Below are 144,179 nucleotides of genomic sequence, written 5' to 3'. Positions count from 1 at the left end.
TTTACCATATTACACATTAAAAAAATTATTACATAACAATCTCTTCACAAAAATTATAAATTTTATCAACTAACTAGTGAAGATTTTTCAAAGTAATAATTTTCTAAATGTGTAATAAGGTTAAATATTCATTTAGGGGTAGTTTTTGGGGGTTGATTGATTAATTCTACCATGGAATAAAAGTCTGACTAGTTAGTTGATTTTATTTATAATTTTCGTGAAGATTTTGTGTAGAAGAAATTTTTTAAATGTGTAATATGGTAAATTTTTTAATTAGGGGTACTTTTTAAGGGGTTGATTAATCTACTTTAGCAAGTAAATCAAGTCTGGCTAGTTAGTTGATTTTATTCATAATTTTCGTGAAGATTTTGCGGAGTAAAAAGTTTTTAAATGTGTAATATGGTAAAATTTTCAATTAAGTGTAGTTTTTGGGGGTTGATTGATTAATTCTACCATGGAATTAAAGTCTGACTAGTTAGTTGATTTTATTTATAATTTTCGTGAAGATTTTGTGTAGAAGAAATTTTTTAAATGTGTAATATGGTAAATTTTTTAATTAGGGGTACTTTTTAAGGGGTTGATTAATCTACTTTAGCAAGTAAATCAAGTCTGGCTAGTTAGTTGATTTTATTCATAATTTTCGTGAAGATTTTGCGGAGTAAAAAGTTTTTAAATGTGTAATATGGTAAAATTTTCAATTAAGTGTAGTTTTTAGGGGTTGATTAATTAACTTTAGCATGGAATTAAAGTCTGGCTAGTTAGTTGATTTTATTTATAATTTTCGTGAAGATTTTGCGCAGTAATAATTTTTTAAACGTGTAATATGGTAAAATTTTCAATTAGGGGTTGTTTTTGAGGGGTTGATTAATCTACTCTAGCATGGAATTAAAGTTTAGCTAGTTAGTTGATTTTATTTATAATTTTCGTGAAGATTTTGTGTAGAAGAAATTTTTTAAATATTTAATATGGTAAATTTTTTAATTAGGGGTAGTTTTTGAGGGGTTGATTAATCTACTTTAGCAAGTGATTCAAGTGTGGCTAGTTAGTTGATTTTATTTATAATTTTCGTCAAGATTTTGCGGAGTAATAATTTTTTAAATGTGGAATATAATAAAATTTTAAATAAGGGGTAGTTTTTTGGAGTTGATTGATTAACTCTAGCATGGAATTAAAGTCTGGCTAGTTAGTTGATTTTATTTATAATTTTCGTGAAGATTTTGCGGAGTAATAATTTTTTTAATGTGTAATGTGGTAATTTTTTTAATTAGGGGTAGTTTTTGAGAGGTGGTTTAATTTACATTAGCAAGGAAATTAAGCCTCACTAGTTAATTGATTTTATTTATATTTTTGATGAAGATTTTGGAGAGTAATAATTTTTTTTGTGTTTATTTGGGTCTATTTTTCAAATAGGGGTAGTTTTTTGGGGGTTGAAAAGCATTTTGAGGATGTTAAGGTAATTGAGATTGTTTTTTTATAAAAGGGATTTTTTATTTTCGTTATTTTTATCAGTTTTACCGTTGATAATTAATTATTTTTGTTGAATTTAGGGTGGTATGAATTTCATAATTTGTAAATTTTTAGAGGGTTGAATTAGGAGTTTGGCTACCCTTAAATAAAAACCAAAAATTATGATCAACTACAATTTTTACGCAGATTAAGAAGATTTTTGGTTGAAATTTTTTACTTACGTTTTGTGATAATTGTCGATGTACAAAAAACGGGCACTTTTTGCGGTCCCTCTTTTGTAATCAAAAGAAACATTTAAAGTTATGACATAGTGCTTTAAATTGTATAAAAATGTATTTTTAATGTTAATATCCTATAGATTGCGCACTTCTGTAAGGTATACATATAGGTAAGTCTAAATATGAATATAAAACTTTCTATCATGGTTATTAAATTATGAAGGAGTTTACACCGTAAGCCTTAAATATAAGCCTCCGCGAGCATAAACGGATATGCCTCCATGAGGATATACTTGCGTCTGCGCAAAGTGTTTGCCTGCAGCTGTGTTGTGAAAAAGTTTGCCTTGACCACGTGTTCGCGCAGGCGCAAATATATGCTCATGGAGGCATATCCGTTTATGCTCGCGGAGGCTTATATTTAAGGCTTACGGTGTAAACTCCTTCTATGTCAATAAAAGTCATTTTTATGAAATTTCTTTAAACGATTTATTTGACAGATATAATTTTTTACTTAAAAGATTCATCTTTACAATTATTTCTTCATTGATTATTATTAGTTGATTATCTTCGTTGACCTTCTTTACATTTGAATTAGTATTTATCTTCGTTGGATCAGAATGTAAGCTGTCAATAATATTTTTTTTCATGTATCCAGGCACATACAGAATTCATTAAAGTTATCTTTGCAAAGTTTATATGGATTCATAAAACTTTAATTGCAAACTAAAAACAATATTATTACAACACATTTTAATCCCGTGTAATGGATATAAATATAAAGTAAGTAAAATTTGAAGAAAGAAAATTTTATGTCATTTTCTTTTAACAGAAAAAAATGAAAATGCGTCAGATTTTCGTTATTTTAAAGAGACAAAAATTTATTCTATTTGTCTAGAATAGAGAAAGACAGAAAGAGATTTTGACCCATTAACCCATATTGGACAACTTTTCGATTATTCGAACACTCAACTTGTATATTTTTTTCTATAATAATGAAAATTAGGAAAATATATTTTATAGTAAACATTAGTTTACTATTCAATAATCTTCAAAAAGAATTATTATCGATTCTCTAGATCATCTTCTCCTAACTTACAAGAGTGAATTTCGCCAACCCTTACGCAACCCTTACGTACATGGATAATTGAATTATTTTAAACAAAATTAGAAAAAGGAAAAACTATTTATAAATATTGTCAATAGTCTTAATAATTAATATTATAGTTTACATTTGTATATTTTTCCATAAGTTGACCGCTAGGTGGAGCTAAAAACTTTTTTTTTAATTTTTATATATTGGCGCGTTAAATAAGTAAAATTTTTTTGACAGCAAATTTGGATTCCTTGGTCCCAAATTAGGTAAAAATAATGTCTATCGATATCTGAGTAAAAAAATTTTAATTCCCTGTCTGATATGGGTTAACGCCCAAGCAGACGGAAATAAACTACCATTGACTACGATCATTCTGTTTTGTATGAAAATTATATCAGACAAAACAGTGTATTGATAAAATAGAATTTCAAACTTGGCAGCAAACAGACAGAACTATTATTATATTAACTATGATTTCATTGATGAAAAACAATCCATGTACATCAAACATATGAAAAATGGTTTATTAGAAGGAGAATTTCTTGTGCAATTTAATTTTGCAGAAAATTATGCTTTTGTAGTTCAGAACTCAGCTCAAGCTTTTCACTGGAACAATAATCAAGCAAGCACTTTTAGAGTGATTATTTATTACAAAGAAAGGGGTAAATTAAAATATCAAAGCATTGGCATATTATCAGACTGTTTGAAACACGATACAGTAGCTGCTCACGAATATCAAAAAATAATTATCACATACCTACAGAGCAACTTCGAAGTTAAGAAGATTTTCTATTTTTCTGGCGGAACATCACAGCACTTTAAAAATAAATATAATTTTTAATTTTTGTTATCATAAATCAGATATTGGGAAAAGGCCCGTGTGATATATAAGTGGTCACTAGAAAATGTTAGTGAAACAATAATCATGTTTAGTTACCAAGAACATGATTCTAAAAATATCGATGCACTTAAAGGTAGATTTGATTCTGTAAAAATCAATACTAGGGACGTTGCAATATCATGCTTTTATTTCAATAGAAGATGGAATACACCTTGCCCTTAAACGATACTCATTTGGAAAAAAACAGATTTTTACCAGAAAGTAAAACAAAAAGTTCAATTGGATTAAATTTATAAAAATTATTTAAAAACGAAGTTTATTGATAACAAATTACTTATTATAACAAATCTTAATTATTATCTATTGATAATATATTACATACAACCTTTTAGAAACGGAATTTATAATTTTTTTATAATTACCTGTTTTTTCTTCTCATTGGATTTTATTATTTCATCATTTTTTTTACTTTTTATTCAATTATATGGGTCCAACTCTTAATTTTATTACCGACATATTTCATTTTCAATGCATGTATGACTTTCTACCTGTTTTGTTTACATTGACATCTGTCGAGCGCTGTGGAGTAAGCTGTTGGTGGACAATTCATGCTTTGGAGAAAAACAAGTTTGTCAAAATCACAGTCTACTACCGTTCGAAAATAGAAACGATACGGAACAAAAAAACAAAAGATTCCTCGACATGTTCGTTTGCAGAACAATGACAAGAGCGATAATTATTCGAGTGAAAAAGTTAACCACCTTGTATCGCCGTGAATCACTACGAGCAATATATTTGTTTCTGTCTTTCTCGTAAACTCAGGCAAATGAGAAAATCATAATAAGTGAGAAATTAAAATGGTTATGTTTAATGATTGTAATTTATTATTAATGAATTTACTTTACGAATTAGTGAGTTACTTTAATTGTACTATATACATAAAATAGTTTAAATGTTACATAAGAATTACCATTCTTGACGGTGAACCTGATTATACAAAAAACGCTGTTTTTTTAAAATGCTACATATCAAAAGTAACAAATGAACTATTAATAAGAAAAATGATATTCTGTATTTAAATATTATCTATTTTTCTGTAGTTAGAAAATTAAACCCATGATCAGTCATTCGCCTTATACTTTACAATGTTTATATCGCAGTTTATTGACTCTGTTTATAATTTCTAATTTTTGGTTTGTATCGTTATTTTAATCGCAACGACAAGACACAGTTTTTATACTTATTGACACGTTACTATGTAACTTATATTTATAATTTTAGGTAATTTATTTATTTTGTAAAACCTATTCTCAGTTAACCTGATATGGATGACATACCCATGTCATCGAAACGTCGTCCACTTAATAAATGAAAGAATGACATGAATTGTATTATTTTATCTACCTTCTGTTGGATGAAATTTTTCGTTTAAAAAAATCGTTTAATTTCTCATAGACTTCACAATTGGCTCAAAATCTTCTTAGAAAAAAGCTGTTTCAAAGAAATACAATCTTTATACTTACACAATTATGGATAATAGACTTCTTACAAAAACTGTGACATGAATCTACATTTTTGAGGTTATAAAAATTATTTTTTAATGCTTCCCCTATTTTTGTCTATTTTGTAGACTCTAATCTACAGTGTCCAAAAAATTTTATCCATTAATGAAGTTACTATGGAGAGTTCTACGACTTTTATACAAAATTTCACCAAATTACCCATTGTGTGCCCCATCAACTTCCCCCAGACGGTGATTTTTAGGAATTTTTTTCAGGGAAATTATTGCATCTAATTTTTTCAAAAGTTTTGTACATGTATATGGGCAATTCCACGTGAGATTTTAGTCGACCTCTTAAAATCGGCCAAAAATATTTTTTTTCTATTCTGTATCGAAAAAAAACAGATACGTATTTTTTTATTTTTGTTTAATTGTCCAAATTTTCGAGTTATGAATTTTCGAAATTTTGGACTTTTAATTGTAGACCTATATTCAGTAGCTTATAAGTCCGAAAATATTGAGTTTAGGAAAAAGTTGTCAAAGAATAAAAGTTTTAGTTTTCTTTCGAATTTTAAGAAATGTAAACAAAAAATTTTTTTTTTTATAAACAAATTAATTTTTTTTAACTTTGGGCCGGATTTTTTTATATTTTTTTAAAATTTATTTATACCTTATAATATAGAGAAGATTTTCCAAAAAGTCCCGAAATGGGCCTGATGTGTTAAATGAGTTTTAAAATATTTTCAAAAATCACTTGCAAGCATCACAGTGGGATTTTTTTTACAATTAACTATTTAAAACTGTCTACAGCGTAGACCCTTTAATTTAAAACAAAGAACACTCAAATAGATTAAAAATTATACGCTGTAGACAGTTTTAAATAGTTAATTGTAAAAAAAATCCCACTGTGATGCTTGCAAGTGATTTTTAAAAATATTTTAAAACTCATTTAACACATCAGGACCATTTCGGGACTTTTTGGAAAATCTTCTCTATATTATAAGGTATAAATAAATGTTAAAAAAATAAAAAAAATCCGGCCCAAAGTTAAAAAAAATTAATTTGTTTATAAAAAAAATTTTTTTGTTTACATATCACGGTGGTCTTCAAGCACTTTTAGGTTTACCTAAAATGAGTCAAAATTGTGCTAACGCAGTTTTATCTGGAATCGTCCCAAGATTCCAAATTTTCATTTCCGAAAATCGTAGCTGATTCTTTTTTCGAAAAAAACATATATATGGGCAATTCCACGTGAGATTTAAGTCCATCTCTTAAAATCGGCCAAAAAATATTTTTTTTCTATTCTGTATCGAAACAAATTAGATTCGTATTTTTTTATTTTTGTTTAATTGTACAAATTTTCGAGTTATGAATTTTCGAAATTTTTGACTTGTAATATTGTAGACTTATATTCAGTAGCTTATAATTCCGAAAATATTGAGTTTAGGAAAAAGTTGTCAGAAAATGAAAGTTTTAGTTTTCTTTCGAGTTTTAAGAAATGTAAACAAAAATTTTTTTTATAAACAAATTAATTGTTTTTAATTTTGGGCCGGATTTTAAAAAAATTTTTTTAAATTTATTTATACCTTATAATATAGAGGAGAGTTTCCAAAAAGTTTCGAAATGGGCCTGATGTGTTAAATGAGTTTTCAAACATTTTCAAAAATCACTTGCAAGCATCACATGGGATATTTTTACAATTAACTTTTTAGAACTGTCTGCAGCGTATAAATTTTAATCTATTTGTGTTCTTTGTTTTAAATTAAAAGGTCTACGCTGTAGATAGTTTTAAAAAGTTAATTGTAAAAAAATCCCACTGTCGACTAAAATCTCACGTGGAATTTCCCATAGGGTAATGTCACCTTGAGTGGACCGCCTGAGCTTTTAAGTTATCTGACAGCGGAAACGTGAAATAAATAGTGCGAATAGCAGCACCGCACCTAGAAACCGTAAGAAATTAAGTTCTGCGATAATCATATACGTTACCGTTTGATGTAACGCATTTTTGAGAACACAAACCAAAAAAGAAGTCGCTCTTTCAATGAGTAAAGTGATTTGGAAGTGTAAAAGTAGTGTAAAATTTAAGTTTTAAAAGGTAACTTATTTTTTTCCTACTACTTTGGACATTGAAATTGATTGTCTTAGTTTAATTTAGTGATAATTTTGACTAAAAAAAATTGTGATGGCTGCCATAAAAAGTTGTTTGTCACCATGAGTGGACCACTGTTTATAACCATGAGTGGACTGCCTGTTTTTTCCATTTTTAATGTCAGTTTAAAATTTTTTAGATATAAATTGACAATAAATTAGTTTAAAACTATGATTTATGTTCTTTATTAATTTTTTTGTGATATTGATGTGATATGTGACAAAATTATTAAAAATGGTTTCACTTGTAAACATTGCGACACATACATGGTCTGAAGCTGCATAAGCATAAATTTTGTTTCAATATATCAGAAATATTAAATACATCAAAGAATTTAGAATAACTTTTACAATTTTTTAGGAGTGGTCCACTTAAGGTGAAACTTTTTTCATTCCTTAAAAATTAGCTTTTTTTAAAAGTCAATTGTTTTTTCCAATGAAAAAATCAAAGCTATTATGGTATAAACACTTATCTAGGAATTTAAACTAAAGCTTGTAATAGAAACCTCTGATTAATTTGCTTTCATAAAGAATTTTTTAGAAAAAAAGCGTAGGCGGTCCGCTCAAGGTGACATTACTCTTTTTTTTCGAAAAAAGAATCAGCTACGATTTTTGGAAATGAAAATTTGGAATCTTGGGACGATTCCAGATAAAACTGCGTTAGCACAATTTTGACTCATGTTAGGTAAACCTAAAAGTGCTTGAAGACCACCGTGATATCTTAAATTTCGAAAGAAAACTAAAACTTTTATTCTTTGACAACTTTTTCCTAAGCTCAATATTTTCGGACTTGTAAGCTACTGAATATAGGTCTACAATTAAAAGTCCAAAATTTCGAAAATTCATCACTCGAAAATTTGGACAATTAAACAAAAATAAAAAAATACGTGGGTCAGTCCATTTTATTTCACCCAAAGTCGTTGCGATCTATTTTTAGAAAATTATGATATTCAGGAATAATGATTTTAAATATTCGAACAACACATTTTTGGGAATTATTTTTAGAAATTTAATCTATTTAATTTAGAATTTAAGTTTTTAAGTTGAGTTGCACGGAAAAAAGGTTATTTTGACAGCTCTGCAATTTACAAAAAAAATCACATATGTAATTTAAATAACATAAATATTTTTATTGATATTTGTGAGAAATAGCATATTTAACTTATATTAATTGTTTTTTTTGTAAAAAAGTCAAAAATATTATGTGAAAACTGATTTTTAAAGACACATGTCAAATGGAGAAATTTGTCATATTTCAATCACAATTTTTTCAAAAGTTTTTCAATATTTTGAAAATAGTAATTACTCAATATTGAGTAATTTTAATGTACTTTTATTCGGTATGCTGACATTTTAATTCTATATGGTAGAAATAGGAAAAAATTTACCTTAAATATTGCATTTTTGAAGATTTTCGTCAATTTTAAACTATTATATCTCCTTTGGCGGTTAATGAAAAAATCCAATTCTTTTTGCAAAATTTAAGTTAGATCTTCTTTTCCACTCTATCAAAATTTGGCGTTGGAGAACGAGCTAATTTTTAAGTTTATTCATTTTGAAAAATCTACTAGCGAGAACGAAATTAAAGGTTAACATGCAAGTAGTTTTATAAAACTGAAGTTAGTTGTCTCAATATCTATTTTTTTAATTCTAAAGTTCAAAATGAAAATTGAAACGTAAAATTGTAAATATTATTTAATATTTGGAATAAAAATATAAAAAATAAAAAATATTAGCAGTAATAATTTAAGTAATTGTAAGGGCTTTAATTAATATTTGTTAAAAATAATCTAATTTTTTTATTTTGTTTGTAATTGATTATTTTTAATAAAATTGTTTTGTCGTTTTAGCTTTTAGGTAAAAATTAGTTCTAAAACTGATGTGTGAATCGTAGTTTATTTAAATATATATATTTTTTTTAATTAAATATAATGGTTAGAAAATTTCTAAACAAAGAGTTTTTTCGTTTTTAAATAGTTTTTAAAAGAAAACTTATAACATTAAAAACTATTATTATTCAATTTATTTTTCAAAAACTTTATTGTGTGTATGAAATAGTAATAAATTAACGGTTAATATAACAATGTTTAATAAATGATAAAATAAATAATAATATTTTATATCATAGCAACATATTAATATACTGAATTTTTACAAATTTCTTCTGAATCTAAAAAAAAACTCCTTAATTTTGCAAAATTTAAAATTTCAACGAAAGTAACATTTTATAGATTTTTGGTACATAACATAAAATTACAACAAAATCGGTAATTGTTGGTTGCAGATTTTTGTAATTGGTTTCTTGTTAAATTATCGGTTTTTGAGGTTTTTTAATATTCGATATTGTCGTGAAAAACTGACAAATGACTTAAGCCATTTGATAATTCAAATGGCGAAAACGAAGGTTTACAAAACAATGACAGTAATTGTCGGTTACAGATTTCTGTAATTGGCTTTTTTCAAAATTGTCGGTTTGTTCAGTTTTTTAATATCCGAAATTATTGTTAAAAATTGACAAATTACTCAAGACATTTGACTACTTAAATAACTAAAAAGGAAGAATTACCAACAAAGTCTCAAATTGTTTGTTTATTGCAGTTTTTCAATATTGGAAATTGTTGTTAAAAACTGAAAAATGATCCAAATCATTTGGTTACTCTAAAAGGGAAACCAAAAATTTACCAACAAAGTTGGTAATTGTCGGTTAAAGATTTCTTTTGATTGGTTCTTTTGGTAACTCTTTGTTTAGAAATTTTCTAACCATTATATTTAATTAAAAAAAATATATATATTTAAATAAACTACGATTCACACATCAGTTTTAGAACTAATTTTTACCTAAAAGCTAAAACGACAAAACAATTTTATTAAAAATAATCAATTACAAACAAAATAAAAAAATTAGATTATTTTTAACAAATATTAATTAAAGCCCTTACAATTACTTAAATTATTACTGCTAATATTTTTTATTTTTTATATTTTTATTCCAAATAATAAATAATATTTACAATTTTACGTTTCAATTTTCATTTTGAACTTTAGAATTAAAAAAATAGATATTGAGACAACTAACTTCAGTTTTATAAAACTACTTGCATGTTAACCTTTAATTTCGTTCTCGCTAGTAGATTTTTCAAAATGAATAAACTTAAAAATTAGCTCGTTCTCCAACGCCAAATTTTGATAGAGTGGAAAAGAAGGTCTAACTTAAATTTTGCAAAAAGAATTGGATTTTTTCATTAACCGCCAAAGGAGATATAATAGTTCAAAATTGACGAAAATCTTCAAAAATGCAATATTTAAGGTAAATTTTTTCCTATTTCTACCATATAGAATTAAAATGTCAGCATACCGAATAAAAGTACATTAAAATTACTCAATATTGAGTAATTACTATTTTCAAAATATTGAAAAACTTTTGAAAAAATTGTGATTGAAATATGACAAATTTCTCCATTTGACATGTGTCTTTAAAAATCAGTTTTCACATAATATTTTTGACTTTTTTACAAAAAAAACAATTAATATAAGTTAAATATGCTATTTCTCACAAATATCAATAAAAATATTTATGTTATTTAAATTACATATGTGATTTTTTTTGTAAATTGCAGAGCTGTCAAAATAACCTTTTTTCCGTGCAACTCAACTTAAAAACTTAAATTCTAAATTAAATAGATTAAATTTCTAAAAATAATTCCCAAAAATGTGTTGTTCGAATATTTAAAATCATTATTCCTGAATATCATAATTTTCTAAAAATAGATCGCAACGATTTTGGGTGAAATAAAATGGACTGACCCACGTATCTGTTTTTTTCGATACAGAATAGAAAAAAAATATTTTTGGCCGATTTTAAGAGGTTGACTAAAATCTCACGTGGAATTGCCCATATATATGTTAGAATCAAAAGCCAAAAACGGCCAATGGACGAAAAAAAAAGCCAAACCTAGTTGACAAAAGCCATTGAATCTGAAAATGTGTTTCTATACTGAGTATCCAAACAAAAGTTCTCCCACTGCTGCAGTGATTGCGGCCTTCTCAGTGACTGAAATTAAAAAAACCAAAAAGATTATTAAACTAGAAGATATTTGCCGTACAATGACCTTTGGATGTCAAAAAAAAAATCCGATGGTTCTTGGCATCCCAAAATTTTATTTTTCATCCAATCAAAAAACTGGAGCCTTATTGTACGGCAAATATCTTCTACACGGAGAGAAGAAAGTAGTCAATCTTACTCAGCCCTGAGTCATAGTTACTAAACAATATGGTGACTTTTTCGTTTAACCAAACAAAAAGTAAACTTCAGTAAACGGCCGTTTAGTTATTAAGACTACCCAAGTAGAAATGTAATACTGGCATAGTACTGATCTTGTACTGACTGCCAGTATTGCAGTACTGACTCCAGTACTAAGTCAGTACTGGGAAAACCCTGGCTGGTAACGCTGTCCAGTACTGATTTTTACCGGCGGTCAGTATAAGCTCCTTATTTAATTATTAAAGCATGGGGAGTAATTTATTGAATACTAATAATTATTATTAGTATTAATTATTATTAATTAATTATTAGAATTCCTTTTATTAAAATAAGTTTTAAAAAAATATTTTTCTTATTTTTTCATTATTTATTTAAATTAATGACTAAATTATTATTATTACTGGCTATTAATTATTTAAACTTATACTTTATGTAACACTGTTAAGAATTATACACAAAACACTTAAAACTAAGACGGAAAAATATCGCACGCACGGGGGACCGAACCCTAGACCTCGAGGACGCAAGTCGAATACACATACCGCATAGCCACGCAAGCTCGGGAGTTATCTCGCATAAACTTCCTTTTGAATTGTGGGACCGATATATACAGTGCTTTAATAATAAATCCACTGCATATTATATTTATTTCAAGAAAAATTATTATACATATATCTTTATATACATTTTATCAAGTCATTATGTAGTAATTAATAGATACATCATAATAATATGGTAAAAATTATTAATATAATTATTTATTTATTATTTATAATCTAATTATTTATTAAAATAATAATAAAAAAAAATTTATTTAAGAAAAATTTTTGTTAAATAAATAAATAAAAATATATATATACAGCTTTAAAAAATAAAATTTTTTTTATTATTAATAATACGTAATAATTCTAAAAATAATTAATTAATAATAATTTATTATTATATTATTAAAATATATCTATTAGTTAATAATAAATTAATAAAATGTTTGATATTATTGTTGATGAATAATGTTTTTACAAATCTTTGCAAATATTTTAATTGTTAATAAATCAAACGATGTTTAATGTTTAATTACATTATAACAAATTTTGATTGTTTTTTTAACTCCTTCGCAGTACTGATTTAGTGTTAAGCCAGTTTTCTGCCAGTACTGATTTTAGAACTTTTCTAACTCCGACATAGTACTGATTCGGTTTTGGAGTCAGTATACTCCCAGTACTGATCGGGTTCCGAAAGTCAGTACCGACGGTCAGTACTGAGTCAGTACCATGTCGGTGTTTAACTCCGTCCTAACTCCGGACATTTCTACTTGGGTACTAACTTCATTAGTATCGTCTACGATATAAATTGTCATATCTGCTATTCTGTTTACAATTTACCAAAATAAAATTTAACTTCTTTTATAATAATTAATATAATAGTTAACACTTTATAAATAACTAATTATTTAGAAATAATTATTATTAATTAATTATTTTTTCAAAAATTTATTATATATGGGGAACGAGAAGAAAATCAAGTAATATTTTACAAAAATACACTGACGGTGATATAAGGTAACAATAATAAATCAATTTAAAAATTATAATTTCTGTAATTGTTTAGTTAAATAGAGAAAATTATAAGAGCTATATTTCTTTACAAAATATATTTGTCGCATATTTAAATAAACAGCTAAACTTTTTTTTATAATTATTATGATAACAATAACCTAATATTTGTTGTAATAACAAGCATAAATAATAAGTATAACACTGCAAATAAAGTTTTGAAAAATAATATTTTTTCTCGATTTCGTTTAATTTTTAATAGGTAGCTTTTTAATTAATTTTAATATTTTTTTTAAAGTTCAATTAATAATATGATTAAAAATGTAAACAGAATTAGTTATGTCTGCTTTACTAAGCAGACATTCATCCTTACTACTATGTTTAGTTTGATCGACAAAAAAAAATTGAACGCTGTTTTGTAACCTTTACTTAATATTTATTTGTCACAACTCAAATTTTCTTACTAAATGCGTAATAGTACAACTCACTATAACTCTTCTCTCCGTGTACGGTGTATCGGCGGAACCCTATTGGTAAGACTCTGTTGTCCGTAGCCAAATCGTGTCCCCCCTAGCGGCTAAACTATTTGACCTAGAGAGCTCAAATTTGGTACAGATATGTATTTTCACACGTAGATTACAGGAAAAATATAGAGAATGTGTTTGGAGATGATGGTCATAGCGTTGTCAAGGAAATAACAGGATTTTTGGCCAAAAATGCATAAAAAGTGACCATTCCCCCCCCCCCTTAACTTCTAAACTATTCAACATGGAAGGCTAAAATTTGGCATACTAGTGTATTTTATCGCGAATATTACAGGAAAAACATAGAGAACTTGCTATGTATTAATGTCCATAGCGTTGTCAAGGAAAAACTAAAAAAAAATTTGAAATTTGTTTTTTCTAATTTCTACATTATTTGATCTAATTAACTAAAAATGGGTTTAATAGTCTATTTTTACAGTCTGATCACAAAAAATATATTTAAAAATCTAAAAATAAAAAAATTTTTTTTTTTAGATTTTTTAACAAAAAAATTTTTTTTTACATTTTTTAAAAATTTTTTACAAAACTTTAAAAATAAAACAATAAAAACAGCAACAAATTTTGTTCCTCTACTTATTATTGTTTACAATATTAGATATATACAATACTTTAATTTTTTTATTTATTTTTTTTATCAAATGATATTAATATATTTTTTTAATTGTTTATTTTAATTCTACCAATTACCGATAAATGTTGCAAGTATTGTTTTAATATTTGTGTACGGAACCCGCCATTGCAGTGCGAGTTCAACTCGCACTTGTCCAATTTTTTTTATTTCAGTCACTAAATCTACTAAATCTTTTGTGATTGAGATCCAAAAGTAAATATCAGTAGAAGTAATTATTATAACTCATTATTTATAATTTTTATAAACAATTTTAATGATTTCAGTTCCCAATAGCGAAATTTATGAATTAATGGGTCCACTACTGTTTGTCAAAATAAATCAATTTTATTTTGTTTACTAGTTTTTAATTAATTTCGTTTCATGTTTTATTCAAATTAAACAATTACCTAATGTTTGCATTAATATTATTATGTTTATCTTTTTTTAATTATTTGTTTGTTTAATTAAATTCTGTAAATCTTAACAAACTTTCGGAAATTGTTTAATTTGAATAAAACATTAGAAGAATAGATTACTTAAAAAATAATAAAATAAAGCAAAACTGAAAACCTTCCTTAACAGCATCTGGATATGCAGGATATTCCACGGATGTCCTAAAGATATCCGAAAACTATTATATTGGTAGGATGTCCTGAGATATTTTAAGGTCATCCTAGAGATACCCATAATAATTTCCGGATGTGACTAGGATGTTCTTGAGATATCCTTGAATATCCGGTGCTGCAAGGGCTATAAAGAATGTTTTTTAAAATTTGTTAATGCGTTTGTTTCAATTTTTGTTGTTAAAACTGATAATTAAGTAAATTGAAAATGAGTCTTCATTTGTGGACAAACTGTGACAGATAACAATTGAAAAGTATAAAAGAAAGCTCCAAAAATATATTACTATAATATAATTCTGATTTATAATCTGATTAAAAAAGGTTATTAATTATAAAAATAATCAAAAACATTTAATTAATTAATAGATTTGATGAAATATTAAAAAATATATCACACATTCAACGAAATTAAAAAAAAATAAATTTTGTACAACTAAAAACAACGTTTATATCCATTTGTTAATTAAGAATTGTTGAAACAATGTTATCTGTAAATATTAACTATAATAAGTAATAGTTGTTTATCTTGACTAACAGTAGTGCATATTGCACCCACCAATTCATAAATTTCGCTATTAGGAACTGAAATCATTAAAAATGTTTATAAAAATTGTTCAAACCATTATAAATAATGCGTTATAATAATCCTTTACTGATATTTACTTTTGGATCTCAAATACAGAAGATTTAGTGGATTTCAATTACTAAAATTTATAAAACAAACTGCTTATAACTAATGCACTAAATTGTTAATAACAATTATGAGCGATTTTAAAAAAATTTTCTCAACAGTTAGAATATTTTTCTAGGTTATTACTTAAAACATTTTGGCCTTTGCTGATGTAGTAATCACCTTTTCTAAAAAGTTAGCTTGATTTTAAAGTTCAAAATTTTTTTTAAACTTTAACATTAAATAAAAAATTGAAATTTTTTTTTGAAAACAAAATTTTTAATAAATTTTTACACCTTTAAAACAAAACTAAGAACATGAAAATCAAATTAAATTTGTAGGTTTCATGTTAATTTGTCCACGTTCAAATTTTTCGTCCCATTGGCAGACCCAGTAGTGTCAGTTTTTCAAGATAAACAGAAAACTGTGATTGGTAAATTTAGGGGTAAAATTGACAAACTTAAAGGTTGAAATTCATTCCTCATTAATGGAGGTGAATCATATAGTTGTGATATGGATGGCGATGAAGTAGTTGGTCGGAGTGGAGAGATACCACTCATGGGGTGAGAATAGGGTGAAAACTAAGGAATTAAATGAGAGAAACATATTCAAATTTTTGGAAAAGAGATGAAAATTTTTATCATGATACAGTGAAATTTAAATGGACCAGGTTGTTTAAAATATTAAAAATGATAGGATTTTTATGGATAACAAAAAAGAGAGGTAATTAAAACAAATTTATAATCGATACGGAGATAATATATAATATATTCGCAATATTTACAATAATTTATTTTGTTCTAGTTTTACAAAGTGAGTGAGTACGTAGATTAACATGTATTTGGACGATAACGAGTGTGCATTCTCGCCACATTAACTGGATGTAAGAGAATTGGATCATTGTTTATTTTACTTATTTGTTAACAAATATCATAGGTTACAGTTTTCTTACAATTATTATTTGTTTCCTAACGTAGTCACTCTATTAATACGAATACAGCCGAAACATCACGCTCACTGTCATCACAGCAATTATTTTTCCTTACAACTGAGGAATACGTAGAACTACAGTAAAGAAAAGTATTTGTCAGAGCCGTTTTTCATTAGGAGTAAATGAACTCGCAATGCGTTTTCCACAACAATGTAATACTTAAAAAATTGTTTTATGAACGAACTCTACAATGGGAATTTAAAAGCATGGAAGTCTTAGTGATTTAAAACTACAGTGTGTCTGCATCTACTTAATTATGTGCTTGCCTGTAGGTTCTGATCCCAGTCATGTTGCTACATAGAGCGCACGGAAAAAAATTCAGAGAATTTCACAGATCGTCTTGGACTAGCGGAAATAGCCCTTCACGAATCAGATTTTTGTAAAATATGGTGAACAATATAAAATAAACTTCAGTAATGTTAAGTATTGTTTTTCTACAACTGCTGAAATTTCTTCTGCATTAAATAATTACACCAAATGGAGTTATGACTCTAAACTTTTTAGTTGATCGACAGAACAGAGTTATTTAGAATTTTGATTTGTTTTTAATTCTTCAGATTTTTAATTCCTATCACCCCAGACTTTAATTAAATGAAGAAAAAGAATTAAATCCTACTATCAGTTTTAACATGGATTAATTATTAGAGAAAATAACATGCTTATTCACGGTGAGCTGAATTCTTATTCTGTTATTAACATTGATTACTTTAATCTGAAAACGAAAATCATCTATGAAAGGAATTAAAAGAAAACTCAATTTTTCGCAACTTTTTGTAGATTAATTGTTTTAACTTGACTTAAAACTAACCTATGGTTAAAATTGTTTTTGAAATTTTTTTACATTTACTGCAAGCGGTATTTATCGAATTTTGATTAAATAACATGTAATATCAATTTTTAAATTTATAAAAACAATGAAAATCAATTTTATCCTGTTTGTTAAGAGAAAATATTATGCTTATTTGCATGCAGCTTAGAAAGTATAGAATCACGCGATCTAGCAAGCCTGAATGCAATTTGTGTTCTTTTATATGTTTTTTCAATTGAAATGAAAAAACAATAAAACATAAATTACTTATTAATTAATAAAAAATATTTCATTTTAGATAGTTTTATAACTATCTTGAGTAAATACTTATTTATTTGTTTAAGTATTTGAAGTTCCTAGTGCTAATGTGCCCTCCAAGGAAAATTTACAAAATATACAGTTAATATACATCGTGGACATATAATAATTTAAAACTAAATACAATTAAAACTGAGTAAAATAAATTAATACTATAAACTTTAACATTATGATAAACATATTTATCAAATAATGATGCAAATGAAAAAAAATAATACAGACAATTTAAAAAGAAAGGAGAAAAAACATCTGTGGTTTCGTTTCACTACGCGGAGTATATAATTTAAAAAATAATAAGAAAGATTTAAAAATGTTAACATGAAACAGAAAAAATTATACGATTCCCATACTTTCCTATGACTGGCATGAAGCTTTTTCTAATGTATATATTTAGAGTCGTTCCTCGTCAAACGGACCAAAGCTGAGTCAAAAATTATACGCAATAAAAAAACAGAAAAATAGTAAAACAGAGAAATAGTAAAAATAAAATAATTTTTTAAAACCGATATAAACAATTTAAGTTAACAAATAGTTAACTTTTCTTCCTCCCCATCAAAAAATTTTGTTTTTCACATTTAAATTTTAATTTAGGCTCATTTGAAGAATATACATATATGTTTAAAAAAAGTGAATATAAAAAAAATTTGGTAAATATTTTATATTTAAAAAAAAAAGTAGCAACATTAAAAATTTATATTTTTGTGTTTTCTGTAGTCATTTTTGAAGTCGCTTATGTCTGTGTAGGCGTAAGTAATTTTATTATTTAAACAGTGAAAAAGGCTTAAAATTTTTCGGCCACAGTGGGCATTAATGTTTTTAGGGTTGCTGATCACGAGTCTAATGTCAGAATTTTAATAAATTCAAAATGGCGGATACAATATGGCTGCCGATTTTTTAAGAACTTGTTGGATAGGCTTAAAATTAGTTATTCGGGGATTTTTGAGGTCGCTGATCACAAATCTTGAGTTAGAATTAAAAAATTTTAAAATGGCCTCCAAAATTTCTAAAAATTACTAACTTTTAAAATTTTTAATTCGCTATTTTGAAATGTTTAAATATAACTTTTGCTTTGTCATTAGCAACTTCAAAAACCCCCAAGCTATTTGAGGTAATGATTTCTTATGATAAGAATAGGTTTGCTGTGATCATCAATCTTTTTTCAATTCTATAGGCCTTAAAGTTGATAATTTAAGCTTTCATGTAAGTCCTTTTAAAAATTTTTACCATGTTGCGTTTGTATTTTACAATACTTCAAAAAGTGATAAAAATGCGATTTTTTCACACATTAATCTCGTTTTTTATGGAACTAACTGAATAAGAGAAATTTTTTTGGCATATTCTTATTCAGTGACACTTAAAATTTTAATAAACACAAGAATTTTTAAGTAACCCAGTGTATTGGTTTCGACATTTTTAATTTTTTTAATTCTAACTCTAGCTTCGTGATCAGCGACATCAAAAAACCCCTAATGACGAATTTTAAGCCAATCCAACAACTTTTTAAAAAATCGGCGGCCGTATTGGATCCGACATTTTGAATTTTGAAAAACCGACATCAGATTCGTAACCAGCGACCCTAAAAACATTAATATCCGCTGTGACCGAAACATTTGAAGTCTTTTTCACTGTTTAAATAATAAAATTACTTACGCCTACACAGACATAAGCGACTTAAAAAATGACTACAGAAAACACAAAAATATAAATTTTTAATGTTGCTACTTTTTTTTAAAATATAAATTATTTACCAAATTTTTTTTATATTCACTTTTTTTAAACATATATGTATATTCTTCAAATGAGCCTAAATTAAAATTTAAATGTGAAAAACAAAATTTTTTGATGGGGAGGAAAAAAAGTTAACTATTTGTTAACTTAAATTGTTTATATCGGTTTTAAAAAATTATTTTATTTTTACTATTTGTCTGGAGGTTTAATGTTTTAATTTAAACTGATTTAGGACATGTGCAGTACCAGAATAAGAAAGTAAACTTTCATTTTTAAAGAAATGTTCAGTATCAATTTGTCAACATTGATTAAAAAAAATTATAAACAACTGAAAATTCTAAATTTTTCTTCGAGGAATGTCATAAGAAATTATTTCCCTTTAATTGAAAACAAAGAACGTTCAAATCGATTAGAATGTAGACTGCAGACATTTTTAAAAAGTAAATTTATTTAAACTCATTAAACTTATCAGGCCCATTTCAGGACTTAGAGATAATACTATTAATTTTAATTGTGAACTCTAATAATAGAACTTCTAATTAAATATCAAAAGAAAAAAGTACTCTGGGTAAGCAAAAAGTATTGTCAAAAACCTTCCAGTGAGATTTGTGGTTGAAAACGCATTGCGAGTTTGTTTACTCCCAATATAAAACTGCTCTGCAAAATTCTTATTTTTACTGAGATGTTATATACAATACTGTATTTAACATCCTGGCGAAGTCTAAAATCCATAATCCTTATATTGCAAATTGTACAGTTATAAAAAATTTTTAAATTATGTTCAAAAATTTTTGTCTCTAGTGTTTTTTATTTGAACTCTGTTAGCAATGCATGTCACATGATTTGAAAACTCTCAGAAGTCGACCAATATTGACGAAAATATTAGTTCAATCTTGTTAACATTCCCTTCATGATTAGTCTTATCCCCATCAGTTACAAATTCTTGTACAAGGTCATAAGTGAAGTCAAGTTAATTTTTGCCATTATTACTCCGTGTTTTTGCCTAAACTCAATTGAATCGACAACATTACACGGGATACGTAAAGACCTAAGGGCCTTCGCACAAGAAACGACTTTGCATCGTCATCCCATTTGATGCGTATGTATTTTGAACACTGCAACGTCGTGTATTGTGAGAGTAATCCAAGCAAAATGAATACGGATACGGAATTTATTTTCATGTTAGGTGGCCCTTATCCTTTATTATAAAAATTACTTTAGTTAAGTATTTTACTAAATTGTTAAAGTAAATATGAACATTTTTGAATTAAAAAAAATAGTTATTAAAAATTTTAACAATATACATAAACTTATAGATGAACTTTTACAAAAATTATTATTGGGTCTAACACTAATCATATTCTTCCGCCTGCTAAAACTAGCATTAACTTCATTTCCATTACATTTATATATCCGAGTATATGTATATCTTGACGAAAAGAAAAACTAATCATCATATACATATAACAGTGCTAGCAATAAGTGGCACCATATTGTTCAGTACAGTTCTTCTTGGAAATAAAACTTTTACGTTTTTTATTATTTTCCAGAACAAATCTGATAAATTATGTTTCCTCTAAAATATTGTCTCTATTTGTATTGTAAATAAGGATAATTTTAGAAACTCCCAATTTGATTTTAACAACATGTGATTGTTAGGTCACGTGATCTTCATTTTACTTTACATTTTTAAAAAATTTCTGAATATAATGTAATAATTTAATTCTTTTACAAATCACTGGCCTTTCTCAAACATGTGCAACTCCATTTCGCTGTTTTTTCCAGTCTGGGCCACAGCGCGTGAAGGGCAATTTAGAACGCCTTGCCAGTGAAGTGGTTAAGCACCTCAGCCGTTGAAGACAGATATGAACCTCTACAAAATTTACGAATTCATGTCAATGAAATTAACTTAGAAAAATTCCAATAACTTTTATTTCCAGCATTTTCTAAGTTCATGTTAAACTTATAGACGTATTTGTCAAAGTCCAAAAAACGTCCGCAAAATGACATCCTTAGGACATCTTTTGAACATGATTGGCCACTGGGTAAAACGTTAAGGATGTGATAAACTCACTTACGGGTGTTATTATTCATCTTGTCATTAAAAAGTACTAATGTATCTTATTAATCTTATTAATTCTACCTTAAAATCAAGATACATATATCGCGCGTATAACATCCTAAGCAACTGAGGTAAATGAAGAACTGTCAAAGAGAGAATCTATCTTATCTTTATGAAGTATGTGATCTTCTTGGTTTAACCTTAAAAGGAAGATAGATTTTCTCTTTAATAGTTCCTCATTTAGCTCAGTTATACGCTTACCTTGGCCTTTAGATGTAAGCTTACAGTGAGGCGGACATTTGTAGACCACCATTTTTAGTCTACCATAGGTGTACAAAGAAACCTTATAAGTCTTAAAGATTTACAGCAACATGTCGTGAGATGTGCGCACGACATAATTGCGGTCATTTAACCGACGTTTTAACCTGAATCCAGATGCATGCCTATAATAACGAATCAGTCCATCACATGAAAACAATATTAATCATTGTTGATTTTACTTAACCATTACTATTGGGGTTCCCTGTGGGCACAAAAATGTCTTTGTTCTGACAACGTTTCATATCGATAAAAACGTTTTTAGAACATAAAACATTTTTAAGATTAAGTTCACAACAACAATATATATAGCATTGTTGTTACGTTTACGTTCCGTTCAAGAGTGCTATTGTGGACTCAACCTAAGAGGTAATGTGGAGGACATAAAACGTTCCAAAAACGTTTTAGGAACGTTTCTAGAACAAGCACGTTTCCGTACCAACAGGGTTTACTTGTAAATGTGGTAATAAATAGGGGAATGTTTCCATGAGTAGACCACTTCTCTGCGTCAACTTTTTTCTTAAGTGTTTTTAATTTCCAAATATTATGAACAGTGCAGATTCATTAAATATGTCAAGAAAGGAATGGACAACAAATTAACATTGCATTGACCACGTAACCTAACGTTCATATGCTGTTTAAATAACACCCTTCCATAATTTGAATTCAATTTATTCAGTTTGTAATGAAAACTTTCTACAAGTTTATTGCTATTTTGTAGTAAATTTACATTGCGGACTTGGCGAATGAGAGAAACTTTTTGTATGTATGTATATGTGTGTGCTGTGTGGCTATTGAATTTTAGAATGGAAATTCACAATTTAATGGAAGGGTGTTGCAAAGAATATTGTTTGCCTAAGATTCAGCCTACCAGATAAGAGACTTTTACATTATCAATCTTGTACTTTAAGGTTTGTCATTTTTTATTTAATGTACATATTGACATCGCCTTTAAGCTTTTTTGAATAAATTTTAACCACAATTTTCACTCTTATACTTGTAACCAAAGTATTCTATGAGCATTTGGTATTGGGATTTCAAGCATTTTAATTAACACTACTTGTCTTATAAAAAGAAAATTTTCAAAAATTATATTTATGAAAGGAAAAAATTTCTTCACTATAAATTTATTCTAAAAGTTTATAAAAGTTAGACATTGAGGCTTTTCAATAATATTTAATACTGTTTTATTTACCCACAACTTGAGCTATTTTAAGACCAGAGGTAGGTTAACCTACAAGTGCAACAATATCGACATCATTTTTTAATGCAATTTAGAGCCAGTTTAGTATCGAATTTAAAAATTATGAGATATTTATTAGTTTAAAAAAGCATGTTACTGACTGCTTGACGTCTGGGGCTATAAGCATCATATCCTAAAGTGTAAGAATTTTTAAAAATCTCTTTCATAGGAATTTAGAACTAACTTAAATCTTAAACAAATTTTTTCGTTCCTAAGGATGATCATAAATAGATTACAAAGCTATTGAAAAGTAAAAATTAATTCTTATATACATTGATTCGGACCTATGTAGAAATTGCAATCAAATTCTTGTAGAGGCCTTGTAAAATTCCCATTTTGCCTATCTGAATCTTGTGAGGAAAAATACAAGGAATTTGTCAGGGCCTTGGACTTTTTGTGACGCATGGATCTTATTAGACATATCTTACAAGGAAATATCGCGAGGACCTCACGAGAACCACACAAGAAAAGATGACAAAATGTTATTTTCTTCTATTTAGTACAGTTTTAGGTTATTTTCATGTAAATAATATTATTTATTGGATAAACTTCCGAAAAGCGCATACCGCCAATTCTAATGAAACTTGCAATAGCAAATTATTAATGCGCTGATTACAAAAATAATATTGAAAATTGTCGCTAATTAGATTATTATCATGACGAAAACATAAAAAAGGGCTGTCCATAAATCACGTAAGACATTTTTTTTAAAGTACATTTGACCCCCCCATCGTAAGATATTTTACATATATTAGCGCCATTTTTTCTATTGTTCGTAAGATCTTGCTGATCCCCCTATCCTCTAAATGTCTTACGTAATTTATGGAAGGCCCCTAATTTATGGTTTTTGCTATTATCTTGTGAAATTTGAAGCATTTTTGAAAATGTTTTAGATAAATAATTATTAATTAATAAAATATTATTATTGATTTCCCCGCCTTCGTAGTGTCTGCTCATGAGGCCCTTTTTCAAAATTTTAACTCATTAAACTCATCATGCACATTTTGGGACTTTTTGGAAAATTTTCTCTATATTATAAAGTATAATTAAAAAAATATATTAAAAATCGGGCCCAAAGATAACAAAAAATTTTTGTCGTTACATACTTGAAAGTTGAAGAAAAACTGGTAAGTTAAAATCTAATTCAACTTTTGACGTAACTTTTGTAAATCAAAATATGTTGTATTAAAACGATACATTACTTCCAGGTCAAAAATTTGCTTAATTTTTCGCAATAAATAAACACCGTAAAATTCTAAACTGAAAAATATAATTTTGGATGCTTTAATTTAACTATTAACGATAAATTAAACATTGTTGAAATCAACACAAATAAATACATATTTTTGTTTTAATAAAATATAGTATTAAAAAATTATTCTTCAGCATAAAGTTAGTAAATTAAAAAAAATAATTAGGGGCTATGCACATACATAATACGTCAAGAAATTTTTTAGCTATTTTAGTCCCCCCCTCTTTCCCATGTTACACTTCGTTACTAAAATTGAACCCCCTTCCTAGGACGTCACGTCACAAGCTTAAAATTTTTTAGCTCTTCAAGGTAATATTTATTATAGGTCAAAATAAGTACATATACATTTATAACTTTACTATGTTCTATACATTTATAAATTTACTATACATATAATATACATTTATGTCTAATAAGTGGTACACATTTCTTATTAGATTTTAAACAAAGAATAAATAATTGCAATATTTTTAGAGATTTTTTTCATTTCTTAACAACTATTTAGATGATTACATATAAAGAATTCACATCTCATATCTTATACTTTATTTTTATCATTTATAAGTATTATATTTATATATATATAAAATAATTTTATTTAAAAACCGCGTAATGAATTATTCCACGAACAAGGTAATAAAATAAATAATAGTAAATAACAGCATAATTTTAAAAAATCAATATAAATTTGGAGAATAATAGGAAAATAAAAGGAAAAATGCTTCGTAATTATAAAATAGGAAAAAGAATCGTAATGAGTGGTCAAAATCATCCATTACTTAAATAAATCATATTTAATATTGATACACTGTTGTTCTTTCAATTAAGTTTCTTTTTCCAATAATTCGGGTACGATTATCCTACTGATCATCTTGTTCATACCATGGGGATCATCTTGAATACCCGAATTTCCAAGATGATCCTTTTGTAAGGTTCTTAAAAAAAAGAAATTTAATAGTAAATCATTAATTACCTGCATATATTTAATTTTAGAACAGTTAGATAGATTCATTACCTATCCTACTACAGTGTAAAAAAAACTCGAATATGTTGATTATCATTTGAATACCTACACTGTAAAAAAAAGGGAGTTAAATTTTAACTTCTTAGGGGATTTTATAAAAGTCGCACCCTTTGGGGAGTTAATGCCAGGGGAGTTAAATAAAGAGAGTTAAAACTTTACACCCAAATGCTAACTCCCCAAGGAAAAAATAACTCGCTCGGGTGTTGATGAAGAGAGTTAGTAGGAGTTTGTAAATTAACTCTCTTTTGGAGTTGATTTTTAACTCGAAAAATTTTACTCCCAACTCCCGAGTCCGTTAACTTCCTAAATTTTTTACAGTGTAATATGGTTATTTTCCCTTAGGGGTATCATCTCGTACACCTTTCCCTTCAGAGAAAACATTTCAGTCTATTATATTCATTGCTCTAATTATATAATGAATATTAAATAATATGTCATATACTACTTCTGTGAATTATTTTTAACCTATATTTTGTTTTAAAAAAACATTTAAATTACAGAAGGCAATTAAATCGCTTAAATGAATATTCTCATAAATTTTCATCTTATCAATGGTAATTGATCTCAATTTTTTTCTTATTAATTGGATTAACGCACGATGTTTTGAAATTAGGTAAAGATTGTAAACATTGCCAAAAATTGCTTTATTTAATTTAAAAAATACTATAATCAAAACAGCCCTTTTAAAAATAATTTCTTAATCAAAATTTTTATATATTTATAGACTAAGTGACAAAAAATTGACTCCATATTTATTAATTAAAATACCCTAATTTTCTTTTTTATTACAAAAAATAGTCCATAATTATTTGTACAGCAAGGGCGCATTTGTAGGCTAAAATCCACATTTCAGATTCCTTACATTTGCATTATATTCCGGATTCCACATATTAAATTCTACATTCTACATTCTAAAATCCACATTTCAGATTCCTTACATTTGCATTATATTTCGTATTCCACATTTCAAATTCTACATCTCGGATTCCACATTGTAGATTCCAAAATCCAGATTCCGGATTCCAGATTCAACATTCTGGATTCTACATTTCACATTTCGTATTCAACATTCCAGAATCCACATTCCAAATTCCTGATTCAACATTCCAAATTCCACATTCCAGAATGTGGAGTTCGGAATATAGAATTTGAAATGTGAAATCCAAAATACAATAGAAATCTAAGGAATCTCGATTTTGGAATCTATAATGTGGAATTTGAAATGTTGAATCTAGAATATAGAATTTAAATGTGGAATCCGAAATTTGAAATATGAAACTTGGAATCTAGAATGTTGAATCCGGAATGTTGAATTTGAAATGTGGAATCCGGAATATAGAATTCGAAATGTGGAATCCGAATATGGAATCTGCAATGTAGAATTTGAAATGTGGAGTACGAAATATAATGCGAATGTAAGGAATCTGAAATGTGGATTTTAGAATGTAGAATGTAGAATTTGATATGTGGAATCCGGAATATAATGCAAATGTAAGGAATCTGAAATGTGGATTTTAGAATGTAGAATTTGATATGTGGAATCCGGAATATAAAATTTGAAATGTGCAATCCGGAATCAGCCCCCAGAGTTTCATCTTGTCCATACAATTATATTACTGAAAAATAATATCTTTAAAATTATCTCCAGAAGATAAGATGACTGTTTTTTGATGGATATTTACAAACTTTTAAAATTTTTGACGATAATTTATATAATTTCGTCTGCAAGAAATAAATTAGCTGACGGTTTTTACTATATATTAAAAACTTGGATGTAATGTAAAATAATAACTTATTCTATGTTCTGTATTCAGGTGCGTTCGGCAATCTTCACACAAGTGTTCACTATTCTCGGGATTGGTCGACGAATAAGGATAAGGACGAACGGATAATACCAGTCAAAGTATTATTTTCTTCCTAACCTCGCGCTCGTTTCCTTATTCTATGGAGCCCTCAATTATTTATTAATTTTTATTTATTAATAGTACTTCTTACATTTAAGGAAGTAATTTTTGGCACCATTTAAAAACTTCGCGCGTTAATCCAATTCTGTTCCACCCATTACGTCGTTCAGAATTAGATTGCCCGGCTGAAAATCCTTGCTCAAGATCATACGTAAGAATATGTGCAAGAACGTTGATAAGATGATCTTGCACACGAACTTGTGTATGTTCAGCCCAAGGATTTGGAACAAAGATTATGTGCTAGAACATGCATAAGAGTCCATACCGAGAGTAAGTAAAACTATCTATTAGACTCATGAACTTGTACAAATCATATATAAGTTCATATGCAAGATCCTGTACAATTTAATTAAAAACTTTAAAGGCTGCGCAGTAGTTTTCTATGGCTTCTGCAGCTGCGCAGTTATTTTTAGATCGTACATGTGGAGAGTGACTAAAGACAATGTTAAAAATTTCCTTCTATTTTGCATAAATAAAAAAGTTAATAAAAGACAATAATAAGATAATATTATTAATTATACATGAACTTATACACGATCTTGTACAAGTATACAAGAGAGAACTCGTGTTTTTCGTTATCTTGAGTTATATTTGCAAGAACATTTGCATATTCTTGTATAGGTTCATTGTTCCAAATCCTTGGGCCGAACGTGTGTAAGTTCGTACAAAGTACTTGTCAATGTTCTTGCATAAGTTCTTACGTATGACCTTGTACACGGTTTTTTGGCCGGGTGCAGTCTGCTACGAGTATCGCGCATGGTTGAATTAACAGATTTTTCATTTCAGTTTTATCATTATTAATAAACTCTTATTGAACTCTTGAATAGTTCATTTCTCAATTACAAAAGTGTTTTTCATAATTTTTAGATTATTTATGTACTTTTTTCGTTTCACCTATATCTATTCTAAACGTTTACTGCCCAGTTGGGTAGACATTAGGTAAATCTAATCAGCCAGGGAATGTTTATAGTTATTATTATTTTTACAAAAATTTAAATAATTTTAATAGTAACTCAATGAACACCAAAAAACAGTTCAATAACTGTTAGAGATTTGTTACATATCTATGTCTTCCTAAACTTGTAACAGGGGTTGTTACAACTTTAGGAAGACATATAGATATGGAACAAATCTGTAACAGTTATGGAACTGTTTTTTGGTGTTCATCGTGAAGAATGAATAAGGGAAGGAAGCACATATTTCATTGCCCTTCTCTTTCTCATTCTCAGCATTAAAATAGATTTACTTTCATGACTAAGAATGATTTTTTTGTCTATTAACAAATTAGTTTTTCTACAGAACCAAAAGGAATCAATTGAGAATTCATATTTGACGTCATTGCGTCTGGCTTGCTCTGTTACAACCATTTGTATCATCACGGTGTAGTCCATTGCTGTACTTAAACTAACTTTTGTTTCACATGAAATAAGATAATTAAAAAATTTTTTACTCCACATTTCTCTCACAAATTATTATTTTTGTGTCTGTTATTTTACTATCATAAAGTTTTTGAGGAAAAATAGGCATAAAAAATACAGGAACAATTTTCATAAATTTTGTTATAATAAAAGAAAGTAAAAATATATAAAATACAAATGTAAATCGCGATATAAAGTATGGATGTTTGAGTGGAAGATTCTATAAATTTTAATTCTACAATTTTTTTTATTTTATTGAATATATGCGTATTATTCAAAATTATAAATTAAATTATTACTCTCTCTACTCAAGTTGCCAGTTGTCCTGTAAAGTTAGTAGACAATTTCTAGAGTAACGGGATAATTCTTTTATAATATAGAGAACTTTCTATTAATGTTTGATAAAAACCCTCAATTGTTCCTATTACTCCCTGTAGGAACTTGCAAGTTTGCAACCTCAAAAGAAATCTCCGCTACATAATTTTAATTAAAATATTTATATTTTAAAAGTTTAATGAATTAAATTTTAGGAAAAGTGAAGTAAATGTGACGCGATATAAAGAAAGGGACCTGGAAGACAAAAATTATAGATCACGTTTTAAAAATTTGAATTAAAAAAAAAAAAAGAGAATCCAACTTTAAAACAAGCCAATGATGTGTAAGTGTTTATTACATCTTAAATATTCAATAATCTCATTTTAATTTTAAAGAAACTAAAAGAAACTTTTAATCAAGGTAAATATGCCGTAAACATAACCTATAATTCGTTTTCTTCTTAGGTCCCTTTCTTCATATCGCGTCACAAATGGTGTCAACACTTAATTTAATGTAAGGTTGATGTTACTGGTATATATTGGTGATTCTTCACTCTGCGGTCACTTTTGCTTCCTCTCTGTTCCCTATTTAATAACTATAAAAATTATTTTCAAACTTTTTCCAATTAATCTAAACCATATTTTTTTGTAATATAATCTCCACTATTTTGTTATTCGAAACCGGAGTTTACATTTTCATGGATTTTTATTCACATTTTTACTTCGATTTTACTTCAAATTTATATTATTAACTTAAAAAGTTGTATTTATGTTAAATTTGCATAAAGAAATAACATTTTTAGATTTAAAGCTAAAAAATTACTATTATTTAACGGGGTATTTTAAGGACATGTAAACTCCAGTTCCGCAAAAATTACTGAATTCATAATAAATAAAAAAATAATAATATTAAAAATTTGTTGAGTTTTGTCTATTTCCTCATATTGTCAGATAAGGGCGATTTAAAAAAAAATAGAGCTATGTTAGAGCACTAAATTAATTCCAAATTCCTATGGAAGAGAGGTTCTGTAAATTTCAATGATATAGTGTCTCCCCAGTTTCAAAAATATGTTTTCGAGAAAAAACCGTTTAAATTTTTTTATAACGTACTAAAGTAGATTAACCCTTAAACCGCACTCTGGGTGTGCGACACCCATATTCTAGCTTTTTACTCTAATATCTCATTTAAATTCGTAAAAATTGAACATGTGTTGATATTGGACAGTACATTTTGTACTTAACTTTATGTTTCGTGAGTGATATTAGTCTGTCAAGTGTCTCTGTGTATTTGATAACATTATGAAGTTGACGACGAAAAATTTCTGCTTGTCTGACACCCAGTTTTTGGTTTAAGGTAATTTCAGTAGTTTTAAAAAACTCTTTTTTAATTATTCAAATTAAATAAATCATTATGAAAACTATTTTCCTTCAAAATAGATGTACTGAGCTACATAAGATAATTTTTCCAAAAGATAATATCCTATTCCAGCTTAAAGAACACACTTAAAAGTCCCTGGGTGTCGCACACCCAGTGTGCGGTTTAAGGATGGATTCGTAAGTGTGCGCTTTAAGGGTTAAGACTCGGTCATAAAAATTACTATAACTTTTTCATTTGCATATTTTTTAAAAAATGGTTTGTAACAGTACTTCTATGACACTAAGGTACATTTTAAGCCAAAGAATAGAAAATTAATTTTTTTGTAATCCTTGACCAGCGAGACCATCGAGACCAGCTTTATTATAGAACAGTAAAAATAATTTTGACTTACTTTATTTAAATTTTCATTCCATTCTTCTTAAGTCGAGAAGGATTTTTATAATACACTAGAGTCCCTATTTAGTGATTCTTAATTTACCAAACTTTCAGAGACTCAGTTGAGAAATATCACCTGCTTTTAGTAGCGTATACATTAACTTAGCCCCTTAGTCTTGTAATTCATGTGCATCTGTAAGTTTGTAATTTTAGTGATCTGCCTCTGATTTAACGAACAAGAACCAAACTGATTGCTAAATGGGGTTTCTGGTATAAATAAGAAAAATTTAAAAAGTAAAAGGAAATGATGCAAAGATTAATGAATGACGATCTTTATTGAAATGCCACTTCGTTCAACTTTTACTGACCTTTCTTTGTAAAACATACTGAGTAAATTTTCTCCGTGTGCATTTTTGTACTTTAAAACTAAACAGTTAAACCATGAACGAGGATTGGTTTTTAAGTGAAATAATTGCTAGTTTTTAATTTAATTTTACTGATCTAACTTCCAATGACTAATTTTATTCACTAAAATGCCAACAACAATATGTAATCGAAAGAATATTGCTCACTATATATTTTGGTAAAGTTCTTTACGTACTCAGTATATAAGAGATAATTAAAATAATTTTCTACAGAAGCACAAGATCAACAATAGCCCGTAAGCCTTCGTACTAAAAATCTCCCCACTTATTCATTAAAATTTTTATTTATAAATTTTTCATTTATTCGAAAGATCAACACCTTACGTGGTAGCGCCGTAAGGTAAAGGGTATCCTGCAGTATACAATGGTTTCGGCATTCTCATTGGAGTTGTTGATTTAATCTCAACAACCTCGAACGACTTTCTTAAAGATATTTCTTCTTCGTCAGGTGCAATGATATTCTCAATAGTAAACGGTTTTTTTGTCTTCTTTCCCACTTGCTTCGAGGGACTAATATTTGAATGCCTAACAGATATAACTTCAAGAGTGGGACTCGTCCTGGGAGTTCTCTGTTGTTGACTAACATTACTCGGAGAAGATTCAAAGCCAGGAGACAGTCTTGATGCGAAATTACTAGATAAATTTGTCACTGATGTGTCTGAATAAAGAGCCTCCAATCTCGAGGAAGTTGAGATAGAGGATTCTTCGTCAGGTCTTTCTCGATGATAGTACCCAGCCTCATAGGAAATTTCTGAGAAGGGTTCGACATCCCTTGCTAAGGAACAAATGGTCGACTCACTCTCGCCCAGTGTTAACGATGGAATGCTCCGTCTTCTTTCAGTTAATTCGGAAGCTGATGATGAATGAGGATAGGCTGGTAATTGGGAAATGTAAGGAGTTCCTCCCAGTCCGGTGAAATTCCACGATCCAGGATGAAGAAGAGTTGTTGGCTCGTAAGGACTTGTGGCTTCACTTCCAACTTCGGGAACGGTATTGGCTAATCTTTGTCTAGCTTCAGATGAAAGAAGATAGTATCCAGTACAGGGAATGTTGGTACGACACGCATCCGTCCCTGTTCCAATGCCTGCTGACGTTTCAGTAAAGCCAAAGTTTCCCGTGGTTGCCGATGCTGCAGCCGCCGCTGCTGCTAGCATCATTCGCCTCTCCTGCATCTCCCACCTGGGAAAGGCGTCGTAATGAATGAATTCATTGTTGCAAAATATTGGATTAGTGTTTCAATTAAGAAAAAACAATTCACAAAATGGAAAGTTCAATTTTGTTAAAATATATACCCTCAGAGCACACACCTTTTTTCAATCATTTTTCAAAGGTCAATCAATTTCAAACTATTCATCTGATTAAATTATAGAATTTTTTAAAAATATAGTATAGATAAAATGATTTTTTATAAAAAAACGCAGGATCCGAGAGATCCAGAGTGTGCTCCGAGGTTTAAACTTCTTGTATCGTGTATTTTGTAATATACTGATCAAATGTTTTAATTGGATTTAATTCTACAAAAATGTAATTTTTGAGATAACTACAGTTAATTCACAATTAAAAATAATTAAAGTAGCTATGCCAGAACATGTTTTAAAGGTTATCATTATCTCAATGTATATATAAATCTTTAAACATTGATTTTATAATTTTCAATCAGCATGTTATAAAGTGCACGATGTGTAAGTTTTAACCAATTTGTTAAAAGGATTTATTTTGAATACATTGTGCATGGTTAATAACTTTGTTGTTAAACAGAACTTTTAAAATTGCACGATTTCATAATTAAGAATTAGTTCAAGTAATCTTAAAAAATTAATTACTTTCATTTATTTCGTGAATCTAATATAATTTTTTATAATTGTCATATACACTAAAGCGCAGCTTAATTACATATGAATTAAGTAGATATGTTAACTGTAAGATACAGTGGAGTCACCAGATAAGGCAACATTCTTGTTCACTAAAGTATCAAGACAGTGTAATAATACCATAGAGATCGTAAAATTAAAACAATTATTATTGATATTGTTTCTTCACAACTAAGATAATATACCTAGATCCGGCAAGGGTCCTAGTGTCATGTAGACTAACTAGAACATTCAATTAGTAAGAAAAGGACGAAGATATATCTATTCTTAATAATTACTAATTGGATTTTCTAGTTAGTCCACATGCCACCAGGACCCTTGTCGGCTCTAGGAAAATTATTTCAGCTCATAGGATAAGCTTTGTCTTGGTAAATATTTTTAATTGTGATTTTTTAATTTTTTCAAAATTTTTCGATCTTAGGTAATTGACCATTACGTTTTTAAAAACTATTCTGATATTTTTTAAAAAGAAATTTCTTTGTCTGAATCGCTAAGTACCTGGAAGTAATCCTGAATAAAAAGCCGAGTTCGGAAGAACATTTTAAATAGGGTTTTACTTTATAGTAAAATTTTTATGGCCAATAGGTATAAAAAAACTAATAATCCATAAATATAGTTTCTTTCATATTGTAGATCTGAGAAAGGGGGCATCTATCTGCGAGGTGCATCTATCCGCACTTTACCCTATCAGTATGGAAGGTTCTGTACTGTTTTTGGGGCGTGTTCATCGTGGGGACTGAGACCTAACATGGTCAATTGGCCCTATCAGATTATCTTAAAACCTTGAATTCTACACAGTGGCGGATCCAGGGGGGACACGGGTGCTTGGCCCCCCAAGAGTCAAATATTCCTTTGAGATAGAAAGAGATAACATTATATTGAGTTTTTTTGAATGGATGCCCCCCCCCAAATAAAACTTGTCTGGATCCGCCACTGATTCTACATGCGGTGATTATTTGGTGGTCTACGACTCAACTGATTATAGTAAAAGAGAAACTAGGCCAACTCCAAGCAATAGTTTTCAGAGCTATTACAGGGGCTATGAAAACCACACTGCGTTGGGCTTCAAACAGGTGGAAGAACCTCTACATGGTGCAGGATAGAATAATCAAAATAGTGAAATTTAAACATCGCTATAATAATTCCAGAATAGACTGAAAGAAGTGTTTTCCACTTGGAGATGAAGTATGATATACGGACGGCTCCAAGATGGCCTGCGGTGCTGGTTTTTGAGTCTACCAAAAAAATTACTGCATTAACGTGTCTGAGTCATTTGGACAATATACCACAGCCTGGAAAGCTGAGGTCTGTGCAATTTATCTTACGCTAAAATGTGCATTGCAAACGAAATAATGGGCAAAAAGGATTAATATTTGTGTGGATAGTCAGGCGGCCCTAGGGCCTCTGAGAATTCCCACAATAGAATCGAAATTCGTCTGGAAATGCAGTAGCGTACTGGATAAGTTGGGTTCAGCAAATAAACTTTCATTGATCTGGATACCGGATCACTCAGGGATTAAGAGAAATAAAAGAGTTGACTTCTTGGCAAAAACAGGTTCCGAGATGTAGTGACAATAACGCCGTGCTTGGTTAAAGGAACTTTAGAAATATGGGGTCGAAAGGGAAATGAAACATATTGGTCAAAAATTAGAGTAGGAGTGCAAGCGAAATTTCTGTTGGGGCTAGTACTGAACAGGAGGTGAACGAGCAATCTCCAGAAACTCAATAAGATCAGAATTGGAACCGTAATTCGTCTGCTTACGGGTCATGGTCTATTAAATTACCATCAGAACAAAACATGTAGACATGATTCACCTATGTGCAGATTGTGTGAGATATGCAATAAAACAGCAGATCGCATATTATCTGAATAGCCAGCGTTGGCTAGGATCAGACATTATTGCTGGGGCCAAGCAATCATTGACCCTGAGCAGGTGTGTAATTTATCGATAGAAAAGTAACTGGTCTTCTGGAGGAGAACAAAACTTTAAGTAAGTTGCATTAAAACGAGCAAACTGAAGTTTGGTACAATGGGTACAGTTCCATCCCTTCGACACCCCTGTAAAAGAAGTTGAATAGCGAAAATCGGGAAAAAGTATTAAAGCTGGGTATGTTGAATCCGTTATTTGAATTTTAACATATTGGAGTGTTAGGTCGTATCCATTGTCTGTAGAAAGTCCAATATGTTCGACTGAAAATAGCGTTAAAATGAATGAAAAATCGTTTTAATTGTAAGAAAACTGCTCGTCTGTGAATAAAAAGGTTAAATAAATTATAAACAGACCAACATTAAGAGGAATATGAAACTTTTTAAAAAATGAAAATGTTAGGTTATTTAGTGAATGTTTTACTATTGAAGAATTATTCGTCGGGTAAGTATACTATATTTTTTACCGTCAATGGATACCAACTTTAAATTCAATATAGCTATGTCGACAAAATCTTCACACTGGCAAGTGGGACTTTTGACTACCTACCTAAGCAACAAAACTGTTTTACCGACTGAATATCTCCGAACCTAACCTTCTTACTGCAGTATATTTACAGCCACGCAAGTGACTCAACAGAGAATTAGAGGAGTCGACGGTTGAAAATTTTGCTTCGCACGGTACGACATTTTTGTAATATCTCAAAAACCCGTTAATATTTTTTGCTGTTCTTAGTCTCTATTTAAGACATAGCTTACAAAGAATAGTCTGTAAAAGCAACAATTTTTTTCATCAACTTTTATAAATTTTTCTATAAGTCCAAGTCAGGGTAAGAAATTAAAAACAAAATAGAATTATTTTTTTGTGTTTACAACATGATATCTCGCTTCCCATTTATGCAATACAAATGAAAATAGTGTCATTCTATCGGAAATTTAATAAACTTTCCAATGGAATTTAATAGCTCGAGGTGTTAGCGGTCGCACAATTTCCGCGGGAGGATTATCAATAACTTAATATCCATTGTCGGTAAAACAGTTGGCATAATACTACTAAATAATATACCCAACGAATAAATACATTTGCTAAATAACCTTACCTTTTAAGTTTAAAAAAAATCCACTTTCCTCTCAATTATGTTCTGTCTACAATTTATTTATTCTTTTTATTCATAGACGATCATAGTTTCATTACAATTAAAACGGTTTTTCATTCATTTTAACGCTATTTTCAATCGAACGTATTGGACTTTCTACAGACTTTTAATATGTCATTGGATTTTTAAATAATGTGTTTTAAAAATAATTACAACAATTGATTGTTAGAAATATATTCCTTGATATTAGCTGTCGAAATATTTTCAGGACCCCAGAGTTTACAAGAGTAGTTTAAGAAGGTAAAAACGGTTGATAATTTTTGTTTCCATATATCAGATACTTAATTAAAATCAATAATAATTTTATTTATTGAACTGCAAAAAAAAATTTTTTTTAAAGACTAAAAATTATAAATAAGCAAAAAAAATTGTTTAAACAAATTTAAGAAGTTATTTTTAATGTGTTTCTTAACGTTTTCGACCTAATGTCCTCATTCCAATAATATAAATGTGTATGTGTTTTGTATATATGTGTAACTTTATATGTGCACGTGCATGAACGACGAACGGAACGAAATACGCAGCTTAATATAATAAGAGAAGTCATTTGTGTTTTGTGCATATGTGTAAGTATATAATTTGGATATTTGAGTTAGTGTATATGTGTATGTTTGAATATAATGTGTGTAACCATGATTGAACGATGTACGAAGAACGAAACGAAGGAAGTAACTTAATATAATTAGAGATGTCATTTTAATTACGACAAAGTTATAGTAAATACAAATTTAACGTGAAACACTTTGTAGCTATTAGTTTTCAATAACAAAAAGAATACAAAATCAGAATCATTTTTAGAAAGTTGTAATTATTTCCTACAAAAAAAAGCGTCTATGGATGCTTTGTACATCAAATTCAATTTATTTTAAGTAATATTCGTATTTAAGCGGACAAAATCTTCGGGAAGTAGCGAAAATATAACACCAGAAAGTCACTAATTTTCCTAGACAATGTAGATCAACATCTTTATGAACATTCAGCTGAAATAGTGAAAACAATACACCAGAATTTCACCAGAAGTTACAGTTAATCAAGTCATATTCGTCAAGGAAGTTGACCTTAAAAATAGATCAGGAAGTATCGAATTTTTTGGATCTATGGAAATAACGAAGTTTCTGGGTCAAGTAAATTTAAAAAACTAGTTGAATTTCCTACCATTTTAACAGGAATTTTTTTCTTGAATAAAAATTCCCATCGTCATCACATTCAAAGGTCAAGTTGTCATTCTGACCTAAGTAGTTTTAGCACCAACCCAGTTGGGCAAAATTAACATTTACGTTCTACGAACGTTCCTAAATCGTTCGATGTCTGACATATAACGTACTATTAACGTTTTATGATCTAAAAACGTTTCTAGAACATAAGATTTTTAGGTCAGGATGACCACTTGACCTTACAAGGTGTTGGGTAAAATGACTTGAATCTTCACGAAAACTTCGTTATTTCCTGGTGCATTTTCTTTTTTTTGACATTTAAAATTAACTTCCCCAAAGATGTTGACTTCAATCGACCCAAAAAATTCGATACTTCCTGATGTATTTAATTAATATTTACCTGAGAAGATCCTCCCTTAGTCGATGAAGATTCGCTACACTAAGTCCATTACTTGTTTCACTAGGACTTGTTGAACTAGCAGGTTCTGGTCGTGGTGGCGGCATAGCAGAAGCAAGGGCTTGCAGTTCTGATTTTAAAAGTTCTTTATCTGGCTTATGAAGCTTAAAACGTTTCCGTCGTCGAAGAAGAGATCCATTTTCAAACATAGAAAGGGCTGCGGGATGTAGGGCCCAATAAGCTCCTTTTCCTGGCCTGTGAGGACCTCGCGGAACCTGTAATTAAAGTAATAAAATGTCTTCAACAAATAATAAACATTATTTTTAGAAACTTTGGACTGCTCACACAGAACATAATACAATGTAGAAATTGAATAATTTATTATTATATGATAACTACAGTCATGTTACATGAAGTCAATATTTATAATAAACGTTATGACTGTGAAATATGTAATTAAATTTTTTAATTTTTCTAAAATATAATTAAGTGCCTTATAAAAGCCTAAATAGAGAAAAGCAAATTTTAATATCGACACTGTTAAAACTAGCAAGTTTCGTATAAAGAATAGGATGTTTAACTAAAAAAGGGATGAAAGTTACCGGAGTCAACAAGGTTTAGAGAGAGATGAAAATAATTGTCCATAATTATAGGTTTTCACAAACACAACTATAATGCATTAAAGGCCATGTTTATAAATCTTCGCTCTCTACCCAGAAAATTATTAATCAAGATACTAAACAAAAATTTTCCTGAAAGTTTGAACAAACTCAAAGAACATTAACACGAGCCTTTCGCGTAACTGAAATTTTAATTGGTAAACACTCTCTTAATCAGAATTAGCTAAATTTTACTAATTCACAGCGATAAGTATACCACTAATTCTAAGAAGCGTATATACGCTAATTAAACAGTGAAATTGCACTGATTATTTAGCGAAATTTTACAAATTCACAGCGTATATACGCTAATTGGAATCAGTGGTATATTTATCGCTATTTCAGATTTATTAGAGAGTTACATTTGATTTTTAATGAAAATAACTTAATATTCTTGCAAGCTTAATTCTTATCGCTTTAGCTTGACTAAAAATTCTCAAACTTGTCATTCTTGTAGTACATGATAATAATTATGTAAAAAGTAAAATTTTTTTAAAAATATTTTTTCCTCTTACAAGCTTGATAAATGTTTGTAACACGAGAGTAGTAATGGTTGAGAGGCAAGTTTTCAGGTTCTGTAATATAATACAAACTCTTGTGTACGTGGATTTGTATTTATCCGTTTACACAACGAAGAAGTTTTACTCATATTTTATCAGAAATGGGTTTACATTTAGTCTACTTCACTATGAAAAGACCCTGATAAAATGTATCTATGTAAAACTTTTTTGTAGTGTAAAAGGCCAAACATTGATCCACGCGTGAATGATGTTTATAAAAAACATAAGACATTTTTCTCATTATTAAATGTAGTGCAAATTTTAGTAGTATTACTTTTAAAATAAAGCTAAATAATTAGAGTATTATCGTTAAATTAAACCTTCCTTCTGCAAACAAACTTATATTGTTACAGAGATTCCATGAGTAGGGACTTCGAATGATTCAATTGTCCAACATATCGCGAAAGTTCGGAATATGGTCGCACAGATTGAAAATGTTCGTGAAAATGTTTCCGAAATAACTGTGATCGCGAAAATCCTTGGGAGTCTATCGTTAAAGTTTAGCACGTTTTAAACTGCGAGGGCCAATGTCGATCAAGCACATCAGACTTTGTCTCACTTGGAGAAAAGGTTAATTCGTGAAGAAATGAGATGTCAAGTCATTAAGACGTATTTATATTTTGATATTTTGTAAAGTTAAAATATGAATCCTTTTTTTCTTGTAACTCAAACAAATCGACCCAATTGTCTGACACCTGAGCAGCACATACCATAATTATATGATCATCAACGATTGTCACCCTCCTTAAGGTTACTCACCTGCCTAATACAGGGACCAAGCACATGCGCCTAAATTAATCAATAGAAAAATCTGAACTAGAAGTAATAAAAGTGGGTGGCATTATCATTAGCTTTATCATTGGCATTATCATTGGCTCCTTTAGAAGCATACTATAAAATGTGCCACCCTTACCGAATTCGTCAGTCCAGGAATCGCCACCAAGTTAAGTAGTCGTGTACTTCCCCAAGTGTCTTCTTCGTATCAGTCTAGGACACGCCTTTAACTTAACTAGTCCAGAAATCGCCGACGAATAAACTACTTTTTTCTTTGTATCAATCTAGAAATCACCCTCTAATCAGATATTTGCGTTCTTCGTGTCAGTCCAGCAACCGCAACCAAGTTAACTAGTTGTGTACTATCACCAAGTTTCTTCTTTAACTCCAGCCCAGAAAATCTCTTCAAGTACAAAGTGTCTTCTTCGAGTCCTCGACATCAACGTTAAATCAATAATTTGGTCACTCCTAATCTGATGGGTGTACATCTAATTTATATCGACATCTGGATTCCGGACCATTCACTTTGTCTGGCCTGAAAACAATTCGAGGAAAATCTACTGCATTCTGTGTTTTTGCTGGACAACGTCATTTCTTCGGCTTCATACAGAACAAGGTATCGCTTGTAGGGTCTACGACTCTAAGAATAATTTTAAAAGGTAAGTAACTAATACTTTTGAATTTTGCCCTTATTTAAATTCTCCATTGATTCCACAAAGTTCTAATTTTGTTTCAGTGTCCCTAAATACATCTGGATCTACTCTTTTTCTCTGATTCTAATTGTTAAGGATTCAAATAAAAACTTTAGTAATTCAACTTCAATTTAACAGTTACTTTTCCTTAAAACCTATCATCAGCTAGGTATGAAGCTGATGTAGCCGAATACAGATACAAGGAAACTTACGAAGAGGCAATTCAAGAAGATGATGCCGCCCAGTGAAAACATACCATGAAAGAAAAGTTGTAGACTCAGAAAGTCAACACCACTTAGTCAATCGTTCCACGAACTTCAGATATGAAAACTATAGATTCAAAGTGGACATTCAAAATCAAAGAAGATCTTGAAACAAATTTTCAACTCTATACGAGAGAAGATTGTGTGCACGTAGTTTCATGAGGTAACAAGGACTAGATTACACCAAGACGTACGCACCTGGAGTGCGATATGACTTACTACGATTGCTTTGGCTATGGTTGCAGAAAAGGATCTTGAATTGATACAATTCGATGTAAAAACAGCCTTCCTGTATGGTGAACTTAGGGAGGACATATTTAAGGAAGTTTCAGAGAGCTTTGAAGTTAATGATTCATCAAAAGTATTGTGTGCAAGTAAATCAGATCGTTAAACGGCTTTATAGATAAATATATAATTAACTTTTTTGTGTCCTCTAGCATTAATATTAGTATACAGTATTGGAGTACATAGTGTTCTTTAATTACTTATTTTTTAAAATCTATCAATGGTCCCACTCTGAATTTTACATATTTTATAGGAAAAAAGGTCAAATTTAATTTTTAAAAAATATATTATTACCAGCTCTTTTTTTTCTTTGCTTAGGGAATTTTGGGAAATCTGCCTACAGATACCTTGGATTCCGCCGTCCAAGGTTATGTGGGGTTGGTATAAAAAATAAAAAAAACAAAATAAATAAAATCATAATTGTTTAACAAGCTGGCGACCTTCTGACAACCCCGACTTACTGAAACCCGCAACCCTTCTTTTGAAGCCCTTTACCCACCTTCGGAACTGTCGTAAGACTTTAGCCTTCAAAGGCGGCGCTCCAACTCTGTCGCTATTGCGACTTTGTTCTTTTCCTGCGGTTCTCCTGCGTCAATAGTTAAAATTTAAAACTATTTTAATGTAGAAGAATAAAGGAACAAATGTTAAAAAGTGTTAAAAGTTAAAAGACAAAATTGTAAACGGACATAAAAAACATAAATGAATCAATTAAACATATATGTATTAAGGTCAAAAGGTAAAATTGTAAAAGGACAAGTTAAATAAAAACACAAATAAATCAAATAAAAGAATAAATAAACAAATATATAAAAGTTAGAAGAATAAAAATGCAAAAAGACATTAAAAAACTACGAAAAAATAAATAAATAATTTAAATAAATAAAATAAATTATTAGCTCCTTTCATTACTTCTTATTTGCTTTTAGTTCTTGCGAGAGTCTTCTTCGCCTCCTCAAGGGCCGTCCTGAAGACTCGGCATCCTCCGCTGCCTGCAATATGGGTGGTTGACACCTTATTGCCAAACTTTTCCTTGCATAAAAAGCAATTTGGGCCCTTCTTTCACTTGGAGAACCTGTGACCGGCTTCACTGCACTTAAAGCACGCAGCCGATCTGTCCACCTTCTGGCATTTCGCTCCAATATGACCGAATCCCAAGCATCGATGACACCGGATGACCAATACTCTTTTTTTAATTAAGCAACAAAAATATCGCTTCCGACAACACTTATTGCACCTCGGCTTCTTGGGTAAGGCAATCCAAATCACGGATCTCGAGTGTAACTCTTCGATCCAACGACTGCACCTTACCCATGCTTCCAACCGCTTTGGTGACCTCAGCGGTGAAAGCGCCCTTGTCGGAGCCTCCTCTGATCTTAATCAGAAGGTCTCCCTTCTTTTTAGCTTTTGCTGCTACTATTCTCGTATGGCAGTCGTCCGGTTTGATCTCTTTGCGAAGTTTACCCAGAACGTCAGCATACGTTAATCCTTGACCGACTCGGATTAGAACTGCGGATCTTTTTGACCCCATTCTTTCGATTTGAGGAATCTTTGGATCTGGTACTTACGTTTCCATTGGAGGAGCTTCCTCCTTTTTCCTCTTATCGTTTTGGGTTCGAGTCTCCCCTGGACTGTCACCCACTCGCTTTCGTTTTTGATCATTTCTTAGAACGCTTTTGAGATTACGCTTATAGGAACGCTCTCTCTTTTTCTTACGGTCCTTGCGGTTACACTCCGCACCGCTGAGAACGCATGCTAAATCGAAGTCCGACTCATCGGCTGCAACATGCTTTACTTTTACCTCTTTCAACAGGACTTCGATGGCTCTGAGTCCATCTTTTACCGTCCTGTTGACGTTCTTCTGAATGTCGCAAGATTTTATCATCTTTGCGACCTCCATTTTTTAAATTCAAAAATTTCCACTGTATCGTTTTGCACCTTCGAATAGCTGGAGATATGGGTTTATAAGAGAAGATAGTGTTGTGGTGATAGTGTTGTGCAAATTATATTTTAAATTACTTGGACGTAAACGTCATTTTGGTTTTTCATTCTGCATATATGTGTACAACATGTGAGATTTTTTGCCTTTGAATGAAAGAAAATTGAATCGTCATATATTCTAAAAAGCGTTATTATACTTCTCATTCTATAATGTTTAAAGTCCTAACTTTGTAAAAGTGAAAATTTTATTTTATAAAAGTTTATGTTTCATTGTTTTATTTAATCATATGATAAATCTTAATACAAAGACTTATTTTTGCCAGCATAAATAATTAAGGAAATACATTTTATTACATGCCTCTTTATAATATAATACCAGAAATTAACTTAATATAGCCATAAGTAACATTTATAAGCAACTTTACAGTCAGGGTATGTCATGCCCACCACATAGTTGATGTAACAGTTTCGCGCCACATACTCGCTGGGTTAAATTCAATAACTTTAACTTTTTTGACCTGGACACTTCAGGAATTCTGCCTCATATGTATTTAAAATATTAGGTACATTGATAAAAATAATAGGGAAAAAGTGATAATGACAATAAAAAATCAAGTCAATAAAAATTGAAAATTATACTAACAATAAATGAGAAAAAAGTTAAAGAACAATAAATAAAACTATGAAAAACCATAGCAATATAAAAATAATTCATCATTAATAACAATTGAATAAAAAAGAACAACACAAAATAAATATTTAACATTTTACAACAATTGTCACTAAATAGAATTACTCAAATATTGAGTAAATAAAATAAATTGAAAGATGTGTAAACTATGAAGTCAAACTTTAAACATCAATGATTCCTTACAAAGGTTAATAGATGGTTAGAGAGGCAGAAACAAAATAAGAAATAGACAGAGGCTAATGAGTATTTTGTTACGTTAAATTATTTCTGCAAATAGTCATTAACTAAGATTAGGTTTAACATACAAAATTTTTTTTTAACTCCAAATTTTTAAATTTCAACGTTTGGTTACATTTTAATTCGTTCGACTTGTAATGTGAAACATTTTATTTATCTTTTTCACTTTTTGTTTGTATGTTCATTTTTACCTACAGCATTGCATACGTGGTTTTTGTTTTTATATTTTCTTTTTCGTCATTTTTATTTTATTGTAATTATTGCTTTATGTTTTTATTTAATTTCTTCATGTATATAAATACGCATTACTATATTATTTGTATTATTTTGGTAGATTCCCTGAAGACGAAATCGTATTTATTTCGAAACGTTGGAGAATTTTATATTAAAAACAACTTTTCCAGATGTATTCGTTTATTTTATTACCTACTATTTTAATAGAATCGATATAAATAACGTTGAATATATTGATGATTTTTCACAAAAACAGTAGAACAGCCACCAGGCAATAGGATTTTTGCAGGAATCGAATAAATATTTCATGATCAGCTTTTCCTAGAATTAAAATTCTGGTCAATGCGATTGAATAAAAAGGTATCCCACAGTACAATGTATCAGGAGAACCTTATGTCTTTCTAATTTAGTAACCCATGTAATAGGTATAAATTAAAATTTGAGAAAAATTTTTCATTTAACTTAAAGAATAGTAAATTTCTGTCTGACATTAGGTTTGGCTTCGATTCTAACCCAATCTATTAATTCACTCGCATCCTCATTTCAGTGATTACAACATTCACAACACACGTTATACAATATTTAAAATTTTATTCACTTACGCAGTTAACTATGAATATCTCCAGGGAGGTATTCTTACATATTTGCTTTGGTCCTTGGTAGTAGATAATCTACTTAGACTTTTAACTGAAGCAAGGTATCAAGCAATTGGCTACACAGACGATATTCTTTTACCCGTTCGTGGTGCCCACCTGGATGTAGTAATCGAAGTGTCGCAAAAGTCATTGAACTTAGTAGATAGATGGTGTAAGAAAGTAGGTTTATCTGTAAATCCTGGAAAAACAGAAGCTGTTATCTATACCAAACGGTATAAGTAAAAATCCTCATTCTCACTTCCGAACAAGTGCTTCAATTTGTATAACAGGCAAAATATCTAGGAATAATCCTGGATAGTAATCTGCTTTGGAAAATGCACTTGGAAAATTGCAAGAAACTAATAGATACATGGATGTGAATATATGTTTGTATGGTATGGTGGGGTAGAGTCGAATGAAAAACTCAATTGGAGGGTGTAAGAAATATGGAACTGGGATATTACGGGTACGATGTGCAGAACGCCCACCCTAAGTACTTAGTGGTAAGGCCTCTTGTCAATATGATCAGGGATAGAACTGTCCCTTGTACCTCTTTAATAAATCAGTGATGAGTTGAATGGAAGGTTGGAAAGAGCATCGATTGGATGTATTCATTTAATTTATAATCTTCCTAAATCAGAACATATTACACAATACAGAGTAAATTCGGGATTATTAAACGTTGTAACTAGAAGACAATGTTTTATAGGAAATTTGCTCCCCCTTTATCATTATGATTTGTTCGAGTTTAGGGATTCGGACGAACAAAATCTTAACAAGCTCCGAGAAAGAAAATCATAGTTATTAAGATACCTACTCATCGTACTTACAAAATTCAAAGTTTTTTTATGATTAGAGGTGGGAAGTTATGGAATAAGTTGCCAACTTCGATTAGAGATATATGAAAGTCTTTTAAAAAACTATTTTTTGAATTCCTATTTAAATGTAACAATAATGTATTTTAAATAACATACTGATAATTTTTTTTCTGTTGTTTTGCTATTCTTTTATGCTTTGAGTACAGTTCATATAAGATTATATTTTTATTATATTCAATTACAATTATTAACTAGAACCAAACTAGGATTAATATACCTATCTGGGAGGATTGACAAAATACCAGAAGCCTGGCTAAAATCCTTTTGTTGTTGAAGGGATTGCGGGTATAGGGGTAGTAATTTACGGAACGCAAAGGGATTAACAAAGCATTAGTGGTTACGAGTTTTTTGTGGTCACAACCTAATTTCTTAATAAAAATAATGGACTAGTATAGCTGCTAAACTTTCAAAACAGGACGATGTCCACCTATGTTTACCTTTCCAGTACCAATTAATGATGATTTAACATGTCAAATAAGTGGATGTTAAAATATACAGAACTTACAAGAAGAGTGTTAAAATAATTATTTGGGATGAAATTACAATGGCACCTAGAGTTGTTTTACAAGTAATGAGAATAACCCTCATTAATTATTGAGGGAAATTACGAATCTTTAATAAACCGTTTAGAGGTAAAGTTATTTTGCTTTCAGGATGTTTTAGTCAAACTTTTAAAATGGTTATTAAATGTCGGCGATAGTAAACCTCAAAGTACAAAAATGTAAGGGGAATATAACGTTTTAGAAATGCCGCGGGATTTTATTTCAAATAGGAATTTAGGTGATCATCAATATGATTATGTGGATCATCAATAAGTCCGAATAATTTATCTGTTTAATCTGATTAATTTTATACATAGTAATTATTTATAACGAATTCGAAAAACAATGTCTTCTAAACTAAAAAATATTAAAAAAACAGTTAAAAACTCTAGTGATAGTTTTAGAAAAAACGTGTGTCAATATTTTACTTTAATTAAAAGGTACCTACCTAAATTTAAATAATTTATAACTCCTTGTTAATTTAATTAGTAATTTTATATATTGGAGTTTGTAATTTTCTCTTTAATAAAGTGTTAAATTTACTTTTTATAAAAAGTTAGTGAAGATTTAAAACTGAATTGTCATTTATATGCTAATTCTACTTTCATCATTAAAAAAACTTGTAAAGTCTTTAAAAAATTTAATTTCTGCCTATCGTTTTTCACCGAGTGAATATTAAAATTTACTTTCATCTGCTCAACAACTATTATTTTTATGCGTCATATATTCTAGTCAACCAACAAGGAGCATTAAAAAGTTTAAATTCCAATATGAAGAATTGAAAAATCAAAAAGAGGGTAAAAGCAAAATTGCAATTTTAATATTAATCACCTATATATTTTTACCATAAAATAAAATGTATTATTATGAATAGACAGCAACATATTACTTTGACAGGACACTTTTGTACTTGCGTAACAGCGTCGTGTCATCACTACACATGTGAAGATGTAATCGGACACTCCTGCACTTGTGTTGTGAAAAAATAACTGAAATTTTCAATATGCGTGACAGAAATTCTCAGTAATTTTTTAATCTATTTCGCAAAATTATTGAAATTTAAAATCTTTAAAACCCCATTTTTTATCAACAGTAGGTATAAATGAGTCTATGTACTTGTAACTGAGAAATACTTTTGTAAATGAAAACGTTCTGAGTCCGTCTTTTCTATATTACTGCACGGAAAAACTTTTTCTTCTAATATTCAATATATTTGTATTGAACAAACTTTTACTTCCGAGTTGTTTTACCTATTATTCTAATCAATATATTTGGTTATCTTTATTATAAAAGTATGCTATGTGACATATTACAGGTGCGTTCTGTATTGTCAGAAAATCTATTTTGAAAAATAGTAGAACTGTTCTGTTGCAAAGAAATAAAACACTATCTAGGAAAATACAAGGCTAATATATGCCCTCATTTAACTTGCTAGTGCCAGTGCTATTTTCCACAACGGATTAGGAAAAATTTCTTACACTTCACAACGTTCACTTAGGTCCAGTTTCACCAACTCCGATTAAAAGTTAATCAATGATTAAAGTCATTTTAACCGCCCATGATTGGTCGGGTAAGGGTTTAATCATTGATTAACTTTTAATCGGAGTTGGTGAAACTGGCCCTTAATAATTAATTAATTAATCAGCAGCCCCACAAAAAAGTATCCTGCTCGGCTGACCACAGTACCCAAACCCAACAAATTTTTGGTGCTCTGAACAGGAATCAAAGGCCTAATCAAAAGAAGGTTAGATTTTATGTAACATCCACATTTTTTAAAAATTGGTTAAAATCATTTGAAACTTCTTCCTTCAAAGTTTTAAGGTCACTGATTACGAATCTGCAGTCAGATTTTAAAAATCCAAAATAACGGATTAACCCTAACCATAAAAACGGTCATTTAGCGATCTTTTAGTTTCGCGTCAGAGATCTCTTGAAATTTTTGTTCTAGGTACTTGAAACATTTTCTTTCATTACCTAAAGACTTTACATACTGTTTCATTACCCCTAGTTTAACATGTAAAGGTAGTAGAATTACCATTGAGGGTTCAACTAGAGAATTTTTGTTTATATTTTTTGAACCTGGTATAAAAAATGTTCTTTTGGGACATTCTTTTTTAACGTTATAATTCGTTTGATCTCTACTGTCCCACAAACATAAAAAACAGGGTGTTTTTGTAAAACTTGTTTGTTGTCATAGCATGATACTCATAATTTTAAAATCTCCATAAATTTGCCAATTGTATTCTTTATATTTCATTTTCTCTAAAACTAGTTGACAGTTTTATAATCTTCTTTAAGTTCAGTTAAATGGGCTATGTGAATTGAAGCAAAAACATTAGTGTTATGAAGTAGTACTGCCATTAGACTTCTTTTAAAATAGTCATTAAATAGCCTCCAATATTATACTTTTGGTTTCAATTCAATCGTTAGTCCTTCAAAGTAGGAACAATATACCAATAATGAATGTGAGATGTGGTGCCTTCTGATAACAAATTTTTTTTAACTGAAGCTAGAAATTCTGCTTCATTCTTGGGATATTTAAAATCTTTGATGAGGTTGCTAGGCTCCTCTTGCATAAAATCTTGTCGAACCTTTGCTGATGATTTAGAATGTAAATATCATCATCATCTTCTAAAATAATATTAATTTCATCACTTATATCAGAAAGTACATAATCTACTGATGAACTGTCGATTTCCATATTTGTAGGAGAAGAAGCTAAATGGCTTAAAATTTCCTCGCCAGAGGAGGTGCAAAATGTAGAAAAACTCTCCTGAGTACAACCGGTTTATCGACAGACGAGTTCTAATGGTGTGTACGGGCAATAATCGACAGTGCACATCATTATACCTCGAAGTCAAACTTCCGTTTAGAATTTTAATTAAATTCCCATAGAAATTTAAATGACGTTTTGAGACAGAATTCGTTCGTAATTTGTCAGTAATTTGTACGATTTTATTAGAAAAAGGGATATAAAATTGATAAAAAAAATATTCTATGCGCTTTTTGTAGAATCCAGGTTCAATTTTCTGTAGGAATTCTGACCAATTTTTAAAAGGAATTACGCACATAATTTTTACTAAAATTTTTTTTTAATTCGACCACTTTTCAGTACAAATTTTGCACAATGTTCGCAATGTGCGAATTACTAACGAATTTTTAATAGCTTTTTTTATAAATTCGATATGAATTACGCACGTAATTGTTCCTTTAAATTTTTTTACAAAAATTTTAAGACCACTAACACAGTGCAACAGCATTTTTATTTTTGGAATCGCATAGGGTGATTTTTATAGGTTTTTTGATGCTGAATGCGAATCCGTAATCAGAATTGTTCCATCACCCTAGATTTTTGAGAAATTTGACCTTGAAAATTAAAAAAAGGCCGTTTTTGGGGTACTTTTTGGTTTTTTATCAGGATATAAAAATTTTTCCTAGGGTTTTCACTATGTGCGTACGAAAGCCCATATCTTCCTTAACAATTTCCAATTTGAACCTTTTAAAAATATCTATTTTTCGATGAGTTATCTTTGTTTGAAGTTCGCGTCGCATCATAAAATCAGCAAAAATGCCGTTTTTGAGGTATTTTTTTGTTTTTTTCAGGGTACCAAAATTTTTTCTAGTGTTTTCATGATATACGTACGAAAGCTCATATCCTTCTCAACAATCTCCAATTTTGACATTTTAAAAATATCTATTTTTCGATGAGCTATCCTTGTTTGAAGTTCGCATCGTAACGTCAAATGGGATAACAGTGAGAAAAATATTAACATAATATTAATATTATTAATATTAACGCATTGAATCTCAAGCAGAAACCAATGATTCATTAAAGAAACTATTATATTTTTAGAAAAATCAAAAATAAATAGACCATTTTTTTGTTTATGATTTCAAATTCTTTAACAATAATTTAACAAAAACAAAGATAACTCATCGAAAAATAGATATTTTTAAAATGTTTAAATTGGAGATTGTTGAGGAGGATGTGAGCTTTCGTACGCATATCATGAAAACCCTAGAAAAAATTTTTGTACCCTGATAAAAAACCAAAAAGTATCCTAAAAACGTCCTTTTTTTAATTTTCAAGGTCAAATTTCTCGAAAACCTTGGGTGATGGAACAATTCTGATTACGGATTCGCATTCAGCATCAAAAAACCTATAAAAGTCACCCTATGCGATCCCAGAAATAATAAAAAAGTGAAATTCTGTTGCACTGTGTAATCCCAACGAATTTTGTACAATACTCGTGCGAATTACTCACGAGTTTTTAATAATTTTTTAGAAATTCCTATAGAAATTCCTTTAAAATTCGCATTAGTATCTTACAAAATTTGTTCAGAAAAGTAGTGGAATTTTTTTTTTAATTTTGCAGAGAAAATTACGTGCGGATATATAATTGAATTTCTAGCGGATGTTCTTAAAAAAATTATTTAGAAATTCGTTATTAATTCGCACGAACATTGTGCAAAATTCGTACGGAAAAGCGATCGCGTATAAAAGAGAATTTTTGAGCAAATATTATGTGAGTAATTAATTCCTTTCAGAAATTGTCCAGAATTTGTATAGAAAAATGAACCAGAATTTTACAAAATTTTACCATCCATATTACGAACAGAATTCCATACGAACTTTCGTTTATTCAAACTTTTGCTACAATTCTTTTCCTCTGAGAATATATTATGTTTCGTTCACATTTTACATTACGCAAATTTGTAAAATTTTTAACCCCTCTCCTCCCCCTACTTCACATTTTGTATCATTTTGTTAAAAATTGGTAATTTTTACATAGACCGTCACAAACCTGTAGACCCCTCAACCCCCTATACCTAATAAGTAATATTTAAATGATCCCTTACAAAAAATAAAGCAAAATATACTCGCTGATCACGAATCTGACATCAGATTTTAAAAATTCAAAATGGCGGATCCAACATGTCCGACTGTTTTTAAAAATTCAATTGAATAGTAAATTTTAATTAATTTCGATCGATTTTTTAAAAATAATCGGATATGTTGGATCCACCATTATGAATTTTCTAAATCTGATGTTAGATTTGTAATCAGCGACCCCGGAAACCCCCAAGTAACAAGTTCCATGTAATTTAGTTGAATTATTCTTTAGAATCTTTATTTCCGTTTTCCATCAGTCTGAAGGTTAAAGATGCTGAGAATTATATTCACAGACAGCGCTCAACCACGCGTGTTTATTTCGTATTTTTTTTAATAATTGTTAAAGTAATAAAGTGTATGAATTCGATATTTAATTTAATTTATTTATTTTATATTTACATTAAAACCCTTTCGTGCCTCCGGGACATATATGTCCCACTTAGAAAATTTTATGTAATTCTTATAAAAATTAACCAATTAATTTGCGCTAAATTGCTTTCTATTCCGAATGGATGTGGCTACAATTAAAAAAATAGTAAATTACAAAAAGTTAAAATATTTATTTTAAACAATAGAATAAACATTGACTGTTTAATAAAAACAGTGATGTAACAAACTATACATTTTATTAACATTTAGTGAATAATTTTTAACAACACTTCATTTTTTATGTTTTTGGAGTCGTTGATTACGAATTGTAAGTCAGATATAAAAAATTCAAAATGGTGGATCTAATATGGCCGACAAATTTTTAAACAAATTTCAAATATTTTTAAATTTTATCAAAATTGCTTCCAAATTGTTACTCGGGGATTTTCGGGGTCACTGATTACGAATTCGATGTCAGTTTTTCAAAATTCAAAATGGCGGGTCTAATATGGCGGATGAGATTTTAAAAAATTGCTTGAATTTGCGTCAATATTGTTACTTGGGGGTTTTAAGAGTCGCTGATTACGAATCAGACGTCAGATTTGAAAAAAATTTTTAATTGAAAATGTCGGATCCAATATGGCGGACAAGATTTCAAAAATTGCTTCTATTTGCTTCAAAACTGCTACTCAGGGGTTTTAGGAGTCGCTGATTACGAATCTGATGTCAGTTTAAGTTTTATTGATAAAATAGTAGAAACAATATAATGCATGCTCAATTTTGTAGAAAATATGTTTTTAAATCCACAAAAAATTGCCAAATGAAAAGATTAATTTTCATAATTTGTAATAAAACTCTTTATTTGTACCATTGTTATTCTATACTGGTGTATCGAAATTCATTTGTATAATTTTGTAACTAATTTCAGATCATATTTTTATTCTATATTTTTTGTATAATTTATTTTTTATTAAAAAATTAGGATCTGAAATTAATAATAAAATAAAAAGTTTATTTTTAGTAACAAACTAGTAATAAAATTCGAATCTAAAATTCTCTACGTACTCAACGACCTCAAAAACTTTTGTATTAAATCCGCCATTTTGATTTTTAAAAACTGAAATTAGATTCGTAATTAGTGACCCTTAAAACCCTCAAGTAACGTTTTTGAAGCAAATTCAAACAAATTTTTGAAAATCTCGTCCGCCATATTGGATCCGCCATTTTGGATTTGAAAAAACTGGCATCGGATTCGTAATCAGCGGATCCGAAAACCCCCAAGTAACAATATTGAAGAAATTCGAGGATTTTTTAAAAATCATGTCCGCCATATTGGATCCGCCATTTTGAATTTTTTAAAATTGACATCGGATTCGTAATCAGCGACCTTGAAAACCACTGAGTACCAATTTGGAAGCAAATCCAACCGCTGGATTCCCCGGGGACACGAAAGGGTTAATGTAGCACGTCTTTTTAAATATAATTTAAAAGAATTTGTTTCTACATGCTAAAGTTGATTAACTTTATTAATTAAAAGACAATTTCAGTCATACTTAACTATGTAAGATCCACTATCATAGATTAAAACAGGGGGAAAATTATTTGAAATGATTGTTTTTACACATTAACATAAAATGATTTACAATTTTTCCATTTATTCAATATAAACAATTTTCAATTTCGCCTTATTGCAATACCCACTAAAAAAGAATTAAAAAATAAATAAGAATAGGAAATATGTAATTTTACTAAAATGTGAATAAAATGAAATTTGACAGGCAGATTGTATACTGCCGATCTATTACACAGCCACACAAAAAAAATAAAGTGTTTTGATCTGGGGTCGAGACATATGTATTCCGATGTATTTCGATGCGCTGAATCCGAATCCGCCCTCAGAATTTGGCCAATGGGTCCTGGTTTCGCCCTAACCTCAAAAAATACCTTAAAATCGTTAAAATGGTCACTTTTGATTTATCAAAATTGAATCTAAGCGCATGTTGATAATTTTTTAAGATCCCTTCATTTAAATAAACTATTCTATAAGCTTTTCAATTGAAAATTCTTATAAAACATTAAATCTATCGAACCTAACCTCAAAAACACATATAAGATTCCAAACAAACATATTATACCATATACAGCGCAATAAAAAATAGGTAAGCTCATGAAAGTTACAACTTAGGTGATTCTATGACTGCTGATTACGAATCCGGTGTTAGTTTATCAAAATTCCAAATGGCGGATCGAATATGGCGAACAATATAATTAAAATTTGTTTTGATTGGCTTGAAAATCGTTACTCGAGGGTTTTCGGGGTCGCTGATGACGAATCCCATGTCGGTTTCTAAAAATTCAAAATGGCGGATCCAATATGGCGGTTTTTAATATTTTAACGATTATTTTAAATTTATTACTCGCGGTTTTTCGGGACCTTTGATAACGAATCCTATATCAATTTTTATACACGCTAAAAAAAGTTCTACTAAAGTAGATATAACAATCACTATAATAGCTATAAGTTTCACTGATTTGGCTCCATCGATAATCCATTTTCGCTGATCTAGCGAAAATAATATTTCTTGCGTTATCTTTTGAAAACAACGTAACCTCAAAATAACACTTGAATGAAAACATTTTTAAATTAATGTTCAAAGCGTTTATTCAAATTCTATGAATTATATTTTTTATATTATAACTAATAAAATGTAAAATTAGTAAATTAATACGTATTAAGAGGTAAGAAATGTAAATTTGACATTTGTGATTTTAGAGAAATTTCTATGAGAATGGTAAACTGTCAAATATTTCCAATATGGCTGACCAGTGAAATTCATTTTCTCTATATCAGAGAAACAGTTTGACTACTGCATTGGAAATCATTCATTGAATTAGTTGAATAGATTCTTTATGTTATTTATTTTTGAAATTAGCTGTTCCCCACAGTAAAAATTTTTTTCCGTGTAATCTTAAAGTCTTACGAATTGTTTTCTAACAATTCGTAAGACTTTAAGATTATAAAAATTGATATAGGATTCGTTATCAAAGGTCCCGAAAAACCGCGAGTAATAAATTTAAAATAATCGTTAAAATATTAAAAACCGCCATATTGGATCCGCCATTTTGAATTTTTAGAAACCGACATGGGATTCGTCATCAGCGACCCCGAAAACCCTCGAGTAACGATTTTCAAGCCAATCAAAACAAATTTTAATTATATTGTTCGCCATATTCGATCCGCCATTTGGAATTTTGATAAACTAACACCGGATTCGTAATCAGCAGTCATAGAATCACCTAAGTTGTAACTTTCATGAGCTTACCTATTTTTTATTGCGCTGTATATGGTATAATATGTTTGTTTGGAATCTTATATGTGTTTTTGAGGTTAGGTTCGATAGATTTAATGTTTTATAAGAATTTTCAATTGAAAAGCGCATCGGATTCAGCGCATCGAAATACATCGGAATATATATGTCTCGATCCCAGATCAAGACACTTTATTTTTTTTGTGTGGCTGTGTTATCATATCATATGGTAAATCATATAGTAATAGATAAATCAGCATGTCAAATTTTAACAAAATCACATATTTTCTGCTCGTAATCGGCATTTTTACACATTAAAACAATCACTTTTTTCGATTAGAATGCAAAATCGGGTCAAAAACGTAAGCTCAAAAGATTTAGGATTAAGTCTCTTATCTAATATATTTTAAATTTAATTCAATTAAAATTTTTATTTGTATTTATTTATAAATAATTTAAGTTCAATTTTGCATTTTATTAAATATTTCTACTAATATATTTAAAAGGGTGTCTACCAACAGGGAATTTAATTTGACTGGGAAACAATAATATTTAGTTACCATTAACTATTTAATTAGAAAATTATTACTATTATTTAAATTAGTAAATTTTGTATAATAAACAAATAATTTGTTGGAATTATTTTTAAACTTGTAATATAAAAATACGTTTCTTTTAATATTTAAAAAGTTTTTTTTACTTTTAATTTTTTTTATTTTTCTCTACAGATAAGTCTTTGTCTGAAAATGCCATACCTTGGACAGAAAATTACAAAATTATAAAATCGGTCAAAAGGAGCATTTTATATGACTTAAATAAAAGATGCAATGAAATTTTAATTGCTGTAAAAAGTCGAAATTCTAACCAAGAAATTGACGAGGTTCTTGCAAAAACGAACCTTTTAAATTTACCAATGTGGAACTTACAGGACTTTCAATCCTTTGATTTAAAGTTATCAACAGAAGAAGAATTATCTACTTCATTTGTGAGTATTAAAAATAATAATATATATGTGGTTCTTTTTTCGATTAAAATTTTCAATTTTGTATTTTTCAAATGTTTAGAAATATTTTGTCACTCTTCACATTCAAACCACAATAAAAATTGATAAAGCAAATAATTTTGTTTTGTCAAAAAACATCTTAAAAGATGTACAACTTCTGTATTCTGGATTTGGAAGAGTGATTAAAGGAGCAGGGAAATTAAACTTCTCGAAAACAAACACCTGTAAAATTTTTCAAGGTATATCTGAAATTATTAATTTTTTAAATTGATGAAATGCATTGAAATAATAATGCTTCATCACAATAAAAACGATTTTGTGAACTATGTATTAAATAAAGTTTTTATATACTTTTCAGATATTTTGCTGCAAAAATTTCCATCAAATTCTTCATCTCAAATTATGTCAAAAATCAGTCGTTGGTTATCAGGAGCTGACAATAGAGAAGGAGGAAAAAAGGAAAGACTAGAATCTAGTAACGATTCCACAAAACAACTTAAATCTTTGATGAAGAAGAAAAAAGACTTGATCATTCACAACCATTACCAAAGTAACTTAAAAATATTTTGATTAATGTTTCATTTTATATTATTTTTAATTTTTAAAAATGCTTAAAAGTTATCTAATATATTAGGTGATTGCACTAAAATTATTGGTTTTAGTCATAGTAAACCAACATATTTTAAATAAAATATAATATAGATATAATGTGTTTTACACTTTATATATTTGCTTTAAAAGTTAATATTTATTTCCTTAAAATTCCGAACATTCAAATGAATAAAAATTCTTTTTTACGTAACTTTTTTGAGTTCAAATTTTATTTCAAAACAGTACTTTGCATATTAAAGAATAATTTTTTTTATTTAAGGAATTGAAAATTAAATTTTCCATTCTCTTTAGAGTAAGCAATGTTGAAAAATATTTTGGAAATAATTTTAGAAACAAAATTTTGTTGATTTCATCTTTTAGATATACATATTTTATCATTAAGAAAATTTAGATTTAGTATATTTCATGCCGAATACGCTTCAGTGCAAACACCACAATCTTTTCAGAGTATGTTCTTTTATTTATTGTTGACACAAACTGCCTAAACTTTACGTTAGAAAAATGTATATAAGTTTGCTTATATTAATTACTCAAATTTAATAATACAAAAAAAATTTATATACAAAACAAAAAAACTATAACAAAATTTTTTTAAATATTAAATAAGAAAAATACGAAAAAGAAAAAAAGTGGTTTCATAAATGTTATTGTCAACCTCCTCGAACCTAATATGACATCAGTTTATGAGGTGCATCCAGCGGATGTATGTTATTTGTAAATATACTAGCTGATGACAAAAGTTATAAGATGTATATAAAAAATATAAACTGAGAAACTTAAAAATCACCTATGCATTTATCTATTTCAAATATCACTAGTTTTCAAAATTATCTCATCTTATAAAAATAATAACTATTTTTCAGTTATATTGATTGATATTTAAAAAGGCGTCTGCCATATCGGATCTGCTGTTTAAAATTTTTAAAAACCGACCTTAGATTCGTAATCAGCAACCCTGTAAACTCCAAGTAACAAATTTCAAGTGAATTGGATCGGATATTAAAAAATAGTTATCCGCCAAATTGGATGCGCCATCTTTATTTAAAAAATTTTTTTAATCTGACTTCTGATTCGTAATCAGCGACCCCGAAAACCCCCGAGTAACAAATTTCAAGCGATTTTAGACATTTTTAAAATAAAAATGCATTGCATTGTCCATGGCAAAGATTTTGAAAAATTTGCTAAAAGTGTTGTTTTTAACCATTTTTAACTTTTTTATTATTTATTGAATTTAAAAACGGAAACATGCGTCGCATTTATCATAGCTTTGACTTTTTAAAAATCATTTTGTTCTTAATTTTTAGCTATTTTTGACTTTCTTACTTCAATTTTTGTCATGGCAAAGATTATCAGTTTTCCGGCAGTCAGAGCAAAGTCCGAAATGGCAAAGATCTTTGCCATCGGCAGTCAAGGAGTGAATTGGGTGATGTTTTCAAATTTTTGGTCTCACCCAAAAAATTAAGGTAAAAAAAAAATTTTCCTGAAAGTTTGAAGCAAATCGAACAATATTAACACGTGCCTCTAGTCGACTGAAATTTTATATGGGAATTACATATAATTTTTCCTGGAAATCACTCAAAATTTTGTTAACCTTATACAAGTTTCTTTAAAATTCCCAAACTTTGGGTTCTTCTAGTACATGATGAAAGATACAAATTCCAACATTTGCCAATTTTTTTCTAAAGTATTTGATCTATTTACCAGCTTTATGAATATGGCGCACAGTGGGGCAAAATAAAAAAACGGGGTTCAAAATAGTCTACAAGTCACAAATCTTAATGGACTTGAAAAAAAAAATTTTTAAACACTCAGCAATGAATTTTGAAGAGATCTCTCGAGGCTGATTATAACATTTTTGTTAATTGTTAATCTATATTGTTTAAAACAATAACAAATTGCACTTTTTATAGTTTTTGATGTATGCAATTTTGTAAATAGTGTATGAATGTTGTTTATCGCTTTAAATTAGTAGCCTGTCCTAAGTGATGAATTTCAAATGAATTTGAGGGTCCATGGACAAGATATTTTGAGCTCTTAAAAAAATCCATCCGCCATCTTTAATTTAAAAAAACTTACATAAGTTTCGTAATCAGCGACATCGAAAACCCACAAGTAAAATTTCCAGGGTAATTGGAACAATTTTTAAAAATATTCCGCCATATACAATCCGCAATTTTTAATTTTGAAAAACTAACACCGGATTCGTAATCAGCGAACCCGGGAACCCCCGAGTGACGAATTTCGAGCAAATTGAATTAAATAATAAATTTTTGTTGTTCTTTTTTAATTTTTTTATAATAATTATACAACTTTCTTTATACATTACACATTTACTGTAAATTTTCAGACTTTTACAGGCTACTAATTTAAAGCGATAAACAACATTTATACATTATTTATAAAATTTCATACATCAAAATCTAAAAAAAAGTGCAATTTGTTATTGTTCTAAACAATATAGTTTAAACAATTAACAAAAATTTTATAATCAGCCTCAAGAGATCTCTTCAGAATTCATTGCTGAGTGTTTAAAAAAAAATTTTAATTAATGAAGATTTATGACCTATAGACTATTTTGAACCCCTTTTTTATTTTGACCCACTGTGCGACATATTCATCAAGCTGGTAAATAGATCAAATACTTTAGAAAAAATTTGCAAAAATTGGAATTTGTACCTCTTATCACGTACTAGAAGAACCCAAAGTTTGGAAACTTTAAAAAAATTTGTATAAGGTTGAAAAAATTTTGAGTGATTTTCAGGAAAAATTACATAAAATTCACATGTAAAATTTTAGTCGACTGGAGACATGTGTTAATATTGTTCGATTTGCTTCAAAAATTTTTTTTGATATCTTGATTAATTTTTTGGGGTGAGACCAAAAATTTGGAAACATCGTCTAATTAGGAACCACCCTACTATGTATAAAAATTATACGAATTGATACGTAAAATTTTGCAAATTTTTTTCAGCAACATTTTTCCTGTAAATTTCCTTAAGGATATGTTATTCAGTGGTTACGTAACTCATAGTAAAATATATGGGGCACGTGACCACTGAATCCCATGTAAAATACATTTTCATTTTTCAAGTATAATTTTTCCATATCCTTATTGAAAATTTACACATGGGATTTCACATATTAGGGTTCTATATGAGATCTGACATAGGCTTTCATATAAGGTTCGACGTCGAATTTCATGTTAGATTTCATATAGGATTTTATATCACATATTTCTCATACGATTTACATGGAAGTTGATATGGTTTCTCTTCTGGAAGTGGGATGTTACATGGTTTTTGACTTACTATTCCATGTGGATTTTCAATGGGGAAACTAATCAAAACTCCTGAATCGATTCACCCGTTTTTGCGTAATGCCCGAAAAGAATTTTGGAGAGCAACAACATACCCAAAAAATTTCTAAAATTCAAGAAGAAAAATTGTAATTCATAAATAGGAATTTGTTATTTATTTTCAAAGTAATTTCTAAAACAAATCCCAATTTTCCCTAATAGCGCCTTAAGGACTTTCAATGTTCCAGTGTCCGCTGAAGTCAAATTTCAGTTTTATTAATAATTTTACTGTACCCTTTATATTGAACATATATATTTCACTTTCTACATTAAATATGACAATACATACTATGGAATTTTTAAACTTTAGACCTTAAAATATCAATATAGAAATTGTTTGCAAACTCAAGCTCATTAATTTTAGAAAATTTGTAATAGACATCAAATTTATGACTCTAAACTTGATAATAAAATAAATATAATGAACATAATTTAAAAACATCAGCCGATGTTTGTATTAGATAACATGAAGGATTACCTACCACAAATGATACCAGCCCTTGGACAATAGAGCGTTTGTTAATGAGGATAAATGTCTAAAACTTGAAATATAACTCAAGAGGTAACGGAAATGTTCTTTCTCACACCAAGGAATATTAAATAATTTGAATCAAATAAAAAATATTTCATATACAGTTTAATAAACAATGTTTCTTCTAGCTATTGCAATTGGTTAAAATATCAAACTTTTAAGGATCCAATAAAATTGGTCGCACTATCCAACTAATCAGATAGCTTTCCAGAGTTTATCAAAAATAGATACATTATTCAATACTAAGTATAATTTATCCAACTATTTTTCTCCGTAATACATTTTTTAAGGAAACTATCAGAACAAAATACTGTTATGGACGAAAACACAGTAGATTTTCTTTAAATAATATCGCTCATAAACAGTAGTGAACATTTAATAAAATTGTTCAAAGGTAAGTTTACTTGTTCTAAATAAAATTTAGAATGCAAAACAAACAAGACATGAATTGTTGTGGAACAACAGGTGTAAATGTTAAATAATAAAGCAGCAACGTTGAAACCAGAGTTTGTGAAATTAGTTTTCGCTTTTACTTTACTTGTAGATTAATTTAATGTAAAAAAGGTAAAATTAAATAGACAAATAATTTTATTAATATTCATGTGTAAATTGATTAAATATATAAAATCTAAATGAATATTTCACTATTGGAAAATATTTGTACTATCTAATTTAAAAGTATAATACAAAAAAATAGACTGCACCAAACAGATTGGTCCCCCTATCCATCAAAATAGAATAAACTATCCAACTTCTAAGGATTCAATTAAATTGGTTGTATTGTCCAAATAAATAGATCGCGCTCCAGACACAATTTAAAATAGTTGGGGTATCCAATACTTAGTAAAAAAAAGACTTATACTGTATCCAACTATTTTTCTGCGTGCGGGAGAGATGATTGCCTCGAAGTGGGGGAACTGGGACTTTTCCAATTGGTCATGACCGACCAAGATATAATATGCACTGTCGATTATTGTCCATTAGAACTCAGCTGTCGATAAACCGGTTGTACTCAGAAGCGGTTTTCTACAGTGTCTTTCTTCTCTGTCGAGAAAACTGATTAAACTGGTGGTCCAGATAAATGCGAATACTCCTAAGTCAAAGTCGTGCTGTAGACGCATCATATAATATATATATAGATTTAAAGTATTATTTGTAAGAAAATTTTTTTCATTGAGACACTTACAACGATAGTATAAAGACAAAATACAAGTGAAAAAACAAATCAAATATCTTATTTTTTACTATTTGTGAAATTTGTGGGTCATACAAAATCTCTTCATTCAATTTGACATTTGCATTCTGAAAGTCGATAAAGAGAAACTGTATGTGATATTTAAAAATTGAATAACCTGGCTTTGGATCTTTTGGATTGGATCTTTTGTACATTATACCTTTTTAAAGGATTGAAAAATTGCAAAAGTAAAAAAAGTTAATTAGATTTTGCTGACAGTGCTTCTATAAGGGTTTTCGGGGTTGCTGATTACGAATCTGAAGTCTGATTTTAAGAATTCAAAATGGTGGATCCAACATGGTGATTGAAAATAATAAAAATCAATCGAATTTAATTAAAACTTCTTACACGAGGATTTGAGGTTCTCATCGAAGGATTGAATGCAAACTGATAAATTTTTTACTGTACCAATGTCCGTTGATTCGACTATAATTATAATACTAAATTTTGTAATTTTAGAATTAAGGCTAATTCTTCGAGATTAGATTTTTCAACTACATTTTTTACGATCCCTGTTGCTTTAGTTTTATCAACTTTAATCGATCTTGCTATCTCTGAATCAGGGAAGGCTGAACTTACAATTTGAGGAAGATGATCGCAACTCTTAAATGAAAAATTGTGTTACTAAAAATCCGCACAACCCAATCTCTGCTTCTTTCACAGCTCTTTCTTTTTCAGATATCTCGTTATGTCTTTTATGACAATCAAACATCTGCATTCAAAGTGCAGAGCAAATAACAACTTTTGATTTGTTAAACACATCTGATTTAAAAAGAATAGTATAATATGTTCGACCAATCCAGAGGTTTCTTTATTATGTGCTTAGAAATTACATTTATCTGAATGGTCAGTTGCATTCCCTTAGTTTACCGCAAGGATAAGATTCCATTGGTCAATTAGTTTTTACAGTGAAATATAAATTTTCTTAAGAAATTATATTTCTGTATCATTTTTCTAATGACAGATAAAAATTATGGTACATTTAGTCAATATTGTACACAACGGATTGTACATTGTATAAGAGCCAAAATTATTGTACGATTACATAATTATGGTACGGTCTGACAACGCTATAATTATTACACAGAAAAAAGAATTTTTTATAACAATAAAAACATAAGTATGTTTTGGTAAGATTATCAAAAACAGGACGTTGATTACAAAAATGATGTATGTTTTTCAAAATTATAAGTTATGAATCTTATAAAGCGAAAGGAATTTTTAAAAATCATTAGATGCGCTTGCAGTTTGTTACTTGTGGGTTTTAGAGATTAATGATTGTAAACAAAATGGCATAAGTGTTCTGTAACCTCCACGCGGTTTAAAAAATTTATTTCCGATTAATATGTGTCTTTTAATGAATGTCTGCTAAAAAAATTATTTCTACGAATAATTACAGAAAAAATCAATACTTGTTTGAAAAGAAAGCGTTATTGCTAGTTTTTTAATAATACGGTTTTTTACTGTAATATATATTATCCATCTAGGGTGGAACTGCGTGTTTTTGTGCTAAGTGCGATGTTTGCAAGACTCGCCCTAGCGAGGGGCAAAGACCCTCATCACAAACTACAATAAAATTTTTTCTTTAATATCTGTTAACACATATTTAATAATTGATCGCTTTTAAGGTTAGTCGGATGTTACATTCCAGTGTTGTCAACACGAAGTTATCAATTTTATTATTTTCCAATGTTGCCAACTTTGAACGTAACGTACAAACCGGTTGTATAGGTAAATATAGTAATATTTCTAATATAACAGTTGGTACTTCTGTATCGTGTATTAATATCTCTGAAAACATCGAGCACTTTACACGAGCGACCAGAGCCAATGAAATTGCAGCTTTACAGTTTTTTCCCTACTCAAGAGTTTTTTCCCTGTGCGAGTTGCTAGTCTAGAAACGTCAATTTTATGCCATGTTAACAGGGAAAACCCCGAGTTTTTCCTGCAAGTGTTGTAACAATAAAGTTACAACCCTTCCAAAAAATTCCCCACTTTATTCTATTTGAAATAGGGCTTACCTTATATACTGAAAATCCCCGTACAAGATCTTGCACATTTTCCTGTAAAAGTTCAGTAAAAAGAGCTTGTATCATTTCTGTTAAAGAAAATGTACCATTACTTTAGCATACAAAATTGAAACAAGATCTTGTGCAACATCTTGTATAAGAAAAATACCCCAAGGATTTGAAACAATAAACATGTACAAGATTTTATTCTCATTTCTTTTGGAATAAAAGTAATCTCACAAAATAGGTCAATTTGAGGGGAAACTGACCAGTTTTTCCCTAAGTAGGGTATCGGTCGGAAACAGCGTCCTAAGAACGTCCTAAGGATATCCGGTAATTACTATATCCTTAGAATGTCCCTGGGAAATCTTAAGGACATTCTAGAGGCTGTTTGCATTTATAGATTGTTTATAATGGATTAAAGGAAGAATTGGAAATTGGTTATATTGGATAAAAAGCAAAATTGGAAATTGATTATATTGGATAAAAGACCAATCGGAAACATTTACTAAAGGCAAAATTGAAAATTAGTTATTTCCTAACAACATCCGGAAATGTAAGAAATCCTACGAACGTCCCAAGGATATCCGTAGTTATTAAATCCGTAGGATGCACCAAGGCCATTCTGGGATATCTTAAGGACATCTTAGATATTCTAATTTTCGGATGTAACTAGAACAAAATGATAGTCTAACCAAACGCCTAGAATTCGTACAAACGGAAGTCGAAAATGAGAAACGAATCAGTGGAACAGGATAAGGGTAAACGAAGTAGGAAAATTTATTTTCTGTAAATCAAATCACAAGAGTCGCGATTGTGAAAAAGCGCGGAAGCTTAATTTATCAGAACGTTCGGAAATAGTAAAGAGATACCACTCGGGTGGTATCGAGAAATTAGTAGTCAAGAATAGTTTAGCGAGTTATAATGGATATGGATTATCATTTAAAATTTGTTTGCAAACATTGCGCGTTAAATTTTATTCCAAAAGTCAAGAAAAAGTTGCAAGACTTCTTATAGATACCGGTTCTTAACGATTGTATGTTCGTGACAATCTTGCGAGAGAGATAAAATATGTTTCGGAAGGGAACATGGAAATTGACTACTGTATTGACTGAGGAGGTAGATACAAAATTTTATTATTGTGAGTAGAAGAGCATGCTCCTATTTTCGATATGATATCGTGTATAAAAGATTAAAAACGGTTAAAAAATTGAGAACAAAAAATCTGTATCATGATTATGATGCTGTTTACCGAGAATGGATAACCGAAGGAATCATTGAGGAAGTCGTGAATAAGAATATGCAAAACGGGGTTTATTATTTACCGCATCGTCCAGTAGTCAAGCTACAAAATACAGCAGTTTGTAACGCGTCAACCAAACGAGAAGGTTTCCCGTCGTTAAATCAATGTTTAGAACGGAGACCAAATTTAATCGAATCGTTAAATCGTTTTAGGGGAAGAGCCATTGGGGTAATAACCGACATTCGAAAAGCTTTTTTGCAAATATAGTGCTTTTAAGTTTAGATCAGAAAAAAGCAGCAAATTAGCAAGGTCACTGAACATTTTCGGTCACCATATTGAATCCGACATTTTTAATTTTTAGCAACTGTATTTAGATTCCTAATCAGATACGCCAGAAAATGTATACTGGTATGTCCGCAATGAAAGTCGAAAAACAAAAAATAAAGCAAATGGAAAGCAAAATAATATAATTTTCTTGCATTTTTGTATAACTAAATGATGGAGTGATAAACTCTATTCATAATTTATGAAAATTTTAAACATTTAAAAAAAATAAATCAGTAGAAAGAAGGTACAGTTTTGACACTCATATAATACATTTATGTTACATGCTGGCATGAATACCCCGTGACAAAGAGTAGGGAGAATTTGTTCGAAATCGCGTAAAATAGATAAGAGCGTTGAGACAAACAAATAGTAGGAAATTTGTACCCAATGAATTGAACCCGGCAGATTTACCGTCGCGTGGGTGTTTCCCCTCCAAACTTGCTAATTCACAGTGGTGACTTTATCAGCCAAAATCTAAATGGTCTGATTATCATCAAGAAAGCAATAAAAAAGAAATTATAAGAGAAAGGAAGAAAACGATTGTGACACAAATTACATTTGTGATTAGGAATTTAAAGTAACTAATTTGTTCGCATCATATACTCAGCTTATTCGTTTTCTAGCGTTGATTAATAAACTTCGTAATAATTGTCAAGAGTCAAAAGACGAGGAAAATAAATAAGGTAATTTAGTGGATTTTAGGAGTAAATTAATTTTGTTCTTTAAGAAAGTAAAGAGAGCAGACACAAAATTGTTAATCTATTTACAAAGTTTCATGTTCAATAAAGACAAGCGAAACAAACTGTTATCTTTCAAAATCGAAAACAATGATGGACTTTATATTGTAGACACTAAAATTCGCAATTGAGGAGATAATTATTCCTTTTTAAATCGTGTCTTCCTATTTAGACAGAAATCATGAAATTATCTACTTATTAGAGAAACACAAACATGACATTTTACAATCAATTACGACGAACACATGGAATTAATGTTGTGAAAGAGTTACAAGTATGCAGTAAGAAGATGAAAAAACTATATAGATGCGAAAATCAAAATTGTCTTTTCTTAAGACGTCGAAGAAAAGTTTTTTTGTCGGCTCATATTATAAACTCCTAATTAGACAAACATCTAGGAAACCAATCTCTTAAAAGCAGATTCACAGGATTGGTTTTTAACTTAAAGATTAATATTTTGAATTTAGAAATTTCAGATAAACGATAAAGTCTACGCAAATTAATGTTTTTTAAATTGTTTAGTTTTACATTTCATAAAATTATTTTTAGATATAATTGATTGATGAGTCATACTGAAGATTTCTTAACCGACAGATTAGCTCAGTCGGAAGATGCCTCGCTTGGCGGACGTTTTAGAACCAAGGGTACTTGGTTCGCGCCCATTTGGCTTGGTATTTTTCCGGTACGTGAGATAATCTGAGCAGGAGGTTTAACGTCGAGGTATAATGATGTGCACCGTCGATTATTGTCCGGTACACACCATTAGAACTCGACTGTCGATAAACCGGTTGTACTCAGGAGGGGCCGTTCAAAAAATACGTAACGCTATTTTTCGGAAATTTGGACCCCCCCTCCCCATGTAACGCAATGTTGTATACATTAGCGCCATTTTGTCTGCTGACTGTAACAAATATCTTGATCCCCCTCCCCCCTAAAGCGTTACGTATTTTTTGAACGGTCCCGGAGAGGTTTTCTACAGTTTCCCTCTCCACTGGCGAGAAAACCCATTAGACGGGTGGTCCAGACAAATGCGAGTACTCCTAATTTTCAAGTCGTTCTGTAGGCGCAAAAATTTAGAATAAGTTTATAGTATGTAAGAAAATTTCCTCGGGGACACTTGTAAACGCTAGTATTAAGGCAAAAAGACGAATGTATAAATAAATAAAATAAAATCTACTAAAGATGTCTTTTTTAAAAGAAAAAAGCTTTATTTATCGACAGAGACTTTGTTTTACGTCCTAAGGAACAAAATATATATTTAGACCAGCAAGAAAGAAAAACACACTTATTACTATATCCCAAACATTCATTACAAATATTATTCTGGTAAACACAAATATATAGAGCTGAAAAAATTAAAATTAGTTATATTGTCCCTTTTAGGGAAAATTGAAAGTTGTTTATATTGGTTTAAAGGTAATATTGGAAATTGGTTACTGTGCTAAAAGACAAAATTAGAAATTGGTTATATTGCATAAAAAGTGAAAATTGGAAATTGGTTATACGCCAACAACATCCAGATAGCTAAGAAATCCTACGAACGTCCTAAGGATATACGGTAATTATTATATTCGTAGAATGTTCCGGGATAAAAGACAAAATTAGAATTTGTTTGTATTGGATAGAAGGCAAATAGAAATTATTGTCTAAATGCAAAATTGGAAATTAGTTAGGAGAGATTGGGGTAAACCCGCTGACTAGCGATTTGACGCTATGAACTCAACTTAAGATGGAGATATTGGTACTGTGAATAGTTCTTAACATTCAACTTATATTAACGAACTTTCGTTTAGTTTCATGAATTCAACAAAGAATCAGAGGCGATCAAATGTTTTTAGAGGTGTCAGAAAAAAACGTTTTTTGGATTTTTAAGTTTTTCGATCATTATTTTTGAGTCCGGGCCCACAACTGTATTAAGCAGAATTTAAGTTGCTGAACTCTGCCCTACAAAGGAAAAACACACATAAGCGACATTTTGGTGAAAAATAAGTTTTTAGTATCAATGGATTCGTAATCAAAAACTGCATCTAACTATCGTAATTTAAATAAAAAATTTAAATTATTTATAGTAAAAAATTAAGTTTGAAAATATTGGAATTCGCGAAAAATGAGAAATTGCAATGGAAAAAGACACATGAGGTACTTTGCGTTGTCCAGAATCTGCAGAAGGCATGAACTACGTCACAAAATACAGTGTGAAAATACACGCAAAGTCGTTTGCGTTCTTTTTCCATTGTAAATACTGCCGAGCTGGGCTTCGTTTGCGAAACCACATCTGCAAGGGCGCATATGTATTTTTTTAGTTTGTAAACTAAGTGAGTAGAGCAAATATGTCCAGCGGAAACTATACGCAAGCGACATCGGTTTAACTCGGAACTGCTTTGCGTATGTTTCTTCGCTGGACATCTTTGCTCCGCTCGATGACTTTACAACGAAAAACTCCGCAAGCGACTTTGTGTTCTTTTTACGTTGTATTTGCGATGAAAAAACTTCACAAGTGCATTTATTAACAGAGATTGTTTAAATAATTAATTTTTTTTACTCAATTAGAAAAAGCACATGCTATTTACCTTAGTAAGGATATTTTTATTCATGAAAAATGAGCTCTCAATGAAGTTTTTAACGCAAACACGGTTTTTCTCAAATATCTCCGTTGGACCTATTTGTCGCTTATGTGTCTTTTTCCGTTTTGTAGGGCAGAACTCGCTTTAGTAACATTAATAAGCCGAGTTTATGAATTTAAACTCTCCCAGTAAAAAAAAACTAATTCAAATGAATTGAAACGAATTAACATTTTTGGTAGGCTCCAATTCGTATTTGTCACAAAGCGGGATTCACTCAAGCTCTTTGTATATTCAATTGAATTTAATTCAATATGTACCAATTTGTCCAAACGAATTCGCATTCGAAAGAAATGGCCAAGGAATGCATTGAATTCGTGCTAACGAATTGAAAAAAATTAAAGGCTCAAAACTTGTCCAGTGAATTGGTACGGATAGAAGGTTCGGAAGTTCAATACAGTTTTCACGAATTCAGGAAAATTGCATCATGGCTCCAATTCGTATTTGTCACAAAGCGGGATTCACGAAAGCTCTTTGTGAATTCTTTTTAATTCATTTCAATTAGTTTTCGTTTACTGGGCTGGTTAAAAGGAGTTGTGGAACCAGCTATAAGGACCAGTTCAATCAGGTCTCGACACTACAACATTGACTGAAATTATCCCTTCTCCTAGACTTAACACTGTAACACACCCCACTACCTACCTTTCCAGGGACGTCTACGCACATATTTTGTGTGCTGACCATGGTAAGAATAAGTATAGGTATGGCCGCTAAGAGTACGACATTCATAGTTGATGACGTTCAGTGACATCACGTTACAGTATCATGTCATGTGGGCGTAACTAGTTACAGTTCGAAATTTGTCGCAGTTTCTAATGTTACAGTTTAAAGACCTGACTGTAATACTGTTGTGGAACCATAGCTCTAAGATTCTAGACAAAAAATTATCGTGAGATTCAAAAATTAAAACGTATAATTGATAATTTAAATTATTTAGATGAAGGAGACTCTGCGCCAAAATAAACTTTATTTATGAGATAAAAACTTTATCAAAAACAAGTAATGTACAATACCAAAGCTATTATCGTAAAAGGTTATTAAAAAATCAGTTTTAATCTTAATCAAACATTTTCGATATAAATTCATCTCTTGCGAAGTTAAATAAAATTAGTAAAGACAAAACAAAATATGTTAAATAACAGAATTAAATATACGACAAAAATGAGTTACAAAAAATAAATAACAGAATAAATTTAAATTTGATTGTTTATACTATATTTAGTTTTAGAATCAGTTCCACATTTTTTCTTAACTGGAGTTTAAGTCGGTGAACTCGGTTTAGTAATGTAATTAGACCAAGTTCACCGACTTAAACTCAGGTTAATACAGTTGTGGAACTGGCCCTTAGCAATCCTACTGTTTATAATTCCGGTTCAAGCGATATTAAAAGTAATATAAGACTGTATGATAATTCTTTTTCTTTCTTATATTTAAATGCTAATGTAATTAATTTTAATGGCAGAAGAAGGCGACCTTTTTTAAATTATTTATTTGATCTTGAAGAAACAATCCGTTATAGATTGAAAACTATAGAAAATATTATGAGAAATTCTAATGCATACAAAACATTTTTTTATAAAGAAGTACGAATAGTACGAATAAAATAAATTTAACCAGAAAACTACTTGTAAAATATTGTTCAACAATAGATGAAAAATGTATAGGGGCTTTAATAACGTTTCAAGTAAAGTGTTTTTAAACTTTATATTACATAATTTTTAAAATTTTATTCTTACTGATAATCAATTAACTGCGAGAGAAAATTCGTTCAGTTAATACAGAAGATGCAGAAATGACTAGAAAATCTCGAGCCATGCGTGCCATGTTCGGGTATCTTTCTTTATTCACTTTCCACCATTTTAATACATCTACGTTTGCTCTCTCTTCTCAATTGTATTAATTTATTTACTGTACAGTTTTACAATCAACAAGTTAGAATTCATATATATAGCTGTGTAATTTTTCAGAATATTAGATAAATTTGTAAATGTTTTTAAAAAATGCAATTTTATTCAAAATCAAATTAAAGTTAATTAAATTATTTAAAGTGTAATCAACTCTAAGAGGAGGAATTTTATTGCAGTAAAGAAATTATTTAATCTCTTATTATATTAAGTTGAAGAACGACCGACCGACCGACCGACCGACCGACCGACCGACCGACCGACCCTAGCCGTATATATATATATATATGTATATCTTTTAAAAATAATATTAACACAAATGTATACATATTCACAAATCACACATGCGCAGTAGTGTTCTGTCAATGTTACGCATGCGCAGTAGTGTTCTGCCAATATTACGCATGCGCAGTAGTGTTCTGTTAATGTTACGCATGCGCAGTAGTGTTCTGCCAATATTACGCATGCGCAGTAGTGTTCTGTTAATGTTACGCATGCGCAGTAGTGTTCTGTTAATGTTACGCATGCGCAGTAGTGTTCTGCCAATATTACGCATGCGCAGTAGTGTTCTGTCAATATTACGCATGCGCAGTAGTGTTCTGTCAATATTACGCTTGCGCAGTAGTGTTCTGTCAATATTACGCATGCGCAGTAGTGTTCTATCACTGTTACGCATGCGCAGTAGTGTTCTGCCAATGTTACGCATGCGCAGTAGTGTTCTATCACTGTTACGCATGCGCAGTAGTGTTCTGCCAATGTTACGCATGCGCAGTAGTGTTCTGTCAATATTACGCATGCGCAGTAGTGTTCTGTCAATGTTACGGATGCGCAGTAGTGTTCTATTAATATTACGCATGCGCAGTAGTGTTCTGCAAATGTTACGCATGCGCAGTAGTGTTCTGCAAATGTTACGCATGCGCAGTAGTGTTCTGTCAATGTTACGCATGTGCAGTAGTGGTCTGTCAATGTTATGCATGCGCAGTAGTGTTCTGTCAATGTTATGCATGCGCAGTAGTGTTCTATCAATGTCAGGCATGTGCAGTAGTGTTCTGTCAATGTTATGCATGCGCAGTAGTGTTCTATCAATGTCAGGCATGCGCAGTAGTGTTCTGTCAATGTTACGCATGCGCAGTAGTGTTCTGTCAATGTTACGGATGCGCAGTAGTGTTCTATTAATATTACGCATGCGCAGTAGTGTTCTGTCAATATTACGCATGCGCAGTAGTGTTCTATCACTGTTACGCATGCGCAGTAGTGTTCTGCCAATATTACGCATGCGCAGTAGTGTTCTGTCAATGTTATGCATGCGCAGTAGTGTTCTGCAAATGTTACGCATGCGCAGTAGTGTTCTGCAAATGTTACGCATGCGCAGTAGTGTTCTGTCACTGTTACGCATGCGCAGTAGTGTTCTGCCAATGTTATGCATGCGCAGTAGTGTTCTGTCAATGTTATGCATGCGCAGTAGTGTTCTATCAATGTCAGGCATGCGCAGTAGTGTTCTATCAATGTCAGGCATGCGCAGTAGTGTTCTGTCAATGTTACGCATGCGCAGTAGTGTTCTGTCAATGTTACGGATGCGCAGTAGTGTTCTGTCAATGTTACGCATGTGCAGTAGTGGTCTGTCAATGTTATGCATGCGCAGTAGTGTTCTGTCAATGTTATGCATGCGCAGTAGTGTTCTATCAATGTCAGGCATGTGCAGTAGTGTTCTGTCAATGTTATGCATGCGCAGTAGTGTTCTATCAATGTCAGGCATGCGCAGTAGTGTTCTGTCAATGTTACGCATGCGCAGTAGTGTTCTGTCAATGTTACGGATGCGCAGTAGTGTTCTATTAATATTACGCATGCGCAGTAGTGTTCTGTCAATATTACGCATGCGCAGTAGTGTTCTATCACTGTTACGCATGCGCAGTAGTGTTCTGCCAATATTACGCATGCGCAGTAGTGTTCTGTCAATGTTATGCATGCGCAGTAGTGTTCTGCAAATGTTACGCATGCGCAGTAGTGTTCTGCAAATGTTACGCATGCGCAGTAGTGTTCTGTCAATGTTACGCATGTGCAGTAGTGGTCTGTCAATGTTATGCATGCGCAGTAGTGTTCTGTCAATGTTATGCATGCGCAGTAGTGTTCTATCAATGTCAGGCATGTGCAGTAGTGTTCTGTCAATGTTATGCATGCGCAGTAGTGTTCTATCAATGTCAGGCATGCGCAGTAGTGTTCTGTCAATGTTACGCATGCGCAGTAGTGTTCTGTCAATGTTACGCATGCGCAGTAATGTTCTATCAATGTCAGTAAGGGTAGAAAGTTAGTTAAGATCTTATTTCAAAGCTAATATTTTCTACTTTTATAATATCAAAATAATAAATTTGAAAAAAACATATTCTTCATTATTGTTTAAATGCAATTACCAATAAACAATTTTTTTTAAATGTATGATAATTTAAAAACATATTTTTTTCATGTTTGTACGTCATGTAAATCTCAGGGACCGATTCTAAAACGAAACTAAATTAAAAATTTACGTTTAATTTAGTTTCATGTCAACTAAAAATAAATTATAATTTTATTGAAGTCTCCTCATACTACTGTATATCTATTATTAAAGTTATAATTCTATTATTTCTTTAAATATTTTATTGTTAGCTGTGATTTTTTAATTAGAACTAGATAATTGAGTTTCTCAGTTTTTTTTATCTGTACTAAAATAAATTCAAGTGTTTAAAAATCTAATTTATTTTTTTTTAGTTTAGTTTGCAGTCGACATGAAACTAAATCTAATTTGTAAATTTAGTTTCAGGTCGACACGAAACTAAACCAACAAACTGAATTTAGTTTCGATTCAACACGAAACTAAACTCAGTTTGTTAATTGAATAGTTTTGTGCCAACTCAGAAACTAATTAGGAAAAAACACATTTATCCAGCATAATTTGTTAATAACAATTTTATAAACAAAATACGACCTGGAGAAGAAAATAACGCATACAAAACTTTCTTAATTTTCTACACTGAATCGATTTACGTTAAGAATTTTCGATAATTTTTAAATTTTTATTAATTGGTTTAAACAATTATTGTTAAATAATTGTAAATTAACAAAAACAGGTACATTTTTTTCAATTTTTTACTCAAAATGCATTTGTTTATGCTTGGGATAAAACATCCTATACTCAGCATAATTTATTTATTTTTAATTTGTTTAAACAATTGGAAATTAAAAACAAAAAACAGGTCTATCTTTTTTTCAATTTTCTTATGAATCCAATTGTTACTTTTTAAATAAAACGTCTGGTTTCTTCATGGGACTTAATGGGTATTAAATTAAATTTTATATTTGTTACAATTCTATATTATAACTTTAGTTCTAAATTTTACTTGGTAAACTTTTATTTCACTAATTGTTTGGACATTTGCAAAAACTTTTACTTGGCGGATCTTTTTACATCAAAGATGTTTTTATTGGGATCAAAATACTTTTTGCATCATTAATAAAATTTTAGGGTATTTATGAAACTGTTTAGTACTTCAGGCTCTACGTTTGTCTAAATGTCAAAGAATCCAATTTTGTTTAGAAAAAAATTCAAATATTTCAAAAAATACTTAATGTATTGGAATTTCCTGGAACATATATCGGGATTTTAACCCAATTTATTAAATTCTAGAGTATTCAACAGCATGTGATTGTTAGGCCCTCAATGGTAATTTTTCCAACCACTTTTCTCTTCAAATATTCATAAATTGAGCTGAAATTTTGTACATGGTCTAAAATACAATAAAGAAGGTCAGTGATGTGCAAAAGTATTACTATTTTTAAAATCAATTATTACAAATTACTTTAAAATTATCAGTTGTCACCTTGTCACGGTCACTTCTAATCAATTTCTCGCCTTTACCGATTTCAAAGTGTTTTATTATAATTTATTTTTTAAAATTAATTAATTTTATTTTATTAAAACTTTTGCACATTACTGCCCTTCTTTATTATATTTTTGACTTTCTTACAAAATTTTCAGCTCAATTTATTAAATATTTAAAGAGAAATGTGGTCAAAAAAATTACCATTGAATGTCTAACAGTCACATGCTGTTAGCAAATCCGTTATGGAGTTTAGTCTATACGTTTGTCTAACTGTCAAAAAATCCAATTATTTCAAAAAATATTTAATGTATTGAAATTTCCTGAAATATATTATCGAGATTTTAAACCAATTAATAATATTCCAAAATATTTACAAATCCGTTTAGAAGTTTAGTTTTCTTTGCTTCAGTTCTATAAAAGTATCCAAAATATTGAATAACCTTATCATAATTCTTTCTTTTATCATTCTTTATCCAACAAAAAAATTGAGCAAAATCAGTGAAGATTTACTCGAGTTATTCGATTTTATCGATAAACAGTTGATATTTACAAAAATAAATTTCTAATTCGTTAAAAAAATTTACAAAAAAAAGTAAGAATCCGACAGTAGTCGGCCACTTAAGGCAATCTTTTTAATTAACAATGTTTTAAAAGTGCCTTTTCATATTTTTTTCGAATTCTTTTATGTAATGTTGTTCCTTACGATCAAACAAAACTATTAAAACAATCATGTTTATAAAAAATAAATTTTTATTCGTTAACAAAATTAGTAAATAAACAAGTAAGAATCTGACAGTGATCGGCCACTTAAAAAAGCTTTCAAAAACCGTACAAAATTTTTTTTTCAATTACAAAAGCTTAGATTTGTTTATAATCACCTTAGAAATGATTATCAACAAACAAAATATTTTTATCTCATACGGTTTTATAGCTATTCAAAATTGAAAAGTGGCCGACTACTGTCTGGTTTACCCTATACACGGTTTTTAATTTTTACTTAGCGGCAATTCTCTACCACGAATCTTGATATAATTTTCTAAATAGTTTTTTATTAGGGGAGAGTCTCCAGTTGTGAGACAGTCAATTTTTTTAACATGCAATATTAAAAAGCCGATTGGTTTATATAAAAACATTTCTTTTTATATGAGCCAACTTTTTCGTGTACGCCGAAGCGGATATATAAACTGTTTTTGTTAAATACCAACACTGTGTGTGATAATCGACTAAAAAGCGTTTTTTCAATAAATGCAAAGCACTTTTTTTCCAAGTTAATTAATTAGAAAAGGTAAATGTAATGCATTTTCTTTTAGTGTTTTCCTTATATTTTGTGATGCAATATTGCATTGTTCCAATCTACGGTTGAAAATAATTTAATTTTCCTTTTTCAAAATAGCGCCAATTTCTGGGTGTGAGACACAGCATATCACCAGTTGTGAGACGGTGTCAACACCCATCTGGGCAGCATAAAAAATAAGAATTTGCAGGCATACTATTTAAATGTTGTTTTGATTCTTTTTTCTAGTATTTTTGGGCATGTCAAGTGGAAAAAAGTCAATTGATTCAAAAGAAATCAATTTTAATGCTCTTGTTGAAGCTATTTAATTGTGTTTATTTGATAGTCATATTTTGGCGAATAAATATTATTATTTAGTATATAATAATATATATTATTAATATATTTAATTATTTCTACTAAACATAACGTTTTATGTCAAACTTATTAAATTTTAGCAATTTTTAATGAGTGTCTCACAACTAGAGACATTTTTTTTTTTTGACAAAAGCGATGTGCTCGGAAAATGTATCGTAACATTTTTGAGTTCATCGAAACACTACACTTTCTTTTAATAAAAGTTGCGTATTTCTGTTACCTTTCGAACGTTGTATTTTATTTACAATTTCGTTTACCCGTTTACAATTTACGGGTCAAAAATAAAACCCGTCTCACAACTGGAGACTCTCCCCTATTTTTAAAATTCTTTTACGTATGGAAATGGAAAAAAATTCATTTCTTTAACCCTTTAACGCCCAAATGTGCTGATTTTTAACTTCGGTTTCAAGCTTATAATATTAAAAGAAAAAAATTATTAAAAATTCTACAAGGACATGTCCATATGTTTTTGGGGTCGCTCTTTCGAATGGCATGGTCAAAATTTCCAAAAAGTGACGTTTAACCCTTATTATTTTCAAAAATACTCAAAAAATATAAAATTTTGGGAAGTATTTTTTTTTAATCCAATTTTAGTTGTGATACCGATACAATTTTCCAAAGTTCTTGAAATCGCTTGAAATCTGTTACTTGAGGATTTTCGAGGTCGCTGATTACGAATCTGAAGTCAGATTTTAAAAATTTCAAAATGGCGAATCCAATATGGCGGACAATAAAATTAAAAATGCATAGTATTCGCTTGAAATTTGATACTCGGGTGTTTTCGGGGTCGCTGATTACGAACCTGAAATTAGATTTAAAAAATTTAAAATAGCGGATCCAATATGGCAGACTAAAAAATTAAAAATGCATCGCCTTCGTTTAAAATTTGTAACTTGGGGGTTTTTGGGGTCGCTGATTACGAATCTGAAGTCAGATTTAAAAAATTCAAAATGTCGGATCCAATATGGCGGACGACAATATTAAAACTTCATGTATTGGCTTCAAATTTGTTACTCGGAGGTTTTCGGAGTCGCTGATTACGAATTTGAAGTCAGATTTAAAAAATTTAAATTGGCAGATTCAATATGGCGGACCACAAAATTAAAAATGCATCGTATTAACTGCTCATGCCCTGTTAAATATTCTAACATACGATAACGTCTTTGTAGCCAATAGGATAAAGTTTTAATTTTATCATCCAGCTATATTGAATCCGTCATTTTGAATTTTTAAAATCTGATTTCAGATTCGTAATCAGCGACCCCGAAAACCCCCAAGTAACAAATTTGAAGCGAATACTATGCATTTTTAATTTTATTGTCCGCCATATTGTATCCACCATTTTGAATTTTTTAAATCTGACTTCAGATTCGTAATCAGTCACTTTTTTTGACCATGCCATTCGAAAAAGCGACCCTAAAAACGTAGGGATATGTCCTTGTAGAATTTTAAATAATTTTGTTCTTTCAATATTATGAGCTTGAAACTGAAGTTAAAAATCAGCACATTTGAGCGTTAAAGGGTTAATACAAATTGAGATTTATTTGAATCTAACACTGCTCTGTTTTGATGCAAATAAATTGAGTATTTGGACTATATTTAAAGCAATTAAAAGTATATTAGTCTGAATTAACATATAAATTATGAAGAATAATTGCATATTTGATACAAATAAGTATTTAGTTATTTTAAAAACAATATTTTATTGATGCAAATAAATATTTATTTGAATTAAAAACCATGCATTATTGAATCAAGTAATTTTCCTATAACTGATTTAAAGTAATATTTATTAGATCCAATTATTTGACTTAAATAATTCGAATTTGCTACAAATAACTATATATTTGATACTATAAATTAAAATATTTATATCCAGTAAATATTTACTTAGCACAAATAAATAAAAACAAAGAAATAAGTAAAAACAAATAAGTTTAATTACAACCGAACGAGCGTTAGCGAGTGAGGTATATGTAGCTAGTATTAATAATAATTAAGAAACATTGTTTTCAGGATAATCCTTTTTTCATTGCATTATTATTTTTATATAATTAAAATAGTATATAATAGTACCATTTTTTCATGCGCTTTGTACTACTGAGTTTTGAAAATATTTTTAAATATTTCAAAAAAAGCCGCTTTTATTTATCTTCTCGATTTTGTATCATCGAAAGTTTCCAATTTATATCTAGGATACAAAATGAATACAACATAGTAGATCCAGTTGCTCTTATATAGTAATGTTTCAGTAGTTTTTATAATCCAATTTTCAATGTCGATAAAATATTTTCTTCTATTAATTGTTGTATATGCAAAGTAAAATCAAAGCTTTTTGCATTCGTAACCCCAAGTAAATCATGTTGCAAATGGTGTCCCACCTCGTTGTTAAATCAATGCTGGGCGACATAAATTTGATACCGCAAACTTCACAACTTCTTTCAAGCGTATATTCTTCCATTGTTCCGAATTTTTTAACAATTTGAAGAGATTTCTTAATTTTAATTATGGAGATACTTGAAAAGATGAATCTGTATCTTTCAAGAACTTTATCAGTAATTTAAAAATTTTCTGTTGTCTCGAAGAATAATTTTGTTGTATCCTTACCAGCGTTTAATCCGTGAAAAGGAACAAAGTTAAGGAGAAGAGAGTATACTTCCTAACTATTATCTATAAAATGACAATTGATTCTAAGAATAGTACCATTAAAAAATTATGTAAAAATTAGAAATTATGTAAGAATCTTACATAATTTCTGCGCGTAATAGAGGATCAGGTAAAGGACAGTCTAGGGTAAAAGACAGTTTCGAATTATTTTTTAAAAAATATTTTTTACTACATCCTGCATTTTTTCAAACCTAGTTGAGACAATTAATTTCATTTTATTTCGCATTGGAAGTTCAACAGTATAATTTAAGTAACTAAATAACTCTCGAGTTTCATCGTCATCAAAGAAATTCAAGAGTAAATATTTTTTTGGTACCCAATCAATTAATTTTTCTTCAAATAACTTTTGACCCAAAAGCTATTAAATGTTTTTACATACTATTAATTTTTTTAAATGATGTAAAATCTGCGTATGTAAAAGAATTTCCGTAAATTAATTTTCAAAAGTCATTTCCGAAAAATGTCCGTTATTTGTAAATTTTTTTCAGCAATATTTCACGAAATTTTTCCACATAAACCCTGAGTAACGAATTTAAAGTGAATCTAATGAAATTTTAAAAATGTCGTCCGCCATATTTGATCCGCCATTTGAATTTTTAAAAACTAACATCATATTCGTAATCAGCGACCCCAAAAACCCTCAAGTATCAAGTTTTAAGTGAATTCGATGAAATTTAAAAAATGTCCACCATATTGGATCCGCCATTTTGAATTTTGACATCGTATTCGTAATCAGCGACCCCAAAAACCTCCGAGTAACAAATTTCAGGTGAATCTAATAAATTTTTAAATAATTTGTCTCATGCACCCTGAATGCAGACGCTGCATATCTATACTGCAAACTAATTTTTTATTTATTTATAAAAAAAAATTTAATAAAGAAATTGCTTTTTTTTAAGTCGTGGGTACCCGGATATCCTGGTACAAACACAAGGGTTACATTTGATAAATTAAAGTAAGATATAGAGTATGTCAACAAATTTTATCTTGTGCCCAGAGCTGTTAGGTACCCTCACCAAATGCAAGTGCGCATGCCTCGCGCTTCTATTTTAATTGGTGGACATTTTCTTTCTTATTTAAAATCCCTTGTAAACTAAAAGATTCCAAAATTTCCACCAATTAAAATTAGAGGCGCGAGGCATGCGCACTTGCGTTTGGTGAGGGTACCTGGCAGCTCTGCTGTGCCTCTATCATTAATTTTTACTTGTTATTAAAATTTTGTATGTGTGAATAAATATTTTAATTTTTTTATTATTAAAATGGTAAATGTTAGGCATTGTATAAATCAACAATGCGTTACAAGACCTAATTTTGATGTTATGTAACTATAAATCAAATTTAGATGTATGTTCGCCCTTTGTCCTCTGAAGTTGTCATAATGTGACCTTAATTTTTAATTTTCTGATAGATTGATGCGACACTATCCTGTAGCTACTTTTTTCATATAAATACAACCAATTTTCCCCATAGAATTGAAATGTAAATAATAAATTTGAAATTTTAAGCCAAAATCATATTTTGATTTTCAAAAAAATGTTTAATTAATTTTTTTGGGTTGGATATTGTTTAATTTTTTATAAAGTTGGCATTGATATCTGTTAATGTGTTTCAATTTCAAATTATGTTTATTACATTTATTTTATTAACAAGTTTAGAGTGATAAAAAAGCAGGTACAGCAGCAGCTACACTGAAAAGCGAATTGCGCTTATTTGGCGCATGTGCTGTACTTACTGAGTGTATATTTACTATAAAGCACAGCATATGCACCAAACAAGTACGTCTGCTGTTCCAAGAAGGCACACAAGACGCGCCAAATTAACGTACATGATTTGTTCTACTATTTGGCGCATCTGGTGTGCTATTCTCTTTACAGTGTAGGAATTTAAGAATTTATGGTTAACTTTTCACAAATAAAAAAATACCTGGAAATATATCTGTATCTTCCGTTCTATATATTCTATGTTAATCCCTAAAATTCTATTCGGGCATCACGCAAACACCGATGAATCGATTCAGAAGGTGTTTTTTGATTATATTATAGACGGAATTTATAAATTACCTATTTAGATAACAAAGCCCGTCGAAGACGTATATGACAGCTAGAAGTAAATAAAATTAAAAAATATTTATTATGAAATATTCTTCTTCTTAATGAAATTGAATTAAAGATGGAAACTAACAACATATATTATATTTCACGCTATGAGCACCCTTCTTGGATCAGAACACTTGCTTTGTATTAAATAAAAAAAATTTTAAACGAAAGAATAAAACTATTTAACGTAAGAAATTAAAATTTTCCAGATAATATATTTAATTATTTAGCTTAGGAACATAAAATTCTTCATAAAATACATTTTGGACTTAAAAATATAAGTAAGTTTGATTGATTTCGCTGACATTTTTTTTTCTCTTTAAAATTCCCCTGACTTTTGAGTATCCTTCAGAATAATAATTACAGTACGTGTACCTATAATAAAATTGCTATTTTAATTTTGTAATGCAAAACTATGCAACTCTCGTTTTTTAAACAAAGTAGTCGTTTAGACACATACGAACACTTGCAATTGAAGACTCATCACTTATAAGTATATCATTAGAGTAAACTCAAATTACAATTTAAATAGTAAAAAAAATTTGTATTAATGTTAATTAAATGTTTCGGATGTTGTGACATTAGTTTGTTATACAACTGTACAAGCTTTTAATTTAATATGCAATTAATTTTAATTTCTAATATTTTTCTATAGGGGAGACTAGGTGCGGTTGTTACGCTGTACAGTTGTTACAAATGGAATATCTCAGAAACAGTTAGATATAGAGATGGGGTTCCAAAGAGAAAAATGTTTCGTTTTTATGTACGAACTTACTGCAATATGTTTAAAAATTATATGCAAGCTTTACAAGTGAAAAAATAGGCAAAGTTTTCTATGTCGGCGAAAGTGAATTGGATGTTGTATCCCAAATAAAAGCAAATGCAGAGTCAAATAAGACAATGAGAAATCCAAGTCAAAAAGTTGTGGAAAATGATGAACAACTTTATAACATTAAAATTGAAGAAGGAACATCTTTCCAGAAGATGACTTCAAGATTAGTTGCCGAAGAGCAGACTAGAGAAGATATTCTTTTAAAAAACAAGAAGAAGATGTTAATGTCAAAAAGACAAGAGCTATCGAATAATGATGATGATGATGATGATGATGATAAATGATTGACAGAAGAGTCTGACGAAGAGTTCTCTAACGAAAAGAAGGAAAAAAAGGGAAAAGAAAATTCGAAGAGTTTACCAACGGAAACAAATCATCAAATTTAAAGCGAAAAATGTATTTTTAAATCATTGATAGTTACAAAAAAATGATCAATATGAAAATTGTAGGGAATAATCTATTAAATTTTAATATTTATTAATAAAAAAAACAAGAATGCAAATACAAAGATATCTTTGTAAACTTGTCATCCTGCATGTTTCAAGTCTCTTTTATAGCAATACTTAGCGACTGGCAGACTCTGCCACATAATGTAAGGCTATGCAACGCATAATTCAAAATTAATTTCTAACGAATATCAAAAAACACCTCTCTGAAATTTTCAGTCATTTTTAAGGAAATTTCAAACTTTCATTTTAATATTTTTTGGAGAAAAAATTTTACGGACTTCGTGTAAAAAAACATTTTAATCATTTAATAACATTAGGTAATTTTAATATTCATTAAATATTATAAGCGTTTTGGTATTTATAATTGATTAATCAATACTAAAAAAAATTTTTTGTTCTTTATCTCTATTTATTAATTTAACATTTCATTCAGTTTGTGTGACGCACCAAACATGCAGTAATTAATTTCAGCGCAACTTATTTATTACATTGGCACACAAAAAAACTTGATGCTCTGAGCTTTAGGTTAGACAGTGACTACTTTATGTATTTGGTGTCGCTAAAACAGGATCTGAAGTCGATTTAACCCTATCACGTCAGGGTTTTGAGATAAACTCAAAAAACGAAAAATTTGACCCTAAAGTTTTTGAATCCAGAAAAATTTTTATTTTTAAGTCTTAGCATCACTGCCTTATGTTTTTGGGGTCGCTGAAGCTGAATTTGAAGTCTTCTTAACCCTATCACTCTAGGGTTGTAAAAAATCTAAAAAAATCCAAAAATTTGACCCCAAAATTTGTAAATCAACAAAAATTCTTATTTTCAAGTCTTAGTATCACTGCCTTATGCTTTTTTGGTGTCTGAAGCTGAATCTGAAGTTTATTTAACCCCATCACAACAGGGTTTTGAAATAACCTCAAAGAATTAAAAAAAATTGACCCTAAAATTTTTAAATCAACAAGAAAATTTAGTTTAACGTGTTAGTATCACTACTTTATATTTTTGGGGTCGCTGAAGATAAATCTGAAGTCTATTTAACCCCATCACGCCAAGGGTTTTGAGATAATCCCAAAGAAATCCCAAAAATTTAACCCCAAAATTTGTAAATTAAGAAAAATTTTATATTTAAGTTCTAGTATCATTGCCTTATGTTTTTGGGTCGCTGATGCTGCATCTGATGTCTATTTAACCCCATTATTACGGAGTTTTGAGATAAAATCAAAAAAAAATTAAAAAATTTTTCTTGATTTACAAATTTTGGGGTCAAATTTTTGGATTTTTTGAGGTTATTTTAAAGCTCTGGCGTAATAGGGTTAAATAAACTTCAATTTTAGCTTCAGCGACACAAAAACATAAGGCAATGATACTAGGACTTGAAAATAAAAAAATTTTCTTGATTTACAAATTTTGGGGTCAAATTTTTGGATTTTTTTAGATTATCTTTAAACCCTGGCGTAATAGGGTTAAGTAGACTTTAGATTCAACTTCAGCGACCCCAAAAACATAAGGCAGTGATACTAAGACTTAAAAATAAAAAATTTTCTTGATTCAAAAATGTTTGGGTCAAATTTTTAGTTTTTTAAAATTATCTCAAAATCCTGACGTGATGGGGTTAAATGGACATTATTATTTTTCATTTTTACATTCTCATCACATGAGGAGGTATTAGTTTTGGTCGAAAATTGACTTTTTAATTTAATTTAATTTAACTTCATTGAAATAAATCCAACAGTCACAAAGACCAATTACAGGATTATCGGTTATAATTTTAATTTCAAAAATGGCGCAAAACAATTAATAATTATAGCATCGGATTCTCCTTAATAAAGTGGAGAACTGCTTTTAAAAAAGAATCAAGCGATTGATTAAAGATGTCGAAAGTTGTTAAATTATGCTATTGAACTCATTGCACATACTTAATACTGGCGTTGTTCTATTTACATTTCTTAACTTTTGCTAATTTTATGAAATCATTACGTTTTGGGGTCCCCTGAACCCGAAAAACATGGTCCGGCGATAGTGTCTGTCTGTACACACAAAATGTTGTTCCCATGATAACTTTTGAAAAACTTATCGGATCGTTTTTAAATTTAACACACTTAAAGTTGTTGTAGAAATGAAGGCTAAGTTCGTTAACCATCCATTTTCGTTAAAAACTACAAAACTACAGTAGTTTCAAAATTTTGAACACTCAATTTTTTCAAATTTTTAACTTTATATAATTTTAGATTAGAAAAATACAAACAACTTTTCTTTACAACATTTTTTGATAAAAACTCAAATTTTTTTTAAGTTTTTGGGTCAGACCAGCTAAACTGTGTTAAAAAATTCCATTGATTTTCCAAAATGTTCAAACTTTTATAAAAATCTGTAGTTCACAACAAAATAAAAAAAACTCTTTTAACCGTTTTTTTAAATTAAAAAAATTTTTTTTTTTTTGCATTAACAAAATATTACAACATGTTCTGTCAATAATCAGATAATATTGATTACCTTAATAGAAAAACAGCTATTTTTTGACTGGAATTTAAGGGTGACGGTCGTGTTTGGTTGTGAAAATGACATGGTGACTGTCCCGATTGGTTGAAAATAATTCCAAATTTTTTTATTATAAGAATTGAACTATCACATCCCTTGTAATCGGATTCAAAAGTTTGTAGCTTCGTCTCACACAGTACTGAATGTGAGAGAATGTGTCCGCCCTAGGAGCGGGCAGATTTTTTTCAGTTAAAAAATGAAAGTTAAAAAACGCTTGTGGGCCTAAATAAACGGACTGAAAAAAAAGTTTCCAAAAATATGATTTCATCAGAAATATAAGGTTTTTGGGGTCGCTGAATTCGAATTTTAGGTAAGTTTTACAAAATTCAAAATAGCGGGTTCAATGTGGCGGATAATTTTAAAATTGATGCGTTTCGATTAAAATGCATTTTAATCATCCGAGGGTCATCCGGGTCGCTGATTACGAATCTGATGACATTTAAAATGGTGGAACTAACATGGCGACAAAATTTATTAAAAGTTGACGGATTGGTCTAAAATTATTTAGGGAAAAAGTGTATGAGATGATCCACATAAGGGAAATTAACCATTATTCAAAAGATAATCAACATATTCGAAGTTTTATATTTTTTAAATTTTAAATAAATTTAAAAAAAAAAAATTTTTTTTTTACTAATCTACACTGAAAAAATTGACTCATTTTTGTTGCAACTTAAAATGATAGTCTATGTTAAATGACACAGAACGTGGCGTCATCTATGAGGTTAATTTTTGTTACAGCTCATTTTTAAAACCTTACAAAAAGATTATCATACCTCAATTATTGGAAAAGGAGACTAAATTAAATAAATAACAGTGTATCAATATTAAATATGCTTTATTCAGGTCTTTCTGCTTTTGACCACTCATCACGTTTTGTTTCTCTATTTTATAATTACAAGGCATTATCTACATCAAGAAAAGTAATAAAATAGATGTAGATGTTACAATTGAAAATACTAAATATTATTAATTTATTTAAACACAATTGTAAAAAACTTGAGGGGGTCAAAGTTTAAATTTTTTCTCTTACATAGCATATTTGAATAATTTCTAGTTTCTTCAAAATAAAAAAAAGATGTTTTCTATGATGATGTTTTCATTTTTCTAAATTTCTTTCTTATAAAGGTGAGATTGTTTCCTAAAAAAATGTATAGGTTAAAACGTGGTACAAGAACTTTTAACTGATCAAATTGAATATTCACTTCTGCAGTGCATCGCCCATACGCGTTATTGGACTGTATTATATGTCGTATAGTGCATTGCATAGTTCTTTAAAATTTTGTCGATGAAGTATTTTTGAACGCTCTCTGCATTTTACAGGGTTGAGACTGTCATTTTTAATGCCTGCATTACGTTAGTTAAATTTTGAAATAATAATCATAATTAATTAAAATTTATAATTATTATAAATTTTAAAACAAGTTACATTCTGAGTGAATAGAGAAAAAATGTAAATTCTAAATGTTTAAGCACATAAAATTAAAAGATTGTAAAGTTTTTATAAAAAAATTAATTAGTAATTGTTATTAGTTTTTATTAAACTTCGAAAATGCGTTTTCATATTTATTACAATCAAAAAATTATTATTTTATTGTAACTCAGTTCTCAAAAGATAACTGGTTGAAAAAAGATCCAGGAATTGCTTTAAGGAGGTTCTATCGATAATTGATTTAATGAACAGATTTTGATAAAACTTGATGAGCAGCTAGATAAAGTTAATATAAAGGCGTAGTCGAGGGGGTATTTTCTTGCGTATTGGAGTGTACACATTCCTGGTAATAGCTATGTAATACCCGTAATAGTGCGTAATGGTGCGTAATAGTCAGTAATATAGCGTATTACCGAGTAATAGCTGTGTAATAGTAAGTAATAGTCGCGTAATAGTATTGTTATTTGCATAGTTCAATTTATCAAATAATTAATTAACTAGATTGTCAAACACAGAAATTTGACTCTTATAAATATGGATGTTCACACAGAAAAAAAGATAGTATAAATTTTGTTGCGGGGAATTTTAACCAATGTTAATTCACATAGAAAGTGGCGCCCTCACTTAGGTGAAAATTTGTTGCAGCGAATATTTACCCCAAAATCAGGTTAAAATTTAAACTTTGTTTTTCTAGTGCATGGGTACTATAATATTAAAAATTATATTTGTACAGTATACCACGCCCTCAAATAGAGGAAAATAATTTTAAGTTACTATGTACATTAAACTCGATTTTAAATGCTTCAAGTGTTTCATGATTTAAAACAATGTTCTCGTTATTCTTGTAAATTAATGAAAATTTTTCATTTCGTTTCATGTGCATTATTTATTTATTTAAAGTAAATATTAGGGTAAGTGTGGGTATTACCGTGGGTGCGTGAGTTACCGTGGTTTCGCAATTTTTGTCAAATTTTACCATTTATATTCCAATTTGTTAATCAAAAAAATTCAGATAGTTACTTTCATTTGTATGTGTTTAATAAATAAAAAATTATTGTTATTTAACTTACATTTCTCGTTTTAAAAAATTCTAAATTTTGTAGGTGCGGAAGTTTGATAAATTGCTCATTGTAATGCAAAAATACAGTTTTATATAAATCGCTTTTTTCATTATTAATACTTTTAAACTTGTTAATTTTTGTATATTCGATTAATTAATGTATTTTTAAAGTCAAAACTTCGTGGTAAATTATGATTTAACGTATTTTTATTTTTATTTTATCAACACGGTAATTGGATAACGTTTTGAACTTGTGCGCCAAATACCGTGGGTCGTTATTATCATTAAAAATAATATGTAAAGTAACAAATCGCGCTTTTCAAGTTAAAGGAGAACCGCAGGAATTAACCCTTTCACACCCAGGCATAACTGGACGGTTAAAAAAACGTAAGTGTAACGTTATTCATAGTTTTCGGGGTCGCTGATTACGAATCTGATATCAGAATTATAAAATTTTTTAAATTTAAAATGGCGTATCCAATATGGCGGGCAACTTTTTTACAGATTGATCGGATTGGCTTGGAAATTGTTACTCGGGGGTTTTTGAGGTCGCTGATTACGAATATGACATCATTTTTTAAAAATTCAAAATAGCGGATTCAAGATGGCGGACGATTTTTTTTAAATCGTTTAGTTTTACCAGAAACTTGTTACTTGTGGGTTTTCAGGGTCGCTCAATACGAATCCGGTGTTATATTTTTAAAATTTAAAATGACGGATCCAATATAGCGGACGTTATTTTTAAAATCGTATAGTTTCACCAGAAACTTGTTACTCGGGGGTTTTCGGGGTCACTGATTACGAATCCAGTGAGAGTAGAAAGAAACAAGTCCATCTACTGACAGAAATAAATAAATACACAATCGCAATTTCAAAATAAACTACAAATTCGTGATAAGAGACCATAAAAACCCTTGAGTGACAAGTTTCCCTCTAATCCAAACAATTTTTACATTTGTCGTCCGCCGTGTAGGATCCGCCATTTTGAATTTTTAAAAATTAACACCTAATTAGTAATCAGCGACTTAGAAATCCCCCGAGTAACAAGTTTCAGGTGAAATTAAAATGTTTTAAAAAAATCGTCCACCATCTTGGATCCGCCATTTTGAATTTTAAAAATATAACACTGGATTCGTAATCAGCGACCCCGAAAACACCCGAGTAACAAGTTTCTGGTGAAACTAAACGATTTTAAAAATAACGCCCGCCATATTGGATCCGCCATTTTGAATTTTAAAGATATAACACCGGATTCGTATTCAGCGACCCTAGTAACCCCCGAGTAACAAGTTTCATGCTAATCCGTTTAATTTTTACATTTGTCGTCCGCCATATTAGATCCGCCATTTTGAATTTTGAAAAACTAGCACCGGATTCGTAATCAGCGACCCCGAAAACCCCCGAGTAACAATTTTTAGGCGATTTTAAAATATTTTAAAAATTCATGATTTTTAACAATAATTTATGAATTTTTTTAAACAATAGGAATTTTTTAACATGATCTAGGTTACTTATTTTTAAAGCCCTATTCTTCCTGAAGAGAACGCACTAAATTAAACTCAAAAATATTAAGTTTCTTCAAAGACATTGAGGATTTTGTAGGTGGGACGTATATGTCCCATGGGCGTGAAAGGGTTAAAAAATAATTTCAAAATAATTTACACCAAATACTATTGTTATTTTAATAATAATATAATTACTATTTTCATAAAAAATATTTAATTAAATATTATTAGGAATGTATGTACTTAATAAAGGCACTAAATAAAGTTATTAATAGATTTATAACGAATTCTCTGATTATTATTAGTATCTGCTAAAATATAAGAATATTTATTGTTAAATTAATAAACCATTGTTTCAAATTTGCTTAATTTTATTCAACCGTTTGCGAATTCTACAAGTTGAAATTTTCGCGGTATAAGGCACACGGTAACTAGATCATCCACGGTATATGGCACAGGGTATTCGGCCGATCATGAAGCTTTGTGCACCACGGTAATACCAGCACTTGCATTACTTTCAAAAATATTTATTATTTGATAAAATATACGCACTACGACATTCTAAATTTTTTTATTATATCAAATAAAGTCAAAGATCAATTTAAAAAAAAATTATACAAATATCTTGTGAGGTTTGTTCACAATCTATTGACTAAGTCTGCATTAGATTTCAAACCACGGTAATACCCACATTTACCCTATGTACTTATAACTGAATTTTATTATTTATTTCATCCAAAATACTCAGAATTAATGATCCTAAAGTTCTGAACGTTCAAATGAACGAAATTTATTTATTTCTTCCTCAAATTTAATTTTTATGTCAATAATTTTGAGTTACTATCAAAAAAATTAATTTTTAAAGTTTTTAAATGTAGAATCTAAGTTTTAAATTTTTATTCGAATCAATAATTTATGAAAATATTTTTAATACAAAATATTTCGTTCATTTGAACGTTTAAAACTTGTGATTCATCAGAATTACACCTGTAATATTGTGTAATATTCCTGTAATATAGCGTAATATTCGGGTAATGTAACGTATTGGCGTAATACTAGCGTAATAGGGGTATTAGTCATGTATTAGCCGTAATGTGCGTAATAGGGATTACTGTGTACACCATTTTTCTTAAATTTGAGCGCGAAATTTAAATGATAATTTTCATCACAGGTTAGAAATAATTCGACGTTGCCAAACGTTTGACGTTACCAAGTGAGTCAAAACATTAAATATTTCTCACTGTTTTGACTAGCTGCGTCAAGCGATAGAACCTCCTTAAAAGAATTGAACAACAGAAAATTTTTATATGAAAATACACTTACCGTTAATAACACACGATAAAATTAATATTTTTCAAGTCACCAGTGCGGTCATATCTCATCAGTGAGAGGATTTCAAATTCGACACCTAGCAGATGCGGAAAGAACTAATCAGAATACAGTCCAACAACACGCAGGGCGGTGCACTGGAGAAGTAAATGCTTAATTTGACCAGTTAAAAGTTCTTGTTCCACATTTTGACCTATACATTTTTTTAGGAAAAAACTTCACCTTTATGAAGAAAATTTAAAAAAAAAATTTTTTAATTGTTTATACACCATTAGAAAGTGCGTAAAAATAGCTAAAAAATCCCAAATAAAAAACATCTTTTCTTTTTGTTTTAACCCGGCGAGTATGTGGTTGGGCATGTCATGCCCCACATTTACTTAAATCCTTTTAAATCCTAAAATTTCCACTGTAACGTTTTGAAACTTCGAGTAGCTGAAGTTATGGGTTCATAATAAGAGAAGATGATGGTATGGTGATAGTGTTATGTAAATTATATTTTAAATTACTTGGACGTAAACGTCAATTTTGCATATTTTTGGCGAATTTTTTTTCCTAATTTCTACTAAATTAATGACAACTGAATTGAGATATATTCTAAAAAGCAGTATTATGCTCCTCATTCACTAATATTTAAAGTCCTGCCTTTATAAAAGTGCAAATTTGATTTTATAAAAGTTTTAAGTTTTCATTGTTTTATTTAATCATATGATAAATCTTATGACAAAGAGTTGATTTTATCTTTATAAATAAATAAATAATTAAGGAAATATATTTTATTACATGCCTTTTTATAATATAATACCAGAAATTAACTTAATATAGCTAAATGTAACATTTATAAGCAATTTTACATTTTGGGCATGTCATGCCCACCACATAGTCGGTGTAACAGTTTCCCGCCACATACTCGCCGGGTTAAAGAAACTACATTTTTCAAATATGTCATGTAAGACAAACAGTTTAAACTTTGTTTAAATAAAAAAATAATTTTTGTTCGTGCCTTAGAATTATATTGAAAAGTAAGGTTTTTATTATCGTATAAGAATTTTAATTTTTAATTAGAATTTTGCTTTTATAAATTTTTAAAAAATTTTTTTAAATTGAAAAAACATTATAGAAATCCATGATAGGCAAAAAATAGCCTTAATCTCCACATGGTTAAAAGTTAATTTAAATATGTATTATTAATATATTTAATATGCAATATTATACGAATTTAAGAAATTGATTAGTAATATATGTAACTTTTTAATTTTACAATACATCGTATTCTACTTTGACAATTTTAGTACACATAGGTAATTTTTGAAAATGATTTCTCCAGAAGAAAATCCTACTCACGGGCCTGACATACTTTGATAAATTTACAAAGCATTTTTTCTAGACAAGTATTAATTCTTAAAATAGGTCTGTATATTTTTACCTTTTTTTACATAGAATAAATAAAAAATATTTGTATCCAAACTTAAACTGAGGATTGAAATTTAAAGAGTAATTTTAATTCTTGGCAATACATTTTATTTTTGAATTTATTTTTATATACGTATTTAGATGTTCAAAAAAATGTTATGGTTTACATAATTTTATTTCTGAATTATCATTTTCAACCATTCATTATACCTACTGTTTTTTGTACAATATAGTAAAAAGAATAACGAACTGAACATAAAATAACAATTTAGGAAAAAAAATTAAATACATAATTTTTAAATGGTAATTGCAGTTTTATTATATAGTGTATTATGAACAAGAACAAACTTAAATTAAAATAAGTAACTAAGGTGAACTGATGAAATCTATACGGAGAGAGATTTTGTATTAATTTTGCTTACTGAGCTAAGCAGGAGGTTTTGTATTCCTTTAAAATCATAGTCAGTAAAATGAGGAAAGTATTGAAAAAATAAGAAAAATTGAAATAATTCTTTTAAATTTTAGAATAAAAATTTCAACCTTTAATATAGGCAATACAATACTATAATAATTGTGAATGAGCCACAAAGGACAGAAAATAGGAAGGAAGTAAGAAAGAGAAGGAGAGAATTATTATCGAATCCAAGGTATTTTGCACACACATAAATTCAGTTCACGCAAGCATCATTATACTATACAAACACAAATTATACACAATTTCGGAGATCTATGTTAAAACCTATAAATGCATTCATATAAACTTCACCTATACAAATGAACGCAATATCGCACGCATGCTGGTACATTGGGAGATACGCAGTTATCTCAAAAATCAGAAATATCAATTAATAACCGAATTATATTAAATCATTCTTAGTTGTATACGTTCATTTTAAAACAATTGTAAACACCGTATTGTATATTGTTTAGTTTACTAAACAATACAAAGTTTAAGAGTAGGGGATAAGAGGATCGGTTGTGGGTATGGTTTGGTATAGTGAACACACCCCCGCGAAACTTTTGACAGAAATGAGATTTGTCAAATATGACAAATATCTTGTGTGTGTTATAACCGCACGTAGTTTTTTATGCGAATACAAAAGTGATCGTACACCTGTGCTTTTTGCTGTAAATAAATTAATTTTTTGACACGTTGAAGAAAACATAAAATTATTTTTAAACATTTTTAAATGTACCACAACTCGAAGTGAAATAATCGAAATGATAAGTTCAATGCTTATTTACACAGTAAATATATTGTATTTTGTGATCTAATACCAAGTATCACAACAAAGTTCAGAAGCAAAATTTTTTGGATGACGTTTTAAAATGATGGCAAAGTTATGTTGTAGGCACTAAAAATGGTTCGGTTGTGGACACCGCACTTTTACTCTTGACAAATCGTGAAATATCGTCGTCGATATAATCGCATAAGTATAATTTCTCACAACATTTAATAGTGTTTTATGAATTTTAAGAATTTGGTGGTCTAAAGAATCCGCTTTTAGAAGACACCATTTTGTCGAAAATTATTATTTTGTTTATTTCTTCGATTCATCTCAGGATAATCTATTATATTAACGAAAAATTTTTGGTTTTTTCATTTTAGATGTTCCCCGAGTCGAAGTTTTGATTTTTTTGTTTTTGCTTCTCTTGATTCTCTATTGGTTCTCCTTTGATTTTCTTGGTTCTCTATATTGATTCTCTTTCATTCTCTTATTCTCTTCAACAGAGAATCAATTTTTAGGACTATGAGCCAATTAAATTAGTTCGAAAGTCGGCTATATTATTATGGCGTTATTAACTATTACAATTAAAGAGTTAGTCATACTTGATCCCTTGTACTGTACGCTTATTCAAATGAAATAAATTTAAAATTTATGTGTTCTTTTTTCTTTCTAGATCTTTTCATATCGTATATATATACTTAAAAAATCTTGCAAAAAACTGTGAATCTACGTAACCATTACATTATTAATTTATCGAATATTTTTTCGTAAAATACTAAACAAACTTATAGTAAAAATTGTAATAGAGAAGTCTAAAATATGATAACAATGCAGGGATATCTAAAAAATGTTGATAACCTCTGAAATTTATTATAAAAATGCTACTAAAACAGGTTTACCAAAAAAATTATTAGACAAGTTTTAACATTGCAGTGATTACGTAGTGTATCAACGATTACACAGCCACACAAAAAAAAAAAAGTTCTGATCTGGGGGTCTCACTATGTAGACTTTATGTTTTTTGGGTCGCTGAATCCGAATCCGAGGTCCATTTAACCCCATCAGATCAGGATTTTGACATATCCTCAAAAAACCAATATGGCGGACACATTTTTGAAAAGTTCATCGGATTCGCTTGAAATTCGTTACTCGGGGGTTTTTGGGGTCGCTGATTACGAATTTGAAGTCTGATTTCAAAAATTCAAAATGGCGGATCCAATATGGCTGACAAGTTTTTGAAAAATTCATCGGATTCGCTTGAAATTCGTTACTCTGGGGTTTTTGGGGTCGCTGATTACGAAACTGATGTCGGTTTTTCAAAATTTTGAATTTGAAAAAATTTTGAAAAAAAAAAAAAATTTGAATTTTGAAAAACCGACATCAGTTTTGTAATCAGCGACCCCAAAAACCCCAGAGTAACGAATTTCAAGCAAATCCGATGAATTTTTCAAAAACTTGTCCGCCATATTGGATCCGCCATTTTGAATTTTTGAAATCAGACTTCAAATTCGTAATCAGCGACCCCAAAAACCCCCGAGTAACGAATTTCAAGCGAATCCGATGAACTTTTCAAAAATGTGTCCGCCATATTGGTTTTTTGAGGATATGTCAAAATCCTGATCTGATGGGGTTAAATGGACCTCGGATTCGGATTCAGCGACCCAAAAAACATAAAGTCTACATAGTGAGACCCCCAGATCAGAACTTTTTTTTTTTTTGTGTGGCTGTGTTATTAGAGAAGCAATGGAGGATCATAGAAAATAAAAATTTCTAATAGAGAATCATTCGAGAATCAATTTGATTTTTTTTTGCTTCTCTAACATCAAAAAGGGAAATATCAGACTAAAAGAGAAGCAAAATTACATACAATAACATTCTCTTTTGCTTCTTTTGATTCTCGAAAACTTACTGCTCACCGCAGATATGCTTCGCTTCGGAGGAGCTCCTGCCAATTCTTTATAGAAGTTTAAAAAAAATATATTTTTATAAATAAAATATGTCAAAATAAAATTTAAAGTAACCTTTATTATGTGCATTAATTTTTAAATTGAAATACTAAATAGTTTTCTCAGGAAAAATTCTTAAAATATCGACTTTTTTGGCTGTCTAAACTGGATGTAACCCCTTAACGAGACTTTGATGTCATCCGTCGTTCATATATACAGTCATATAGTAGCTGTGCAGTTAAGGTTTAGTGTGAGGGGTCAAAGAAATTTTATGTGAACCTTGCATGGGGGAGGAGAAGAGGTCAAAATTAGAAAAAAATTATAGTTAATAATGAATGGCTCCTTAGTTAATTTTTTTGCATTTTTAGTAGATTTTTCAAGAGTGCTCACAATCGAACGAAAATTTTCTTTTTGAGAAAAATTATCACTTCATTAAATTTAAAAAAAAAATTTTCTAGTCGATTGAATCAATTTAGTTTCTTCGCCAGTAGTTAGCTAAGGTCTTTAGCTTTTAAAAGATGTGTATATGTTCGCTTAATATCTACTTGGGCACATGTTATGAGTCAAAAACAAAAGGGTGCCCTCAACGGAACCTATTCTCTTACAGAATCTAATGAAGGCGTTAACATATCCCATCGAATTATAAATTAATTATAGTTCAATGCCCAAAAGGAACTAACTTTCTAAAATACCGATATCAACAAATACTATTGATATTTGAATTGATATATCGCTTATCAAATATCGATACAAAATATCGAAATAATGGAAATATAGGTATTTCAGATACTTCGATATCGATAATAATAATATTACATACTATTATAAAAATAGAAACTTTTTTTTAACTTCTGAGAAAGTGATATTTTCTCAATATTTTGTTTAACAAAGTTCTTAATTTATTTTACGTATAATAAAAAAATATTAATGTGTATATTTTGTGTCAAACTTTTCACTGAGAAATGTTTAACATAATGATGTTTTTAAATTTTTGTAGAAACTGACTTTTTGCTTATAGTAAAGCTCAAAGAACCGCATTTGTTGCATTAAAAATATCATAATAAATGGAAATGTGAATTTTTTTTACTTATCAATTAAATTTCAATATTTTATAAATTTAACTTTTACAAATATTGCAAATAATGTTTATAATTTGTTAGGATTATGAAAAAAAACTAATAATTTAAAAAATTATTGAAACAATACTTATACACATAGTTTTTTGAAAATATCAAATTGATATACTTTAGTATCAATTTGATACTTTGGAAAAAAACTGTGTATGCAAATATACGTTTATGCATTAGCGAAATATTTTGAGCCGAGATTTTAACACATCGATTTAATACTTATATGTTTTTGTGATAAACACAACGTGTACATGATCGCATGAGACGGCTCGGCTAAAATATTCGTCCAATCTCGGTCAGTTTCGTAACCGCGCTCTACGAGAAGCGAAAGCCTATGCAACTAAATAGGATGGTCATAATTTTTAATAGTCGATAATACTATTCGTTACTAAATTTACAATAATATATGTATTGCATTCATAGAATTTAGTATGATCCAGTAGTAACACTTTTTACTATTGCATACTTCCTTACTTATAATATTAAAATTTCTTACTAAGTATTCTAATTTTTTTTTTACTTCAGACCAACTGAGCACCGAAAATTTAAAGAAATAAAAACTTCATTACTCACTAAATCTAATAAATAAGTAAGAAATCTTCCACGTAAAAAAATAAGTTCATAAACACATAAAATAAGTGAAATTTCACTTATTTTAAGGGGAGGTTCCCATTGCGGGAAAAAAATAATTGATTTATTTTTTATTGTTTTTTTGGAAGCTGTGTATAGCGATTTTTTGATCCCTATTTAAAAAAACATTATTTTCTAGATGCGCCATATTGGCCGCTATTTTGCATTTTTTGAAAATAAAATATATGTTTCAAAAGTTCAAGAATGTATCTTTATTTAGAAAAAAAAATTACATCGCTAAGTCATAGCCGTTCCTCGCAAAAAATTGTCAAAATTTGTGCTTATTTTGGCCTCCGCAATGAAAACTTCCCCTTAAGTGTGTATGCATTTATTTTTTACGTGGAAGACTTTTGAAATATGAATAACTGCATATGCACTTATTTAAAGTATTTATTTATTTTATTTATTAATTTACAGTATTTACCTCCTCGTGTAAACATATCTTACATATTTGATGTTTTGATTCTTGAAAAAGTAGAATAAAGATTTTTTTTAACATTAATAACTATTTTTAAAAAGATAATTTTAAAAAATTTAATTTATTCACATGCTTTCCAAACGAGGACAACTGTCGAGGCACTGATCTGAGCCCCATTTAAAATCTAGTAAACACCCTACGTATGGGGTTTTGTCCAGAAATTCTGTTCAAACCCACAAAATAAAAAAAACTATTAAAACAGTAGTAAATAATGATTCTCTTCAATTGTTTATAACCTTTTTATGAAAAGTAATTTTGAACACTTAAGGTATTTCAACTTTATTCAAACTTAACTTGGAAAATTTACGAAACCCTGGGTCAGAATCCCATTTAAAATCTAGTGAATACCCTACTTGGGGTTTTAGCCAGAAATTCTGGTCAAACTCACAAAATTAAAAAATTATTAAAACAGTAGTATAATAACGCCCTTCCTTTGAATTGTTTATAATTTTTTTATGAATTGTAATTTTAAAGACTTAATTTATATTTACACTTTATTTAAATGAGAAAAACTGGCGAGGCCCTTGTCAGAACCCTATTAAAAATCTGCTGAACACCCTACCTGGGGTTTCGGCTAGAAATTCCAATCAAATCCCTAAAATAAAAAAATTATTAAATTACTAGAATAATGAATGCTTTTCATTACTAATAGCTTTTCTACAAAAAGGACTTTTAAAAACTTTGTTTCTTTTAATTTTTTTCAAATGGGGAAAACTTTCGAGGCCCCGAACAAAGCCCTCTTTTAAATAGGGTAAAGTGGGGCATTTTCTGCACGGGGAAACGTGTATGGGTGATTAAAGGAGGATGTTAAAAAAGGGTCGATTTTTGTCCCGAACCGAGAAGTAAATTTCAAGTGAATCCTTATACATTTTGAGCCCAGGAATCGAGTAGTAACCTTCATTTCCCCCCATACCCTCGGGAAAGTGGTGAAAATGAGGAGAAACCATGAAAAGTCCAAAAAATAAGAATTAAGTTGGAATATGAGCAAAATGACAAGGAATCTTTGTTAAATTAGCAATAGGTGCAAACGTACAACCCTATATAATAGCGTAAATACTTACACTGTTAAAAAAGATTGTAAATTTACAATACTTTAATACAAAAAGTGATTGAAAATTGACAAATATTGTATATGAAATAATTTCAAAAACGCGTGTTTGAAAGATTTGTAAATTTACAATATTTTCAAACAAAAGTGTTTGAAATTTTCAAAAATTTTTGTATGGATTAACTTCAAATACATATGTTTGAAAGATTTGTAAATTTACAATATTTTCAAACAAAAATGTTTGAAATTTTCAAAAATTTTTGTATGGATTAACTTCAAATACATAAGTTTGAAAAATATGTAAATTTACTACCTTTTCATAAAAAAGTGTTTGAAAAATTTATGTGTAAAGTAATTCAATGCACATATGTTTTAAAATATTGTAGGTAAATTTACAACTTTTTCATTGAAAAGTACTTAATTTAAATTTTTTTGAGTTTTTATACAAAATAGCTTCAAACATATGTGTTTAATAATTCTGTAAATTAGTTTAAAACAATATTTATAAGTAAATACATTTTCAAATGTTGAAATAACTAAAATTTTTTTTAATCAGTTTAATTAGTTAAATTTGACAAAACTTGTTAAGAGAAAAAACATTTTGGATGATATAATATAATTAATATAGTTAGTTATTTTGTACAGATTAAAATTTAAAAACTGCTGAATTAAATAGAAAAATATTTTTCCATAAAAAATCTTCTGTGTATAAAGTATTGTTTAAATATTTCTTAAACATCTTAATACATATATCATAAATTTAACAGAAACGTGAAGAGAAAAAAAGTAAAGAATACTATGAATCGGTTGGTGAAGAATTTTAAAGATATTGAATCTTTAGAAATTTAGAAGAAGTAAAAAAAAGGGAATGGTCCACATGTTTCTCACTACTGATACTTTGCAAGAGATTTTCATAGCCTCCCTTGGTCGAGCGCGTCTAGGCGCAGCTCCCAAGGTTGATGGCTCCATACAAGACACACTATACACAGACAACACTATATACGACTAAGGGTTCAAATCGTAGTGTCGCATTTCCGTAAAAATGCTAATGAAACTTTTTTTTAAATTAATTTACATTTATTGTAACATATCAAAACACAATATAAACAGTTTAGATTTTTTATTTAAATATTTAAATCGTTTTGGTATTTCAAACAGATTTGTTTGAAATTTCAAACAGTTTTGTTTTAAATTTCAAACAAAACTATTTGAAATTTCATTCAAACACTTTGTATTAATTTTACAAAGAAAAGTTTGAAAATTTTAAAGAAATGTGTTTTAAAATTTAATAAGAAAATTTGTATTAAATTTAAAAATGTGTGTTGTAGTTTTCCAAAATTGTATATGATAATTGCTTCAAACATTTTTGTATTAAATTTGTAACAAAAATTTTTAACAGTGTATTACATAAAGTGAGTTAAAATACCTAACAGTAATTATTTTTACTTGAAATAAAAATATTCGCTAGTCAGAAAAAAATTAGGTTAGGTTCACAATGTGACTAAGTTACAAAAGGGATAAAAACATATCATAAAATATTTTCTGGTCCACAAATAACTGCCACATGCTTGGTTACTGTCGGAAAAGTCGGAAAATATATGGAAAAATTATGAAAATTGTAACAAATTGAGCTTTGGCAGTCAGAATCAATTTAGAGTTGAATAAAGTTTTCATCTTTCAGTTTTTTCTTCAAATTTTTTTTAAATAATATCTTGGACTAGAAATAACTGTTGTAGGTTTTTTACTGACGGGAAAGTCGGAAAGTCTATGGAAAAATTGAAACAAAAAAAATGGTAACCAAAAATATGAGCTTTGGTAGTCAAAAACAGTTTAGAGTTGATCAAAGTTAACTGAATTTAGTTCTAAAATGATTTTAGATCTACCATCATACCTAGATTTTTCTTTAATATCGGAAAATGTGTGAAAATCGCGGAGAACTCAGGAAAAGTCGAAATTTTGTATTGAATTGAAACCTACAACAGTTCCGGGACAAAAAAATAATTTGGAAATGAATTTGAATAAAATTTGTCATTTCTGAAATAACATCAATACATAATCCGCGATTTATACACATTTTCCGATATTAAAGAAAAATCTAGATATGATGGTAGATCTAAAATCATTTTAGAACTAAATTCAGTTAACTTTGATCAACTCTAAACTGTTTTTGACTACCAAAGCTCAATTTTTTGTTACAATTTTTTTTGTTTTAATTTATCCATAGATTTTCCGACTTTCCCGTCAGTAAAAAAACCAACAACAGTTATTTCTAGTCCAAGAAATAATTTAGAAAAAAATTTGAAGAAAAAACTGAAAGAAGAAAACTTTATTCAACTCTAAGTTGATTCTGACTGCCAAAGCTTCCATAGATTTTCCGACTTTCCCGTTAGTAAAAAAACCAACAACAGTTATTTCTAGTCCAAGAAATAATTTAGAAAAAAATTTGAAGAAAAAACTGAAAGATGAAAACTTTATTCAACTCTAAATTGATTCTGACTGCCAAAGCTTAATTTGTTACAATTTTCATAATTTTTCCGTATATTTTCTGACTTTTTCGTCAATATTAAAACTCACAACAGTTATTCCTAGTCCAAAAAATAATTTAGAAATGAATTTGAATTACTTCTGTCAGTTCTGAAACAACGTAAATAGATTAGTTTTATTATATTGAATTTTCCTGAGTTTTCCGAGATTTCCACACATTCTTCAGACATCAGGGAAAAGTCTAGATATCATTGTAGATATAATATTGTTTTGGAATTAATCTAAATTAACTTTACTCTACTCTAAACCGATTCTGACCACTTAAAAATAATTTCTTACATTTTTCAAGGGATTTTCATAAATTTTCCGACTTTTCCGACAGTAACCAAGCATGTGGCAGTTATTTGTAGACCAGAAAATATTTTAAAATATTTTATGATATGTTTTTATCCCTTTTGCTCTTATTCCAACTTAATTCTTATTTTTTGGACTTTTTATGGTTTTTCCTCATTTTTACCACTTTCCCGAGGGTATGGGGGGAAATGAAGGTTACTACTCGATTCCTGGGCTCAAAATGTATAAGGATTCATTTGAAATTTACTTCTCGATTCGGGGCAAAAATCGACCCTTTTTTAACATCCCCCTTTAAAATGTCATTTTCACCAACTACAATAATGATGACTTGATGATGTTGCAATTTCTGGTTAAATTATTTTTTTGATTGACTAGCATGTATAATTAATGGAATTAATAGTGGTCAAGTACATAATAGGAAATATTTTCATAAACATACAGATTTTTTAAAAAAAATATATTTTCACGGCACACTTTGTCAATAAATTTTTAGTAGAAAAGACTTAAAATACACTAAGATTTGTTAACAAATCATTGCTTTTCAAAACTTAGAAGCCTCGTTGCCAAGTTGTATGTTTCTGTAATAATTGAAATATAAGAATTACTTTTCATAAGCGAGTTAAAATTGATTAAATATTTATCCAAAAAATTTGTTTCTAAATATTCTATAAGGTGATTACAATAGTTTAATAATTACACAAAAGTTTTTAAACAAGAAAGTTGAGAAAATGATATTTTCCACAATTTCTGGTTTTTAAAATATCAATAATTTCGTAATTTCTTGTCTAAGACAAAGAATGTTCAAGAATGGTTCAAAAGATGTATTTAAAAAAACTCTACAAAACTAAGGAAAACATTTATAGTTGTCCTAATATTTTTTAAAGCTATGGCCCAAAAAATGTTTTTTTGCAAAATTAAAAATCCAAAAAAATGTAATTAAACTCTGTGAATCGGACTAAAATTTTGCGGCCTGCTCTCAAAATTTGAATCAGTAAAAAATGCAAAATTTCATTTTCAAAATTCCCTGACTTTTTCCTGACTGAATTTTCTTTTTCGCTGACTTATAAATTTTTAAATACTTTAAAAGTATAACAAAATTTTTGATTGTAATTAAAAATTTTATATTTATATTGTTTTTAAGTAACAATTTTATTTATAAATGAAAACCTAAGATAAAGTCTAAACACAATAACTAAACATTTATTTTAGAAAGGTTTTTTAATTTGTGGTTTTTTTCGATTAAAATTCTCTGACTTTTAGAGAATTTTTACAAAATTCCTGACTTTTCCTGATTTCTAATTTTTCCTCACTTTTTGAAGAGGGCAGCCGCTCTGTCGAAACATAAAGAAATTGTTTTATTTTTAATTTGACTCACAATCAGTGATAGTTCAACTCAATGTTCTATATTTTAACTAAGATGACCCCCTAGTAATAAATTCAGATAATTATTAAATCTATAAAGACTCTAGCAGCCAACAATCTGTTTCAAGTCAACGATGATACACAGTTTAGAACCATTGAATAGCTACATTAAAATAAATGTAAATACAATAATTCTGTTTAATTCTCTGCAGCATAGAATTAATTAGTTTTTGATTGATATTAAAATTTATACACAATTAATGCGACCTTATGGAATTCAATTAAGATTACATTGTACACTAGAACATAATCATAAAATTTATTTAATAGGGGAGATTGGAGTATAGTAAGTCGAACTTTTTCCAAGCTCAATATCTTACACAAAATTTTTTTAAAATTTTTTGTCTTAACGGGAGGAATAACCTAATAAATATCACAAACAGTATTTTAAAATTATCACTTTTCTGCAAGAAGTTTTGGTTTTATCAAAAAAATGCATATTTATGGTTTTTAAAAACTTTGGGGAATTATGAGTCACCGCTTGAATTAAATTCAAAATCAATAATAACGGTAAAAATATAATTATTAAATCATTAGAAATATTAGAAATATTAAATGTTATAGAACATTATATCGAAACCATATCCATCTTAGGGCCCTATTAATTTAAAATTCTAGACAATAAAAAGTTATAGAATGAAATTAATTGGAATCACAATTTGGACAAGTAAAATAGTAATAGGCTTCATTACTTACATATTTTGAATGAACAGCTCTATCGCATGAATCGTAATGAAAAGAATTGTGACTTGTTTCCCCGTGCAGAAAATGCCCCACTTTACCCTATTATTTAAAATAAGGCTTGAGTTGGGGCCTCGACAGTTTTCCCTATTTGAAAAAAATTAAAGTAAACCAAGCTTTTAAAAGTCCTTTTGGTAAAAAAGCTATTAATAATGAAAAGCAATCATTATTCTAGTAATTTAATAATTTTTTTATTTTAGGGGTTTGACTGGAATTTCTATCCAAAACCCCAGGTAGGGTGTTCACTAGATTTTAAATAGGATTTTGACCAGGGCCTCGCCAGTTTCCGAAGTTTGAATAAAGTTTAAATAACTTAAGTGTTTAAAATAACTTTTCATATAAAGGTTATCAACAATTGAAAATAATCATTATTTAGATGATAATATAGTGCCTGCTATGAGTGATTTTTATAATACATACCTGTATTGATACATTGCAATTAAATCGCCAAAAACAAGCAACACATAATACTGTGTGACTCACAATTTCACAAATGCTTCATTTTACAAAATACTTTGTATTAATTAGTAACTTTTTGATGCAAAATTTCTTTTTGGAGTCAAAGTACTAATGCCACACAATGATTAAAATAATATTTCCCTCAATTAATTCTTGAAAATGGTTGTAAAACTAATGAAAACATGAACGCACAAAATATTTATTTGAATGGAATTTTTCATGTGGTTATTTTTTAGGGTTCATAAGTAAGTGTAAGAGCATAAAATGCTAATGAAAAATTTACTTTGGATGAAGAAAAGAATATAAAAAAATATTGATGATCAACCTTTTAAATATTCTTAAATAATGAGGTGGCACACATTTTCCCCATGACTCAGGATTCCCCAATCTCCTGTAATAATTTTTTACCAATTAAAAACATTACTGATTTTGATGGCACTTGCTTAAATAAGAAGAATATTAGCGTTTACTAAGATATTTAGAATTAATTTTAATTGAAAACAGGTCATTACTAAACTTTTTAGAAGAGAAAACTAAAATTCAATATTTCTTCCTAGGATAATACAAATTATTCAAATTATTTTATCAGTCCGAAATCTGAGTTTTTATTTTTCACCGTGTATAGTGTACAATAGCTTCAAAAAAATCCATTTATCCATAATTATAAACGAAAATATTTGTCCTGCCCCAAAGTGTTTCAGATAATTGAGTATAGTTTATGGTTAAATTTTTTCACCATATAATTAAGTATAATATATTTAAGATAAGGGTGCATTTATACCTTTGGCGGTAGAAAAAAAAATGTACCGCAGAACATGTGGATATCGCGTTCACACTTAGTTGTAAAGGTGTTTCTACAATAGCTTGCAAAATGCAATTGTTTTGTCTGATACTCTGATTCAATGCAAATGCAATATATTAGTTTATACATTGAAAAAAATTTCTATCCCGGAAACAACAAGGTGGCTATATAGTTAAAGCCGATTTTGTTGAAATGACAAGGAGTCTTTGTTAAATTAGCAATAGGTGCAAACGTACAACCCTATATAATAGCGTAAATACTTATTACATAAAGTGAGTTAAAATACCTAACAATAATGATTTTTACTTGAAATAAAAATATTCGCTAGTCAGAAAAAAATTAGGTTAGGTTCACAATGTGAATAAGTTTAATAATAATCAGTAAGTGTTAACCAACTACTACCAACTAACTCCTTGTCATTCGTAAGAAGATAACCTTAAAAATTCGAGCATGTTTTGCATACAACTTTCCTAAAAGTGAGAAAATCATTGGAAAATTACACGTCAAGCTAAATTTTTCGATGTTTATACAATTTGAATTATATAACCGAGTAGTAGGCTTATCACACGACGGAGAAAAATGAGTTTGCTTTCATGAATAGCTCATTTTTCCATGCATATTTTTAAATTGGTTAATAGCTGAATAACTATTTCAAACACTTTTCAGAATAAAGAGGATGTCACTCACACTATTCAAGCAAGCAATTTTAAATAAATATAAAATAATCTTAAGGAGTGTCTACCTCTAATTAAAAATGAGTAAATTTGGTCAAATTTTAAAAATAAATAGTTTATTGTGCATGAATACCATCCCAAATTTTTAATTGATTTCATAAGACTGTTTGTATAATTAAAAAAAAAATTTTTAATTAACACGTTCTCTGATGGGGGACACGTGTTTTTATTGAAAATCTTTCGTCTACTTCTTCACAATTTTCTAAAAAAGTGAAATAAAGTCGAAAGTATCTACAATGTATCATGAAATATATGGTAAAGTTGCATTTCCATTTTTCCACGCATGTGAATTTAAAAGGATGTTGCTCAATTATATTTTAATGTACCTTAAATATGTAGATATAAATATTCATAAACCTAATTAAAAATTTAATATTAGAGTTTCAATAACAAAAATAAGAAAAAATGATTTATTAAACAAATAGGTTTCTTTTCATAATTTTATTAATAATAGCCATAAAAACAGTTATGGACTCAGGTTACCCAAACTTGAAAAATGAAACTTTTAAACTATATAAAATTCAGCATTGCCTCTACGTTTTCGCAGTTTTCTTATATCTGCACTGAAAAAATTTTCGTTTCAAAATTTAATATAATTCATTTCAATCTTTAATATGGTTCATTTCAAAAAGGGAAAAACGATGTTTTTAGGTTATTTAATCGTACAAAGCTAGTAATGTGCCGTTTCCGAAATTTATACTTTTCGAAACTTTCAGTTGAAAGTTTCAATGAAAAGTTTCAAATTACACTCGACTCTCGGATCTTTTGCATTCAGATCTTTTACACTCTCGCTTCTTTTGAAATTTTTCTCCTGCACCTTTTACCTTTTATATTAAATAAGTAAATTACTATCAAATTGTCAAAACAATTATTTCGCAATAACTTTGGTTATCTAAAGTAAACTACACGGAAAAAAAGAAATTAGCTGCAGCAGTAAACAGATGTTTGCTGTAAAATCTCTGAAAATTAGCTACCACAGCTAAGAAGTTTGCAGTGGCAGCGAACATGTTAGCTGTGACAGCAAACATTAGTAAAAATTTAGTCGAGTTTGCTGTCATAGCAAACTTGTTTGATCTCACAGCGAACTTGTTCGCTGTCCCTATTTCAACGAACAAGGTTTGCTGTGGCAGAAAAATGTTCGCTACTGCCACAGCAAACCCTTTCTATGCGTGTAGAACAGCTCTTCCATTATGTGATTAAAATTATATTAAAATTTTTATTTTTTTAAATGTAAATATTAAAACTAAAACATAAATACTGTCATTAATTTACATATTTGGTTATACATATGGTTTTGTTTTGCGTTACTATGACATTTGTTTTGGTAAAAGGTATGAGAGGATTTGGTCCCGTAAGTGCAAAAGATCCGAGAGTCGAGTGTAATTGAAATTTATGAAATTTTAGCCTTAACCTCTAACTTTTTAAAACTAATAATTTACAAATTATTTAGTTATGTTTCCAATTATTCCTTTTAACTGTAAAATACAAATACTATATACTATTCTAAATGTTTTAATTCAAAATATTTATTTTTACAAAAATTTATTTCCTTAATTTTAATTTTCATAAATTTTTAAAAAATTTTGTTATTTTAAAAATAAGATTTCAAGGATCACATGAATGAATAGTTAAATATTTTTACAATAACAAGTTTGTGCAGGTTAAGAATTTAAAATAAGCACAAATTCTATCAATTTCCAAACATGATTGAGACTTGACATAACCGAAATACCAAATTTACAAATTTTATAAATTTCATGAAAAATTTCATCGATCATAAATTTCATGATTTGAAACTGTCAAAACGAAAGTTTCCAATTGAAAGTTTCAACGGCACATTACCGTTTTCCCCTGTTTGAAATAATTATATCAAATTTTGAAAATACCTATTTTTATTTATAAATAAATAAATTTCACAGTTTTTACACGTTCTAAAAGAGTTTTCTAAAATCACTAACTTTCTATATATAGTCCAGAGTATGTCAGTCTCTGTTTTTTACACTTGAAATTTCTTTTATGCGAACAAAAGCTTGCTCGATTGTTTTTAAAAATGAAAATTTCACGAATTTTCAGTTTCTGGTCATTTTCCTAAAAGGCCCTGTCCCGAATTTTTAAAATCCCGAAACCATTTTCCCGAATGGAATTTTCCCAGAAAAATTAAAATTTTTAAACTGAGTAGAATGAACATGTTTATTGTCTATTTTGTTTCTGTTGCTACGCTAACATATCTGTCATGTATCCGTAGCAACTACACATATATTTTGATTGTTTAACATGATTGTAAACATTAATTTGTTGGTGTAAAAAAATGTTAAATTTGTTTTTGATTGGTATTTTTAATTATATTCATTATTTAGTATATTTTCAATAATATTTATAAATGTAAGAATGATGTAGATGCAAAAATATATATCCATTTAAAAAAAAAATTTCGGGTACATAGACTTTCGGGAAAAAGGTATTCGGGATTTTAGATATTCGGGAAATTGGACATTCAGGATAGGGCCTTTTGAGAAATTGGTTTCGGGAAAATGACCGGTAACCTAATTTTCACCTCTTTCATTTTCCTACGGATTATAAAACTTTTCAAGAACTTTTCTAATCTAAAACCGTTTGAAAAAATTGTTTGATTCTTTTCAGTTTCGTAAAAATTATTCGACCCTCAGCAACAACGAAAACTTTTTAGAGACCTTGCATATTAAAATCCTGCCCATTTTATGACTATACTAATGGACATAAAAGAGGAACGTTAAAAATATACAATGCGAAACCAACCTTTATAAAACAGTCGTTGAAAGAAAGATTATGACGAAGGGAATTTTGCCATCGACGAGTGTCCTTTCGATAATATGGAAATCGATCTGCTATAAATTTATAAATCTCAGCTAGAGGCAACATCTTGTCTCTTGATGACCATATTGCCATGGCTGTTAGCGAAATATAAGAATAAGGTGGCTTTTGATCACCGTACGTGTCACGCGACGGTCGTGGCATTATTAATTCAGTTTTGTTTCACATTACTAGAAAACACATGACTACTGATTAAAATGTTCACTATATTTAAAATAATTGTTATTGGCAACGTATGAAAAAACATTTCTAATCAACTTCATTTTGAGAACATAAATTTTAAATATGCTTTTTAAGAATAATTAGTAGAAATCATGGTATTTAAACGAAGTTTTTAAGAAAGATTTATCTACATTTTTCTTCAGTGGATCAAATTTAATTCACTTCATTAAGTTTTTAATTAAACTCCTGCACAGTATCACTTTGCTCTTTTAATTCTTATTTAAACAGAATTTCTTTAAGAATTATATAATAATCCAAAAATTCGTTATGTTTCATAAAACAAATCAACTTAAATATTCCAAAAAAATCGTTGATTAACAAAACAGGTTCATAGATGCGTTTTTTTTTTGGTAATTGAAAAATTTCACTCTTCAATAACTTCCACTTGTTGAGATGATGAAAAGAAACTTATAATTCTCATATTAATAACACTATTTTAGATAATGTTTTAGTTTCCTTGTCACTAAATATGAAAAAACCTGAATAAAATTATTTGTGTATATTTTTTTGAGAATAAAATATGGTAAGGTCTTGACATTTGAATATCACTTGGAAGCACGTGTCACCATCACACCGACGCTGATTGGCTAGACATCGAGTATTGCGACTCGAATGACAACAAGAAAGGGAGACCATGTGACATTAAAGGATTAAAAGACAAGCATCCACGAGCGGAGCTTCTCGTATACTGCTGGTATAGAGTCCCCACACCATCACGGTTGAGGTTCGCCCTACCAGAGGTTGTCCAGCAACCCATTGGTCAGAGGGAAATGTTATTTAACCAGAGATCTTGTTTGGAGGCGATTACTCCGACCAATGAGAAAATCTAGATGTAAAACAAGGGGTTGAATGATCAACAAGGGGGAATGGAAGGAATGAAGAATAGGTAGGACTGCGTCCCTCATCACTTGGAACTAAAGAAGAGGCTGAGAATTACTCTATCTGGGGAGGAGCTTGTAAGGGAACGCCCAGACTGATGTTCCACGACATTATAGTTATTCCGAACGCGCCCACATTGTTTGACGGTAAGTTTATTGTGAATTTAAACTAAGCTTCCAATCAGCGGAACGTTACGAATGCAAATTCTTGATTGCTGACAAGAAGGCAACGAGAAAAGTATGGTTAATGGATATCAGGGCTTGTGGCTAAAAAATGTTTGATTTATGCCGGTCTCATTAATTTTGCCTGATTAATTTTGTTTATATGTCCTTATCCAATGTATTGTTAAATTTGTTGATAATGAGAAGATTAGTTTTATTGATAAATAATAGAACTGAGCAATTGATTGCGATTACTATTTAGTATAGGTCACCCTTAATGTTTATTAATTACTATATCAGAGACCGATGATGAAGCAAAACTAAATTGGATTGGGGTACAAAAGTTCCGAAAAAAAATGTTTCAGCTCAAAAGTTTCAAGAGATTAGTTCCAAGGATGGTTTATTGCAACAGAACAAAAGTACCAAAAAATAAGTTCCAATATAAATTAAATAGAAGTTCCAAAAAGAGTAAAAATGTAAATTGTGACCAATTATTGCTTTTAAGTACTCAAAAATTTCATAATTTTAAATGAATTCTTGATAGTTTGAGACCATATTAAATATATATTTAATATAGTCTCAAACTACTAAGAATACATTTAAAACGATAAAATTCAACGTGTATTGAAGAAAGAATATTCATCCTTCAATACGTTGAATTTTATCGTTTTAAATGTATTCATTGTTGTTGATTTGTTTTTCTTAACTTTTTGTCCAAGAGTGAGTTGCCAAATAAACTGTTCTACCTTTTTTATAATTTCAGACATTTTATTAACTATAATAATTTGAATGATCTTTCATTCATTCCCTTTTTCTGTTCCTCAACACTCTGAAGTTGTCGTTTGTTAATACTTTTGTTTTTTGCGAGGGGGTATATACTTCCGTATTGGAGTGTACACTCTTCTTGTAATAGTCGTGTAATATCGCGTAATAGGGCGTAATAGTACGTTATTACGTGGGTGTAATACCTAGACATATCTCTGTATTGCCCTGTAATACTTGGTAATAAGTGTAATTTTAGCGTAATAAGTGTATTGGAGTGTACACGTTTTCAACCAGTAAATACCCCCTCGGTTTTTTGTTATCTTTAGATAGATTTTATATTACTTCTAAACAAAATTAGAAAATTGTTGAACAACTGTGATTAAGAAATAGAAAATTTATTTATTTTGCATTATTTTTATTTATGAATCACAATTTTTGTAACAAAATTATTATTTTGTTTTAGAAAAAGAAGAAAAATATTTGCACAATTTCTATTTTTAATCTTATTTTTGCAACAGGATTCTTCACAAGCAGTAAGACATTCAAAAATTTTAAGTTCAAACCTTTTTGAAATTAAACAAAATATAAAATTTAAAAAATTGTTATAAAACTTGAAGATATCGATTGCTCCGAGTCGAAAACTCGCACGGAGAAAAAAGGAAAATTAAGGATAATTAAACTTATTATGAGGAATGTAAATTTAACACTCTTCAGGTTAAGTTCTAAACAGAAGAGTGTTAACTTTTTTAAATTTGACACTCCTCATAGTAAATTTGATGATTATTCTTTTTTCTCCGTGCGGAGTGATCGATTTCTTCATGTTTTCTATAATAATATATACATATATATAACTAATGATGACCGAGAGATAAAATCATGATTTTATATTACAATTCTATAAGAAAATTGTAACTGTAACTTCATCACAATTATGTTCATCATTTTAATTCAATTATTAGGTACTTTATAGAATTTAAAGTTATTTTTATGGAAATAGTAATTAAATTTCTTAAAAAATTTTTTATTATTTATGAAAATTATTTAATTCCTATGAAAATTTTATTATTTAGAAAAATAAAATTAAATGTTTGCATTAAATTTTATTACAATTTTTTTAAATAATTGAATTCTTTTCGGGAAATTTTATTAAATTAGTAGATGTTGAAAATCATTGAAATTAGAAAATTTTTTGAAAATAATAGAAATTTGCCAAGAATTTGTTTGACACTTATGAAGATAATTAAACTTTGGAGAAGAATTCTGTTATTTATAAAGATAATTGGGATTTTACGAGAATTTTTTTTAAATTTTGAACATAGTTGAATTTTATACGAAGAATTTTATTCTTTTTGTAAATAATTGAATTTCTGCAATTATTTGTAATTTTTCCAAAATTATTAAATCTTTTGGTGTTTTTCAACAAAAATTTAAATTATAAAATTTTTAAATTCTATTGTTTTTAAAATTGCTAATTTTATTTTAAAAAAGGTAGTAAGAAGTTATCCGCGCGCTTTAGTGCGCGAATTGTTGCTAGTTATTATTAATTAACTATATTAATCTTCGTATATTCTTTTATTCATTCTGCGTCCGCAGTTTGAAGTTACTTTTTGTGAATGCTTTTGTTTTTTTTTCTTTAAAAAATATTGTTTGACAAATCAAAAATATGCAAGTATTGTTTTATGATTCATAATAAAATAATATTAAAAGTTAAAAAATGTTAAAACAGGAAGATTAACAAATTTGCTCCTGACACGTATGGGTGATGCTCCTGAAAAGGACCATACCTTATGTGTCTCCAACACGAGGTTTATTATTTACATTAATTTTTTATTGATATTTTATCAAGTTTGAATTTTTTGAAAAATTTATTTAAAATCCACGAAGATTTATCCATCTTTACATTATTTTCTAATGGCTATATTTAACGTTCTTTCTAGTTAAAAAACGTATTTAATTTTGTCTTAGAGCTTAGTTTAAAAATGGCATGTACGCATATTTTATAATTATATTTTAATGTAATTAAATAATTTCCACTTATTTATAATATATTATATCAAAATAAAGTTCAGAATCTAACGTTTATTTTTCACTTATATTTGTTTAAAACATAATAAAATAAAAGAAATATTGAAATTATTAATTAAAATACTATTATCAGTGCGAGTAAAAATTTAAATTTATTTCCGAGGCCTTGTTTTTTAAATAATAACATTATATTTTTTAACATTTTAAAGATAATATGTAAGCTATGTAAAAATATTTAAAGATTAAAACTAAAAATATTTTTTACAAAAATTGTAATATTTTTAAAATTGCAAAAAAGAGAATTTTCTCATTAAATTATCAATTTATCTCCGAAGCCTTTTTTATATTTAAAAGGCATTTTGTTTTGTTTTTTCATCATTGTTCTTAAATATTTAACCCTCAAATTAAATTATTTATTTAATAAAAATAAAACATACAAGTAAAAAGTGTAATAAATTAAAGTAAATCAATTTATTATTCAAAATAAAATATTCCTACTGAGTTTTTTTTACAAAATCATTAATTTAAAAGCTATAATTATAATTATACTTATTAACATGATAATAAAATGTTGCTGGAGGTGGTATTTCTGGAAATTAAAAAAAATAATTTGATTTTTGGTAAATTCAAACAAAAAGAAGGATCCCTTTCAGGAGAACCACCCACATAATGTATGAATAATGTCAGTACAATAAAAATGAATTATTCTACAGTCATATTAAAATAATTTTAACAAATTTCTATAAAAGTCACAGGCTTTGACAATTAAAGCAATAGGAATAATATTTAAAAAGCAAAATTTTTTTATCCTAATTTTAATTTAATATTTCAAGATTAAAAAAAATATGTCTACTCATAGTGAAAATAATAAAAATATCGTGAAATTCTAACTTTTTCGCTGCTTATAATATTTATGTCTTTAATGATTTCATTCTATAACTCTAGTCACGGCTATAGTGACAGTTAAAAAAATTTAGTTTTTATTGTAATTTTTTATTTTAAAACGTATTTATTTATATGTTATATGTTTTATGCTGTATTACTGTCTGAATTATATTTTTTCCAATTATTTTTTAGAGGACAAAATCTTTAGGTTTAAACATAGGTTACTACCAGGTTTTTTTAGGTTTTCACTGCGAATATATACTAACACTATAGTGTTAGTTTTTTCACCACGTTTTATCGAGGTTAATGTAATGTGTGTAAAGTTTTAAAAACTTAAATTTAAATATTTATTGTCAATCATAAAAACACTACAAAAAACAAAATATTTGAAAAGTAATAAATCAGATTCACTTTTTTTGCTTTATATTCGATTATTTCTGATTTCCAACTAGAATTAAGTTTTAGTTATAGCTTCTACCGTTTTTAAAAATTATTGTTTTCTTTAATTTCACCGATTTATTATTGAATTATTCATTTCTCTTTGCGTTATTAACGAACGTTGTTCTCGAAACACTTGAAACCTAATTTAAAAATCTTTTGCACGAGGGATCGAACTGTTTAACATTGGACCACGCTAAGTTAAAAAAAATTAAACTTAAAATACATTACGAATTTTATAAACTTTTTTGCCTATATTTCTAAAAACACTAAGTTTTGTTAAAACATTATGACAGAGAAATGTCACGGTTCAAATACTGTACACACTTATAAACTCCACACAGTTAACACTCTTCACGGTAAACTGTGCAATGTTAAATTATGCGCACTGTTTAAACTCTCCACAATTAAATTTCTAAATTGTACAAAATTTAATTCAACACTCCTTGAACTCTACACAAGTTTATTGAATAAATAAAAATTATCATTTTTATGCCTTACAATGTTAAACTCTTCACCGTTATACTCAACACACATATTCAATTATAAAAAATATATTTATTTAAATCTACGCAGTTAAATTCTACACGCACTTTTATAAAGTAAGAAGAAAATTAACTTCTTTAAATTCTTCATATTTCAATTAATCACTGTTAAATTCTATACATAATTATTGAAAAAAAAGAAAATTGATATTGAGTAAAGTATTGCATAATACTTCTAAAATCTCGTCTTTAAAAGTTTGACTGCATTTTTGACAGCTGTCATCTGTCAAAATATCATTCCGTTCGTAAGTTAGGTCTGAATTTAGAAGCGTTGTTTTAACCCTCGGAGAACACATGGGGTCATTCTGACACCACGATTTTTTACGAAAAGCTTTTTATCTATTGTCTAATATTTTTCAGAAGGATTTTCAAGTATAGACACTTATTTTACAGAGATTAAACTATATTTTAAAAAAATTCTTAGGTTAATAAGATGAAAAGTTTAAAATTGGTTGACCATTGAAAAATAATCTAAAAAAGAGGTGTATTCTCCGAAGGTTAAATTTAATTGTCAAGATATGAAATAATATTTTGAATTTTTTACTCCTTTTTTGTTTAGAAACTTATAGAGTATTTTTTAACCCCTTAATGCCCAAATGTGCTGATTTTTAACTTTGGTTTCAAGCTCATAATATTAAAAAGGAAAAAATTATTAAAAATTCTACAAGGACATATCCATATGTTTTTGGGGTCGCTCTTTCGAATGGAATGGTCAAAATTTCCAAAAAGTGACGTTTAACCCTTATTTTTTCAAAAATACTTAAAAAATACAAGATTTTGGACAGTAATTTTTTTTCAAATCCAATTTTAGTTGTCATATCGATTTTTCCAAATCATCTAAGGTATAAAAAACGTGTTCCCGATAGATTTAGTTTAAAAATACGCTTTGTGTTTTAAGATTTTTCGTATTTTTTGATTCAAAATGGCGCCTGAAAGTAAACAATTTTCCAAAATATAACACAGAATGGATACAATTTTCAAAAGTTCATAAAATCGATTGAAATTTGTTACTTGGGGGTCGCTGATTACGAATCTGAAGTCATATTTTCAAAATACAAAATGGCGGATCCAATATGGCAAACGACAATATTAAAAATTCATCGTATTGGCATGAAATTTGTTACTCGGGGGTTTTGGGGATCGCTGATTACGAATCTGAAATCAGATGTAAAAAATTCAAAATGGCATGTTATGAACTCGAGTCGACATTTAAACTTGGTAGACCTTATTCATATCTTAACTAATGTTATATTAAGACCTGATTAAGTACTACATAGTTTACAAATTTCTAATTCAGTACAAGTATAGTACTAAAGTAGACGTACCTTATTTAAGACCTGTTTGAAGTTTACAATTCCATATAAATAAATATCTATAGAATTTTCATAATAAATTATTGTTTTATATTTAGAATACATATAAACTGTACCTAGTAAGTACACCAAGTTGAAGGTATACACTTAAACAAATAAAAATAATTTATAATTTGAAATAATACAAAATTATATATTCATTAAAATGCCTTAGTTACATAGAATGTAATATGAAAACAAATTTGATTATATTAAATAGAAGTAGGTACAAAACTTTAAAGTGCTATTCTGTGAGATTAAATAAATTATTATCTTCTAAATACTTATATTCTTCTAAAACCTCATCAATTATCGAATCATCATCATTAAGTTGATCATTTTCTGGAGCTTCTGAAAAATTTTTTCCTCCTTTCCCTAAATCTTCTTTTTTGGATTGTTTAGTTGCAGAATTCCTTTTGCGACTATTTATTTTGTTGTTTATAAATTTATTTATTTAAAATTTTTAAATTTTATGGCTGATGACATTTTCTGATAGTTTGTTCACCCAACCTAAATATGTATTTTTAAAAAAGCTTTATAAATCTTTCATTAGGAATCTTAAATTTTTCAAATTAATAATTGTTAAAATAATATGTAAACATACCGTGCAAGCCATTATAAATGCGAATAACTATACCAGGCCGTTCGCTTCTTTTACTACTGGCGGAATAATGTTTTATGCTTTCACCATACACTTCCAGCAACGTTGCTTTGACGTTTTTTGACCACTTTAAAAACAAAATTCGTCACAGAAAGCTCGTTACAAAATATAAGCTGTTTGGAATTTTTTTATGACTATTTAAGTTCCTCTTCGTTCACAGGCACACCAATAAAAACTGAATTATCAAAATGCATATAAATGCAAATTTTCACAATATCTTCGATGGGAATAAGTATATACTTATTAGATACATCACATTGAAATAAAAACGATCTTGTATCCCATACAACATTGTCTCCTGAAGCATTAAAAACATTATTGTCTTTGCATGATTGAATAACGGCGTAATTTTTATGCGCACATGGACATATGTTTTGTTGACAAATACAATTAATAATCTTTAGGGAACAATGTACTAAACCAATTTTAAGAACATTATTTGCTTTGTATTGTACTGCAAAAGACTGCGTTTGAAAATTTTCATTGTACATTTGCGCTACATATAACTTATCATTTTTCAACAATCGTAAATATTGTATTCCATCTGTGTACCAACTGAGTGAAACATTATTTCGATTAAAAAGAAAACTATTTTCCATCCATTCTTTATAAACAGAACCATCGTAAACGTCGAAGTAGGAGGTCTATGAAAACGGTATTGTAAATCATTATAAAAATGCTGTCCCTTGAACATTTGTTTCAATTGTTCCAAAAAAGTCAATTAAACAAAATATGAATTTTTTTTCTTGGACATGAAGGACATCGACTTGTTTTAACAAATTCATTTTTTATTGTAAAAGAATTTTTTTTTTGAATTTGTATAAACTGTTCTTTTTTAAATTTTGATTTAAACAATGGAAATTAATAACAGTAATAATATCTGCTATACAGGACAATGAAACATTATGATGCAAGAATATGGCTAATATAAGCAACATGCTGTGAGCAACTGTTAAAGGAGCTCCGCGATATAAAGGTTCATCATTACTATTTTCGTTTAAAAATGGATCTTCTATATCACCTTCCTCTTTATTGACAATTTCACCCTCAGCTACAAATCCTCCAATTTCTTCCAAATCTTCGTTTTCATAATTATCTTCAAATTCATTGTCTTCATTTTCAACTTCTCCAAGGGAATTGGAATCATTATCATTGTTTTCTGCTAGATTTTTAATATTCTCTCTTTCCTTATATATTATTCTAAAGAAACCAATAGAAATTAGAATGAATAATTATCCTACATTACAAATATTAATAATTAAAGTAATCACTTGAGCAACAAATTATAATATTAAAAAATTTATTTATAATGTAGTTTTTACTTACCGGTGATCCATTTCACTACCGATTTCGTCAGAAAAGTCTTGCATATCTCTTTCCTCGTCACTCTTATTTCAATGGTTATTACGGGCAGTTGCAATTTCATAGCTACAGTTAAAAACATACATTTTTAAATATTTAATCATGAGCAAAATTACCGCGTAACATTACTCTAATGTAATATTATAATATTACTAACATTACAGTGACACTACAGTAATATTATGCCCGATTTAGGTACCGAACTTTAATGTTGAATGTTATCTGTGGTTGATTATTGAATATTGTTATCTTTGTAACATGCATTTATACTTATATGCTTGGCCCTAATTTTGCTCTAATACTCTTCAGTCGATTAAGCTACTGTTGACGTCTACTCAAGTCACTAAACTTTTTGTACGGCATTTTTCTATGATTTTCGTTCTTTTTAAAAAAATTTCATAGGATTTATGTATGCACTTTTAATTTAATAAACAATTTCACAACTACTTTAGAAAATAAACACACTATAGCGCTAACATTTTTCTGCTATCATACCACTGTACAGAGTAACAAAACTCAACTAAGCACACTAGAAGTATTTCTAATGCCGAAAAAAGGGCATGTATTTAAAAGCTCATTATTCTGTGCGATTCGGAAGTTTAAATAAAATTTAATTTCAGACTAATTCTATACGTATAACTGTCTATTAGCAAATATTCAACTTTTGTATATAACACACAAAAAACAGAGTCTAAATCCATTTACATCTTAAAACTAAATTAAAAAATAGTAAAATTTCTAAGTTTAAAAGTGTATTATATAAATTTAAAAACGATAATATGACTGTAATATTATACAATTCCAAAAAGAAATTAATAAAGTGTAAATTTTACGATGAGAAAAAGAAAACTTGTCTTTTCAAGTAAGGTTACAGTAATGTAATATGTAATGTTAGTAACATTACAATGTAACATTACAGAAACATTAAAATGTCTGCCCCAAAGTAAAACTACAGATAATGTTATAGTGAAATTACATAGTAATGTTACAGAAATGTCACTGTCATGTGACTAACATTACGTGCAACATTAATGTAACGTAACGTGGTACTTTCATATTTATATTTAGATATATGCATTTAATTGCAATTTTTATTTATTTCATTTAACTGAGTGTAATATCACAGTAATATTATCGCGTAATAATACTGCAATGATACCGTAATATTACCAGCAGGCCGTCATTTTAATATAAATGTAATATTACGTGCTACATCAAAAGTGAGCTGAAATTAAGATTTTCTTTTCTGCAAGATACATTTTATGTATGTATCTCGTGATTCGTAGGTCCAGGTAGTAGGGCTTGTCGAAGTGAAGTTAGATTTATAATAAAGGGTCTTCAAAGAGGGCAGTACTGTGTTGTCATATAGTGCTTTCTCTCTTACCGACAGCACTAAAAATAATTTGGTTTCATTAAGTCGTTTTTGCTTATGTTAAAGCAAACATATCAGTTTTTCTTTAAAATTTTTAGTACATTTAAGATTAAATATTCTTTTAAGTGGAATTTCTTTGTTACATATTCAGAGAATGTATATTATATTTTATTTATATTTTTTATGTATATATTATAACGTTCTTCTTATTTTTTTATTTATTATTTTAATAATTATTTAATTAATTTTAAACATTTAATATTTCATTTGGCGAATTTACTCTAGTTTTTGAATTTATTTTATCAAAACAAGATAATATTTGAAAAGAGGTTAGAATTGAACGTTATTTACACTTAGAGTGAAGCATTTAAATTTTTTTAAGCGCCAGAATATTTTATATAAAAATATCCAAAAGATTTTATTGAAGAAATTTAACACGAAAGAAGTTGCCTAGCTCACTCAGAAAATGCGAGAAAAGAATTTCCTCACAAACCACAGAGAGGGAAGGGGTAAAGAGATAACACATTAATTCTCACTCAACACTGAATTTAATAAAAACAATTAATCAATTTTAATTATTCATAATTTTTACTTTTGTTCATTTAACCTTACAACTCCTTTATTCGGCAGAATGCCGAATTTTACTAATTCAAATACCGCATCGACATTCATCACTTTTTGAAATTTTAATAATAAGTGCCGAAATGTCGAGAAATCACAATTATTACTTTTTCATAACGCGGTGCTAAAAAGGGCACTTTTTTACACCTTGTTATGAAAAATATTGTTCGTAACTAGTGCGAGCAGTTGGCAATTTTTGAATGAGCACTTTTTTTGAAAAGTGCTTCGCCTACAGTTTGTTCCAAAAAAAGTGCTTATTTAAAAATTACCAACTGCTCGCACTTGTTACGAAATATACTATACTGGGACTCACCGTCTATACGACGCCGACCCCTGATGGCTCCTCGTCCCGATATCACTTATTTTTTTTTTGTTTAAGGTTTATTTTTAATTTTAATAATGGTGATGGTCGCGTGATGAACACCAAAACGAGAAAGAGAATAAATGTCTGACTTGTCAGCAACGAACGCATCGCTACACGCGCGCTTCGTTTTCTCCTGGTGAGTCCCAAGCGTACAACAAAATTACTAAATTTGAGGCTGTTTTCGGCATGGTCATGGCTTTCGATCCAGATCACAAAGTAACCAATCACAGCATAGGAAAAGTGATATCTGAATCACGATCCATCGCGATCCATGAACATGCCTTAAAAGGCCACAGTCTTTCTATTTTTCTTTTATTTACCCGACCGGGGTAATTTAGTCATGGACTGTAAAGTAGAACGCGACCTTATTCGTCTCCGTTGTTGAATTCTGAATCGGCCTTTAATCCAATATGATAGCCGTCATTATTTTGACAGGACCGAAACAAGTGGTTTTTGTTTTCCTGGTGCTCTTGAATATTCGGGAATCACCTCCGAATGTATGCACCAGGAAGCACTTCCCCTGATGATTAAATCCAGTGATACTATGTTGAATGGACAGCATTTCCAAGATTCTCAAACAAAGAAAAAGGCAAACGCAGGAAATGTTTTCGTAATTTTGTATTGTTTTTATCGTTGATCTAATGAGCTGGCAGGTTTTGTATTCGAAGTTAATTATAACAAAATTTTATTTATTGATTATAATTATTTTTTTGTTTTTAATTTAAACAAAATTTTTATTTTTAGGAATCTGTGTGGATTCTCGTTTTGATGGAAACTATAAAAATTCTTTAAAAAAAAACAACTAATTATCAACAATATTGTGCGTGGAAAAATGCCGCGTCACAGTATATATATGGTATATATCACGTCAAAAGTCCACCCAAAAAAATGTCCAATTATTCCCAAATTTTTTTATGATATGCCCTATACATTAGTAATTTGTCGGATAAATATTTTTAAATTTTATAAAAAATTGTCCAAGGGGGAGAGAGTAGAAGTTCTAAACTTTTGCGTGACACACTCCACTTTGATTATTTCTTATAATTAGAGGAAAAAATTTTTAAAAATTAGGATATGGATTTTTTAGATTTTTTCATGGGCTTTCGAATGGCACAGTCTATTTTCAAAATTTTTTTTATTTTGACACAAATTTTGAAAAAATAAACTTTCACTTTTCGCATCTTTGGGTCCATTTTTTCTTTTTCCTTTTATTTTTAATAGAAAGCTAAGCTTTTTTCTGATGAAATACTTGTTTTCCGAAAAACCGTTTTTTTGTTTTCGAGAAATGAATTTTTAAATATAGCGCATCACGTCGTCGCGCCGCAATTTAATTTATAAAATGTTCCATTGAACTATTTTTTGCATTTTACAGGGTTGAGACTGACATTAGAATAATATAATGCCTGTATTATAGTTTTTTTTTAAATTAAAAAAAATTAATTTTTTTAAATTTTTAGCAAAAATTTTTTAAAAATTATTTATTTTTATTTCTTCCTATTTTTTTATTTTTTGATGTTGAAAAATTTCCCCTCCGATTTTTAAATATTTCAAAATACTGATTTCGTTACATTTTAAAAACTGGTATTTTATTTTTGTTGAAAATCAAATGATTTGAAACAGTTTATTTTGTTCTACAAAATGTATTATATTTATTTAATAGTAAATGATTACAAAATTAAGAGGAACGCAGTCCTCTTGTTGAAGGTTCGTAGACAACTGAAAAAGGCGAAAAAGAAGGTTTGCTCATTGCTCATACCTAGACACACATACAAATACAGTTGGTTTCATGTCGGTGAGAGATAGCCAAGGTAAGGACAAATTACCTTAATCCGCAATAAACTAATATTGAAGGGACTGGGAAAAACCAGGCACATTTTCAGATAGCATTCATTCCCTTTCGTTAACCGATGTTCTCAGGTCAGTACAATAAAATTACCTAGCTATTTTCAAAGAGCTTGCTTCGGTAGAAATATTCAACACTCCCACTTAATTTTAATTGTCTGCTATCTGCAATTTATTTCTCAAAATACAAAACTGCTGTTTTGACAATGGCTTTGTGAAAATATCTGCTAATTGATTTTCGGACGGAATGTAAAGTATTTCTATTTCCTGATGACCTAAGACATCTCTAATAAAATGAAATTTCACATCAATATGCTTAGAACGTTTGTGAAATTCAGAATTGTTCGCTAACTTAATAGCTGATTGGTTGTCAACAAAAATTGGAACTGATTTACAATTTATCTTTAAATTTTTAAGAAAACGACTCAACCAAACAGCTTCCTTTGTACCATGAGCTAAGGCAATGTATTCTGATTCTGCTGTTGATAAAGAAACTACATTTTGACGCTGGCTGGACCAAGTTATTGGTGCATTATTTAACAAAAACACAAAACCGCTTCTTGATTTTCTTGTTTCTAAATACCCAGCAAAATCAGCATCTGTGAAACCCGTTAAATTACAGAAACTCCCACTGTTTCCGTACACAATGCCGTAATGACGAGTATCAATTAAATACCTGAGTATTTTCTTCACAGCTTGCCAATGCTCATGGTCATAAATCTCTAAAAACTGACTCGCATAATTTACCGCATACTCTATATCTGGACGACAGACTCTGGCTGAAAATAAAAGTGACCCTATGGCTTCTCGATAAGGATAAGAAACATTCTTCTCATTCTTTTCACTCTTACTTAAATACAAACCAGGTTCCACAGGAACACTGGATGATTTACCATTAATCATTCCAAACTTTATTAACAATTTTTCAATGTATGCAGATTGACAAATTTTTAAAGTACCTTTTGTTCTGTCACGCTTTATTTCCATACCCACAAATTCACTAGCACTTCCCATGGTTATTTGAAAATTGCCTTTCAAATAATTTAGCACTTTATTAATTGCTTCTTGACTTTCACAAATTAATAAACCATCATCAACATACAATGCTAGGTACACTGTGTGGCTATTCACTAAACCGACAAAAACGCACTTGTCACTTTCGATGGCTTTGAAATTGAAACTTTCCAGAAAATTCACAAATTTCTGGTTCCAACACCGAGGAGATTGCTTTAAGCCATACAGACTTTTATGCAGCTTGCACACTAAATCACTGCTGTCTTCGATGATAAATCCTTCTGGTTGATCCAAATATATATCCTCTTGAAGTTCACCATACAGGAACGCAGTCTTGACATCAAATTTTGCTATTTCGTGGTCCTCTTTGGCTGCAATTGCTAACAGGATTCTGATTGATTCATAACGTACCACTGGTGCAAAAGTCTCAAAAAAATCGACACCTTCACGTTGTGAGAACCCCTTTGCCACCAGTCTTGCCTTGAATTTGTTTTTCCCACTCGTATCAGACTTGATTGAAAAAATCCACTTGCATCCGACAGCACGTCGACCAATTGGTAATTTTGTTAAGCTCTAAGTTTGATTTTCTTTGAGTGCTTCCATTTCTTCTTTTATTGCAGCTTCCCAATTTTTCGCATTTGGACCAGACATTGCTTGACTAAAGGTCATTGGTACTTCTTCAGCAATGTAGGCCACAGGAATTCCATAATGATCAGGAGCTTTAAGTTGACCTCTATCTCTCAATACTCTTATCGGAGGATCATTGACGCGAACAGCTGCTTGACGTGGTGCTTCTTCATCTGGAACTTCATCTGGAACGGCAGCATCATCAGGAACTTCATTCACTTCTTCGACAGCTACGTGATTATCTTCAGTTCCAAAAAATAATTCTTGTCGATGAACATCTTTGCTATTTTCCGTATTCATGTACTCTTTTTCATTAAAATCTACATCACTGCTAATGTAAATTTTTCTCGTATCATTATCCCAAAGTCTGTAATTTGACGAATCTCCATCGTAGCCTACGACGATAACCCTTTTGCTTTTCGGGTCAAATTTTTTGCGCTTTTCCTTTGGGACATTTAAGTACGCAACTGAACCGAAAATTCTTAAATGTTTAATATTTGGTTTTTTATTAAACCACTTCTCGAAAGGAGTTTTAGTTTCTCCATGTTGCAATATTGACCGATTCAAAACATAGCATGCAGTATTGACAGCTTCTGTCCACAGTTTCTTGTCAACATTTCTACCTAACAGCATTGTTCTTGCGCTGTCAGTAATTGATCGTATATCTCGCTCGGCACGACCATTTTGCTGATGAATATAAGGAGATGAGAATTCGTGGATTATTCCCTTATCACTTGTATATTTACGAAAATCCTCAGGAATATATTCTTTTCCATTATCGGATCTCAGGATTTTTATGCTGTTTCCTGTCTGATTTCGCAAAAGATTCTCGAACTCCTTAAATTTTTGAAGTGTCTCTGATTTGAACCGTAAAAAATACACTTTCCTGTAACCGGAACTCTCGTCTTTAAAAACAACAAAATATTTTGATCCACGTGGTGACTCGACGTTAATTAGGCCACACAAATCAGTGTGTATTTTCTCTCCAGGATTGAAATTGCTTGCAGGTTTCACGGCTGGATGTGGCTTGCGAGTCTGCTTGCCCAACACACACGGTTCACAAAACAGATTGTCACTATTGTCGAAAACGAAGTTTTTATCACCAAACACTTCACTCATATGCTTTAAAGCACGAATGTTCACATGTCCCATTCTTTCATGCCATAATTTTAACGAGTTCACTTCCGTGTTAACCTTGGCGACATTGCACTGTTCAGACACTGTAACTTCAAATAGCATTCGAAACAATCTTCCGTGACGTATACCGCACGACGTCAGTTTATCATTTTGATCTCTAATTTCACACCTATTTTCAAAAGAGTGATATGAAAATTTCTTATCATTAATGGTTCCGATTGAAAACAAATTTCTCTTTAGACCCGGTACGAAAAGAACGTTTTGCATTTCTCTTAAATAAAGTTCACCATTCACTTTTTCTTTTATTGTCACTGTTCCTATACCGATCGCGGGAAGAACTTTATCATCGGCAATTTTCACAAAGTGATCTTCATTTAGAGGCACTAAAGTTGTAAAAAAGTCTCTTCTGAAAGTCATATGCATACTTGCCCCTGAATCAGCAAGCCAAACATTTTGATCTTTATCAGTGGTGTTTGAATATAATGCGATGACATCACTGAAATAAGATGAATCTGTTTTTACACTTTCATGATGCTGAGAACTTCCATCTTTTTCCTCATGTGCTTTCTTTGGACACTCTTTAACCCAATGTCCTTTTTGTTTGCAAAAAGCACATTTAGTCCTTTTCTTTAAATCTTCTATATGTTTCTTACGGCTTTTTTTCTTGTCTTGAGCATCTCTTACAATCGGCTGTTGATTATTTTTCTTCAAATTAAGTGCATGGATTTGAAGAGCAAGAGATGTCAAATCTTCGTCTGTTTCAACAAGACGTTTATCTTCTCTTATTAGTCTCATAATAAGTATTTCTGGCTTCCTTTCTGCTTTAGGGGTACATTCCCATGCCATTCGAAAGGTTGAAAATCTTGGAGGTAAACTGCTTAATAATTTTGACTCCTTTGCTTTATCCGAGGGGGAATCATTTGCACTTTCTAGGCTTTTACAAATGCACTCGAACTGTTCTAATTGCACTGCCACTGATTCTCCGTCTTTAATTCGAAATTCATAGAATTTTTGCCAAGCGCTCTGCTTTGCGTCTTCACTAGAATCATCATACAAAGTTTTAAGTTTGTCCCAAATTTGCTTTGGCGTAGAACAATTTATTAAATTTGGATGAATTGACTTTTCCACAGAGCTAAGTAGTATCACCGCTGCTTGCGATGTTGCTATTTCCCACTTTTTCCACTCTGCAACTTTGGTCTCCTTGTTTGGTTCCTTTTCCGTGTCCTCAATATAACACGTGAGATTCTTCGCTCTTAACACAAAACTCACACCGAATTTCCACATTTGATAGTTTTTGCCATCAAGTTTTGTCAAGTCCAAAGTATCTTTATCCATGATTGGAAATTGCTATTTCTTTTAACACTTTAAACCAAACACAACTACCGGTAGACGGGACGCGTGAGATGTACGAAACCGATGCGATACTTTGTTAATCGAAAGCAAGGCATATAGGTTATGTTTATGTTTGTGAACGAGTGTCAACAATGTCGAACGTGACAATTGTTGGTGAAATGGATTCTTATTTTAAAGAATGTTTAAAATGTGTTTAAGACAGTTATTACAAAAGGAGAATAACTGTTTTTGAGCAAATCTAACAGTTGCTCACCTCTCACTCCCTCCCAAAATGGATAATTGATAAATTGAAATGTTATTCTATAACAACAAAATATAATGCTTTGAAAAAACATTTTAATGTCGAATAGAAGTTTATCAAAGAGAGAGAAAAAAAATCGTAATTAATTGTCTGCAAAGCTAATAGTTATTTTATAGTCACGAGAACGATCGCGCGCTGCCGCGCGCGCGTTTTTTCTCTTGCGCAATCCTTTTTTTAATTTTTTAATTTTTTTTAACAAAAGTACTTATAAAAGTTATAGAAAACCTTTTTATAATCAAAATAATCTATATGTTAATTAAATTTTGTAACATTTAAAATCTTCCATAGTAAATTTATATTTTAAAAAATAGTGATGAAAGAAAAACGTTACTAAATAAACAATTTTTAACTATTTTTCACTTAGCTAGCAAAAAAACATCTCTACTGTCAAAGAAAGCCATAAACAGAGGATATTAAATTAAAAATTTACTTTTGTTTCTTAAAATCTTTCCTACTTTTGCTATAAATTTTTGTCCGAGACTGTTACTCAAGAGATATATCTCTATTTTTTTAAAGTCATCTTTTTTCTCAGTTCTTTACTTATTTTTGCTTCCTCTTAAAGGAAGCCTTATAGAGATGTCGATTTCCGAATTCTTTAGAATCAATTATTTTTACAAATTTTCAAGTGTAGTATATATAATTCGTCGAGAGGAACAAATGTCCGGATGTATGTGTGTATGTATGTGTGTATATGTCACCGATTCTTGTGGACAAATTTTCTCTTACACGTCTTGATGAATTTTGGTAAAATTTTGTAGGTATATTACGGTTACGAATACCAAAAATCAGACAGAAGGATTTTCGAAAATATCAAAAAAAAAATTGTTTTCAACAATTTTTTAATTTTTGAAAAAATTAATTTTTGGATTTTTTGAAATAACTTTTTTCTATATTAAAATTTTAATTAATTCTTGTCAAAATTGCATTCCTGACATAAAAACGAATCTATTTATGTATATAAAGTATATATTTTATCAATATTTATAGAGTTAATAAATATTTTAATTTTTCTAAAAAAATTGAAATTTTGTATTTTTTGTAATTTTATCTTAATACTTTAAAATAATTATTATAAAATAAAAAATTAAACAATTGGTATATATTATATTGAGGAAGCTTTTTTATCTTCTTTCAATTATTGATAGTTAAAAGTGCCAATAAATTTTTTGGTATTTTTTTTAACTTTACGTTCTGTAGGCCTCTGAAAATAATTTACTAAATCATACTTCTATCTCAGAAAAAAAAGAAATATTTATAAAAAAATGCATGTGAAAATAAATGGATTTATACAATATAGAATAAAGTAAAGATAATTTTAGAAATGTAAAAAGATTTATAAAAGTCAAACTTACTATTTATTCAGTATGATTAATTAATATTAATAAAAAAGAAATATAAGTGTGGTTTCTGAAATATTATACAAAAAATGTAAGTACTCCGTCATTTCGAAGAAAATAATTTATTTCAATATATGCTTTTCTATAAGATTCATGAGATGCAAAATTTCGTTAATAATCTTGAGAAATATTATCTTTAAACTTTTTTCAAAGTTCATTTAAATGAACTGGTTGGCAGTACATTAAAATACGTACAAGTAAGTGTGTTAATTATCTGAAGTTTGAACTATTATTTGAAATTAGGAAATTAAAACGTCTTTGACCAATTGATAAGAAAGAAACGTGTAAAGAAATCTAACGTGTGAATCTTATTACAAAAAATGACGCAATTTACCAATAAGAAGCGTCGAAGAAAGTCTCACGCGTAAAGACAGCCATACTGAGACACACTCCTTTTTTAAGAAAAAAAAATATATAACGACTCAGACATTTTTATAGAAAAAATATTTACTTTTATTTCAATAATTCAGTGTAAACCTAATTCTTGATTAGTAAATTAGGTCTTTGATTTCCTAAATATATAATTGATGATTCCCAAGATTTAACTCGTGAAAATGCAACATATACTTGCCCATGATTAAATACATTTTTACGAAGGTCTACACCAATCTTGTCAAAATTTGTCCTTGGCTTTTATTTATTGTCATTGCGAATGCTAATTTTATAGGAAATTGCCGTCGTTTGAAAGTAAAGGATAAATATCCTCACAATACAGCGTAATACGATTTATAAATACAATATCTCCAACCTTATCACCTGTTAACATACGACAACGTAGCAGATTGTTTGATAGTTCTAATATCTGCATTCGCGTTCCATTACATAAACCTTCATTAGTAACCGACAGATTGGCTCAGTCGGATAGATTCCTGGCGTTGGTGGTCGTTTAAGGACCAAGGGTATAAGTACCCTTGGTTCGCGCCCACTTGGCTTGGTATTTTTCCGGCACGTGAGACAATCTGAGCGGGAGGTTTGACGTCGAGGTATAATGATGTGCACCGTCGATTATTGTCCGGTACATACCATTAGAACTCGACTGTCGATAAACCGGTTGTACTCAGAGAGGTTTTCTACAGTTTCCCTCTTCTCTGGCGAGAAAACCCATTGACAGGTGGTCCAGGCGTAATGCGAGTACTCCTAATAAAGTCGGCTGTAGACGCAAAATTAGGTTAATATATAGAAAATTTCTAAAGTAGAATGGTTATGCTTAATCCAAAAAAAGTATTTCTCGGGGACTCTTGTCGAAGTGCGTAAGGCCAATAGGGCAGGAGTATAAACAATAAAAAAAAAAAAAAACTTCATTAATACTAAGATTTCGAAGTAGCATGACAATACAATTGGCTCTTAATCGTAATTCATAAGGCAGGAAATTTGATGGATTTAAAGTATTCAAATACTCTGTTAAAATAGCATCATTTATACTTTCATTATCACAATTTTCGGTACTATCAACACTTGTATAAATTCGCTCACTTTTATTATCAAACAGTTCGAGTACCTTGTTGTTAATTTCATCAGCATCAACATTTCGAGCAGACAATATTGATACTTTTGCTAAATCATCGTATTTTTTATTGATAATTAATTCTCCAAATATTTTATTAATGATATCACCATTCTCTACACATTGCTCTGGTGCTAGTATATTATTATCATTATCATTTAAAGTACCATTTCCAACTGATAATAAATATTCTGAAAATTCTATTTCACCAGGTAAAATTCTCATATTTTCTGTTAATGATATTACCTTAAAATGACTCCATAATGTGCTAGATTTAATAGATAAATTAACTAATTCGCTTCTAGTAGCATTAACTTTAACAGGCAATAATTGTCTAAAATCGCCACCCAAAAGCATAGTTTTTCCACCAAATGGCATATCAACATTCATAAAATCGCGTAATGTTCTATCAATTAATTCCATAGCATATCTTGGCGCCATTGGAACTTCATCCAAAATAAAGACATCAACCTCTTTCAAAAATGTAGCTTCCTTAGATTGGCTTTTAATATTTGATGTAGAATCATAGAACAATGGAACTGGCATCCCAAACGTTTTATGTACAGTTTTACCACGGGGAAGTAATATTGCGGCAATGCCTGTAAATGCCATAGTACAAACACATTTTCCTTTACTTCTTAACAAATGGTATAGTTGTATAAACAAAAGTTTTTCCGGATCCACCTAGTCCATCAATGTAATAACATGAAGAAGATGGTATTCATTTATCTTGGATAACTACATTTAATACTTCATCAACAACATCCTTCTGTTTGGAATTCAGTTTCACATATTGCATTTCACCAATCTCTTTATGTTGTTGTAATGACATTTTGTTGTTCGTTTGATTTTCTGTTTCAATACTTATTTCATTTAACTGTATCATTTCAAAAAAAATTGCGAATATTTGATCCTTCATGCAACAGAAAGTTAATTATATCATTATATGCTCTTTTATGAGCTTCATTAGATGGATAATTTTTCTGATAATCTTCAGACATAGCCTCTTTAAACTTTTCCCAAAGTTCGTTTGGATAAACTGGATGGCAATAAATTAAAATACGCACAAATAAACGTCTTAATTGTTGTGGCATCATCCATACTTCTCCTTCTGTCAAAGCACGTTCCCATTCTTCATCATCTTCAATAAGGCCTAATGCTAAACATGCACTACGAAAAGTGTCATGTACAATATTGTTGACAGTTCGCAGATGATCATAACTTGTAGCGCCTTTAACTACTATTAAAAGTAATCTAAGATGAAACAGTTTTGATTGACTGGGCGAAATTGAATACATCCGTCCAATGACATTAAATGACCCTTTACGCTTCACCCATTTTAATGTATTTTCACCACGTTCTTTCTTAAAAACATAATAACATGGAATTTCTGCATATATATATTGTCTAGCTTGTGAATCACGCCTATTTAAATCGAAGTATTCTAATAACATAGTCCGTTTCTGTAAAGCTTCATTTATAGCATCATCATTTGCTTCTTCACTAATGGTTACAGTATGCCGATTAATTAAATGAACAGGTAATCGGAGAATAGAATGACTTTTACTCTGTAATGGTCTACCAAATATTCTATCACATGCTTCAACAGGACTAACATATCGAGTTTTAATAAAGTTTTTTATTTCATCATATTTTAAAGAACTTGTATTATTACTACTATCGGTAATTACTACAGCAGCAGCATCATGTCCCTTAAAGATATATTTATACAAATATTTTACGGATTTAATACTTGAAACTACTTCTACAATAATATGACAATTAAATAACTGAAGTAATGTAGGATTGTATGGAACAACGTATTGATTATCTGTAGTTCCTCCACTTAGGCGATCGTATTGTCCTGTATTAGGGCGGCGATACGTTGCGTATCCGTTTTCATCCATTATTGTCTCAGAACAGAATTGCTTTGGGAAACCTTTCAAACATTTACTATTATTATCTTTACACCAATTTCCACATGGGCCATGAATCATATTTTTCATAACGATGTCATGAAGTATAACTTTTTCTGATGGACTTGGAATTTCTGCCGAAATATATTTGTCTACAATCTCGGGTGTTGTTATTTTATAATTTTGTTTCAAAGTCACTAATAAATGCATATGCGGCAATCCACGTTTTTGATATTCAATGACATACACATAAGCAATCACTTCGCCAAATAATTGTTCCTTTACAATAGTATTAATAAGTTTATCTTTTTTATGGTAAAAACACGCGATACAATATCTGGTCTGTCAGAGGCAGTTTGGTTAGGTAATAAATTTTCCTTTTTTTCACGCCAGTTTGGATTACACGTCATCGTAATAAAAAGATCAGGTTTACCAAATTTTCTCACAATAGCCATTGCATCTTGATAATGCTGTAACATATTTCTCGGAGAACCTGTGAAAGATGATAGAAGTATTACAATTTTCCCAACTTCATTGTTCAAATCATCAGCTCTTCTTTGTAAATGATCAATTAGACCTTCGTAAGTATCTGCACGAAGTTTCTTTTGATTATTTCGACAGAAATTTGTCCTATCTTTTTCAATTTTCACATAACTGTCGACAATCCATTGCTGAAATAATCTACCACCCTTTAAAAATACATTGTTGTCCCTAGAAGCCATTCTATGCCTGATGTATGCAGCTCTTGATACACGTTTATTTGTATTAGCGCAGGTCAGATTTTTGTCCCAACCTCTTATTCCATGTGGATAAAATAAAGGATATATCCATGGCTCAACATTGGGATTCATAGAACTTATATATTGTAAACTTTTTGTATTCTTATTATATACGGTAACATATGATTCTGGAATATCACCATCAGCAGTTGTAGTAAAAATTGCTGCAACTTCACTTTGTAAATTATAACGTCTACTATCCATCCCAGGCTTTAATGAAAATAATAATTGCATCTCAGGCTCAATTTCTGCATTATTTTCAGTCATTGTTTTTTTAATTTCTTCATGCATCATACGGTAGGTCTGTGCAAATAGGTTACAATCCCGAAGGGCTGTATCAATTTCATCAACAATATCTCGGTTTAATTGAACATTATTCTTACAACGAATTTCGGAAGCTTCGTTTTGATCAACAATAAATAACTGTCCAAATGAAGGAGTATCGTTTCTTTCTTTATACAAAGATGTATTCATTTGATAATAAACCTGACCATGTATTTTGAAACAATATGGTCCTGGTCGTCTATTGTTAAAATTAACTAAGTTAGCGTTGAAAGAAGCAAAACCAAATGAATTATTGTAAGGTCGTATATTATGAAGAAGATTTCCAGATAATTCGTGGGTGCCATCAAATAAATTTTGTAATATGAGTTATAATATGAGCAGGTAGATCTTCAAGAATGACTTCGCCATGTTTACAACAATCATGAAATGAGTTTTTTTTTATTAGATACTCTTTCTGCTTGGAAATGTTTAGCATTACAATGCTCACATGAAATGTTCATCGCACCAGCAAAATATTCTTCTATATGCGAGACTGAAATACTGTCAGAGAAATTTTGATTCTGTGCAGAAGCCCGTTTTTTTGGCGATGAGTTTTTCGATAAGCTACATTTTTTTGACGACCGGAAATATTAGTATTTGATAAATTTGCTGTAACAGTTACATTATCTTTTGCCAAAGATGTAGTAACAGATGTAGAGGATTTTTCTAAATTTATATTTGATTTTGACACTGTAATAATACTGTCCTTTGTTTAAAGTGATTGAGGGTTGAGAATTCTATTATTCTCTTGTTTTTTTTTTTGTTGAAACTTTCTTTGATAAGCAGCTTTCTTTTGACGTTTCATGACTTGATGTTGTTCTTCTTCCTCTAAAGAACGTATTTTTGATCTTTTTTTTACTTGATTTTCATTTTTTAAATTAGTATATTTTGTAACATTTCTTGAATCATTACAATCATCATTAGTTTTTGATTTTATAAATAATTCACTGTTAACTTTATGTTCACAAAGTTTTACATAAGAATGATCACGTGTAATGTTCATTTCATTACAATAACCTATCTCTATATGTGACTTTGAAATAATATCAGACTGATTTTGTTTTTGAACAGAAGTATGTTAATTTTGTCGAGAGGTGCGCTTGTAAGCAACATTTCTGTCACGAATTGACATTTTAACTTTAGAAGTAGAAATATTTTCTTCTGCTGATGATAAAGCTGTAGATGTGCTTTGGGGCCTCGTATTTAAAGTTTGCTCTGCACTAATGAATTCATTAGAATCCAATGATTCAGAGCGAACAATTTTATTATTTTCTCGCTTTTTTTGTCGATATTTTTTTTGATAAGCAGCTTTTTTTACGTTTTATGATTTTATATTTTTCTTCTTCTTCAGGAAAATGAACCATAGCTCTTTTTTCTTCTTGCTTCTCAGTTATTATTAATCTTGTATCTTTCATTCCATTGCTTAAATCAATAGAAATATTATTAACATCATTTGCTGGAATTAAAGGCAAATTTTCTAAACTATCAACAACATTTTTTTTACAAACATTGCTGGTTGAATTCAGCGATGATAAATTATTGTCAACAATTTTATTTGCTTCATTTTGGAAACTTTTTTCTCCAGCTCGATTCCTAAGAAGACACTCCCAATTATATTCAACAGTCATAGTTCTAATATTAGTCGACCTTACTGATGTAAATTTACTTAAATGATTGTTTTTGAACATTAACATTAAATAATTTCTCATGTTATAATAATAGTAATTGACAGAGTGGGGCATAATATTAAAAAATATCGATGTTGCGAATGCTATTGCATATATTCCACAAGCAAGACTATTGTTTGGTTGTTGATCAACAGTTGTGAAAACTACTGGAGGTTTAAAAGGATATAATCTACTTAAATATTTCCTTTGATCTTCATTTCAACATCCTTCATTAAGACTATCATAAATATAAAGTCTCATTCCATCATAATAAGTGCAAATCCAATGACCTTTCTTGATAGGTCCACTAAAAAGTATTTGAATATGCTTTTTACCTTTTTCAATCGGACTAATAAATTCAAGTGTATATAGATACAAAGTGCTTTGCATGCTAAAAGCAGAATTTGATTCTCTTCTCAATAATTTTTCGAATTCATCAATATGAGTATCATTTAACATTCCTCCTTCAGTAAGTATAATATTAAAATCTGTAACACTTAAATTAACAGTTTCTTTTTTGTTCGACATGATTTCTTTCAATTTATTGAAGAGATATCGCTTCTAAAAAATAGTTTTTCATAAAGTTAATTAATTCGGAACACATGTAAATAATGTTACTATCGTCACATTTAACAGTAACTGGAATTTTTATCTTATCCTTTCTTATTGAAGATTATTAAGAATGTAAAGAATGTATCTTCATCTATTAATATTATTAATATTATTAAATATAAGTATATTTTGGTAAGTTTTTCTGTTTTGTATCTGTTTATATTTCTCGTTTTTTATCTTTTATTCTAGTATCTGTTAATCTAGTAGCTCTTGGCTAAATCTCTGTTTACCAACTATTTGGTATCGAAACAATACACGTGTCACACTTTGCAAATGGCTGACAGTTGCTAACACTTGTAACATTTCGTAATTTTTCGTATCAAAAACTATGCGTTTCACACTGAGGTGAGGTTACATAGCTGTAGCGAACAAACAATTTTTGTTTGGAAAAAAGATGCGCGCGCAACAATTTTGAAGTGTCTAAAATGAATCATAAAATTAAATATATTTTAATATTAAACTTTTAATTTATTACAAACCAAACCATAATTAAAAATTATTACATTAAACTACTTTTAGTTAACTTTTAGTTAATAATTTTAATTAATTATTTTTTTAATTTTAAATTTTAAAAAAGAAAAACAAAAATATAAAAGTGTGAGGTCACCATCATTATAAAATTCAGCCAATGAGGAACACTTATTATAAAATCAGCCAATGAGGAAAAAGTTCTACACTTGAAGTTAGCTGCTTTGACATCAGTAAGTAGTGCCACGACGATTATATCCAATGAAAGTAAAGGATTTTGAAAAAGAGCCAATCAAGAAAAAGTTCTACACTTGAAGTTAGTCGATCTTACACACCTCGTTTTTACGAAAGGATTCTTGCCAAAAATTTGTTATTTCCGAATCTTTAATTCGATTTGAGGTCAAGAAATTTGATTGAGACTATTTTCGACTCAAGAAATAGTGACTGAGTCTGACTATTGCGTTTCACTATATTAGACAGAAAGCACATTATTTTGTTTTATTTAAAAGAATATTGTTTACAAAAAGTAAGGAAATCGTTTATTATTTATAAACCGTTGTATTGTAATTTCCTTAATCTTCAATAATTCAATCTTTCTTTTCAGATTCAGATTTAATCACCAATTCAAGATCACTAAAAATATTCGTTACTCGGGGGTTTTCGGGGTCGCTGATTACGAATCCGATGTCAAATTACAAACATTCAAAATGGCGGATTAATAATGGTGAACGAGTTTTTAAAAATCCATCGAATTCGCACCTATTGGGTCCGTTATTTTGAATTTTTGTAATCTAACATCGGATTCGTAATCTGCGACCCCGAAAACCCCCGAGTAACGAATTTAAGACGAATTTTATCGATTTTTAAAAACTTGTCCGCCATATTGGATCCGCCATTTTGAAATTTGAAAAACTAACATTGGATTCAAAATCTACGACATCAGAAACCCTTGATTAGTGATTTTAGTCACTTTAGGGCTTTACTAAATTTTATTACTTGCATTTTTGCTGCAAATGTTTATGGGATACTAAAAATGAAGAAAGTAGTTTCGTTCACTAAATTTAGTGTAGAATTGTCATTTTTAATCCAATCGAGGTCCACAAGGGCTCAAAATTGTTGTAATTATATAGTCTATCAATAAAAAAATTAAAATCTAAACATTTTTTCCTGTTTGATGTAGAAAAAAATAGTAAAAGTTACTTAAGTGTCAAAAAATCATCAAAATTGGCATGAAATTTGATCTGTAATCGACTGTAACTTTCTTAATTTTCATTGAATTTTATTCTGTAACCTATGGATCGAAAAGTAATTTAATAACCTTTCCAATGATACCTTATTTATTATATTTTGATAAGCTAATTTTCCTACAGGTAAGTTTAAGTGACGTTTAACCTCGAAAATACAAAATTTGAAGCTACAGAAATACTGTACGAGGGAAAAAAATTAAAGCTACGATTTTCTTACTCAAAAAGCGCCTACTATTCGAAAAAAACTGTTTCTTTCGATTGACAATTTCACTGTAAACCAGTGTTTCAGATAGTGCCCTTATTTTTCTAATCTTTTGACTTGACAGGATATTCCTACAAATGACGAAAAAGTGTTCTTTAAAAAAACTTCGTTGGGTTTAAATTATGTGGAGTTTCCAGCATCAAGAGATTTAAAAAGTAAGGGCACTAAAACAAAAAATCCAGAGACAAAGTTGAGAACAGCTAAAGTAAAAAAAAGCCAACAAAAAAAATAAAGTACAGGCATTAAATTAAAAATAAAATTGTAAAAAAAATTTGTTCAAAATTAAAAAAATTAAAATTTTTTTTTTTAATTTAAAAAAAATAAAAAAACTATAATGCAGGCATTATATTATTCTAATGTCAGTCTCAACCCTGTAAAATGCAAAAAATAGTTCAATAAAACATTTTATAATTTAAATTGCAGCGCGACGACGTGATGCGCTATATTCAAAAATTCATTTCTCGAAAAAAGAAAGGGTTTTTTGGAAAACAAGTATTTCATTAGAAAAAAGCTCAGAAATCTTTTAAAAATAAAAGGTAAAAGAAAAAATGGACCCAAAGATGCGAAAAGAGAAAGTTTATTTTTATTTTTTCAAAATTTGTGTCAAAATAAAAAATTTTTTGAAAATAGACTATCCTATTCGAAAGCCCATGAAAAAATCTAAAAAAACCCATATCCTAATTTTTTTTAAAAAATTTTTCCTCTAATTATAAGAAATAATCAAAGTGGAGCGTGTCACGCAAAAGTTCAGAACTTCTACCCCCTCCCCGTCGGACAATTTTTTATCAAATTTAAAAACATTTATCCGACAAATTACTAATGTATAGGGCATATCATAAAAAAATTTGGAAATAATTGTACATTTTTTTTGGTGGACTTTTGACGTGATATCCACCATATGTATAAAATTTTATATTTATAAAAAATTTTGTATTTCTATATATGTACACAAATTTTTATATATATATATATATCGACGCCTCCCGTTCATATAATGCTTATTAAAAAGCTAATGCCATATAGTTCCTATTCAAGATTCTGGGCCATATAGTTCTTATTCGATATTCCGGGGAATATAGTTCTTATTAAAGTTCAGGGTATTATAAGTCTTATTCAAGTTTTAGGGTAATAAAGGTCTTATTCAAAATGTAATCCGATATAATTCTTATTCAAATGTAATAATAAATCATTTCTTTTTATGATTGAAGGTTAATATTTCTGCTTTTATAGATAGCAACTTATAATAATATTTAAACATTAATAAAATCCAGAATATAATTTTTCAATTCATTTTTAAATAATAATTAATTATTAACTATTTATTTATATCGTTTTTATCGCAGAAGATGAGTATTAAAAATCAATACAGAATAAAGGAAACATATAATAAAAATATGAACAAAAAAATATATAGTTTAACTTTATGAAATTGGACTTCTAGAGTCACATTACATGAAAATATAGTAAAAAATCATACTCGGAAATTTACAGCAATAAGATTCATTCCTCTATGAGGAAAAGACAATAAGACAACTATAGTAATAAAAAATAGATAATATTAATGATAATAAATTTCAAATTTATTTAAACAAATTAGTCATTTTGTCGACAATAAAATTTCGTTTAAATAATCATGTTAATAAAGAATAAACTAAGTTTTAAAACTAGGTAAACAATAAAACGTGTAAAATGTAAATAACAGTTCTTTTAAACTTTTGAAAATATTAATCTTAACCCGTAGGTAATTAATAACTATTATTAATCTGTGTATTACTCCTTTTCGTCACTTGGAGTTTGATCAATTATTTTCTCTTGAAAAGAGTTGTAATAGTCGTGATACTTTGGGGGAATGATGTTACTTTGACATAAAGATTTTAGATCCTTCAACTTGGCAGCGGATAGTCCTTGGTAACTAAAATAAGCTCTTTTCAGTGCGTACTTCTTCACATTAACATTGTTCTTTCCTTTTCTAGTAATGAGATTTTCGAAATCCATGTCGAATGATAGTTTGTACTGCAGTTGGTTACAGTATTCTTTAGAAGCTGACACTTGCTTTACTTTAGAAATTTGCAATTGACATGTTTGTTTCTTATTGTTTTTTAATACAATTTTCATCCAGTTCATCTGAGATGACAAGTCCTTGAAGTCAAAAATCATATTGTAATTCACTGGTATGACTTGATATTTCGGCTCCGTTAATTTAGAACTTGTAATAATATCACACCATTCGCTAAGATTGTAAATCTTTTTTCCTTTGGAGTGTCTCTCTATCAAAGCGTGAACAGAGTCTCCTTCATTTTGCGTATGCCCTACTTCAAGAAATGAATGTCGAATATTGATATTAAATTTTGAAGAAGCGTTAACATACATTGAGAAAACATTCCTATTCCTGTTTTGTCCCGCACAATTGTCAGACCAGAAATAAAAGTCCGTGATTCCTTCCGATACTCTTTTCTCAATGTAATGGTATAGGCAACTAGCCACTTCATTAGATCCTTTCCGTGCGTCGTTTTCATTCCAAACATAGCAGTGACCTGCGTGTTGTCCAATGTCGTATAAAGTGAAATTATAAATTGAAAGTTTACGTTTGTAGTATAATGAGCTCGCTTCTGTTTTTGGTGTCGACAAAACCTTTTCAAAATCAAACGTGGCCATACATGCATGTTTATTATTTTTAATCATTACTTTTTCTTCTTCTTTTAATTTCCTCGAGTTTTCCTTGTTTTTAATGTGAATATTGTACACATCTGATAATTTTCTTTTATCCTCAACTGAAGCATTTTTAAATTTTTCACAATGATCACATTGGTCCTTTCTTGGTTTGAAGAAACCAATATTAAATTTTGTATTAAAAACATCGTAGTAATGATGCTTTGTGGCCATTGGTTTCTTTTCTTCAGTCATGTAAGTAACATACATATTATATATTTTGCTTAAGCTTAACGTTTCTTCCAAATACTCGCGAGTTGAATCATTTCTAGCATAATGAGAGTCAATTCTAGGGAAAAAATTAATATGCTCCATCACACTTGCTGTGACTTCTTTATCAATAGCTCTAGGTCTTAATTTTGACATTCCTCGCTTGTCGATTAGAATTGGGTCATTATTTCGAAATTTCCTTAGTGCTGTATTAACAGTTGATTTACTTATATTTAATGTATTTAGGAACATTGTTTGACACACGATTATTTTCTTATCTCTTTCATTAATGCTATATATTTTGCGATGAACTCTTTCACTTCTATTTGAATTATCTAGATTATTGCTTTCCGAGACGTGTCTTAGAATAAAATCATATTTTCGAGAATGATCCGCTATACTCCAGTATTCATCAAAAAATTTTTTTCTTGCAGCTTCAGAGATTTTTTTTCACACTGGAATCTACATTCAGAGCCACACGTTCTTTGAATAGATCGAGCTAAAACAATTTTTTTTGTTGAACGTGAAGTATATTCTAATCCTTGATTAGCTGATTTTTTTAAAATATTTTTTTTCCATTTCTCAGTATTGCATAATCTTTTTCTTGACAATTGTTTGACTGGTTCTTCGCTTGGTCTTTTCTCTCCTTTATCCATAGATTCACTTGAACTTATGTCAATATTTGAATTAGTTGATTCTCCATGATCGTTAGCAACTTCTATATCTTCATCTGAAGATTCAAAAACTTCTTCCTGCACCCCTGAAATATCGTTCCAACAGTCCGTATCATTCTCCATGTCATTATCGTTATTTACAAAATCAGTAGCATTAAAAACATCCCCGTTTGCAAAATTAGACATATTTGATTTGAAAGGATCGAAGTCATCAATTGGAAATAAATTGCTCATATCAATTACAGGTATTTCATTTTCATTGCTTTTTGAAGTCAGGAATGTATCCTTGCCCTTGGTTATGATGTTTCTCGAATCCATATCAAATAACTCATTCATTTCTTCAGCGAAATCTGAATTGAATTGAAGTAAATTAATTAAAAAAATTTTTTATTTAATTATTATTTTTTACTTATTTACTTTTTTTTAATTCATTCATTTCTTCAGCAAAATCTGAATTGAATTGAATTAAAATTAAAATTTTTTTATTTTTTACTTATTTATTTTTATTTTTTACTTATTTATTTACATATTTACTTTTTTTAAAATTCATTCATTTTTTTCAGCGAAATCTGAATTGAATTGAATTAATTAAAAAATTTTTTTATTTATTTATTATTTTTTCCTTATTTACTTTTTTTTAATTCATTCATTTTTTCAGCAAAATCTGAATTGAATTAATTAAAAAAAATTTTTATTTATTTATTATTTTTTCCTTATTTACTTTTTTTTAATTCATTCATTTTTTCAGCGAAATCTGAATTGAATTAATTTTCAAAACTTTTTTATTTTTACTTATTTATTTTTATTTTTTACTTATTTATGTACTTATTTACTTTTTTTTAAATTCATTCATTTCCTTAGCGAAATCTGAATTGAATTAAATTAATTAAAAATTTTTTTTATTTATATATTATTTTTTTACTTATTTATTTACTTATTTACTTTTTTTAAATTCATTCATTTCTTTTGCGAAATCTGAATTGAATTAAATTAATTAAAAAATTTTTTTATTTATTTATTATTTTTTACTTATTTATTTATTATTTTTTACTTATTTACTTTTATTTTTTACTTATTCATTTCTTTCGCGAAATCTGAATTGAATTAAATTAATTTAAAATTTTTTTTATTTATTTATTATTTGTTTACTTATTTATTTTTACTTTTCACTTATTTACTTATTATTTACTTTTTTTAATTCATTCATTTCTTCAGCGAAATCTGAATTGAATTAAATTAATTGAAAAAATTTTTTAAATATTTTTAATTTTTTACTTATTTATTATTATTATTATTTTTATTTTATTTTAAATTATTAACCGGTTGAAGTGGATGGTCTTGGATCCATTTTAAATCTAAGTATTTTCTTGAATGATTGTATTCTTAATTCTTATAAGTCTACACAGAAAAATAGTAAACGTGAATTTTTTACTCTGTTACAATTTTTGAAAAATTATTTCATTACTTGATTTTTAATTAATTAATAAAACAATATTCCATAACTTTGTAAATTTTAGTTAACCTTATTAAATATTCAAAAAATATGAAATGAATATTTTTAACACATACCAGTTGAATAATCTGTTGAAAATTTGTTGCAAATCTATTTCTTTATTAATTAATGTGACATTTTATTGTCATTATTATTAATGTGACATTTTATTGTGAACCAACTGTCAAAAAACAAAAATAAACGAAATATTATTTTTGATTAATATGAATGACACACTGAATTTCAAATCATTATAATTGTACTCATTTTCAAAATGTATTTAATTTTTTGAAATCATAAAAAAAATTTCTTTTAGATCCTTTTATAAATTTATAAATTAGGTTATGTCAATTTTGCGAAGACAAAAATAAAATATTAAAAAATTATTCTTTTAATTTATTTTATATGGATTCAGAAACAATTATTAAGAGCAATTATCAATTAATGAATAATGGATTTGTAGTTTTTGTTAATTGATATCAAATCAACAAAATTTACTTTGCGTAGTTTATGCATATTGGATTTTGCAAACTTACAATTATGAAATGATTTTGTACTATTTTTAATCATGAAATTCCCATATTACCTGTAAGAATTAATATTTTATTGATTCAAATATTGACAAAAATTCAAGTGAACCACCTGTTATTAAGGGAAAAAAGTATATAAAAATAAAAGAAAATTGTATGATTAATAAATTAATATAATTAATATTATTAATATTAATAAGTATTATAAATAAATTTTAAATATAATACAAGGAAATTAGAATAAGAATTATATCGGATTACATTTTGAATAAGACTTTTATTACCTTATAACTTGAATAAGACTTTTATTACCCTAAAACTTGAATAAGACTTATAATACCCTGAACTTGAATAAGAACTATATTCCCCGGAACATCGAATAAGAACTATATGGCCCAGAATCTTGAATAGGAACTATATGGCATTAGCTTTTTAATAAGCATTATATGAACGGGAGGCGTCGATATATATAAAAGAAAACCTTTATGTTAGTCACTTACAACTTTCAGAAAGTTTTAAGTATTTTACATTTAAAGCGTACGAGCCAGTTTAAACTAGAAAATTAATATACAATTAAAAATCTTGTAAGGCTCTAAGCAAAACTAAATTTTATCTTAGACTTTGTTAGATGCGGAGCAGAACTTGTCGACATAAATATGACAGAACTTAAAAGTCCTTAAATATACTATACCAAATCCAAACAGATTCTGAATTCTATCTCAGACTTTGTTAAACTCTGAGCAGAACTTGTCGGTTTAGAAATGATAGAACTTAAGAGCCCTTAAATATACTATCCCTACCAACACCTTACAGACTCTAAGTAAAGTTTGTAGGTATTAAAAGTATCTATTTAGAACTTATTGTACTCTAAAAGATTCTAAAGCAACTTTAAATTTCGACTCGGGAAATTATCCTTTGTATAGTTTGAGCATTATCAAATCTGAGTTTGAAAAGTCTGAAAAAGTCTCTTTAGAATGATAATAGTAAGTAAAAAATGTACTACACGAGTTTCTCAACAAAAAAGGAGTACAAAATTCAAAAAAGTATTTCATATCTTGACAATTTAATTTAAAACAACTCTTCTAAATTTAGACCTTACTTAATAATATTAGTAACTCAGGCTTTTCAAAATTACACAGTTAAATTTTGATTTCGATTGTATTAAATAAATATTTTATTTTTAAGCTTTCACCTTTTTTTGAAAATTAATTATTTAGAAATATTTTTTGTAACAGTAATACAGGCATTATTTTTATGACACTCTCAACTCTATAAAATACAAAGAGCTTTTACTAAAGCAGATGAAGATAAAACAGAGATATCCCAGCAAACACGTTACGTATCTGTTACATTTCAAATAGAGCACATTGTTATATAACACTGTTACTGGATGGTAATATAACAGTTCAATAATTTTTTCAAGTAACTATTATATAACTGTGTGATATATTTATTACATTACAAAGTGATAATTTTTGTCTGGTTAAATTTTTCTCTAATTGTTACATAACTGTTACGAAACTGTGTTACATAACAGATACATAATTTTGTTATTTTTAATAAAATAGGTCACCTTATTATATCACACTGTGACAATATTATTATGTAACCATTATATAATAAGATAGTAACAATGTTATATAACACTGTTACTGGATGGTGATATAACGGTTACATAACATATGTGATATATTATTTTACACTGTTACCGAGCGTTAATATAAAAGTGATATATATTTTCTTAATATATTTATTCCATAATATTCTCCAATTTTTAACTCATCATCAAATAGTTTATATTTGAGAAAAATAAGCATCTTTACCTTTTAATAAATAAGAACTTCTTTGCGCGAACAATAAAAAATTGCTTTTATATATGTTTTTACAACTTCCCGAAGGATAAACAATTATGACTGAAAAAATCGATTTTTACACCAGCTAAAATTAAAAGTTCTTTTTGTCCTACCTGCACGAAAAGTACACTGTTAGAAATGTTCTGAAATTTCCGCCAAAATTAAGATACAAAAGTATATTAATTTTCCAAATGATGTAACTGATAGCATCTGTCAGTTACTTTTGCTTGAAATTTGCCAAATGTTACTTAAGATCCCTAAATGTTTCTTAAAAAAAAAACTGTTTCTGGAAACGTAGAATGAGTAACGAATTTTTAAGGTATATAAAGGAAAAATTGGTAGCTGGTTTCAAAAAATTGGGAAAGTTACTGAAAATTGCGAAACTGTAAAAAAATAGTAACTGGAAACTTAGAATAAGAATAGCGTATTTTTAAGTTACATAAAGGGGAAATCAGTAACTGGTTTCAAAAAATTGGGAATGTTACTGAAAATTGCGAAACTGTAAAAAAAAGTAACTAGAAACTTAGAATAAGTAGCGTATTTTTAAGTTACATAAAGGGGAAATCAGTAACTGGTTTCAAAAAATTGCGAAAGATACTTAAAATTACGAAACTGTAACAAAAATTAAAGTTACTGCAACTGAATTAGGGTGCGCACGGTCAACTGCGCGCAGCTTGGAAATACAGCAGGAAGTGCATAACTTAAAATGCGCTACGAAAAGATGTTTGTGAGTGGAAAATTTTGTAGTGTAAAGTAATTAAAAAGAGTAAAAGATAATAAGAAAAGTGTTAAAAGTGTTCAATTTTTGGATTATATGAAAAAATCACATTTCCGCAAACAAAAAGTAAGTAGATACATGTATATGTAAAATAATTCTTTTTAATGCGTTATTAGAAATATTTCTTTGGGAATGATGGTCCTCTAGCATATAGGGCCGATGCAGGGAAGCAGTACCGTCACTAGAGTGAGCCTAAAGAAAAATGCTTTTCAGGTTACGATACTGCTTCTAATGAAAAATTTTTAAAAACGTTTTAATCAATTTGTTATAAATGAAAAATGAAATTGTGAGTTTAAAATAATCAAGGCATGCATATAATCTTAGTAATTTGTAACATATAATTGAAAGGCGTTATTAGTTTTTAAAGAAACACAATTTCTTTATTAATTTATCTCATATTATTTATTACATGTAATATTACATTGTAATATTAGAGTAGTATTGAAAAGTCCGCCGTAAGGTAATAAGGTAATATTACTGTAATATTATACAGGTTACATTTACAGTAATG

At 29.0% G+C, this 144,179-nt stretch overlaps 1 protein-coding gene across 1 annotated transcript; it reads right to left on the bottom strand.

Moving 5' to 3' along the window:
* Nucleotides 1-31,413: 31,413 nt before the first annotated feature.
* On the bottom strand, nt 31,414-108,218 carry LOC122499695 (forkhead box protein B1-like). The gene is made up of 3 exons (XM_043608174.1): nt 107,246-108,218; nt 37,658-37,929; nt 31,414-32,327 (listed from the first exon to the last, which is right to left on the bottom strand). Exons 1-3 carry the CDS (start codon nt 107,462-107,464, stop codon nt 31,469-31,471), a joined length of 1,350 nt encoding a protein of 449 aa, XP_043464109.1. The 5' UTR covers nt 107,465-108,218; the 3' UTR covers nt 31,414-31,468.
* Between the last annotated feature and the right edge of the window lie 35,961 nt (nt 108,219-144,179).

This window comes from Leptopilina heterotoma, unplaced genomic scaffold (genome assembly GCF_015476425.1).
Source record: "Leptopilina heterotoma isolate Lh14 unplaced genomic scaffold, ASM1547642v1 Lhet_172, whole genome shotgun sequence".
NCBI classification, from domain to species: domain Eukaryota; kingdom Metazoa; phylum Arthropoda; class Insecta; order Hymenoptera; family Figitidae; genus Leptopilina; species Leptopilina heterotoma.
Note: the sequence above shows the minus strand (reverse complement) of the source record. Positions and strands in the feature narration are given on the sequence as shown.

Coding starts and splice junctions, on each gene's coding strand:
- LOC122499695 (XM_043608174.1), bottom strand. CDS start 107,464: ATGCCACGACCGTCGCGTGACACGTACGGTGATCAAAAGCCACCTTAT. Junction 37,930..107,245: donor TCAACGACTGTTTTATAAAG/GTTGGTTTCGCA, acceptor CTTTAATTACAG/GTTCCGCGAGGTCCTCACAG. Junction 32,328..37,657: donor CTAAGGGAGGATCTTCTCAG/GTAAATATTAAT, acceptor CGCCTTTCCCAG/GTGGGAGATGCAGGAGAGGC.